The 144,179-nt window shown below is 47.1% G+C and overlaps 3 protein-coding genes across 4 annotated transcripts; 1 reads left to right on the forward strand and 2 right to left on the reverse strand.

Moving 5' to 3' along the window:
- Window positions 1-47,891: 47,891 nt before the first annotated feature.
- C7H19orf47 (chromosome 7 C19orf47 homolog) lies at window positions 47,892-66,385 on the reverse strand. The gene is given in 10 exon segments (XM_075606991.1): window positions 47,892-49,170; window positions 49,173-49,638; window positions 50,331-50,401; window positions 54,043-54,189; window positions 54,789-54,926; window positions 57,052-57,133; window positions 60,995-61,109; window positions 61,491-61,578; window positions 65,065-65,125; window positions 66,156-66,385. Coding segments are annotated over 9 exon segments (1,185 nt in total). The 5' UTR covers window positions 65,084-65,125; window positions 66,156-66,385; the 3' UTR covers window positions 47,892-49,111.
- Window positions 66,386-69,700: 3,315 nt separating this feature from the next.
- PLD3 (phospholipase D family member 3) lies at window positions 69,701-93,023 on the forward strand. Of its 2 annotated transcripts, none has more exons than XM_075606990.1 (12): window positions 69,701-69,722; window positions 74,153-74,216; window positions 74,725-74,793; window positions 75,478-75,632; window positions 82,308-82,491; window positions 86,307-86,427; window positions 87,738-87,865; window positions 88,256-88,456; window positions 88,556-88,695; window positions 89,308-89,473; window positions 89,886-89,985; window positions 91,368-93,023. In XM_075606990.1, the coding sequence occupies exons 2-12, from the start codon at window positions 74,190-74,192 to the stop codon at window positions 91,562-91,564; spliced, it is 1,488 nt and encodes a 495-aa protein (XP_075463105.1). In that variant the 5' UTR covers window positions 69,701-69,722; window positions 74,153-74,189; the 3' UTR covers window positions 91,565-93,023. The 2 variants fall into 2 exon arrangements, with proteins under 2 accessions (XP_075463105.1, XP_075463104.1); XM_075606989.1 differs by lacking the exon at window positions 69,701-69,722 and adding an exon at window positions 70,740-70,887.
- Window positions 93,024-93,143: 120 nt separating this feature from the next.
- On the reverse strand, window positions 93,144-97,769 carry HIPK4 (homeodomain interacting protein kinase 4). The gene is made up of 2 exons (XM_075606988.1): window positions 95,854-97,769; window positions 93,144-93,680 (listed from the first exon to the last, which is right to left on the reverse strand). The coding sequence occupies exons 1-2, from the start codon at window positions 97,513-97,515 to the stop codon at window positions 93,507-93,509; spliced, it is 1,836 nt and encodes a 611-aa protein (XP_075463103.1). The 5' UTR covers window positions 97,516-97,769; the 3' UTR covers window positions 93,144-93,506.
- Window positions 97,770-144,179: the final 46,410 nt, after the last annotated feature.

Raw genomic sequence — 144,179 nt, forward strand, 5'->3', positions numbered from 1 at the left:
AGTTATAGGGAGCAGTTATATGGAGCGATAGGGGGAGTTATAGGGAGCGGTTATATGGAGCAATAAGAGGAGTTATAGGGAGCAGTTATATGGAGCGATAGGAGGAGTTATAGGGAGCGGTTATATGGAGCAATAGGAGGAGTTATAGGGAGAGGTTATATGGAGAGATAGGAGGAGTTATAGGGAGCGGTTATATGGAGCAATAGGAGGAGTTATAGGGAGTGGTTATATGGGGCAATAGGAGGAGTTATAGGGAGGGGTTATATGGGGCAATAGGGGGAGTTATAGGGAGAGGTTATATGGAGCAATAGGAGGAGTTATAGGGAGCGGTTATATGGGGTAATAGGAGGAGTTATAGAGAGCAGTTATATGGAGTAATAGGAGGAGTTATATGGAGAGGTTATATGGAGCAATAGGAGGAGTTATAGGGAGCGGTGATATGGAGCAATAGGAGGAGTTATAGTATATATATTTCACATGAGTTCTTTCATTTTCAAACAGTTTTTATAAAACACTTTAACCCTTTTCTGGCAGAGGGGGGCTTGTAATCCGTAATACATTGCAAAGCTCATATAGATAGATACAATTTAGGAATGAAGTGGGCACTTCGCCTAGATAAACAGTACACAAAGAATAGGTGTGCACGTACTGTATCATATAAACATGAACATGCTATATACATCACCCAACAAGAACACACACACACACACACACACACACACACACACACACACACACACACACACACACACACACACACACACACACACACACACACACACACTAGTTAATGTAAAAGTTGCTTGTTACAATATGTAGGTAGGTGGGTTCTGTATTGCACTTTGCCTCCACTTTCCCCACATTCCTTTGGGGTATTTGCTGCTTGTTTAATATACAATTAGAATAGACACACATGGAGGAGAGGGGGGGCGGGCAGCGCTTCCCCTGGGGGGGTGTCGCTGCTTTAGGATGTGCAGGGCTGCGGTGCCAGTCAAACCTCTCACACACTAATGAATATTGACTGTTTTCTTCTGCCTGATGGATTCCTGTTCTCGTCCCAGGGCGAGAGGGGAGGAGGGGAGCCCACAAGAGGCGATTAGCGCCGGCAGCCATTGGAGAAGCTACTGGAAACTTAGCGCGGCCTCCCGTCAATACTTCAATTAGAGCATGCTGGCCGCAGTTGATTTGCAATGCGTTGCAGGGCGCCTCTGGCAGCCGAAGGGTTACATTTGCAAAGCTATTAATTGCATCTTCACTTGCGGACGCCCCGTTCGGAAGGATAGAGGGGTTGTCACATAGCTGAGTGCTTTCGCTTTGTCAGAGAGATGTCAACCGCTAAGACCATAAACCAGTGAGGTGTGGTGGTCGAGAATCACAAAATGGCATTTTAAAAGCGGCAAACCAAGTGGTTATTTTTTATTTTTAACATAGGTTTGAAGCAGGGGGGTCTCCGGAGCTGAACCCCGTAAATTTTAGCTCCGGGGACCCCCTGCTTCCGGAGATACTTACCTCTGTAGGAGGTGCCGGTAGCCACTCTGTGCGGCTAGCAGGGATCACGCAATGGCCGCTTTTCAAAGCGCCTGCGCCCTGCGAGCCAATAGGAAGCTGTGACGTCATCCGGTGCGGCTTCCCATTGGCCCATGTGACGCGGGAGCTTTAAATAGCAGAGAGATACCGGCACCGCCTTCGGAGGTAAGTGTCTCGGGAAGCAGGGGGTCTCCAGAGTTGAAACTAATGGGGTTCAGCTTCAGAGACCCCCTGCTTCATGCCCCCCGGGATGGCTGCTGGAGAAGTTTCAGTTCTTCCCACAGGGACTCCACTGAAGTCAATGGGCGTTCTGCACTAAACTGTGATCGTGCAGATCCCAGCACTGAACATGGGAACTGCCATTCAAGTCAATAGTAGTTTCCTTGCTGTAGGGTTTCGGTCGCGCGCTACCGTAGTTTAAACTGTTGGGTGTCCCTACACCATCAGGACTGGCGCTTTGGAGGCCCCGTGACGTAGTGACTATATCATGCCCAGACGCAAGGAGTCGCTGCTCCGTGTACACTCTGAGAACAGTTTACAATCTTACTTGTGGTCAGGGAGGTACATTGACCTGCCCAAGGTCACAGAAGGCTCGGGACGGGAGCCGACCCCCGGGATCTGAACCCCGACCCCCGGGATCTGAACCCCGACCCCCGGGATCTGAACCCCGACCCCCGGGATCTGAACCCCGACCCCCGGGATCTGAACCCCGACCCCCGGGATCTGAACCAGGAGCTAAAGCAATGTTTCCCCCCCTAAGCTACTTGTAGGGGTTTCACTTTTTTTTATGTCATTTCTTTTTTATTACAGAATGGAAGCGGGGAGATTCCGGCACCGAAATGTGTTCCTTTCAGCTCTGGGGACCCGCTGCTTCCAGAGATACTGACCTCCGTAGTGGGTGCCCGCTGCTTCCAGAGATACTGACCTCCGTAGTGGGGACCCGCTGCTTCCAGAGATACTGACCTCCGTAGTGGGTGCGAGTATCTCTCTTCTGTTTAAATGTCCCGGTCACGCTGGGCAATAGGAAGCTGCACCGGATGACGTCACCGCTCCCTATTGGCCCCCGCGTGACGCACGACCTTTAAATGCCGCCATTATGTTAGGCAAACAGTTTCTCCGACTGCAGGAGATACCAGCACCCCCTACGGCGGTAAGTATCTTTAGAAGCAGGGGGTCCCCAAAGGTGAAATTAATGGGGTTCAGCTCCAAATGCCCCCTGCGTCAACCCTGTAATAAAAAATACAAGTGAAACCCGTATTGCTGCTATAAGCCCTATAGCAAAGGACATATGTAAAGTGCTATGGCAAGCTGTACGTGCCTCTAACCATTATACATCCACAAGGAACATATCTAATACAGGGTGAAGGGGCCACAGGTACAAAACCCAGAGGGCCCGCACGTATCTAATGCTAAAACCGTAACAGTGAGAAGGTGGGGGGGGGGGGGGGGGAGGGTAGAGAGGTGCAAATAAACTGACGAGCAGAAGAGAGATTGCTCTGACAGTGATGGCTGCCGTGGGTACACTGTCCCAAAACACACGTTTCAATTAACGATCAATTAGACTGGTAGCCAAGGGGTTAACTGCGGCTGGAGAGAAGCAGAGAGGTGTCACCGGCTGCGTTTCCCTCTCACTGACCACACTGAGTCTTCACACAGGGATCAATGGGACTGGTCAATATATTCTAAGCCTCTGCTCACCCACATTATGCAGAGAAAGGGAAATACAGGAGCTCATGGGGCGAGAGAAAGGGAAATACAGGAGCTCATGGGGCGAGAGAAAGGGAAATACAGGAGCTCATGGGGCGAGAGGGAAATACAGGAGCTCATGGGGCGAGAGAAAGGGAAATACAGGAGCTCATGGGGCGAGAGAAAGGGAAATACAGGAGCTCATGGGGCGAGAGAAAAGGAAATACAGGAGCTCATGGGGCGAGAGAAAGGGAAATACAGGAGCTCATGGGGCGAGAGAAAAGGAAATACAGGAGCTCATGGGGCGAGAGAAGGGGGAATACAGGAGCTCATGGGGCGAGAGAAAGCGAAATACAGGAGCTCATGGGGCGAGAGAATGGGAAATACAGGAGCTCATGGGGCGAGAGAAAGGGAAATACAGGAGCTCATGGGGCGAGAGAAAGGAAATACAGGGGCTCATGGGGCGAGAGAAAAGGAAATACAGGAGCTCATGGGGTGAGAGAAAGGGAAATACAGGAGCTCATGGGGCGAGAGAAAAGGAAATACAGGAGCTAATGGGGCGAGAGAAAGGGAAATACAGGAGCTCATGGGGCGAGAGAAAAGGAAATACAGGAGCTCATGGGGCGAGAGAAGGGGGAATACAGGAGCTCATGGGGCGAGAGAAAGCGAAATACAGGAGCTCATGGGGCGAGAGAATGGGAAATACAGGAGCTCATGGGGCGAGAGAAAGGGAAATACAGGAGCTCATGGGGCGAGAGAAAGGAAATACAGGGGCTCATGGGGCGAGAGAAAAGGAAATACAGGAGCTCATGGGGTGAGAGAAAGGGAAATACAGGAGCTCATGGGGCGAGAGAAAAGGAAATACAGGAGCTCATGGGGCGAGAGAAAGGGAAATACAGGAGCTCATGGGGCGAGAGAAAGGGAAATACAGGAGCTCATGGGGCGAGAGGAAGGGAAATACAGGAGCTCATGGGGCGAGAGACAAGGAAATACAGGAGCTCATGGGGCGAGAGAAGGGGGAATACAGGAGCTCATGGGGCGAGAGAAAGCGAAATACAGGAGCTCATGGGGCGAGAGAATGGGAAATACAGGAGCTCATGGGGCGAGAGAAAGGGAAATACAGGAGCTCATGGGGCGAGAGAAAAGGAAATACAGGAGCTAATGGGGCGAGAGAAAGGGAAATACAGGAGCTCATGGGGCGAGAGAAAAGGAAATACAGGAGCTCATGGGGCGAGAGAAGGGGGAATACAGGAGCTCATGGGGCGAGAGAAAGCGAAATACAGGAGCTCATGGGGCGAGAGAATGGGAAATACAGGAGCTCATGGGGCGAGAGAAAGGGAAATACAGGAGCTCATGGGGCGAGAGAAAGGAAATACAGGGGCTCATGGGGCGAGAGAAAAGGAAATACAGGAGCTCATGGGGTGAGAGAAAGGGAAATACAGGAGCTCATGGGGCGAGAGAAAAGGAAATACAGGAGCTCATGGGGCGAGAGAAAGGGAAATACAGGAGCTCATGGGGCGAGAGAAAGGGAAATACAGGAGCTCATGGGGCGAGAGGAAGGGAAATACAGGAGCTCATGGGGCGAGAGAAAAGGAAATACAGGAGCTCATGGGGCGAGAGAAAAGGAAATACAGGAGCTCATGGGGCGAGAGAAAGGGAAATACAGGAGCTCATGGGGCGAGAGAAAGGGAAATACAGGAGCTCATGGGGCGAGAGAAAAGGAAATACAGGAGCTCATGGGGCGAGAGGGAAATACATGAGCTCATGGGGCGAGAGAAAGGGAAATACATGAGCTCATGGGGCGAGAGAAAGGGAAATACATGAGCTCATGGGGCGAGAGAAAGGGAAATACAGGGGCTCATGGGGCGAGAGAAAGGGAAATACAGGAGCTCATGGGGCGAGAGAAAAGGAAATACAGGAGCTCATGGGGCGAGAGAAAAGGAAATACAGGAGCTCATGGGGCGAGAGAAAGGGAAATACAGGAGCTCATGGGGCGAGAGAAAGGGAAATACAGGAGCTCATGGGGCGAGAGAAAAGGAAATACAGGAGCTCATGGGGCGAGAGAAAAGGAAATACAGGAGCTCATGGGGCGAGAGAAAGGGAAATACAGGAGCTCATGGGGCGAGAGAAAGGGAAATACAGGAGCTCATGGGGCGAGAGAAAAGGAAATACAGGAGCTCATGGGGCGAGAGAAAGGGAAATACAGGAGCTCATGGGGCGAGAGAAAGGGAAATACAGGAGCTCATGGGGCGAGAGAAGGGGAAAAACAGGAGCTCATGGGGCGAGAGAAAGGGAAATACAGGGGCTCATGGGGCGAGAGAAAGGGAAATACAGGAGCTCATGGGGCGAGAGAAAGGGAAATACAGGAGCTGATGGGGCGAGAGAAAGGGAAATACAGGAGCTCATGGGGCGAGAGAAAAGGAAATACAGGAGCTCATGGGGCGAGAGAAAGGGAAATACAGGGGCTCATGGGGCGAGAGAAAGGGAAATACAGGAACTCATGGGGCGAGAGAAAAGGAAATACAGGAGCTCATGGGGCGAGAGAAAGGGAAATACAGGAGCTCATGGGGCGAGAGAAAGGGAAATACAGGAGCTCATGGGGCGAGAGAAAAGGAAATACAGGAGCTCATGGGGCGAGAGAAAGGGAAATACAGGAGCTCATGGGGCGAGAGAAAGGGAAATACAGGAGCTCATGGGGCGAGAGAAGGGGAAAAACAGGAGCTCATGGGGCGAGAGAAAAGGAAATACAGGAGCTCATGGGGCGAGAGAAAGGGAAATACAGGAGCTCATGGGGCGAGAGAAAGGGAAATACAGGAGCTCATGGGGCGAGAGAAGGGGAAAAACAGGAGCTCATGGGGCGAGAGAAAGGGAAATACAGGGGCTCATGGGGCGAGAGAAAGGGAAATACAGGAGCTCATGGGGCGAGAGAAAAGGAAATACAGGAGCTCATGGGGCGAGAGAAAAGGAAATACAGGAGCTCATGGGGCGAGAGAAAGGGAAATACAGGAGCTCATGGGGCGAGAGAAAGGGAAATACAGGAGCTCATGGGGCGAGAGAAAAGGAAATACAGGAGCTCATGGGGCGAGAGGGAAATACATGAGCTCATGGGGCGAGAGAAAGGGAAATACATGAGCTCATGGGGCGAGAGAAAGGGAAATACATGAGCTCATGGGGCGAGAGAAAGGGAAATACAGGGGCTCATGGGGCGAGAGAAAGGGAAATACAGGAGCTCATGGGGCGAGAGAAAAGGAAATACAGGAGCTCATGGGGCGAGAGAAAAGGAAATACAGGAGCTCATGGGGCGAGAGAAAGGGAAATACAGGAGCTCATGGGGCGAGAGAAAGGGAAATACAGGAGCTCATGGGGCGAGAGAAAAGGAAATACAGGAGCTCATGGGGCGAGAGAAAAGGAAATACAGGAGCTCATGGGGCGAGAGAAAGGGAAATACAGGAGCTCATGGGGCGAGAGAAAGGGAAATACAGGAGCTCATGGGGCGAGAGAAAGGGAAATACAGGAGCTCATGGGGCGAGAGAAAGGGAAATACAGGAGCTCATGGGGCGAGAGAAAGGGAAATACAGGAGCTCATGGGGCGAGAGAAGGGGAAAAACAGGAGCTCATGGGGCGAGAGAAAGGGAAATACAGGGGCTCATGGGGCGAGAGAAAGGGAAATACAGGAGCTCATGGGGCGAGAGAAAGGGAAATACAGGAGCTGATGGGGCGAGAGAAAGGGAAATACAGGAGCTCATGGGGCGAGAGAAAAGGAAACACAGGAGCTCATGGGGCGAGAGAAAGGGAAATACAGGGGATCATGGGGCGAGAGAAAAGGAAATACAGGGGCTCATGGGGCGAGAGAAAAGGAAATACAGGAGCTCATGGGGCGAGAGACAAGGAAATACAGGAGCTCATGGGGCGAGAGAAAGGGAAATACAGGAGATCATGGGGCGAGAGGCAGAATGCGTGGTAAATTACACAGTTTACAGAGGTTTTGTTAGACAGTGAGGATGCCCCCCTCACACCTCTCACCTCCCCCCTCACTGTGAGGATGCCCCCCTCATACCTCTCACCTCCCCCTCACTGTGAGGATACCTCATTCCTCTCACCTCCCCCTCACTGTGAGGATACCCCCCTCACACCTCTCACCTCCCCCCTCACTGTGAGGATGCCCCCTCAAACCTCTCACCTCCCCCTCACTGTGAGGATACCTCAGTCCTCTCACCTCCCCCTTACTGTGAGGATACCTCATTCCTCTCACCTCCCCCTCACTGTGAGGGATCTCCTCATACCTCTCACCTCCCCCCTCACTGTGAGGATGCCCCCCCCTCAGATCTCTCACCTCCCCCTCACTGTGAGGATGCCCCCCTCATACCTCTCACCTCCCCCTCACTGTGATGATTCCCCCCTCATACCTCTCACTCCCCCCCCCCCCCCCACTGTGAGGATACCTCATTCCTCTCACCTCCCCCTCACTGTGAGGATGCCCCCCTCATACCTCTCACCCCCCCCCCTCACTGTGAGGGATCTCCTCATACCTCTCATCTCCCCCTCACTGTGAGGATGCCCCCCTCATACCTCTCACCTCCCCTCACTGTGAGGTTGCCCCCTCACACCTCTCACCTCCCCCCTCACTGTGAGGATGCCCCCCCTCAGATCTCTCACCTCCCCCTCACTGTGAGGATGCCCCCTCATACCTCTCACCTCCCCCCTCACTGTGAGGGATCTCCTCATACCTCTCACCTCCCCCTCACTGTGAGGTTGCCCCCTCACACCTCTCACCTCCACCTCACTGTGAGGATGCCCCCCTCTCACCTCCCCCTCACTGTGAGGGATCTCCTCATACCTCTCACCTCCCCCTCACTGTGAGGATGCCCCCCCTCACACCTCTCACCTCCCCCTCACTGTGAGGATGCCCCCTCACACCTCTCACCTCCCCCTCACTGTGAGGATGCCCCCTCATTCCTCTCACCTCCCCCCTCACTGTGAGGATGCCCCCCTCACAGCTCTCACCTCCCCCTCACTGTGAGGATGCCCCCCTCACACCTCTCCCCTCACTGTGAGGATGCCCCCCTCATACCTCTCACCTCCCCCTCACTGTGAGGGATCTCCTCATACCTCTCACCTCCCCCTCACTGTGAGGATGCCCCCCTCAGACCTCTCACCTCCCCCTCACTGTGAGGATGCCCCCCTCAGACCTCTCACCTCCCCCTCACTGTGAGGATGCCCCCATCAGACCTCTCACCTCCCCCTCACTGTGAGGATGCCCCCCTCAGACCTCTCACCTCCCCCTCACTGTGAGGATGCCCCCCTCAGACCTCTCACCTCCCCCCTCACTGTGAGGATGCCCCCCTCAGACCTCTCACCTCCCCCTCACTGTGAGGATGCCCCCTCATACCTCTCACCTCCCCCTCACTGTGAGGATGCCCCCCTCATACCTCTCACCTCCCCCCTCACTGTGAGGATGCCCCCTCATACCTCTCACCTCCCCCCTCACTGTGAGGATGCCCCCTCAGACCTCTCACCTCCCCCTCACTGTGAGGATGCCCCCTCATACCTCTCACCCCCCTCACTGTGAGGATGCCCCCCTCATTCCTCTCACCTCCCCCTCAAGTGAGGATGTCCCCCTCACACCTCTCACCTCCCCCTCACTGTGAGGATGCCCCCCTCACACCTCTCACCTCCCCCCTCACTGTGAGGATGCCCCCCTCAGACCTCTCATCTCCCCCCTCACTGTGAGGATGCCCCCCTCAGACCTCTCACCTCCCCCTCACTGTGAGGATGCCCCCCTCATACCTCTCACCTCCCCCTCACTGTGAGGATGCCCCCTCATACCTCTCACCTCCCCCTCACTGTGAGGATGCCCCCCTCATACCTCTCACCTCCCCCCTCACTGTGAGGATGCCCCCTCATACCTCTCACCTCCCCCTCACTGTGAGGATGCCCCCCTCAGACCTCTCACCTCCCCCTCACTGTGAGGATGCCCCCCTCACACCTCTCACCTCCCCCTCACTGTGAGGATGCCCCCCTCACACCTCTCACCTCCCCCTCACTGTGAGGATGCCCCCCTCACACCTCTCACCTCCCCCCTCACTGTGAGGATGCCCCCCTCACACCTCTCACCTCCCCCTCACTGTGAGGATGCCCCCCTCAGACCTCTCACCTCCCCCCTCACTGTGAGGATGCCCCCCCCTCAGACCTCTCACCTCCCCCCTCACTGTGAGGATGCCCCCCTCAGACCTCTCACCTCCCCCCTCACTGTGAGGATGCCCCCTCACATCTCTCACCTCCCCCCTCACTGTGAGGATACCTCATTCCTCTCACCTCCCCCCTCACTGTGAGGATGCCCCCCTCACACCTCTCACCTCCCCCCTCACTGTGAGGATGCCCCCCTCAGACCTCTCACCTCCCCCCTCACTGTGAGGATGCCCCCCTCACACCTCTCACCTCCCCCCTCACTGTGAGGATGCCCCCCTCAGACCTCTCACCTCCCCCCTCACTGTGAGGGATCTCCTCATACCTCTCACCTCCCCCTCACCGTGAGGGATCTCCTCATAGCCCTCACCTCCCTGTGATGATACGTCTCCCCCCCCCCCCCTGTAGTCAGTATTTAAATGTTTCCACCAATACCTAGCACTGGAAGGGTTAACTCTTGCTGAGACTACTTAGCATGGCGTTAGACGTGGGACTGCTTGGCGTGGCGATAAACGTGGGACTCCTGTGCAGATAGTTAGTTATGAAGATTAATCAATAAAGATTTAATTATGTTGTTATAACCTCTGGCCTCCTTCATCACAGAGCTGTCACACGCTATTGTGTCCGTGTGGCTGGCAGGGGTCGCGGGGAGGGACAGGCTGGCACTGGATTCAGTCAAGACGTATATATATGGACAAGTTGCCATGTTGCTCAATAACCTATCAATATTCATATGTACTACATATTCAATTCCCACACACTCATCTCCAAGGGGGAAGGACCACAGTGTACTAATGTCAGTGACACGTATAAGGGGTCAGTCTCTCCGAGGACCACAGTGTACTAATGTCAGTGACACGTATAAGGGGTCAGTCTATCCGAGGACCACAGTGTACTAATGTCAGTGACACGTATAAGGGGTCAGTCTCTCCGAGGACCACAGTGTACTAATGTCAGTGACACGTATAAGGGGTCAGTCTCTCCGAGGACCACAGTGTACTAATGTCAGTGACACGTATAAGGGGTCAGTCTCTCCGAGGACCACAGTGTACTAATGTCAGTGACACGTATAAGGGGTCAGTCTCTCCGAGGACCACAGTGTACTAATGTCAGTGACACGTATAAGGGGTCAGTCTCTCCGAGGACCACAGTGTACTAATGTCAGTGACACGTATAAGGGGTCAGTCTCTCCGAGGACCACAGTGTACTAATGTCAGTGACACGTTTAAGGGGTCAGTCTCTCCGAGGACCACAGTGTACTAATGGCAGTGACACGTATAAGGGGTCAGTCTCTCCGAGGACCACAGTGTACTAATGGCAGTGACACGTTTAAGGGGTCAGTCTCTCCGAGGACCACAGTGTACTAATGGCAGTGACACGTATAAGGGGTCAGTCTCTCCGAGGACCACAGTGTACTAATGGCAGTGACACGTATAAGGGGTCAGTCTCTCCGAGGACCACAGTGTACTAATGTCAGTGACACGTATAAGGGGTCAGTCTCTCCGAGGACCACAGTGTACTAATGTCAGTGACACGTATAAGGGGTCAGTCTCTCCGAGGACCACAGTGTACTAATGGCAGTGACACGTTTAAGGGGTCAGTCTCTCCGAGGACCACAGTGTACTAATGGCAGTGACACGTATAAGGGGTCAGTCTCTCCGAGGACCACAGTGTACTAATGGCAGTGACACGTATAAGGGGTCAGTCTCTCCGAGGACCACAGTGTACTAATGTCAGTGACACGTATAAGGGGTCAGTCTCTCCGAGGACCACAGTGTACTAATGTCAGTGACACGTATAAGGGGTCAGTCTCTCCGAGGACCACAGTGTACTAATGTCAGTGACACGTATAAGGGGTCAGTCTCTCCGAGGACCACAGTGTACTAATGTCAGTGACACGTATAAGGGGTCAGTCTCTCCGAGGACCACAGTGTACTAATGTCAGTGACACGTATAAGGGGTCAGTCTCTCCGAGGACCACAGTGTACTAATGTCAGTGACACGTATAAGGGGTCAGTCTCTCCGAGGACCACAGTGTACTAATGTCAGTGACACGTATAAGGGGTCAGTCTCTCCGAGGACCACAGTGTACTAATGTCAGTGACACGTTTAAGGGGTCAGTCTCTCCGAGGACCACAGTGTACTAATGTCAGTGACACGTATAAGGGGTCAGTCTCTCCGAGGACCACAGTGTACTAATGTCAGTGACACGTATAAGGGGTCAGTCTCTCCGAGGACCACAGTGTACTAATGGCAGTGACACGTATAAGGGGTCAGTCTCTCCGACGACCACAGTGTACTAATGTCAGTGACACGTATAAGGGGTCAGTCTCTCCGAGGACCACAGTGTACTAATGTCAGTGACACGTTTAAGGGGTCAGTCTCTCCGAGGACCACAGTGTACTAATGTCAGTGACACGTATAAGGGGTCAGTCTCTCCGAGGACCACAGTGTACTAATGGCAGTGACACGTATAAGGGGTCAGTCTCTCCGAGGACCACAGTGTACTAATGGCAGTGACACGTATAAGGGGTCAGTCTCTCAGAGGACCACAGTGTACTTATGTCAGTGACACGTATAAGGGGTCAGTCTCTCCGAGGACCACAGTGTACTAATGGCAGTGACACGTATAAGGGGTCAGTCTCTCCGAGGACCACAGTGTACTAATGTCAGTGACACGTATAAGGGGTCAGTCTCTCCGAGGACCACAGTGTACTAATGTCAGTGACACGTATAAGGGGTCAGTCTCTCCGAGGACCACAGTGTACTAATGGCAGTGACACGTATAAGGGGTCAGTCTCTCTACGAGGACCACAGTGTACTAATGTCAGTGACACGTATAAGGGGTCAGTCTCTCCGAGGACCACAGTGTACTAATGTCAGTGACACGTATAAGGGGTCAGTCTCTCCGAGGACCACAGTGTACTAATGTCAGTGACACGTATAAGGGGTCAGTCTCTCCGAGGACCACAGTGTACTAATGTCAGTGACACGTATAAGGGGTCAGTCTCTCCGAGGACCACAGTGTACTAATGTCAGTGACACGTATAAGGGGTCAGTCTCTCCGAGGACCACAGTGTACTAATGTCAGTGACACGTATAAGGGGTCAGTCTCTCCGAGGACCACAGTGTACTAATGTCAGTGACACGTATAAGGGGTCAGTCTCTCCGAGGACCACAGTGTACTAATGGCAGTGACACGTATAAGGGGTCAGTCTCTCCGACGACCACAGTGTACTAATGTCAGTGACACGTATAAGGGGTCAGTCTCTCCGAGGACCACAGTGTACTAATGTCAGTGACACGTTTAAGGGGTCAGTCTCTCCGAGGACCACAGTGTACTAATGTCAGTGACACGTATAAGGGGTCAGTCTCTCCGAGGACCACAGTGTACTAATGTCAGTGACACGTTTAAGGGGTCAGTCTCTCCGAGGACCACAGTGTACTAATGTCAGTGACACGTATAAGGGGTCAGTCTCTCCGAGGACCACAGTGTACTAATGGCAGTGACACGTATAAGGGGTCAGTCTCTCCGAGGACCACAGTGTACTAATGGCAGTGACACGTATAAGGGGTCAGTCTCTCAGAGGACCACAGTGTACTAATGTCAGTGACACGTATAAGGGGTCAGTCTCTCCGAGGACCACAGTGTACTAATGTCAGTGACACGTTTAAGGGGTCAGTCTCTCCGAGGACCACAGTGTACTAATGTCAGTGACACGTTTAAGGGGTCAGTCTCTCCGAGGACCACAGTGTACTGTCAGTGACACGTATAAGGGGTCAGTCTCTCCGAGGACCACAGTGTACTAATGGCAGTGACACGTATAAGGGGTCAGTCTCTCCGAGGACCACAGTGTACTAATGGCAGTGACACGTTTAAGGGGTCAGTCTCTCCGAGGACCACAGTGTACTAATGTCAGTGACACGTATAAGGGGTCAGTCTCTCCGAGGTCCACAGTGTACTAATGGCAGTGACACGTATAAGGGGTCAGTCTCTCCGAGGACCACAGTGTACTAATGGCAGTGACACGTATAAGGGGTCAGTCTATCCGAGGACCACAGTGTACTAATGTCAGTGACACGTTTAAGGGGTCAGTCTCTCCGAGGACCACAGTGTACTAATGTCAGTGACACGTTTAAGGGTTCAGTCTCTCCGAGGACCACAGTGTACTAATGGCAGTGACACGTTTAAGGGGTCAGTCTCTCCGAGGACCACAGTGTACTAATGGCAGTGACACGTATAAGGGGTCAGTCTCTCCGAGGTCCACAGTGTACTAATGTCAGTGACACGTATAAGGGGTCAGTCTCTCCGAGGACCACAGTGTACTAATAGCAGTGACACGTATAAGGGGTCAGTCTCTCCGAGGACCACAGTGTACTAATGGCAGTGACACGTATAAGGGGTCAATCTCTCCGAGGACCACAGTGTACTAATGTCAGTGACATGTATAAGGGGTCAGTCTCTCCGAGGACCACAGTGTACTAATGGCAGTGACACGTATAAGGGGTCAGTCTCTCCGAGGACCACAGTGTACTAATGTCAGTGACACGTATAAGGGGTCAGTCTCTCCGAGGACCACAGTGTACTAATGGCAGTGACACGTTTAAGGGGTCAGTCTCTCCGAGGACCACAGTGTACTAATGGCAGTGACACGTTTAAGGGGTCAGTCTCTCCGAGGACCACAGTGTACTAATGGCAGTGACATGTTTAAGGGGTCAGTCTCTCCTAGAACCAAAGTGTACTAATGGCAGTGACATGTTTAAGGGGTCAGTCTCTCCGAGGACCACAGTGTACTAATGGCAGTGACACGTTTAAGGGGTCAGTCTCTCCTAGAACCAAAGTGTACTAATGTCAGTGACGGTTTAAAAAAAAAAAAAGTCTCAACGCAACATCTTATATTCTATTTTTTTCCATCTAGACAACATATGTCTAAGATACTCTAATAAAAGTGTTAATGTATGTAATCTTGTCTGTAGTCCATTGAATAAGGATTTGTGGACGGTCAAACGTTATTGTTGATCCAGGCTGTCAAGGTGATAGATGGCGCAGTGTGCCAGGTCAATCCAGGTAAGAATCAGATTATTATTTTTTTCCAGCAGTGCCATGTTTAAGGGGTCAATATTTTCTAGGACCAAAGTGCACTAATGTATGGGAAATGTTTGAGGGGTCAGTCCCTCCTAGGACCACGTTATACTAATGTCTGGGACATGTTTGAGGGGTCAGTCCCTCCTAGGACCACATTATACTAATGTCTGGGACATGTTTGAGGGGTCAGTCCCTCCTAGGACCACAATATACTAATGTCAGGGACATGTTTGAGGGGTCAGTCCCTCCTAGGACCACATTATACTAATGTCTGGGACATGTTTGAGGGGTCAGTCCCTCCTAGGACCACAATATACTAATGTCAGGGACATGTTTGAGGGGCCAGTCCCTCCTAGGACCACATTATACTAATGTCAGGGACATGTTTGAGGGGTCAGTCCCTCCTAGGACCACAATATACTAATGTCAGGGACATGTTTGAGGGGTCAGTCCCTCCTAGGACCACAATATACTAATGTCAGGGACATGTTTGAGGGGTCAGTCCCTCCTAGGACCACATTATACTAATGTCTGGGACATGTTTGAGGGGTCAGTCCCTCCTAGGACACATTATACTAATGTCTGGGACATGTTTGAGGGGTCAGTCCCTCCTAGGACCACATTATACTAATGTCAGGGACATGTTTGAGGGGTCAGTCCCTCCTAGGACCACATTATACTAATGTCTGGGACGTGTTTGAGGGGTCAGTCCCTCCTAGGACCACATTATACTAATGTCAGGGACATGTTTGAGGGGTCAGTCCCTCCTAGGACCACATTATACTAATGTCAGGGACATGTTTTAGGGGTCAGTCCCTCCTAGGACCACATTATACTAATGTCAGGGACATGTTTGAGGGGTCAGTCCCTCCTAGGACCACATTATACTAATGTCTGGGACATGTTTGAGGGGTCAGTCCCTCCTAGGACCACATTATACTAATGTCTGGGACATGTTTGAGGGGTCAGTCCCTCCTAGGACCACATTATACTAATGTCAGGGACATGTTTGAGGGGTCAGTCCCTCCTAGGACCACATTATACTAATGTCAGGGACATGTTTGAGGGGTCAGTCCCTCCTAGGACCACATTATACTAATGTCAGGGACATGTTTGAGGGGTCAGTCCCTCCTAGGACCACATTATACTAATGTCTGGGACATGTTTGAGGGGTCAGTCCCTCCTAGGACCACATTATACTAATGTCTGGGACATGTTTGAGGGGTCAGTCCCTCCTAGGACCACATTATACTAATGTCAGGGACATGTTTGAGGGGTCAGTCCCTCCTAGGACCACATTATACTAATGTCTGGGACATGTTTGATGGCGCACACCTGGGTGATTGATGCCTTTTAAACCAAAATCTGACAGCTACAAATATTTTTAAATAATAGTTTAAAGTTAGTTTGTAAACACGGTGCCCTGAGATGTGGGAGGGGTTAGATTTCCTCAGGCTGCTCACTCTTGTCTGATATCCCTACGCGTTCAACAAGAATTTGCACAGGCAAAGCCCCACTTTTCCCCTCTCCTATCTTTTTTAGCTTTCTGATAAGGGCGGGGTGAGATAAGGGTAAAGAAAACACTTCATTGACAAACACTCCCACATTCAGAGGCCCCCGGAGAAATTAAATTCATTTCCAGAGGAAAATAAGCCAACTATTGGCTTTCAGCTTGGATAGACTACTCTAAGGCCTTGGATATAGTGGGAGCGCACGGCGTCACGCGCGCCTATCGGCTGAGCGATATGTGGCCTGAGATCCGCAGAGACGGGGAGGCGTGGCTGTGACATCACGTGAGCGGTTCGTCCTCATTGGCTGAACCGCTTCCGTGACCCGGCCATTGTGCGACAAGATCAAAAAAACGTTGTCGGTTGAAAACGCGGTCGCGCTTCATCGCACGCTCTATGGCATGCCTCGGTGAGGTGCGCCCTTTTGTCGCGCGCAGTATGGCCGAGGCCTAAGGAAGCCAACGAGATTGCTAAATTATGTACAAAAGGTTATTTTTCGCCCAGCTGCATGGGATTGTAGATTTAAGTTACCAATTTCTTGTGTGAAAACAAATATGTTTGCAATTTGTTCCCAAAGCATGTTATTTTTATCTTATCTGGTAATTCTTGTTCTTTCACTTTGACCTTAAGGGGGATAACTAAACTAGTTTATCCAAAACTGCATAGGGAAAAACTGTGTACTTATAATTCAGCTACATATACCCGTGACGGAGATCTCCCCTACAAACCACGTGTAAATACCATAACGTCACAAGTGCCCCCTGGCGTGCCAGCCCATGTGACGTTCTCGGATAAGCATAATGGCGCTGTTATGACAAAGGGCTCCGCAGTTCATCAAATGTTGAGAACCACCGCGATAAAACATCCTTGCAGGAATCCGTGCCCGGAATGTAATCTGACAGAAGCAATCCAAGCCGTTTTCTTTTCATTTTTTAAAATATGTGATTGAAGCAGGGGGTCTCCAGAGCTGAACCTCGTTAATTTCAGCCCTGGGGACCCCCTGATGCCTGAGAGACTTGCCTCTGTTGTGGGTGCCGGTAGCCACTCTGGCTCACATCCAGGGTTCATATTATGGCCGCTGTTCAAAGCTAACGGGCTCTGCGGGCCAATAGGAAGCTGTGACATCATCAGGTGCGGCTTCCCATTGGCCCACGCGACCGGGGTCTTTAAACTGCAGAGAGCTACCGGCACCCGCTTGGGAGGTAAGTGTCTCTGGAAGCAGGGGGTCCCCGAAGCTGAAATGAATGAGGTTCAGCTCTGGAGACCCCCTGCTTCAATCCTATATTTAAAACACAAAAAAGCGAGCTTGGATTGCTCCTTTAAAAGAAGAAGATGATGATGATGATGACGACGTCTGGTCCCACCCTTACCTTGTATGGTGCGTTTGAAGAAGGCTTTGCAGGCCTCGCACGATGCCACCCCATAGTGATATCCAGACGCGGTGTCCCCGCACACAAGGCAGAGCCGCTTGGGCACAGACCTCAGGACGCACTGCATGGCAGGGTCCTCGCCCAGAGACGGGGGGCTATCGGCAAACAGCTTCTCTCCAGAGTCGGAGAAGCCCAGCAGAGCCACGGGAGAATCGAGGCCCTGAGACTGACCTCCAACAGAGAGGCCGTAGCTGCTGCTGGTGTCGGACATCCCTCCGGGGCTGAAATAGCCCCCCGTGTCCATCTGTAAGGTGGGGCTGGTGGGCTCGGCTTTGACCTGCAGACTCATGCTGTGGCTTTCAACTGCTACCCCGCACAGGAACCTGAAGGAGATCATACAGGAGCGTTATAGGGTCAGTCACATGTGGCAGGACAAACAAAAATATAACATCAACGTATCAGTGTAAGCGGCTCCTTAGAAAGATGCAAGCCCCCTAAAGCAAGGGCGGCCAACTCCAGTCCTCACCAACAGGTCAGGTTTTCTGGATATCCCTGCTTCAGCACAGGTGGCTCAATCAGTCTGACTGGGCCACAGGGATATCCTGAAAACCCGACCTGTTGGTGTCCCTTGAGGACTAGAGTTGGCCTGCCCCTGCCCTAAAGTAACATTTTACAAGTGTGTATACTGTGAAAAATGAGATTATTCTCTCTTTTCTCCAGCAATACTGGACTGAAGCCTATCAGCTACATGTGTATCTGTTTAGCTAATGCCAGCTTCATAATTACAACGAGAGAGCAAAAAGAAAAGGACAAACAGCAACAAAACCTCCAAAAGTGGAAACAGTCATGGTGTTCTGAATAGTGGTGCCGAGTATATCTGCAAACACCCTCTAGAGGCCTTTATTCAATTAATTGGAGCCCTGAGCCTCCCTGAGAAGCCACTTCAAGGCATATTCAAGAGGGTTCATGGTGGTACGAATGGTTGGCTCTTGTTTCTCCTGCTGCTGTTATCACTAGCTAGTGAGTAACTTCTGACCGAGTGACCCTTTTCTACTCATCCCATCCTCTGCACATCTCCAGTGCAGGGGTCCCTGTCATTAGAAAGACATGCTGCTTCCAAATGTGGCACCGTCCCCAACCAGCTTGGGGTAGGGTTGCCAGGTGTCCCGTATTGAACCAGAATTTGGACACACTGTCCAGTAAAACAAATCGAGGTTATACTGGACATGTATGTGATAGTGACCTGACCGGCTGGGGGCGGCGGCAGGATGTCCCTGAGCAGGGAGAGAGCAGGGCGGTTGCAAGGGGGTTGGACAGCTTCCTCCATCCTGATTGGCTGCTGCTGGGTAATGCGCCCAATCAGGAGGAGGTGTCAGGAGCCTGGGGCCAAGGAGAGGAGGAAACAGCATGGAGCAGAGAGAGGTGAGAGTGTGTGTGGGTGTCTCGAGCGCGTCACACCTTTCACCATTGTGTCCAGTATTTCTGGAGAAGCCACCTGGCAACCCTAGCTTGGGGTCATGATAAACTGGGCACAGTTGGCCACCCGAGAGTGTCCATGTTGGAAATATATATGAGAGGGAGTAAGAGAGATGGAGCAAGAGATTGGGGGGGTGGGGGGGGGGGGGGGAGAGAGATGGCCAGGAACTATTATATATCTTGACATGAAAGCAGAGGGACAAGCAGCGCCTGTCTTGCTTCTCCCTTCAGTGAAGTCCTGATCAATACAGCTCAATGCCCTTTGAAAGAGATGCTTAACTTAGATTCTGTCCATTTGGATCCTCTCCCTGGAGAATTTGGGAGGAAGGAGTCTTTTCAGTCCCCTCGCCCTCATTCCGCGCTATAAATGCAGGACGGAATTAATGCACACGCAGAAGAGACCCGTTTCCAGAGCGTGCGCAGCGGCCGCATGGTACCATTGCACGTTGGACTTGTGAATTCAGTACTTCGTGTACTTGTGAACCAAGGAGGAATAGATGAAGTTACATGTGCAACCTCTGATACCCTGTGGCCCTTATTCAATAAGCCGTGAAGGGGTCTCTCTTGCTGGAGAAGGGTGTAGCCCCCTTCATTTCAATGGAGCTGATCTCTTTCCCAGTACTGGGAAGTCGTTTCACTGCATGATGGAAAACACATTTCCCCCTAAATGTTACCTTCCCATACTGTATCTTGTGACTTCAGCCTCTTGTTTCATGATATGTTACTCAGGATATATTTATTGTATATGCCTGTTGTTTTTTTTTCTGGGCATAGCACATACAGTTTCCCTGTAAGAAATGATGCTTTTAATTCAATGTATTCTGTATGAAAACTAAGTCAGGAAAGGGGTGCTGAACATTGTTATTGGTGATTTGCTTTCTTCTGCCTTTCTGAAAAACTTACTTGGAAGTAATGCTGGCATTAAATAGTCTGTTCTTGCACTAGGTGAGAACGTACGCTGGGTGTACCCTATAACTGATTTCATTAGAAGAGGCTCTTCTAGGGTTTGGATCATCTGAGATCTGACTCCAAAAGACTGTTCATGGTCCCAAGGCTCAACAAAGTATCCGGCCGCTCCTCCTTCTCTTACCGTGCACCCCAAAACTGGAACAACCTACCGGAGACTCTCACATCCACCACCAGTTTAAGTTATTTCAAAACAAAGCTGTCTCACATTTTAATCTGGTCTGTAACTGTTTCATACGCCCATAATATATATTATCTCTAACTGTGCATGCAATATCTTGTATATAATGTATACCCTGCTCACTTATGTAACTGTATTTGTAACCATGTATTATTTGTCATCTTAACTCTGTGCCCAGGACATACGTGAAAACGAGAGGTAACTTTCAATGTATTACTTCCTGGTAACACATTTTATAAATAAATAAAGTGGTTAAATTCATGCAGAGATATCAACCACGAATTACCCAAATTAGCAATGCTTGGGAATTCTGAACCAAAAATGTATTTTTTTGTTGTTGAAAAAGTGCTGATTTGCATCCTCGAGACTCTATCGCAATCTAGGATTTAAACGTCAGGGAGGCTGACGCCAATCAGTGAGACTCGTAAGCAATTAGCGAGATCTAAAAAAGTTATGGTGAAGTGCGGTTTTATAATATATCTCTGCACTGATGATATATGCAGCACTGCGCATAGAATTCCACACGCAGAAGGAATCCCCTGCAGAGCTTACAATCAAATACTGTTTCTCAACCCTGATTCCATGTCATGTAAGGATGCCACAGACTGAGCTGAAGGATCCCTAACTGGAAAACGAATTACTGTGTCATTGTATCGCATTGTTGATCACACATTGCGCGTCACATTTAAAAATAACAAAAATAAGACGCTGGCATTGGAAGGGCACAATGCAGTCATTATTAGGTGTCTCATTTCAGTTTCTACACAATTTCGTAGGGGTGCGTTGTGAATGGTAAACTAACTGGATCACATAAGCAGGGGGCTGCTTGAGGCACAGGGAGAAAATGATCATATTTTTTCTCATATAGAACCTACAGTCTACACAGCGCTGTACATAGAATTTTGCAGGAAATACAAACAGCCGGTGCCTGAAATGAATAAAATAAAATACTGCAGTGAATAAGCTCTGACCAAATACAGAGTCCAATCACGGTGCTCAAACAGCTGTTTGGTCAGAGCTTATTCACTGGGGTATTTTATTTTATTCATTTCAGGCGTCGGCTGTTTGTATTTTGTCTTTGGCTTGTTTGATCTGCACTGGCCATTTGTGCCTAGGCAGCCTGACTTGTATGTGAAAGTATAGTAATCACTGTACTATTATAACATATTATATCTATTCACTTTTTAGCACTAGCGCTGTAAACACACATCTTTTTGCTATCGCATGGAATTTGGCAGACACATCGGGGCACGCGCGCCAAGTGCCGGTATGTTTTATTGCGCCTGTCCCGGCATTAACTCCTATTGACATGACTGGGAGTTAATGCCGGAACGAGTGCGATAACCCGTACCGGCACATGAGGGGTGCGCCCAATGGGACCATGCCCTTAGAGCATGGGTAGCCAACTGCAGTCTTCAAGAGCTACCAACAGGTCAGGTTTTCAGGATATCCCTGCTTCAGCACAGGTGGCTCAGTCGAAGACTGAGCCACTGATTGAGCCCCCCGTGCTGAAGCAGGGATAGCCTGAGAACATGACCTGTTGGTAGCTCTTGAGAACTGGAGTTGGCTGCCCCTGCCAAAGGGCTTACAATCTAATTAGTGGGGCCCGGTGCACAGGGAGATAAAGGGATCTGCGAAAGGTCACGAGGAGCTTGACACCGGGATCTGGAACGGAGGTCCACCCACTTCAAAGGCAGTGACATTATCTGACGGTGCAGCTCAGAGGCCAAGTGACTTTCCCCAAGGTCACCAAGAGCCGGCACAGGTTTGGACCAGGCTCTCCACCCTCCTTTTCCCAGTTGCGAAGCTACGTGGATCGGAACCATATAACCCCTTCGCTACCTCGCAGGGCTGCAACGCACCGGCCCCTCGGGCAGGGAAGGGGTTAATTTCCCGTGGCTGAGCCTGTGCATTCTCTTCATCTCCGTGAATTATATGCGAAAGGGGGTTCCAGTTCAGCGGGTCCATATTCTGAGATACAGCCCAGAAAGACACTTTGTGTGGCAGAAACAGCAGCATTTTAATGGGAAAGTAAAGGTTCGTATCAGTGAGGCTCTGTGGAAGATTTAGGCACCGATGCTACAAGTCAGTGAGACGGAGAGAGAATCGGGAGAGCTGACAGCTCTGATCGCTACTGTAAGAGCATCGCATAGAGGTTAAACTGCGAGCCGCAGGTTCGATTCCCGTCTCAACCTTCCACACTTTGTGATCTTGGCTAAATTATTGTATCTCTCTCGCCATTCACTACCAAATGTATGCAAAAAGCTATATCCAACCCAGATCTGCACATTCTTATTTCCTCATTCATCTTGTTGTTTGAAGAGAACAAGTTTGGGTAAATAATAATAATAATAATAATAATGGCCACTAGTGATTGGAATGAAGGAATGAAATGCTTGTTAGTGGGTTCAATTCCACCCAACCCCACTTATTGTGCATGAACACAGGGAAGTCACGTTATTTCTCTGTGCCTCGTAATAACAATATATATTTTTTCCTATATAGTGTTGACAATGTACACAGCGCTGTACACAGAACTTTGCAGGCACCATTAATCCCTGCCCCAAAGAGTTTATAATCTAATATTGATGCCTGTGTTACAGGGTGATTGAGTGAGTGCCCACGGACACGGATTTAAACGAGGGATCACCCACTTCAAAGGCAAAGACATTACCACTGAGCTACTCCTTCAACCCGTAATTACTCACCTGTAACTGGGTAATACTAATATAATTGTTCCACCATCCTCTTTGGGGGCATCCCCTCCCACCCCCCACCCCCCAAAGTTGGCTGCATTATTACCTCTTCCCGAATAACTATAAAGTGGTTTCACGGAGACTATATACATATTAAATATTATTATTATTACTTACGGGACTGTCTGCCGCTTATCTTGATGGGACGGTGGTATTTCCAACCAGGACAATTCTAAGTAATCCATAGTGATGTCGAACCAACGTAATCCTATCTAAGAAGACTCCAAGAAAGTAAGCCTTGCACCCATCCAAGATCCAGCACACTGAGCGATGAGGACTGACCCACTCTCTCCCTCCCTCTTATATTTGCATAGGGCGGTGCTAGGGGCAGAGATCTGGAGATGGTAGAGCAAGAGGCAGCGTCCACCAGCCATTGCAGAACTGGCAGAATTCTGCAGGCACACGCTGGTCTTTAGGGAACTCTGATACGTGATGCTTAACCCAGGGATGTTATCCTCCAAGGACCAAAAACAGGGACATTTGGGGGATTTGTGGACCAAACAAAAATACAATTTTGATGTCAAAGTGCGATTTTTTTATTCGTGAGATTCCATTAAGGTCTATCATTTATTTATTTATAACATGTGTTACCAGGAAGTAATACAGTGAGAGTTACCTCTCGTTTCCACGTGTGTCCTGGGCACAGAGTTAAGATGACAAATACATGGTTACAAATACATAGTTAAATTAAGTGAGCCAGGTATACATTATACACAAGACATTGCATGCACAGTTAAAGGTAACATATATTATAGGCGTATGTAAGTTACCTATAACTATAAGATGATGATGTTAAAAATACAAGCGAGTCCAAATAAGTGAGACTCACCCTCCAAAAAAACCCCAGTGAGAGCTGACATGTCTGTTTATCCCTTTGTAATTCTTGCAGTTATGAAACTAATGTGCTTTTTCATTGCTTCTTCTTGACACTGCTGAGGATTGTGGCTTTCAATCATGAAGTTTCCTTTTCTGTAACCCGAAAAGCCGTCTTCGCTTCGTTTGAGTAGAGTTGACACCTTCTCCAGCGCAGGGTTGCGGCCTCGCCGCACAGAGGGTAATAGTCGGAGGGCTGTGTCTGAAAGTCTTCCCGCTGCACAACTGACCAGGTTGATCATAAAAAACAACATCTGCTGCTCGTCTCTTTCCCCAACTAGTACCAGCTTCACTGTGCATAGCCAACAACCAGCCTCGCACTGATGAGACTCAAAAAGGTCGGAAAAGCTGTCTGTGAGTAGGGTTACTGGCTCTGCACTTCTTTAGCCCAGGCTGTGCTGGAAAGCTATGTAACACCGCAGGCATGGGCTTATAGGGGTCCATGTGAGAATGTACGAGAAGTAAAGAGTGTCACACTGTGCTCATTTGCATGTCATTACCCAGAATCCCTGGCTGCAATGGAAGCACTATTTGCTTAGTGGTATTTTTATATATGGCAATCTTGAATGAAATTGCTGCACTGCTTTTGCTTCGATGCTGGGTGCGTAGGAGGACCACAGGTTTAAAGCATTACACACGGAGCCGAAACAAGGGCACGGTGAGCAAGGCAGCCTGGTAGGGGGCGCAGAATAGGCACAGAGGTCCAGCTATGGGAGACCGGTCCGCCAACAAGGGGGGAGAGCGGGGACACCCGTCCCGAACACGGGGGCAACTTCTGTATTGGTTGCTTGGTTGTGCCCACCTCCACTGCCACGTTGCTCCCCCGCCCGCTCCACAGGTAGGGCCTCGGGGGTAAGCAAGAGAGATAAAGGGGGGTGTATGAGAGGGGAGAGTGAGAAAGAGGAGGGGAGGGGGAGAAATGAGGGGGGGAAGAGAGAAGGTGGGTGTAGAGGGAGAGGGGGTTTGGCCCGGTATTAAAGGGGTTGCACCCCATATGGCCACCCCCTGACCTCACCAGGGAGGCAAGGGGTTAACTGGACTGCGGTCCAGGAATGTGGCTTACACCTTGTCAGGCCAGGAAAATGTATGTTCCCCTGTTCCCATGTTTCATTATAATCCTGTATTTTCATGTTTTAAAGTGCATTTCTGTATCTCCAGTTCTGGAGGTCGCAGAGAGTTGATATTTGGCCAATATGTGGAGTCACTGTAGGCATTAAAAACTGGCAAATTTTGACCCACTGAGCCCACTAGAATGGAACTTATTAATATGTGTAGATATTAAAGTGTATATGTATGGTATTTTGGATCTGTTCTCAAAATGCAGACTTCATCTGCTATGCTAATAGGTCATGAAAGGCAGCCGGCTGATTGAGCCTAAGCACTGTGATCAAAAGTTAACTGCCTGATTGTTTACACTAAGTACTAATCAACAGACCAAGTACTAATCAACAGACTGCCACTCTAATTGTTACCTGAGGGTGGAGAATCATCAAACTGGAGTGGTTTGTAAGTGTTATGTCTACACCTACAAACAATGCAGATACTTCATTTGGTAGACTGGTCGTTGCCCCTGATTTAATTATGGGGCTACGCATAGAGTCCCAGTACACATGGGCTAACTAGCTGGGGGGCATGGTTTAAGCTGTGTCTCCCCGTTAGGGATTGGATACAGATAATTGTTCACCAATAGTCTGTATTCAATGTTAAGAATAGGGTTACACAGGTATATAAACTGTGCCAACCCTACAGTTTTGAGTTGTGCTTCTGATTCCACCTGGAATGTCACCGGATTGCTGGAGAATTGCTAGCTGATGCTTCTCCATCCCCCAACCCTAAGTAAGTGTTACCTTCTTGTCTGTTAATTGTACTATATTGCTGTGTTCACCTTTTTAAGGAATAAATTATATTTTATTATATCTAAGCCTCGTTCAGTTCAGCCCAGATATTTGGTGTTCATTATATCTTGTCATAAGCTACCGTGACAGTGGGGCCTCTAAAAATGTTGGTGGGAAGCGCCGTCGATGTAACGTGCCCAGGTGCGAAAATCCCCCGTTATGCCTCTGATTACAAGTCTCGGGGCTGCAGAGGAGGAACACCTGCTAGATTTACCACAGAAATCTTTGCTAATTGTTTTTTTTGCCGTTGGATTTGGAATGAAATATAATTTCTAATACTCCTCTATCAGCCCTGTCTGCCCGAGAAGCCTGAAATACATTGCGAAGGCTAATGGTGCATGGACAAAAGTTGTCCCATCTAAAATTTGAAGGCAATCCAGCATACAGCCGCTCTCTTCCTAGCGTACAGCTGTTCTCTCCTGCCAGCGTACAACAGCTCTCTGCCGCCAGCGTACAACCGCTCTCTTCCCCGCGCTCAACCGCTCTTTTCCAAGCGCACAATCGTTTTCTTCCCAGCGTACAACCGCTCTCTTCCGCCAGCTTACAACCGCTCTCTTCCGCCAGCGTACAACCGCTCTCTTCCCACCGTACAACCGCTCTCTTCCGCCAGCGCACAACCGCTTTCTCCCACCAGCGTACAACCGCTCTCTTCCACTAGCGTACAACCGCTCTCTTCCACTAGCGTACAACCGCTCTCTTCCCACCGTACAACCGCTCTCTTCCGCCAGCGTACAACCGCTCTCTTCCCACCGTACAACCGCTCTCTTCCGCTAGCGTACAACCGCTCTCTTCCGCCAGCGTACAACCGCTCTCTTCCCACCGTACAACCGCTCTCTTCCGCCAGCGCACAACCGCTCTCTCCCACCAGCATACAACCGCTCTCTTCCACTAGCGTACAACCGCTCTCTTCCCACCGTACAACCGCTCTCTTCCGCCAGCGTACAACCGCTCTCTTCCCACCGTACAACCGCTCTCTTCCGCTAGCGTACAACCGCTCTCTTCCACCAGCGTACAACCGCTCTCTTCCCACCGTACAACCGCTCTCTTCCACCAGCGTACAACCGCTCTCTTCCACCAGCGTACAACCGCTCTCTTCCGCCAGCGTACAACCGCTCTCTTCCGCCAGCGTACAACCGCTCTCTTCCACCAGCGTACAACCGCTCTCTTCCGCCAGCGTACAACCGCTCTCTTCCGCCAGCGTACAACCGCTCTCTTCCGCCAGCGTACAACCGCTCTCTTCCGCTAGCATACAACCGCTCTCTTCCCACCGTACAACCGCTCTCTTCCGCTAGCATACAACCGCTCTCTTCCCACCGTACAACCGCTCTCTTCCGCCAGCGTACAACCGCTCTCTTCCGCCAGCGTACAACCGCTCTCTTCCGCCAGCGTACAACCGCTCTCTTCCGCCAGCGTACAACCGCTCTCTTCCCACCGTACAACCGCTCTCTTCCGCCAGCGTACAACCGCTCTCTTCCCACCGTACAACCGCTCTCTTCCGCCAGCGTACAACCGCTCTCTTCCCACCGTACAACCGCTTTCTTCCGCTAGCATACAACCGCTCTCTTCCACCAGCGTACAACCGCTCTCTTCCACCAGCGTACAACCGCTCTCTTCCCACCGTACAACCGCTCTCTTCCCACCGTACAACCGCTCTCTTCCGCTAGCATACAACCGCTCTCTTCCGCTAGCGTACAACCGCTCTCTTCCGCTAGCATACAACCGCTCTCTTCCACCAGCGTACAACCGCACTCTTCCACCAGTGTACAACCGCTCTCTTCCGCCAGCGTACAACCGCTCTCTTCCGCCAGCGTACAACCGCTCTCTTCCGCTAGCGTACAACCGCTCTCTTCCCACCGTACAACCGCTCTCTTCCGCCAGCGTACAACCGCTCTCTTCCCAGCGTACAACCGCTCTCTTCCCACCGTACAACCGCTCTCTTCCCACCGTACAACCGCTCTCTTCCGCCAGCGTACAACCGCTCTCTTCCCACCGTACAACCGCTCTCTTCCCACCGTACAACCGCTCTCTTCCACCAGCGTACAACCGCTCTCTTCCACCAGCGTACAACCGCTCTCTTCCCACCGTACAACCGCTCTCTTCCGCTAGCATACAACCGCTCTCTTCCGCTAGCATACAACCGCTCTCTTCCGCTAGCGTACAACCGCTCTCTTCCGCTAGCATACAACCGCTCTCTTCCACTAGCGTACAACCGCTCTCTTCCACCAGCGTACAACCGCTCTCTTCCCACCGTACAACCGCTCTCTTCCGCCAGCGTACAACCGCTCTCTTCCGCCAGCGTACAACCGCTCTCTTCCGCCAGCGTACAACCGCTCTCTTCCGCCAGCGTACAACCGCTCTCTTCCGCCAGCATACAACCGCTCTCTTCCGCCAGCGTACAACCGCTCTCTTCCGCTAGCATACAACCGCTCTCTTCCCACCGTACAACCGCTCTCTTCCGCCAGCGTACAACCGCTCTCTTCCGCCAGCGTACAACCGCTCTCTTCCGCCAGCGTACAACCGCTCTCTTCCGCCAGCGTACAACCGCTCTCTTCCCACCGTACAACCGCTCTCTTCCGCCAGCGTACAACCGCTCTCTTCCCACCGTACAACCGCTCTCTTCCGCCAGCGTACAACCGCTCTCTTCCGCCAGCGTACAACCACTCTCTTCCCACCGTACAACCGCTCTCTTCCCACCGTACAACCGCTCTCTTCCGCCAGCGTACAACCGCTCTCTTCCCACCGTACAACCGCTCTCTTCCGCTAGCATACAACCGCTCTCTTCCACCAGCGTACAACCGCTCTCTTCCACCAGCGTACAACCGCTCTCTTCCCACCGTACAACCGCTCTCTTCCCACCGTACAACTGCTCTCTTCCGCTAGCATACAACCGCTCTCTTCCGCTAGTGTACAACCGCTCTCTTCCGCTAGCATACAACCGCTCTCTTCCACCAGCGTACAACCGCTCTCTTCCACCAGTGTACAACCGCTCTCTTCCGCCAGCGTACAACCGCTCTCTTCCGCCAGCGTACAACCGCTCTCTTCCGCTAGCGTACAACCGCTCTCTTCCCACCATACAACCGCTCTCTTCCGCCAGCGTACAACCGCTCTCTTCCCAGCGTACAACCGCTCTCTTCCCACCGTACAACCGCTCTCTTCCCACCGTACAACCGCTCTCTTCCGCCAGCGTACAACCGCTCTCTTCCCACCGTACAACCGCTCTCTTCCCACCGTACAACCGCTCTCTTCCACCAGCGTACAACCGCTCTCTTCCACCAGCGTACAACCGCTCTCTTCCCACCGTACAACCGCTCTCTTCCGCTAGCATACAACCGCTCTCTTCCGCTAGCATACAACCGCTCTCTTCCGCTAGCGTACAACCGCTCTCTTCCGCTAGCATACAACCGCTCTCTTCCACCAGCGTACAACCGCTCTCTTCCACCAGCGTACAACCGCTCTCTTCCACCAGCGTACAACCGCTCTCTTCCCACCGTACAACCGCTCTCTTCCGCTAGCATACAACCGCTCTCTTCCGCTAGCATACAACCGCTCTCTTCCGCTAGCGTACAACCGCTCTCTTCCGCTAGCATACAACCGCTCTCTTCCACCAGCGTACAACCGCTCTCTTACGTCAGCGTACAACCGCTCTCTTACGTCAGCGTACAACTGTTGTCTTCCGCCAGCGTACAACCGCTCTTTTCCAAGCGTACACCCGCTCTCTTCCGCCAGCATACAACCACGTTCTTCCACCAGCGTACACCCGCTCTCTTCCGCCAACGTACAACCGCTCTCTTCCCACCGTACAACCGCTCTCTTCCGCTAGCATACAACCGCTCTCTTCCGCTAGCATACAACCGCTCTCTTCTGCTAGCGTACAACCGCTCTCTTCCGCTAGCATACAACCGCTCTCTTCCACCAGCGTACAACCGCTCTCTTACGTCAGCGTACAACTGTTGTCATCCGCCAGCGTACAACCGCTCTCTTCCGCCAGCGTACAACCGCTCTCTTCCAAGCGTACACCCGCTCTCTTCCGCCAGCATACAACCACGTTCTTCCACCAGCGTACACCCGCTCTCTTCCGCCAGCGTACACCCGCTCTCTTACGCCAGCGTACAACCGCTCTCTTCCACCAGCGTACACCCGCTCTCTTACGCCAGCGTACAACCGCTCTCTTCCGCCAGCGTACACCCGCTCTCTTACGCCAGCGTACAACCGCTCCCTTCCGCCAGCGTACACCCGCTCTCTTCCGCCAGCGTACAACCGCTCTCTTCCGCCAGCGTACACCCGCTCTCTTCCGCCAGCATACAACCGCTCTCTTCCGCCAGCGTACAACCGCTCTCTTCCTAGCATACAACCGCTCTCTTCCCAGCGTACAACCGCTCTCTTCCCAGTGTACACCCGCTCTCTTCCCAGCGTACAACCGCTCTCTTCCGCCAGCGTACACCCGCTCTCTTCCGCCAGCGTACAACCGCTCTCTTCCGCCAGCGTACAACCGCTCTCTTCCGCCAGCGTACAACCGCTCTCTTCCGCCAGCGTACACCCGCTCTCTTCCACCAGCCTAAACCAGTGGTTTTTATCTTCTAATCTCTGCAGAACGTGTATAAGATGGGCTTCCGACCCAGTGAAGCCCAGACTAGGTCTCCTGCAGGGAGTTTATAAACAGAGAGGGATATTATATTAACCCCTATTAAGGTCACAAGGAGCTGACACTGGGATTGCGAATAGATTCCCCCCGCCCCCCCGCCCCCACTTCAAAGGCAATGCATTACCACATGAGCTACTCCTTACCATAAAGTGACTCGCTCAAGGTCACCAAGAGCTGGCACTGGAATCTCCACCCCCGTTGTGAAGCTACGTGGACCTGAACAATATAACCCCATCATTGCAGGCCCATCTGGCAGTGAAGGGGTCAAACAATAACAGATGTGCAATAGATCCTGATCGCCGGGGACAGGCTCATCCAGCCCTGGCAGAAAATGGCAATGTGGGTGGAACGAGAACCAGGACGGGCGGAACCTGCACCTAGAACATGTTTGTCACCCCAGGACACTCTCAGGATGAGCGACTCCATAGATCAGGGCTCTTTAACTGGCAGCCCAAACCTGCAGAAGGCCTTGAAGTGGCCGATGGACTGTAAGGTCCTCTTCATTTCATTGTACTTACCCAGCCAGCTCAGTGCCATTTGTCCTATTAAAATGAACGCTAAGGTAATATAAATATATATTTATACAGATGTTATAAGGTAATATAAATATATATTTATACAGATGTTATAAGGTAATATAAATATACTGTATAGAGATGTTATAAATGCATGCACATTTTTGAAGTATAATCATTTTCAAGTCTTTACATGTATATACATGTATAAAATGACATCATCATACTCTTGTGGACCTTCTACTTCTTATTTGTTGGCCACTGTTGGGAAACTAGTTTAAGAGCCCTCGCCATAGCTAGAAGGGTTTAATCCAGGTACCAGAGAGCCTGTGCCAAGTAAGGACAAGCAGGCAAGTTGCCCATCTAACCTGAGCCTGACCCCGATCGTGGGGAATTAAGTTGATGTTGGCCTTATTCCCACAGATCAGGGTCAATCGCGGCTCGGCTTTCCTTGCCAAACGCTGGCCCAGCAAGTACAGTATCATCCCCTCCACACCCAAATGAAATTCCACTTTGGGCCTGGAAACTAGTGGTGGCCACTCTTCCAAACCTGGTTCTCAGCTGTCTGGGAGGGTAGGGTGCAGGGGGCATGGACTGGAATGGTAATCCTACCCATCAGAGGACCCTCTCACTCTGATTGACTGAGGGCTAAATCAAGGGTTTTCAGTCTTTAAGAACCGCAGACCTCCTTCAACATTTGTGACACCTATCCTATGTACATAAAAGTACAACTGCTGGGTAGGGGGTACATTTCTCGAATAAAGTATCAGCTTCCTATATTATGTATAGTCTATAACAGGAGTGGCCAACTCCAGTCCTCAAGGGCCATCAACAGGTCAGGTTTCAGGATATCCTTGCTTCAGCACAGGTGGCTCAATTCTCCACTCACCTCCCCCCCCCTCCCCGATGCTCCACTCACCTCCGCCCCCCCCATCCCCGATGCTCCACTCACCTCCCCCCCTCCCTCCCCGATGCTCCACTCACCCCCCCCCTCCCCCATGCTCCACTCACCTCCACCCCATGCTCCACACACCTCCCCCCCCTCCCCGATGCTCCACTCACCCCCCCCTCCCCGATGCTCCACTCACCTCCCTCCCCCCTCCCCGATGCTCCACTCACATCCGCCCCCCATCCCCGATGCTCCACTCACCTCCCCCCCTCCCTCCCCGATGCTCCACTCACCCCCCCCTCCCCGATGCTCCACTCACCTCCCCCCCATGCTCCACTCACCTCCCCCCCGATGCTCCACTCACCTCCCCCCTCCCTCCCCGATGCTCCACTCACCTTCCCCCCCTCCCTCTTCGATGCTCCACTCACCTTCCCCCCCCCTCTCCCCGATGCTCCACTCACCTCCCCCTCCTCCCCGATGCTCCACTCACCTCCCCCCTCCCCGATGCTCCACTCACACCCCCATGCTCCACTCACCTCCCCCCCGATGCTCCACTCATCTCCCCTCCCTCCCCGATGCTCCACTCACTTCCCCCTCCCCCCTCCCTCCCCGATGCTCCACGTCTCCTTCCCCCCCTCTCTCCCCGATGCTCCACTCACCTTCCCCCCCTCTCTTCCCGATGCTCCACTCACCTTCCCCCCCCTCCCTCCCCGATGCTCCACTCACCTTCCCCCCCTCCCTCCCCGATGCTCCACTCACCTTCCCCCCTCCCTCCCCGATGCTCCACTCACTTCCCCCCCCGATGCTCCACTCACCTCCCCCCCCGATGCTCCACTCACCTCCCCCCCCGATGCTCCACTCACCTCCCCCCCCGATGCTCCACTCACCTCCCCCCCCGATGCTCCACTCACCTCCCCCCCGATGCTCCACTCACCTCCCCCCCGATGCTCCACTCACCTCCCCCCCCTGATGCTCCACTCATCTCCCCCCCCGATGCTCCACTCACCTCCCCCCCCCTCCTCCCCGGCGGGGGGACAGGCAGCCTGCAGCTGACACGTGGCACCTAAGATGGCAGCAGCCGGAAGGACCCCCTTCCTCCCTCGCGGAGTAACTAAGATGGCGGCGGCCGGAACGAGAGGTGACGTGTGTGTGTGTGACAGTGTGTGTGTGTGTGACACTGTGTGTGTGTGACACTGTGTGGGACACTGTGTGTGTGGGACACTGTGTGTGTGTGTGTGTGTGTGTGTGTGTGTGTGTGTGTGTGTGTGTGTGTGTGTGTGTGTGTGTGTGTGTGTGTGTGTGTGTGACACTGTGTGGGACACTGTGTGTGTGTGTGTGTGGGACACTGTGTGTGTGTGTGTCACTGTGTGTGTGTCAGACACTGTAGGGTGGGGACCGGAGCTACGGGGGGGGGGGAGGTCAGGAGCATAGAGAGAGGGGGGAGCGGAGAAACATACAGGGGGAGTGGAGAGGAGGGACCCGGAAATTTTAAGCAACCCACCCCTCCTCCTGTCCACTGTCCCCCCCCTCCTGTCCACTGTCCCCCCTTCCTGTCCACTGCCCCCCCCTCCTGTCCACTGTCCCCCCCCTCCTGTCCACTGCCCCCCCTCCTGTCCACTGCCCCCCCCTCCTGTCCACTGTCCTCTCCCCTCCTGTCCACTTTCACCCCCCCTCCTGTCCACTGTCCCCCCCCTCCTGTCCACTGTCCCCTCCCCCTCCTGTCCACTGTCCCCCCCCTCCTGTCCACTTTCACCTCCCCTCCTGTCCACTGTCCCCTCCCTCCTGTCCACTGTCCCCTCCCTCCTGTCCACTGTCCCCCCCTCCTGTCCACTGTCACCTACCCTCCTGTCCACTGTCACCCCCCCTCCTGTCCACTGTCACCCCCCCTCCTGTCCACTGTCACCACCCCCTCCTGTCCACTGTCCCGTCCCCTCCTGTCCACTGTCCCGTCCCCCTCCTGTCCACTGTCCCGTCCCCCTCCTGTCCACTGTCCCGTCCCCCTCCTGTCCACTGTCCCGTCCCCCTCCTGTCCACTGTCCCGTCCCCCTCCTGTCCACTGTCCCGTCCCCCTTCTGTCCACTGTCGTCCCATCCCCCTCCTGTCCACTGTCGTCCCGTCCCCTCCTGTCCACTGTCCCCGTCCCCTCCTGTCCACTGTCCCCGTCCCCTCCTGTCCACTGCCCCCCTTCCTGTCCACTGCCCCCCTCCTGTCCCCTGTCCCCCCTCCTGTCCACTGTCCCCTGTCCCCCCCCTCCTGTCCACTGTCCCGTCCCCCTCCTGTCCACTGTCCCGTCCCCCTCCTGTCCACTGTCCCGTCCCCCTCCTGTCCACTGTCCCGTCCCCCTCCTGTCCACTGTCCCATCCCCCTCCTGTCCACTGTCCCGTCCCCATCCTGTCCACTGTCCCATCCCCCTCCTGTCCACTGTCCCGTCCCCCTCCTGTCCACTGTCGTCCCATCCCCCTCCTGTTCACTGTCGTCCCGTCCCCTCCTGTCCACTGTCCCCGTCCCCTCCTGTCCACTGCCCCCCTTCCTGTCCACTGCCCCCCTCCTGTCCCCTGTCCCCCCTCCTGTCCACTGTCCCCTGCCCCCCCACTCCTGTCCACTGTCCCGTCCCCTCCTGTCCACTGTCCCCCTCCTGTCCACTGTCTCGTCCCCCTCCTGTCCACTGTCCCGTCCCCCTCCTGTCCACTGTCCCGTCCCCCTCCTGTCCACTGTCCCGTCCCCTCCTGTCCACTGTCCCGTCCCCTCCTGTCCACTGTCCCGTCCCCTCCTGTCCACTGTCCCCGTCCCCTCCTGTCCACTGCCCCCGTCCCCTCCTGTCCACTGCCCCCCTTCCTGTCCACTGCCCCCCTTCCTGTCCACTGCCCCCCCTCCTGTCCACTGTCCCCTGTCCCCCCCTCCTGTCCACTGTCCCGTCCCCCTCCTGTCCACTGTCCCGTCCCCCTCCTGTCCACTGTCCCGTCCCCCTCCTGTCCACTGTCCCGTCCCCCTCCTGTCCACTGTCCCGTCCCCATCCTGTCCACTGTCCCATCCCCCTCCTGTCCACTGTCCCGTCCCCCTCCTGTCCACTGTCATCCCATCCCCCTCCTGTCCTCTGTCGTCCCGTCCCCTCCTGTCCACTGTCCCCGTCCCCTCCTGTCCACTGTCCCCGTCCCTTCCTGTCCACTGCCCCCCTCCTGTCCCCTGTCCCCCCTCCTGTCCACTGTCCCCTGCCCCCCCCCTCCTGTCCACTGTCCCGTCCCCCTCCTGTCCACTGTCCCATCCCCCTCCTGTCCACTGTCCCGTCCCCCTCCTGTCCACTGTACCGTCCCCCTCCTGTCCACTGTCCCGTCCCCCTCCTGTCCACTGTCCCGTCCCCCTCCTGTCCACTGTCCCGTCCCCTCCTCTCCACTGTCCCGTCCCCTCCTGTCCACTGTCCCGTCCCCTCCTGTCCACTGTCCCGTCCCCTCCTGTCCACTATCCCGTCCCCTCCTGTCCACTGTCCCCGTCCCCTCCTGTCCACTGTCCCCTCCTGTCCACTGTCCCCGTCCCCTCCTGTCCACTGTCCCCATCCCCTTCTGTCCACTGTCCCGTCCCATCCTGTCCACTGTCTCGTCCCTCCTGTCCACTGTCCCCCTCCTGTCCACCGTCTCCCCCCCTCCTGTCCACCGTCTCCCCCCTCCTGTCCACCGTCTCCCCCCCCCCTCCTGTCCACTGTCTCCCCCCCCCTCCTGTCCACTGTCTCCCGCCTCTCCTGTCCACTGTCTCCCCCCCCTCCTGTCCACTGTCTCCCCCCCCTCCTGTCCACTGCCCCCCCCACTCTCCTGTCCACTGTCCCCCCCCCTCCACTGTCTCCCGCCCCTCCTGTCCACTGTCTCCCGCCCCTCCTGTCCACTGTCTCCCCCCCCCTCCTGTCCACTGCCCCCCCCTCCTGTCCACTGTTCCCCCCCCTCCCTTCCTCCTGTCCACTGCCCCCCCCCCCCTTTCCCCCCTTCCCCTCCCCTTTTCCCCCCCTCTCCCCCCCCCCCCCTTTCCTAGCGGGAAATTTAACTCACGGGCAACGCCGGGTCTCTCAGCTAGTATAAAATATAAGTATTACCAATGTTTTCCTGAGGTGCCCCTAGCTACCTCATGGAAATCCAGGGTTCCACAGCCCACAGCATGAAACCGTTGCGCTAAAGAAAAGAGTTTATTGACCAAGTGCTGACTGTTCACGGTCCCAATGTTCAGCATTGAATCCGACCGCTCCTCCTTCTCTTACCGTGCACCTCACAGCTGGAACAGTGTACCGGAGACTCTCACAGCCACCGCCTCCAGTATAAGTCATTTCAAGACTTCAGCTGTCTCACATTGTAACCTTGTTGGAACTGTAACATGTGCCCACAATCATATGTGATCTCCAACTGTCCTGAAATATCTGTAAATTGAATAAAAACAAGGGATGTTCCCAGCACTCAGCACTTTGTAAGTGCTGGTAAAATCCCTTGTTTTTGGTCTTTCAATTAAGGGAAATAGGGTTCCCTTTATAGCTCCCGTTGCACCACCCTTTATGTAACCTCTGGTTATTTACTGTAACCATGTATTGTCACCATACCTCTGTACCCAGGACATTCTTGAAAACCAGAGGTAACGAGAGGTTCCTAGGAAAACATTGTATAACTAAATAAATAAAAATAACGAAAACTTCATTAGCCAACGTTGTGGACATCAATTAGCGTCGGCATTAGGGTTATAAACCTCAGACTGTACTCGGCATGATGGACTTTCAAAGCGAGACAACGTTATGATTTGTAGCCTTCATGTTAGCTCCAGCTGGTGTCCAAAATGTTGGTTCATACAATGTACAATCCTTGGAGTAGTCACTTTATCTCTCTGGGCCACCCAAGCATTAGACGGTAAGTTTTACAGAGCAGAGACCAGCATCTGAAAAGTCTACTTATGTACAGCTCAGTTATAACCTTTGTCCATCGCCTATAACAGCACCCAAACACCTACTGGGAACCCTACAAAGGAGAACAACTCTGCAATGGGGGCAGGTTGCAGAATTCAAGTGGTACAATTGTCCTCAGCTATAGGGGTTACTCTGTTGCTGTTTGGAGCTGCTGGGACCCGCTCGGGTTCAGAAGTTGGTATTAATATGAGGTTTCAAGAGCTTTACAAGTTGTAGATTGTACATCTGTTGGTGCATTGAGCCGCCTACATCTTCTATCAGTATCTCGCCCCCTCATTGTACTCCGCTGTGGAATATGTGGGCATCTTAACAATAATCATAAGTGTGCAGCTATACTTCAGAACTGTTAACCTCCATGGACTGAAATGTAAGATTTGGGATGCTGCAGGATAAAAACGGTCATTTTAATGGAAACGTAAAGACTTTTTTTGTGTCAGTGACTCTTCATTGAAGTGTATGAGATGTGGGTGCTGGAAACCAGTGACACTGAGTCCACTTCAGTCTTGATAGCCAGTATTTCTCATTCTTTAAAGCACAGTTCCAAAGTGCAGGGAAACAGCCTCAGGCGAGGAGAATTTGGCCTGAGCAGCCAACACAACACAGCCAAACAGATTCTTCGAAGTGCGGGTCTCCTCTAAGACAGACGTACAAAGTAGAGCTCGACTCACAAGTTCATAATGAAGTTCTCCATTTAATGTGACAGCCAAGAGCAGTGGAAAGACCACGTTTCAGGTCCCATATGGACCTTTCCCCTGAAAGGTCCACATAGGACCTGAAACATCTTCAAATTCAGTTTATTAAACAGCGAGTCAGTGGTAGGACTGTATTTTCAAAAACTTAAAACAATGTTAATGGTATAAAACCAGAAAGTGGTGAGTCTCTCTAAAATAAATCTGTTTCTTTAAAGTGAGTTGGAACTGTTAGTGTGTATACCGGTGGTTTCAATCTTTTTTTGGTTAAGGAATGCTATAATTATGTTGTGAAATTCTGCAGAACCCGAACCCCAACCCTCTCTGATAGCGCGGCCGAGATCAGATACATTGTAAGGAACCCCAACCCTCTCTAATAGCGCGTCTGAGATCAGATGCATTGTAAGAACCCCAACCCTCTCTAATAGCGCGTCTGAGATCAGATGCATTGTAAGGAACCCCAACCCTCTCTAATAGCGCGTCTGAGATCAGATGCATTGTAAGGAACCCCAACCCTCTCTAATAGCGCGTCTGAGATCAGATGCATTGTAAAGGACCTCACCTCTCTGTAATAGTGTGTCTGAGATCAGATGCATTGTAAGGAACCCCAACCCTCTCTAATAGTGTGTCTGAGATCAGATGCATTGTAAGGAACCCCAACCCTCTCTAATAGTGCGTCTGAGATCAGATGCATTGTAAGGAACCCCAACCCTCTCTAATAGCGCGTCTGAGATCAGATGCATTGTAAGGAACCCCAACCCTCTCTAATAGCGCGTCTGAGATCAGATGCATTGTAAGGAACCACAACCCTCTCTAATAGCGCGTCTGAGATCAGATGCATTATAAGGAACCCCAACCCTCTCTAATAGCGCGTCTGAGATCAGATACATTATAAGGAGCCCCAACCCTCTCTAATAGGCACATGTCTGAGATCAGATGCATTGTAAATCCTTCTGTATTTGGTACAATTTTCAAATGACCTGAACATTGCAGGGAACCGTTTAGGGGATGCCCGGGGAACACAAGAGCTCCTAGGAACCCCTGTTGAAAAACACTTGTGTACACAAAAAGCAGTTGTACACTGGCATTGTGTAAAAATAATTTAAAAAAATCCCCACAAGTAGCTGTACCCTGTACCCCAAGGTGCAAATGTGCCTTAACCCCAGAGCAATGCGTTGCTGGCCTCTCTGGCAGCAAAGGGGTTAATCACAACTGTAGGTGCACGATCTTCCATCCTTTCTACATGGAACACACTTTGCCCTCTTCTGGCCAACACTGAGAACTGCATCGAATTCTGATTACAAACCTACCACATGGGGAGATACACCGAGTGCCAATGTTGGGTATCATCCCCCCCCAATCCAATCCAATGTCACGTACCAAGTTGCCATTCAAGTCAATAACAATGAATTCCGGATTAGGGAGTGATTCCCTGCATCTGTGCTTGGTGAACCCTGGCCCATGATACCTCAACAGGAGACCGCATTATGGACGCCCCAGAATATATTTTTAGAAGAGCTAGTGTACACTCTTTCCGAGGTCCATGTGAAAAAGAGGGTACGTGCTCAAATAATATATAATATTTATAATATAAACTTGCCTCTAATATATTATTAGTCCAAATACAATAAGAGAGAAGGAGCGGCTCAGTGAGTAACGACACTGACTGGCACTGAGAGTTTGAAGCAGGGGAGCCTGGTTCAATTCCCAGTATCAGTTCCTTGTGACCTTGGGCAAGTCACTTTACCTCCCTGTGCCTCAGGCACCAAACACATAGATTGTAAGCTCCCCGGGGCAGGGACCTGTGCCTGCAAAATGTCTCTGTAAAGCGCTGCGTAAAACTAGCAGCACTATACAAGAACATGATATTATTCTTATTATAAGCATCCCCTACCATGCACGGAATATATTCCATTCATGTATCACTAAATATGCATGCGGTGTTTTATAGACATTACATAGAGGTCACCATACAAGGAAATATAACCAGAAATGGTGCTAAGCGCATCAAATCAAAGTCATTGCTCCGAAGAGCTTACATTCTATTTCTAGTACTTACTATTGCACTGGATTGACATTGCTACAGCTTGCTGAGGTGATGGGCTGTCAGCATGGGGTTTACCACGCTCCCATAAGGAGTATTCATTTGAATAGCTGTTAAACGGGATTGGGCTCTGATGCACTTTATTGGCGCTTAGTCCAAAGTGTCTTTGCAAAGTAACGTGTGTATATACATACGTGTAGCGTCTCGCGCTAAAGAACGCAGATACACCCATTTGCAGTGCGTCTTTTGCTTAGACTAAGCTCTCTGAGACATGGATTCATTACATTAATGCATGCATCGCCTATCCCTTAAAGCATTGCCCCCTTATTACTGCTTGTATACCAATCCACGGTCTCACCACCCTTTCACCCCACCTTTAAGGCAAACCTTAAAAGTCACCTCTTAAATGAGGCGCTCCAATAGCCTGGACTCATGGCTGCTGTCCCACACCCACAGTCGCTCCTACCAACCATTGTGGCCAAGCACTGGCATCTACTGCACTTATTCCCTCGCCTGCTGCCTCTGTAACTCTCCCAACATGCCACTTAGATTGTAAGCTCTCCGGGGCAGGGATGTATTTTTCTATTGTCTAATCGTATTTCTTGCACTTACTGTACATTAATTCCCTGTACCGTATTGTCTCTCTTGTAAAGCGCTAAGTACAGCTGTGGCGCTATATAAATAAAGATATACACACATACATTATTACTATTATAAAACAAATCTGTAAATATATATTTTTTAAATAGAACTGTTGGACAGAGATAATATCTTGTTTGACAACGTGATCTAAAAAAGGATTAGTGCTTAAATCCACTATTCTTTCTCACTTTAAAAGTGTTAACTGTTCAAAGAGGTTTATAGAGTAATTATTTATGTCATCGTACTGTGTTTCCTCCTTAGAAAATGAGATGCACATCTCAATGTACCTTATTTAAAATATTGAAATAATTTCAACCCCTTGGTTGTCAAATAAATACTTATATTTAAACCTGGAAAGGTAAAGCTAACCACAATTCCCCTTCCCTTGCAGACTTGTCGTTTTAATTTATTTACATTTTGTTTAATCCCTTCTGCCTTGTTTGTAAAAATGCCTTTCTTCATCAGTAAAGAATAGTATACAACATGTAAAATAAAGTCACAGTCGGACGGGCTGTGCTATGGCAGAGCATGCTCAGGATTGCACCTGTCATTCCACTTACATTGTACAAGTCCCCTGTCCCACGCCTGCCTGCGGACAGAGATGCTCGCTCGTCCTTATACAAGGTAACGGTATCCGCAGCCTCACCTTAGCAGAGTGACCGCACGGACTGTGGAGAAGAGGTCAGCGACAGATAATCCACAGGATGGAAAACACCAGGGCGTGACCAACGGGAGCAGCCAATTAGGACCCTAGCCCTACTTAGATGCAAAAATAATGATGGTCTGTGGTATACTCTGTAGAGAGAGAGAGAGATGGACGAAGGGAGAGAGAGCAGTCACATTTACTAGAGCTCCTATTAACTTACATACAGTACCTTCCAAAACACTCATCTATACAACATATGGGCAGATACCTGGAACACACCTGAGATAAATTTATTCACATATTTAAATCAGCGGATTTCTCAGGTTTCGTAAGCTCTGTGTTTCGCAGATTTCTTAGATTGTAAGCTCCTCGGGGCAGGGACTTCCTTTTCCTATTGTTACGTTCATGCCTGAAGCGCTTATTCCCACTGTTATAATATGATATCACGTGTATTACTGCTGTGAAGCGCTATGTGCCTGGATAGAGCTATATAAACACACACACACACACACACACACACACACACACACACACACACACACACACACACACACACACACACACACACACACACACACGCTATCCTCAGTTTGGTGTGAGATACAAACCAGTTTATCAACAACAGGAACATTACTTGTGCATTCCTTTCAGGTTTTATAAGCGTCCAATGACTTATCGGACCGACGCTCTCATCTCAAGGGGACCCCCTGCTTGGTCCTGTAAGTTAGGGGGGCTCAACTCCAGTCCTCCAGCCCCCCCCAACAGGTCAGGTTTTCAGGATATCCCAGCTTCAGCACAGGTGGCTCAATAAGATTGAGACACCTGTGCTGAAGCAGGAACTGATTGAGCTACAGTACCTGTGCTGAAGCTGGGATATCCACACATCTATTTATCTATACACACACACACACACACACACACACACACACACACACACACACACACACACACACACACACACACACACACACACACACACACACACACACACACACACACACACACACACACACACACACACACACACACACACACACACACACACACACACACACCTCTATCTATCTATCTGTGTATGTTGCAAGTTCATTCTCTTATATAATACTGTGTATATATACACATTTGCCTTGGCTTCCCCTGTCCTCACATGCAACGCGTCACACGATACACTGCCCCCTTTCTGCGTCTGATCTCATGGGTGGTGCGGGGCTAATGAGCGTGGAAGTGAAAGTTTTGCCCCGGCCCCAGAAGAAGAGTCCGGTAATCCTGGCGCAGGCAGGAAATTCAGCAGCAGGTCAGCGGAGTGAGGCTTTAACACGAGAGCGGATTACCCTGAGGATTAGAGATGCCCCGGGGAGTGAAGCCCCGGCGCGTTCTGCTGAGCTAGCCGATCGCTCTCCCTCACCCCTGGGCAGGAGGGGCCAGCCTGCCAGCGTGCCTCCGGGACTTCTATATGCCCTGTAATAACACGGTTAACCCTCTCTTGTCTGCAACTCTCAAAGTACAGGGGCGAAGCATATTTCATAGAAAGAGCAGTGCTGGTCCTGCCCTGATGCTGGAGCGTGGGAGGCTCAGGGGAACCAGGAAGCCTCTTTACTGAAAGAGTGGTGGATGCATGGAACATTCTCCCAGCAGGGATGGTAGAGGCTAATACAGCAAATGGATTGGGATGCACCCCAGGGGATCTTACACATACATAAAAAAACAAAGGCTCTAACAGGGTCTGAGTTTTCACAGGAGATATAATAGGCAAACAAGGGGGGGCAAAGAGATCTTACCTAACGTCCATTTCTGTGCTCCTATTTGGACTCACTCTCATTGCTTTTCAGCATCAGCGTCTCTTAGACATCAATGAAGTCGCCCTAACAGAAATCAGCACTTTTCTGCTTAAAAGCCTTTTTCTTTGGCCACGGATTTAGATCCTTGATGGCTGACTGTCTGCAAAGATCACTCGTCAATGCGTGCAGGCCCTTTACCATGGGAATAGCCTGGGAAATGTACCTACAAAACAGTTCTTCCCGCGTCAGACATTCCTGTAAAAGCCCCTATAAATATTGCTCAGTCAGACCCTGCGGGCTGCTCTGGGGGTTACAGGGGTGACAGGTAGGAAACACCGCAGTCCCCGTAGCTATGGCAGGAGCTCAACAGATTAATATCGCGTTTGCTAAACGGCATATGGTATTTTTGAATCCCCTCAATCTCTTTGAAGGGTGGCACCAGGGTAATTCCCATGGCCGAGTTTGCACACCACACGGGGGGGGGGGGGGGGGGGTCACAGGGATGGCCTAGTGACCTATTTTTAAAGTTCAGTTTATAGAGGGAACATAAGACAACCCATGAGTGCATCAGCATGTTATCCACAGATCTCCAAACCGGCTTCATTTCCCTCATTGTCCTGTCATACAGTGGTCAAGCTGCAGACAAGGATTCTGGGTAATTACATGCAAATGCACAGTAATGCATAGACTGTCAGCAGTATGCAGTATATGCGTAGGTGTGTGTGTATTTTACACCATATAGGAGTCTCTTTAACTGTGCATTACATCAGTATCTCTATGTATTTGAGGATGTACTTTAGGGTCTGTGTGTTACTTCATTACTGCAGCGGCATCAGCCTAAAACCCCCACTGACTTGAATGGAGATCTGCGATTGGCCGCTGCAGATTTTGCTGAATTACCCCCCTTATTCGTATTAAAGGGATTCTGACCTTGAGACTTGGTTAAAGTTATTTATAAAATGTTTTACCAGGAAGTAATACATTGAGAGTTACCGCTCGCTTTAACCTCTGGTTAAGGTTCAAATAGGATTAAACGTGGCATTTCCATCTCAGAGGATACATATTTCCTTTCCCAAATTGCTGTCCTGGATCCATGTATTACTATCCATTATTTCCAAAATGGTGCATTGGTTTGGGGTCCCGAGCTTGATGTATGGGAACCCCCTGCTAATCGGACCTGCTTCCTTATATAGCTGAGCCCGTCAGAAGCAATCAGAAGATGCAGGGCACAGAGAGAAGGCCGAGGAGAGATCAGTGCAGATTAGTGAAGGGATCTGGTTAACAGGATACCAGGGATTAAAAGTGGTTTAAATCAGGTAAGCAGAATACAACTGGGTGTCCCCCTCACATTGTGTGACTGTGGGAGGCTTTGCCCTTATAATTAACCCCTTCTTTGGAAGAGCTAAAAAAAATAACCTCCCGCTGTCATTTTAAGCACTTCCTCCCTGTTATTTATATCTTATTATTTATATGATTGTCACTATTACTGCTGGGAAGCGCTATGTACATTAATGGCGCTATACAAATGAAGACATACATACATACAAGTACCAATCATTCATCTATCTGCGCTAAACGCAAAGATTTGGAGGCTTTTGCTTCTCTGGAAAATTAACTGTAAATTGTATTTCTTCGGGACCTCGGAATGGGGTGCATTTGTCAATCACGGGTGGTCTTGGCCCATAGCCCACCCTGTGCTGATTAGGGAGCCAATAAGGAGAGGGGGGATTTGCCTGTGCAAACTCTTGTGAACACAGTGGTATCAGGCTAAGGCAGCGGTGCGCAAACTGTGGGGCGCGACCCCCAGGGGGGGCGCGAGACTGTTGACGGGGGGGCGCGGGGTTTACAGAAGGCACTTAAATTAAGTGCCGGGGGAGCTGCAGGGCCTCTGTAAACCTAACTTACCGTGGCTCCGGCGGCTTCCTCCCTGCGTCGCCATGGCAACGCGGCGTCAAAATGACGCTGTGAGGTCATGTGACGTCACGTTGCTATGGCAACGTGACGTCACTACGCCGGAGCGCGGGTAAGTTGGGGTTGGGGGGGGGGGGGGGGCGCGGAAGTGAGGGGACAGCCGGCAGGGGGGCGCAGGGAAAAAAGTTTGCGCCCCCCTGGGCTAAGGGAACAGCTAGAGGAAATTAAAATGCCTCCCAAGTCTCAGCTCCTCGTGTTTACAAAGTAACGAACAGATTTGGCTAAAAAGGGGCTTCACCCAGATGTGACCTACTGTATTAAACATGTCACTGCGATTAGTAAGGTTTGTCCTAGGGGGAACTGCTTTAACTACTTCACTGCCAGGCAGGGCATCAATGTGTAACCCTCCCTGCCTGGCTACCTAGGGAGGTTACATGGAGGTAGTTGTGTGTTTCAAATCAACGCATTACCTTGTCTCAGGGTGGTGTGTGTGTGTAGTCGGCTGGGCGATGGTAAAGATGGGCGTGAGGAGTTTTTATAGTACAACTTCAGTCTTTATTCATGTTCCGAGGCTTGGGAACACTGCTGTCACAGGTACATTGCCCTGGTTGTACTTTATTTCCTCCATACTGCTATCATTCTTGACACATTTCTTCCCAAAGTGCCCACTCTTAACACTCATGGGAGGTGTATTCACCTGTTACTGTTCCGACTTCATCTTGTGAATCAGGTCTCCCTTTTTAATAACATCCAGGAGGTCCCTTTGACTGCGGGCCCCTGCCGAGAGCCTGTCCTGTGGCACCTTACGGTTACTTTCCAGCCCCCTTTCTGGAACTGCCACTTCCTCAGGTTTTATTAAATACAGTAGATGGAGAGCAGCTGATAGGGCTGAGCTCAACATCCATGGGGCTTCTCTACTTTGCCCAGTGAGGCATGTCTGCATACCCGTTACTGGGACATGCTTTTCTCATGTGGCCATACTATTGGATCCTAACTGATGGGGCACTGTCCCTAACTACAGCACAATAAAAGGGGGCCTGATCTATACTTTGGGGAACTTATCCCCTACATCTACTCCCCAAGGCTCCTCTCTTTCTGCCATGCTGGAACCTCATTCCCAGAACCCTCAGCTTCCTCTTTTATACCTCCACAAGGTGGAGCATAGCATCGAATGCTCACCATTAACCCCTTGTAGTACACTAGTAACCACACACACGGGGGGGAGGGGGGGTGTTACAAAAGCATTGTTGCTCCAATAAGACAGGGGTAATCAATCATCCCCAGTCCTCAAATCCCCCCCCCCCCCCAGGTTCTCAGGATACCCCAGCTTTAGCACAGGTGGCTCAATCTCAGGGGGAAAGGAGAAACATTTATTTTTAACTAAAAATCCTGAGTCGCAGCCAGTGGCAGTGTGTATAGCAGAGCAGGTGTGTGCAAAGTCTCCCAAAATACAGCCACACCAGCTTTTCATAATTGGATCGTTTCACCGAACCTCAAAGGGCCAACATTAGCAAAACGAATCTTCAATTGCGCACGTTTCTTGTCGACTCGCCTGCGAGCCGATCATTTCGCCTGGTCTGTGACCTTGGAAACACGTTTTTGCACGGCTCTAGCAAACAGCAAGACCAGAAGTGTAGGACTGCTTGGGCAGCCCCAGTGTAAAAGATCTGCTTTCACTTAACAGAGGGTGTTTATCTATTTCTGGCTGAGAATAGAAAGTGATTAAGGTTTGAGCACTGCCAGAAGATTGGCTTGGAAGCGGGTACAATGTCATTGTTTATTTAATAGGCATAAAGCCAAACCACTGACATTCAGGCAAGTCCTCCGACGCGCTTCCTGCCGCAACGGCATGTTATCTTTTTGAAATATATATATATCTCACATCACCTTGAGAAAGGTCCCGCACGTAGGACCGAAACGTTGGTTATGATGTCTTGATAATACAAAGTTTTTTGACCTTTTGGAGTGCTGCCTCTTGATATTCGTCTCAAACACGGTATCGTATTGCCTATTTATTATTTACAGGATTTGCACCCATCATCTTGATTTTCCCGACGGAGTGCCTATTGTTCTTGCTTATTCGCTATATATATATAGATATATATATATATATATATATATAGATATATATATATATATATATAGATATATATATATATAGATATATATATATATATATATATAGATATATATATATATATAGATATAAAAGTACACATTACCGCATAGCAGCAAAAAGGAGACAGCACTCAGGTGAATGAAAATAAATGTATTAAATACAGAACATAACTCCAACGTTTCGATCCCACAGGGGGGTCTTCCTCAGGGTGGTGCCCCTGTGGGATCGAAACGTTGGAGCTATGTGCTGTATTTAATACATTCATTTTCATTCACCTGAGTGCTGTCTCCTTTTTGCTGCTATGCGGTAATGTGTACTTTTATTATTTATATGGGACATGCACCTATTCATTATTGAATTTCTATTGGAGTGCCAGTGATTTTTTATCATATATCTATCTATATATACAGTGTTCGACAAATAATTATAACCACACGCCCGTGGCGAGTGGATTTAGGCCGCTGGCAAGCCGTGCTGCGGCTCTATGAATTCCCCTGCTCGCGCCAATTTTTAAAAATAAATAAATAAATCCCCCTCCCTGATTGGGTTAACGCGGGGAAGAGGGCCGGTAGGCAGCTCTGGTTTAGCCCCTTCCCCTGATCTCTCCCCCCCCCTGCCCCCGATCCCTACTTGCTGCCCGGGGGTGTCCGCCTCTGAAGGGGGTCTGCTTTGGGGGGGGGGGGGGGGGGAGAGGGGGGAGCGTGCTGCGGCGTTGGCCGCTTCGGGGGGAGGGCCCCTTGCAGAGACCGTCCTGCCGTGCGGAGGGCCCTGCTGCCATGTGCGACCCCTCCTGCCGTGTGGAGGGCCCATGTGCGACCCCCTACCTTGCGGGTGTGTGTGACAGACTCAGTGACTGTGTGTGACTGTGTGTGTCTGTCTGTGAGTGTGTGTGTGTGTGTGTGTGAGCGAGTGTGTCTGTGAATGAGTGTTTGTGTCAGCCTCTCTCCCTCTCCGTCACCCTCTCCGTGTCTCCCTATGTCACCCTCTCCCTCTCCGTGTCACCCTTTCCCTGTTGCCCTCTCCCTCTCTCTGTCGCTCTCTCTTTGTCTCTCATTCTCTCTGTGTGTTCTCTCTCTCATTCTCTGCGTCTCTTTCTGTGTGTCTCTGTGTGTGTGTCTCTCTCTCTGTGTCTCTCTCACCCACACTCTCTCTCTCACACACACACTCTGGATCTCTTATTTACCCTATATATCTTAACTGCCCTATACCTACACCGAAATAACCTATACTGCTTTCTTCCAGATCTAACGCTTGAGCTTCACATGGAAGACATCGGAACCCCCCCTAACACAGAAGACAGGTAGGGAACACCTCCCCTCCAATGTATAACATTGCGGGAATGGGGGTACCTGGACATTGAGGGACTGTGGATCAGGTAAGATCCCAGGCGGGATTGCTGCTTTAGATATTGTGAAGCGGGGACGTCCAGACACTGGTTAAAGGGTGCAGGAAACTAGTCCTTCACACCTGGCTTTTTTTTCTTCTAAATCCGACATTTACACACACACACAAGTAACAAGAACTAATCGTAATATAATGTAATATTATAAAAAAAAACTAATGTCAAAAACAAATGTTGTTCTTACTAGGAATTTATTCATTTTTTTTAAAGGGGCAGGGCTAGGTGGCGACTAGATTTTTGGGTGATTTGTCGGTGTGTGTGTGTGTATATCCATAACCCCGGTCTTCTGGGTCATGTGATCACTACACTACCGCGATATGGCTCAATGTCAAGAACAGGAGGTCCCCATCGCCCCTAGTAACCAGCAAGACATGGGGCACGCAAAGGGTTATCACCCACATCCTGTAGTAGTGAACTGCAAATGAGAAAGGACACTGCACATCAGGGATCTGTCGCTCCTAGGAACCGATCTGCTTTCTGATTAATTTCCAGCAGCCAAACTACAGATAGATGAACTGCAACCTCACACCCGACTTCATTTTTAAATTCCATTCTAATAATTTTTTCCCGGGACAAACATAATGGCCGCTAGAATCAGCCACACAGAGCGGCAACATCCCGGTGAGAGGGCCCTGCAGCTTCCGATTGGCTGACCATGCAGCCGCCTTTCTCTGCAGTACTGCGCAAAGTGACGAATCTCTGCAAATCGACAGATCCAACTCGCTTTTGAGTGCCAGGGATCAGAGCCAAAAAGGAGCCCTGTTTCCTATGTAAAAGAATTAAATCCTGGATTTGGGCAGCGGCTGCTGGTTTAATAATGCTCATACAGGAAGAACCAATACTTCATATGCCTCTTCTTTGTAGACACGGACCTGCTATATTGTTCCATTAATCCCGATACAGCCGGAAGGAGCAGCACTGCACCGATTTGCACTAAAGAAAGTGCACTCTTCCGATAGACCTAAGCGGAGTGCACCGTGCATGGGATATGTACTATGCTACGTTTGTATAGAATACACATTGTATTTCCTCCTCCTCCTCGCCAGCAAATACATTTACTTTTTTTTTTTTCTTCCTTACATCAAGAAATTCACTTTTACTTAAAACATTTTCAACAAAGAGTGTGGGAGCGGGAGAAATAAAAGGTCAGTCTGCAACTTGTTTTATTTTAAAAATCAGATCTTAACTCTTTCGCTGCCAGAGGGGCCTGGAAACGCCTCGAACAACCAGCCCCTCTGGCATTGAAAGGGTTAAAGAACGGGACCCTTGCTGTTATTGGGAACAAACCTCTGCGTACCAAGCCCTGGATCCAGACCGGTGTCTGGGACCGAATTGAGCACGTGTTTGGAAGAGGCAACACCTATAAAAAGCACTAAATTACCCTCTCCTGTGTTTCACACGCTTTTCCTCCCCAGCCGCTTAAAAACGCTGACGGTGCCCGTGTTATGCTGTGACCTTCGCTGCTGCTGCTCACTTTGGTGCTCCCCAAAGTCCTCTTGATGGTGACTCTGAACCCCGCGGCAGCCGCTTTGCTCTTTGTGCTGGTGACCTTGCTGTCCTGGGCCACGGCCTGCTTCCCCAACCGCTGCGCCAGGGCGGGCGACGGCACTTTTCTCGCCCCGTCCAGGTTGGGCTGCGGGATCTTGCCCAGTCTCTGTGCAATGCCGATTTTGGGAGCGGAGAGTTTGGCGGGGGCGCTGGCAGGCGGCTTTGTTGCCAGTCGTCGGAGGGTGATGGAGGGTTTAGGTTCAGAGCTGGTGGCTTTGGCTTTAATGGTGACACCAGGCACTGGCCTCTCTTTTGCGGCGGGAGTTGTTTTCTTGAGGACGCCAGCATACTGCAGGACCGAGCTGTCATCGTCACTTCCCGTCGACTTGTCATCCTCACGAGTGTCTCCGAGGCGACTGAAAACTCCAGTGGGCTGGGAAGGTAAAATATATATAAATAAACACAAGATGGCGGTACAGTAGGCAATTAAAAGTAATAAATTGCGCTGAAATATGGAACAATCCTCCTGTAGCCCTTCTCCCTATGTCCACGGTCTTCCACTTGCAGACTCAGAGGTGAAGCCAGTTCAGAAACAGTCAGCCCTCTACGCAGTAGCAAATATAACTGAAACTCCCTCTAAAAGAAGTACGAGCCCGAGCACGATTTATACTTGGAGTATGTTCTGATGTGGTGTCTATGATTTGAAATGTAACTGTATAATGTGTTACAATGGCACCCCCACCCCTCCCCATATTTTATTTCTGTTCTCCCTCCCCATCTAATGTGTAAATAAAATTACACTAATACAATTTCAAGTTGGGGGGAAAAAACCCCTCAAAAGTATGGCAATTTTTAAGTCATACAAGTGACTAAGACTAATTAAAGTTTATTACTACTAATCACTTTTTTTTCTTTTCTTGAGGGATAATATGTCAGAAAAAAACCCTCTCTCTACTTGAGGGATAATACCCTTTAGAATCACTTTATTTTAGGCATGAAAAATGGTTGTTTGCAGCTAAAATCTCTGAGTATGCAGAAGACAAGTCGTCTCTCTATCATACATTTTATTTAGTTAGCCAATCGTTTCTATAAAGCAGAAGGGTGTGTGTGGGAGGAGATACTCACCCTGTTTGCGGTAGTCGTGTCTGCTTTACTCTCTGCTCCCAGTCTATCAAAGACAGATGTCCGCGGTGGATCTGTAATGTTAAAAGAACAAGAGGAGGGGGAAAAAAAAGCCTGTTTACTTGTCGGACTTTAAATCATTGTTCAAACTGCATTTTGAATCAATTTACAGACACCTATGGATGTTTCGGGATGGATTTACATTATAAAACATAGACCGCAAAGAGGAAAACCCAAAAGTATTAGGCTTCGAGAAGATAGGAAAATAGGCAGACTGGGTGGGCCAGCTCACCATGTTGGCAAAGTTTATTAAAACATACTTATAGGTGTCAGATTTGTGTATCAAAAAAACAAACCCTTGGATTACAAAGGAAATCAATGCATTGCTTCAGTTGGTTTGTGTAATGGAAAGGTCAAGTGTGCCTAACTGGGAGTACTGTGCATTATATCAAAGACTCCATAGAAATTTTGACACTTAAAAATGGACAGCTGAAGAAAGATGTCCATTTCAAACGGGTACCAGATTATTCGTGCATAGACCAGCGAGTTACTGGTTTAACTTTGGAAAAGGGAGCATCTGTCTGGAGACTTGTAACTAAGGGGGCATGTGATTTATAAAGTACACTACAAAACGTCCATGTACGCGGGACTGCACCTTTAATCAGTGCTTTCTTGAAAAAAAAATGAAATAACTCTTAAAGTAACTAATTTTTGTCACGTTAGAAACAAGTTAATGTTTTGTTTTTTTATACTACCAGGAAAACTGAAATTGTAGGTTTATCTGTGAATAATAACAGCTCCATACTTAAAGCGCAAATAAAGCATACAAAAAAGAAGCTGTGTGTGCTGAGCACGCGCATAGTAAGTGAAACTTCTTTGACTTTTTTCACAGAAATTGTATTTGTATTGGTGATGTTTTAATTAAAAATCAAAATACAATTTCAGTGACAAAACGCAAATAAATTTGACTTATAATGCGCGTGCTCGGCACACATCCCTGTATTAGCTATTTGCACTAAGTGTGAATTCCTTGTGTATGTGTGTCAGTCAGTGTGTGTGTGTGTCAGTCAGTGTGTGTGGTGTGTCAGTCAGTGTGTGTGTGTGTCAGTCAGTGTGTGTGTGTGTCAGTCAGTGTGTGTTGTGTGTGTCAGTCAGTGTGTGTGTGTGTGTCAGTCAGTGTGTGTGTGTGTCAGTCAGTGTGTGTGTGTGTCAGTCAGTGTGTGTGTGTGTGTGTCAGTCAGTGTGGTGTGTGTGTCAGTCAGTGTGTGGTGTGTCAGTCAGTGTGTGTGTGTGTCAGTCAGTGTGTGTGTGTGTGTGTCAGTCAGTGTGTGTGTGTGTGTGTCAGTCAGTGCGTGTGTGTGGTGTGTGTCAGTCAGTGCGTGTGTGTGTCAGTCAGTGCGGTGTGTGTGTCAGTCAGTGCGTGTGGTGTGTCAGTCAGTGCGTGTGTGTGTCAGTCAGTGCGTGTGTGTGTCAGTCAGTGCGTGTGTGTGTCAGTCAGTGCGTGTGTGTGTCAGTCAGTGCGTGTGTGTGTCAGTCAGTGCGTGTGTGTGTCAGTCAGTGCGTGTGTGTGTCAGTCAGTGCGTGTGTGTGTCAGTCAGTGCGTGTGTGTGTCAGTCAGTGCGTGTGTGTGTCAGTCAGTGCGTGTGTGTGTCAGTCAGTGCGTGTGTGTGTCAGTCAGTGCGTGTGTGTGTCAGTCAGTGCGTGTGTGCGTGTGCCAGTCAGTGCGTGTGTGTGTGTGTGTCAGTCAGGGTGGGTCAGTGTGTGTGTGGGGGGGGGGGGGGGGGTGTGTGTGTGGGGGTGTGTGTGTGGGGGGGGGGGGTGTGTGGGTGTGTGTGTGTGCGGGGGGTGGGTGGGTCGGTCAGTGTGCGGGGGGTGGGTGGGTCAGTCAGTGTGCGGGGGTGGGTGGGTCAGTCAGTGTGCGGGGGGTGGGTGGGTCAGTCAGTGTGCGGGGGGTGGGTGGGTCAGTCAGTGTGTGGGGGGTGGGTGGGTCAGTCAGTCAGTGTGCGGGGGGTGGGTGGGTGGGTCAGTCAGTGTGCGGGGGGTGGGTCAGTCAGTGTGCGGGGGTGGGTGGGTCAGTCAATGTGCGGGGGGTGGGTCAGTCAGTGTGCGGGGGGTGGGGGGGTGGGTCAGTCAGTGTGTGGGTTCAGTCAGTGTGTGGGGGGGGGTGTGGGTGGGTCAGTCAGTGTGTGGCGGGGGGTGTGGGGGGGTTAGTCAGTGTGTGGGGGGGGTGTGGGTGGGTCAGTCAGTGTGTGGGGGGGTGTGGGTGGGTCAGTCAGTGTGTGGGGGGGTGTGGGTGAGTCAGTGTGTGGGGGGGGGTGTGGGTGGGTCAGTCAGTGTGTGGGGGGGTGTGGGTGGGTCAGTCAGTGTGTGGGGGGGGGGGGGTGGGTGGGTCAGTCAGTGTGTGGGGGGGTGTGGGTGGGTCAGTCAGTGTGTGGGGGTGTGTGGGTGGGTCAGTCAGTGTGTGGGGGTGTGTGGGTGGGTCAGTCAGTGTGTGGGGGGGTGTGGGTGGGTCAGTCAGTGTGTGGGGGGGGGTGTGGGTGGGTCAGTCAGTGTGTGTGGGGGGGGTGTGGGTGGGTCAGTCAGTGTGTGGGGGGGGGTGGGTGGGTCAGTCAGTGTGTGGGGGGTGGGGGGGTGGGTCAGTCAGTGTGTGGGTGGGTCAGTCAGTGTGTGTGGGGGGGGTGTGGGTGGGTCAGTCAGTGTGTGGGGGGGTGTGGGTGGGTCAGTCAGTGTGTGGGGGGGGGTGTGGGTGGGTCAGTCAGTGTGTGGGGGGGTGTGGGTGGGTCAGTCAGTGTGTGGGGGTGTGTGGGTGGGTCAGTCAGTGTGTGGGGGGGTGTGGGTGGGTCAGTCAGTGTGTGGGGGTGTGTGGGTGGGTCAGTCAGTGTGTGGGGGGGTCAGTCAGTGTGTATGTGTCCAGCTGCAGCCAGGGGCGGGGTGTAACATTGCGCACCACCTCTCTCCCCCCCCCTTATGCAAATTCTGAGCGTGCACACACAGACACACAGACACACAGACACACAGACACACAGACACACAGACACCCCGCACGCAATCTGCGCGCACACACCTCCCGCGGGGTACATGCACCCGGCATGAGTGACCGAGGCCCTGTGCCGCGCGGGTTGCGCCCGGGTTTGTGCCGTGTGCCACCGCTTCCTGCGGGCGCAAGGCGCCCGCGAACGCCCGCGGCAGTGGAAGGCTGAATGGTGCCGCTGCCAATGGGCGTGAGGAGCGTGTGGGTGGGACGACAACGCTGCCAGCCGCTTCTGCGCATGTGTGGCGTCCGTCAGCGGCGCCATCACAACTGCGCATGAGCGGCATGGCAGCGGTCGTGGAACAGTTGGGCCGTTAGGAGCGGCGGCGCGCCGCATATGTCAGCAGCCGGGTGTGTGTGTGGGGGGTGGGGGGTGTGTGTGTGTGTGTGGGGGGTGTGGGGGGGTCCTAATCGCCGCTGCCGGCGGTGACAGGGGACGTGTGAGCGGAGCGGCGTCCATTAGGTGACGTCACTTCCGTTTCACATTTCGCCCCCCATCTATCCAGTTTTGCTCTATCAGGACTAGGTGCCACGAAAGAAGTTTTCACTTCAAAAAGCCAATCACCCATACTGTATGCGACCCCTTAAAACAAGTCACTGCCATTAGTACAGGTTTCTCCTAGGAGGGACTACACTTTGGTCTGCATTGTTTGAGATTGTTTTCTTACAGATGAGCAAACGGACCTTTTGTTGCCTGTTCCTCCAGGATTTTTTTGGTCCTGGCGGTGGTGCCTTTGGGCATGTTGATAATGTATTTCCCTTCCATCTCAGCCGTCACTCTGCGACGTTTTACCGGCACGTCGGGGTCGTCGGCATCTGGAGACGTCAACGCTTTCAGAGAGAGAAGCACCAAGTTAGCACCAAAGAAGCAGCGACACCCACGGCAGCTTAACACGGTGTAGTGTAAAAATAGGCCGAGCTGCCTTACTTAAATAGGCCGAGCTGCCCAAGAGTGCAGACTGTTTACACTCTCCCCTCCCCCCCCCCCCCCCGCCGCTCTCATTAAAATGCATTGAAATAACTTGGAAATATTGGATCACTTTTCTACTTGCATTTCTATAATGAACCCTTTTGCAACATGCTGCAGGACCCTGTGGCAGCAAAAAAGTGTTACAAGGCAACATTGACTTTGCCACCCCTTTACTGCAGGCAATCCAAACCCGACCCTCTTACGGACTCAGGCCGGTCTACTTATATCAGAGCACAAACAGCGTATGAGAAGTACGCAGGACAGCAGCATGAATGTAAACATGTAGCCAGGGACACCGTCTCCAGCACGGACGCTGTTGCTTTAACGCTGCGTGCGGGTCTGATATGGAAGCATGGACCCATTGCAGCGCGACGTGGCAGACAGTGTCTCTGGTGCCACGGACATTTGCTTTTTTTGACCGGGGACATGGAGTCTTGCTACATCTGTTTGTGTACAATACCTGCTGCTTTTGCATTCTTCAAGGCCACTTTGTTGGACACGGTGACAGAAATTTTGGACGTGCTGGTGTCTGGCCGGCGGCCAGGAGTGGAAGGGGGAGAGTCCCGACTCAGGCTGTTTGCAATCATCCTTGCAGCGGCTGAGGGTGGAAACAGAGGGGGTTAAACATGGCATGGGAAAGTGGTCCTTTTCGGCAGTCAACTATGCCCCTCCCCCCTAAATTCTATATGCTGCAAATCTGCTGGAGAAGAGATCAGCTCCGTTTACATAAATGGGACTACAATCTACTCTAGCCCTGGGAATACTTTCCCATAAATGGGACTACAATCTACTCTAGCCCTGGGAATACTTTCCCATAAGAAAATATTACGTTATGCCCAATACACAGTAGGGAAAGATTACTTTCACTGTCTGTTTGTGCAGCTTGAGTTTCAAACCTGCATTCCTTTGTACAATGGTGTTAAAAGCCCCAAAACACCTTCCTGACCTAAATCTGTATACTTCATACTAACCCCTTTTCAGTTCCAAGTCCTAGTAGCGGTGTTGACCTTTGCCCAGACGTAGATTAGGTGTATGTATGTATGTATGTATGTATATCTTTATTTATATAGCGCCATTCAGGTACATAGCACGTCACAGCAGTAATACACGTGGCATAACTTAACACATCGTGGGAATAACTCCTTCAGACAAAAGTAACAAATAGGAAAAGGCGTCCCTGCTCCGAAGAGCTTACAATCGAAGATTAGTTGCGAGAGATCTTCATAGATGAAATCAGAGTATAGAGCTTTGCAAACCTCATAGAAGAAACCTGCGAGGTTTGCAAAGATTTGTAATTACAATTTCACCTACAGTACAAATATCGCTCCCATCAGCTTTCGTACGAAGGAAGAAACCAGTATTCTGCCCGTGTTTGAACATATCACCCACAATCCATGCTTTCTGCCAAGCTCATCCAACACTAATGCCTTTAAACTTTGCGTACTGCAATATTGACAGAAGCTTTGCAGAGCGGTCATTTCACATACAGAGGCAGCAATACAAATCCACTCTCAAAGCGGTGTGCCGGGTACTTAACCTTTTCTTAAATGTTATTAATATAGTCGTTCAACGAAGTTAACTTGTGCTTTTTAATGTAATCTTTTACTTTTGGGATGATGCAATCTGGGATGACGCTCAAGTGATAGAAATGCTAAAATGAGCATTTAACGACTTAAAAATGTACTGCATCCTGTTTCTTTTCAGAGTACATTAATGTTACGTGCTTTATTTTCTCTTACCTGCTACGTGGGACTGCAACTTTAAAGATCACCTTTTTTTTTAATCCTCCTCCCCCTTTTTGTGTGTACAATGACGGGAAGCAGGGGTTCCCGTGAAATGATTGCGGTTCTGCTTTGTTCTGGGGTTCCCGAGATACTTACAGGGGAAGTGCTGGTGGCAGTAAATAGCAGTTTCAATCTCCTGCGTTACACAGGCCAATAGGAAACCGCAACATCATCTGTGACACAGGGATTTAAATACCAGGACGTAACCGGTGGCACCTTTCCCCAATACGTATCTGAACTGAACAGTTTGGCTCTGGGTCCATAAGCGAGCAAGGCCTGTATTGCTCCTTTCAGACCTGACACTTACAAACACGTTCTTTTTTGCATCACAAGAGAGGTTTAAGCCTAGTATATGCTGACTCGGTATTATATCTTTCTATCTTTAGCATAAATGAGCGGAATGCATTACTACCAGCCACAAGTGAATGCTCGTTTAAAGCAGAAATCCCCCCTCATTTCGCATATTGATTTGTTTAATAGCATTTGCACTTGGGGGTCTTGCGGAGAAAAACAGCACTATTTTAACCTCTGGGATCCCCTGGTTGCCGAGATTCTTACTATTTTTGTTGCCATTATCCTGGATTTTCAAAAAGGTGCCCGCAGTCATTCAACAGGAAGCAACAATAGTCTCCTCCCTCCCCCCGAATATCATTAAGGCTTCCTATTGGCCTGCGGGATCAGAGCTGATTTGGCTGCCATTTTGGTTTCCTGAATTGGAGATGAAACACCGGCAACTAAAACAGTAGGTTTCTAGCCAGCCGAGGGGTCCCTGGAGCTTACAATAGCTCGGGGGGACCACTCACTTTGAATAATAAAATACAAACTAGTTAAGGGGATTGCTAATGAGACCTGCTTTTCATTGTTTTTACTGCGTAAAATGCATCTCAAACAAGCTTAGCACCGTGGCTATGAGGGAGGACACACATACTTGCTACTTACGGCTATTGGCGTTTTTGCGAAGCTCCGTCTGCATACTGGTTTGGCCTGTAGCCGGGAGCTCAGTCAGCGCTTTACAAATGTCCTAAAGAAGACAGTTAACATTACAGGAAGCACTTACAGATCCCCCACCTTTCCACGTGAACCCGTTTGTAACTCTATGCTCGGTAAGGCTGAGATTATAGTGCTCGTGCATGGCGAGAACAACAGACCTCTTCCCTATGAGGCCGCCCATAGGGAGCGCCACCGTGCTAGCGATGCAGAGTGACCGTGTCACGTGAGCGGTTCAGCCAATGAGGGCGAATCAGCCTGGTGAAGCGTCTGGCACGCCTCCCCAATCATTGGAAGCTCAGTTCACCCATCGCTAGGGCGAGAGGAACGCCAGGCACTCCATCGCGCGCCCACTATAATCTCAGTTTAAAACAATGCGGTCAAGTTTAACTTTATAATGCAATGTTGTGGTTGCAGTTATTTGATGATTGTTCAATACATTCTGATCTCGGCCAAATCACTTGCCCGGTGTATTAACATCCATCTGTAACACAGCACTTCTAACTGTACGACGCTTTGCAAAGTTGTTTAGGTGTATATAATATATATATATATATATATATATATATATATATATATAAAAAAAAACAGTATATGCACTATATAATTTATGTGTGTGCTGCATATATTACTGTCTGTGTAAAATATTTTATGTATTTTAGCGTTATAAATGCCTTCAGGAATGGAACCTTTCATTTAAACAGTGTTCCTATGGGAAAACGTGTTTCACTTTACAACGTTTCGCTATCCAACACCATTTTGAGTATCGCATTGTGTCGGATAACAGAGGACCGCCTGTACCACAGTAACCTCTGATTATGCCGCCATGGTGTAATCAACAATGTACAAAAGAGATGGCTGCACAGTTGTCTTTGCAGTGAATAGGCAAAGGGCTTTATCAGTGACTAGAATTAGCACCAATGTGAATATTTTAAAATCAGCAGTGAAACAATAACATAAGCTAGTTGCATTTTAGTGATTCAAAAAGAATGACATAGGTTTGGATGTATAAATCAGATTGATCTAAATGTAGAACCGGTCTGAAACATTAACAAATCAGACTTGCTGCATAACATGCGTGTGTGCAAGCCTGTGAGTGCGAGATATAGGAGATATAAATACACACACACAGCTCATTTACATGTCATTACCCAAAATCCCTGGCTGCAATAGAAGCACTGTATGCCAAGAGATAATAGGGAAGGGCAGGGTTGCAGACCCATGGAAATGTGCTCATAAGTGGTATTTCTGAGATAGATATCTATATAGATATCTATCTCATGGAAGTGTGTATACACCTGGGTTTATAAATACCAGCACCAACCGTAATTTGCACAAGAAAAGAAGTGTTTGATTACATAAAATGTCAGAGATCCGACAGTCGAGTATTCATTGTATAGTATACTATAGCGAGTATTAATGTCGCTCCTTTATTGATGTGGGAGAAGATCTATCTTGGGCACTTTGATATTATTTCGACATACTTTACTTTTATATCTATGCGTGAGTCTGGTATCTACTTTAGTGATGTATAAACAGCTGATATTTAACAGTAGTGTGTATTAGGTAAACTGTGCCCAGTGACACACACAGAATATACAGGAGTTGTGGACTCCGCTTTGTTCGGCATCGGGCACCATTGTTATGCATGGTAGTTATACCAGTATTTTAATGTCCCTTTGCAAGCTTTTTACACGCCCACTCCCCGCCCCCTGGTGTTTCGGTCCCTCCTTGGAACCGGAACATCGGGTCTCTGCTGTTTTATGTAATCAATAAATAAAAACACACAGAGGGGGAGAGGGGGGAAGAGATAAACCAGCGCATTCTGATTTTGGATACTCCAAGGGTATCCTGTTTTTTTTACATGTATTTTGGCTTCCCCCCCCCCTTTTACATTTCATTAAAAGGGGGCCCTTCCGTTCTAAGGGGTACCCAATTCTTATATTCCCTTCTGGAGACATACTGTACGTTTCTGGCTCCCATTTGGCGGTCAAAGGGTTTACAAAAAAAACCTGGAACCAGGTTGATATCCTTTATAGGAACAGCAGAGTACTATAAACAGGACATCCCCACTTCATCACAACACCTACATTCATTTATGTTAAATTCCTAAGCAGTAGGGGAATGGCATGAAGTTGAGACAGCTGCATTCTGGGTGTTAACACCTTCCCTGCTGGAAATCCAGCAGACCAAGAGCAAACATTGCTCTGCAGTGAAGATTTTGCCGTTTCAGCGGCCTGACTTGCAGCTGTAAACTGCTGGATTTAACAAGACGGCACAGGCTTCTCCACCAACCTTATTTTGCTTTAAATCATATAACATACATATTTATGTGTTACTTAAAAATGTAAAGTACGCCCACGAAAGGACGCACCTTATTAAGCAACACTGTAGATTAGATTGAATAAATACATGTCCAATCTTCATTAAAATACAATATTTCTGGTTATACTTATCCACGGGAAGCAAACAAATTACCCTAAATGCAAACAAAAAAAAAATGGGTGTGATAATGTACCACCTGCAAAGTAAATTCAAAAAGATGTCAAGTAAATGAATGCAATGGCGGATGCAAAGTGTATGGGAGAAACGTACGGGGTAACCCTGGAATGGGAATCTTACCCAGCTACACAATAACGCTGAATGGCTTTAGAAAGCCCCCCCCCCCCCAAAAAGAATGAATAATAATAATATTTTTTTTCCCTTCAAACACCCGCAATGTGGTCTTATGACATGAACCAATGAGGAGCTACAGTGAGGAATCAACAAATCGTTATGTAAAGGGTCAGTAAAATACAGTCTGGGTAGATGGCCAAATGACCTATTCAATGCAGAAAAGCGGCAGCCTGTCAAATGAGGATAACCAATCCATAGTATACCGAAACCTCAGAGAAAAATATAGAAAAAATAATATGAAGCCAATCACGTTGGTGAAACGCGTAGGAGGAGCCTACTGAGGGTCACGATCCAATCCACTAAGAGCAAGCACTACCTGTGAGCTTTGCCAGCTCACTGTGGGACAAAATCAGCCTGAATGGGATTGATATCTGCCAGCCTCTGAACATACTCCCCCACACACAGGCGAGCGTCACACCCGGTGACTGACGTCACTTCCGGGTTCACGGAGGAGAGGATTGAGCTCCAGCCGCAGCACTTAGCAAACAAGCGCCAGGACAAAGGGGTCTACTGAGAATACCACCCAGGAGACAACTACCCCGGCCCAGCAGCGAGGTAAAGATCGGCACGCCAGCCCACCCACCAACACCTGACGGAGAAGATATATGGACTCTGTGGGAGAGTACAGGTTTGTTAAACATCTATCATTGGCACATCAGCCGCAGCCACATTTATCAGGCAAAGACTGGGTTTTTATTTTCTTGCACAAATGTTTTTAATGTAATATTGTTTATGCTTTAACATTGCCAATTTCCCTATATAAAAGCACTTTTATTCATTGTCTTTTTGCGCCGCTCTATATTTTTCTCCTTGAAACAAAATACCCCGGCTTTTAAAATTCTTAGGAGCATAAATGTATTGGGGATGGGGTCCCACGTGCTCTAACCCCCTTCCAACTTATTTGAAAGATTGAACTCCTAGATACTAGGCACTGTACCAGTGTCTTTTTAATAGCACTTATACCAACCATGCCACATGAAGGGAACAACAAAGTGGGCAGAAATAGTATTAATATGTATGAAGGGGGGGGGGGAGAAGAGGTATCTTGCTCCATGTATTCTGTTCTGTACCCAGAACCACCCAGTTCTGCGGCTCAGAGGAAGTTTATGGACCATGCAGTCTGCGCTGGTATTGGCAGTTCTTGTTACAAGGTCAGTGTAGGTATCTACAGAGCTCCAAGCTCCCAGGACAATACCAAGAGTAGTGTGGTCCAGCTTACCTGTCTGTGAACTACTTTCGCGTGCTTCAGGATAGCAATGATGTCTCCCACCACAGTTATCCCCAGTTCGTTCATGATCTCCTTGTTCAGATCCATCAGCATGTTCTTCTGGATCCTGCAGAATAGTCACTGATTATTCACAACTCACCTCTCCCTCTGATTAGATCAACACCTATTTTGCCGCCCCCTGGATAGAGCACCAGACCTTATTTTGTAGCTGGGGCGAGTATTGCTCATTTCTGCCTTTTACGGCCAGTCAATACGTGACTATTAATGGTCCTAAAGTGCAGCCTATAAAACTGGTTATGCTCGAAAATCTTCTGGCTAGAACTCCAAGTCTATGTCTTTAAACCTGGCATGGAAAAGATCCCTCTGTGTTTATAGCACTTAATGCACAACTGGGGGAATTATACTCAAACCGGCAGTCTGTGAGAACAGAATCTGCCAGTGATCCCATCACACGGAGCCTCCCTCTCTAGCATCTCCGCAGCCTCACCTGTTATCCACAAACATCACTGCATAGTTGACCGAAGGTCCTGCTGGGATGCCGGCTTCCTTGAAGAAATTGATCCATTCGGATGTGACTGAAAAAACAAGTGTGAAATGGTCTGTTTCATTCAAAAATTCAAAGAAAAAAACATTTATTTTTTTACTGAAACCAACCAGTTATACACAAGGAAGGGGGGATGCAACTATTCAAAAAGGTCTTGTTCTGGTGCTTAAAGGTGCAATCCCGTGTAACCGATCTAAACATGTTTTGCAAGGAATTGAATAAATTATCTTGCCGATTCATCTAAAAGAAAATATTTATCTGCTTTTTTCTTTGGAAAGGACTTACAAAATCTTTTCTTGAGGGGTTTACAATACAGTTAGTGTTTGTCAGTCAAGTGTTTTGGTTATCCTTTAACCACGTGTCCTTATCAGAGAGCCCATAAAGATAAGGGGAAGAGGGGCAATATTTGCCTGTGCAAACTTGTTGAAAGTGCCATCAGACAAAAGGGAGCAGTCAGATTACATAAAAATGCCTCCAAAACCCCAGTTCACTGGGTTTACAAACCAACTTTAAACATTAATTTAATAATACTTATAGGTGTCAGATGTGTAAACACGTATCAATAATAGAGGAAAGTGCATACACACTGCAGTATGGTGCTGGAGGGGGTACTTATCTGCCGGTGCACAGGATCCAGGGAGCTCCAGACATCCCAGAGGAGATCAGCGTAGAGAATGGAAGCAGGCACACGGTCTTATGCAAAGAATATTTAATGTGCCACCAAAGGGTCCAACGTTTCGGCAGGGAACTGCCTTTATCAAGGAGACGGCTACAACATACATCTAAAATCACCACTATATATGGACATGACAGTCATGGAGGGGTGAGTACCCATTAGGTATATGTAGTGGTGATTTTAGATGTATGTTGTAGCCCTCTCCTTGATAAAGGCAGTTCCCTGCCGAAACGCTGGGCCTTTTGGTGGCACATTAAATATTCTTTGCATGAGACCGTGTGCCTGCTTCCATTCTCAACACGTATCAATAACCAAGATGTAACGCCTTAAACATGTCACTGCCATTAAGACACACTGGGCAATCACATTACTGTACTGCGGACCCGCAATGGGACGAATGCCGGCGGATAAGCGAGGACCGTGTGCATGTGCATGTATAATATAATATATATATTATATATGCACATGCGCGCGCGCGCGCGCACACACACACACACACACACACACACACACAGTGTTCGACAAACCTATACATTTGCACGCCCCGGGCGAGTGGATTTAACATCGTGGCGAGCTCCTGTTGGCCCAAGCAGCACACGTGTGGTACAATGTATGTATGTAAGTATGTAAGTATGTATATATGTGTGTGTGTGTGTGTGTGTGTGTGTGTGTGTGTGTGTGTGTGTGTGTGTGTGTGTGTGTGTGTGTGTGTGTGTGTGTGTGTGTGTGTGTGTGTGTGTGTGTGTGTGTGTATATATATATATATATATGATATAATATATACATATATTATATCATATATATATTATATATCTCCTTACCAAACATAACTCAAAAATACAACACACTATACCAGGCCAACTATCCAGACATGATTAAAAATGTAAAAAAAAAGGACTTAGAAACCTGGTCAAAATATTCAATTTTATGGATAGGAAAAACGTACTTAATTAAAATGACACTCCTTCCAAAGATCCTATACCTTTTCAGAGCACTCCCAATTAAAAGGTTAAATGTTAAGATGTAGTGGACCTACAAAAACTAACAAAGACATTTGCAAGAACGAGGAGAGGTGTTCTACTCCAGGGTAAAGCTAGGGAGGGACAGGCTGTGCCCAGCTATTGGGAATACTTTTGTGCGGCAGAAATGGCTCAGATGATGCGCTGGCACACCTTACCCAATATGGTTTGATGGGTGGACATTGAGAATTACTACACCTCATCAACATCACTATGGGATATAAATGTGGATACCCAGAAAGCAGTCAAGGAAGGATACTCCCCACAACACACGTCCCTCTGAATATGGCATACCACAGGGGTAAAGAAAGGGTTAATACAGCCAAATAACACCAGGATTTCGTCGTTTGGTAGCCCCAAGTTTCGTCCGGGGAAAGCAGCGGCAGATTTCCAGATCTGCCGCCCGTGGCATTTACCTGGTGCCGTCTCCTCCATGTTGCCGCCCACCGTCTTCTTCGAAATCGCAGCGTCATACGGTGTCTCATTGCCATGGCAACGAAGCGGAATTTACCGCTGCATTGTCATGGCAATGAGACAATGTGGCGTTGCAGCGTCATTTGATGCTGCAGAAAGGAGGCGGCGGCAGCAGGTAAGGAACTTCCCATCAGGCCCGATAGCCCTGCCTCTGTGTATGGAGACGACAATTTTAGCCTCAATGTTTTGCCGTTTTGAGCCGGGGCCTAATAGGAAATTAGTCACTGGGGACCAGGGAGGGAAAGCTTTAAATGGTGGACAGACTATGGAATCACAAGGACTAGAGATACAATTGGGGAAGGAGTGGTTAATACATTTGAGTACCTAAAAGAGGCACAAAACATATCGAATGCAGAACTTTTCCGTTATATACAAATTAGGCAGCGCACTCAAAGCACGCTCCATAAGGGTATACCAGACACTAGCACATACATAGAAATGGCGTGTACGTGTGATCCACATGCCAGAAGCCTGATATCTAGTATATATCACAAGTTGATACCTGAGGGAAGGGGTCTGAAAGAATCCCATATACGACAATAGGAGGCAGACCTAGGGAAACCCAGAGACTTGGGCGGACTTATGGGAAGCCACAGCTTTGGTTTCCATGAAAACTGCAATTAAGGAAAATAGCTATAAGCTAATGTATAGGTGGTATTTGACCCTGTCCAAATTGAATAATATATATATATATATATATATATATATATATATATAGACGGGTATCTCCCCTACGCTTCAGAGGGTGCAGTCAGGAAGGTACATTTCTGCATACCTGGCGGACTTGTGTACAGGTAAAGAGGCTGTGAACGCAGATATTCCAACTACTGATAGGTTCCTAGGTACACCAGCGACACTGGATCCCTGGGTGGCACTATTGAATAACCCTATTTGGGGTGTACCTAATAGAGAACACAAACTCTCTCTCCATATCCTGTTGCCAGCTTGATACAGCATAACGGCCACATGGAAAAACACAGCCCCAAGCCTACAAGTGGTAATAGGAAGGATATGGTGGACCTTATGCTATGAAAAATTACAGTGATTCTTAATGACTCCTTAGAGCGATTCATGGCAGTCTGGGAACCTTGGTTGTATGCGATAAGAGCAACAGGGATAGATGCGAGACTCTGTACTATATAGTGAATGTGTTTTAAAAAATGTGGTCAACAGCAAAGTTATTGCCATAATGTGTTATGCCATTTGTGATATAAAAGTTAAGCTACTTGGGCATTCCCCTGTCCCTCCCTATTATTTCTGTACCCGTCCAATCCCCCAACCTTCTTATTTTCTGTACCACAAACTGTGAACAAAATAAAAATGAATGTTTAAAATAAATAAACCTTACCTAAAGTTAGAGATGCCATGACAGGAGCTGGAGAAACGCTCACCCAGCGTAACGGATGTTACTGTAAAGAGAACGCATTTTATCGTTATCTGCGCCGTTTGTGAGGACGCGGTGACATTGGTCGTCTTCAGCTGCACAGAGTGCAAGCACAATGTCTAAAGTCAGCAGCTGAGACCCAAAAATAGATCAGGGCCTCACATCCCCCCCAATACAGTATGTGACCGAGGCAAGCTATTTATGGCAAGGGCTGAGATTTGGCATGTCGTCTGCTGAATAGCTCCCCTAACTCCATTAAAAGCTCAAGATTTTTTTTCCATTTCAAAGTGAAAAAGATGCAATAGTGCAGGTGCTCCCAACCCATCTATTCACTGGCAAGATCCTGAAATCTTAATATTCACACAAAAGGGTATTTTGGGGATAACACTGGAATAATTAACAGAGTTTAAGGGTAAAGTAACAACACGCAGAGCAATATGCTAGCGGATAGCCCGTCTGCAAACAGTTGGTGTTAGATTAAGTTATATTACTTTAATGATCACAAGGGGTGTGTGTGTATATATATATATATATATATATATATATATATATATATATATATATATATACATACACACACACACACACACACACATTATAAACACGATAGTATTTAGATATCTAGTTATTTACTATATTTATAGACGAACATTGGTTTTGCTAGCTAGTGATTAAATAGATGTGTGGGTTTTGCTGCCTGATTTCATGCGTTGATATAGATGTGACTGGGTACATTTACAGAATAATGATTGATTTAAAGGCTAGTAATGCAATGTGTATAATACGAGTTATAGTATAAAAAAAGTAGATATTTTAAATTTCTTCCTTGCTCTCTTAAAGTTTTCTGGTGAATTGACCTGTAAACGTGTAAGTGCCAGGCGGGCCCTGAGCGTGTGTGAATACAGGCAGCACACAATAATACTGCTATATACCTGCTATATAACCGCAGGCTCCTCCAGCACTGCCAGCGTTACCCTATGAGCCCTCCCGCCCTTTACATCAGGCCCACACATGTATGTCCCCCCGGTTTGGCTGCTCCCGGATGACTCACTCACCGCCCGGTTCCGCTCCGCTCCTCTCCTCTCCCCCAGCATCCGCCTTGTCTCCCCCGCCACGGACCCTCCTGTCTGGATGAACACCCGGAAATCCGCTCTCTGGTCAGTCCCTTCTCACCCTCGCCTCATCGTCGTTGTCTTCGTCTGCTTCCAACACACTGGTTGGCTGCTCGCTGGCACGTGGCCGCAGAGCGCGCTGGGAGTTGTAGTTCAGTTTAACGTCTTCGCTCATTAATTATTCGCGTGTATATGTTGACGTTCGCTAGTGCAAGCGCGCGCTTTGTCTTGCGCCCTATCATGTGCCACGTGCTTTGTGGCCGCGCGCTCTGTCACGCGCTCACCTGTTATAACAAAGGCCCTTTGTCTCGCGCCCTCCAGCTGCTTCTCCGCGCTCTGACAAACCGGTCGGTGGAGGTGTATTGTACAGAGCGCCCGACCGTGTACAGGGCTATTTGCGTGAGGGAGGGCCATGGATTCGTACACACGCACTTTCCCAGAATCCCTTGCTGCAGTGGAAGCACAGTATGCTGGGTGAAAAGCAGGGTTGCAGACCTGTCTAGGGCAGGGATTATTGTCCCTGTGCCGCTGTGCACACTCCTGCAGCCCAAGCGATTTCTGAACTTGGCTGCAGGAGATCGTACAGGCGGGGGCGTCACGAAGCTGGTTCGCCCTCATTGGCTGGACCAGCTCACTAGCGCTGGCGTCACGCGGCAGCCGCCTGAAAATACATTTGTTGTATTTTCAAAACGCGGCTGCGTCAATGTGCTTGTCCGCCTGTAGGCACGCAAGCACTGGGGTAGGTCCCATAAAATAAGCAGAATGCTTGCCGGGTGCACGCACACACCATAATCTGGGCCTAAGGCCTCGGGCATGGTCGGCGCTTATGCGCTGACCCGTGCTGAGGCGCGCTGCTGCTCGGCACTGAGCCCCTGCAGCTGCAATGAGAGCGGCTTTAGCAGGGGCTCGCGCACGCTTGGGGAAGCGTGTGTCTGACGGAGGTTTGAAATTTGGCGCTCGCCGGAGCGCAGGGCCGGTCACGTGAGCGGTTCGCCCAATGAGGGCGAACCAGCTCCGTGACGTCACTGGCCAGCCCCGACCCGCCCACGGACGGCGCGCTGTGTAAGGCCAGGGAAAGCACCGCTTTCCCTGAGCCTCAGCGCGCCTCAGCCCGGATCAAAGCACTATGTCCCAGGCCTAAGACTTGTGAATGTGCTCAGAAGTAATATTTTGTGTGTGTGTTGGGGCCCTTGGGCAATTCACGTTGACTCCCTGTGCCTCGGGTACAACAAACAGATTGTAAGACAGTGCTTTTCAACTGTGGTTCCTAGGAGACTTGGGTTCCCTGGGAATCCCTAAAAGGTTCCCTGTAATTTTCTGGTCATTTGAAAATTGTATCAAATACAGAAGAATTTACAATGTAGCTGACCAGAGTTGCTATTAGAGATGGTTGGGGGTTCCTCAGGATTTCACTTCGGGTTCCTTAACCAAAAAAAGGTTGGAAATCACTGTTGTAAGCTGTGCTGGATGGGGACTTGTGACTGCAAAATTTCTATGTACAGTGCTGCGTACACTGCACTATACAAGAAAAACAACTTATTGTAGGTGGTAAGTTGCATTCACACATGAATCTTTAAAAATGGCACGTCAATAACAGACTATGGAACAGGAGCTCTTGTCTCTAACTGGATTGCAGAGTAGAAATCTCCACTATGCACACCCCTTGTATAAAGAAAATCCAGCAGATCTGCCGTCCTGACTTTTCTTATGGAACTTTCAGCAATATAGATATATATATAGATATATCTATTAATATATCTATATATATATATATATCAAGAACTCCAACGTTGAAATCCAAATAAGCCTGGTGCTTTCATAAATAATGTAAAGCGTACGTAACCATCCAGCAGGGCAGCGGAACAGCAAAGACAGGCAGCACTCAGGTAAGTGTACAAAGATTTGTATTGTAACAGACACAAAAATCCGACGTTTCAATCCCACAACAGAGGGATCTTCCTGGGGTCTGCAGGTTGGACCCCAGGAAGAAGATCCTTCTGTGGAATTGAAACGTCGGATTTTTGTGTCTGTTTACAATACAATTCTTTGTACACTTACCTGAGTGCTGCCTGTCTTTGCTGTTCCGCTGCCCTGCTGGATGGTTACGTAATATATACACGCTTGCATTGATTGCGATTTTAGCTTTACCTTGTTTATATTAAAATAATCTTATTTCCTGCATAGCTTATTTTTTAGGTTCATTGCTGAAAGTTCCAAGAGAGACGTTCGCCCGGACTGCAGATCGACTGCGTTGTCATTATATACCTTCCCTCAAGGGGTGGAGATTTTAACGGCAATCCGGGAAGGGACAGAGCGCCTGATCCACTGTGTGATTGACATACATTTATACAGATGTGCCATTTTTAAACATTCCTGTGCAGGTGCAATACTTACCATCTTGCCCCTTTTTCTTTCTGAATCACCTTATTGTGGGGTTGAAGACCATTGGCAGCAATTAATAGGGAGAGTTGAGAATCGTGATTATTATTAGTAAGATGGTGAAGAAAGGTACAAAGCGCAAAAAACACCAAGTGTTATAAAAAAATACTGATAAAACTTGTAGGATGTCTGCGGCTCTCAGGTTCGTCTCCTCTGTTCACAAGTCTGTTTTCTTTAGAAGTATTGAGGCGCAATTGACTGAGATATACTGTATATGGAAAAAGAAATCCTATAATTGTATAACTGTTGGAAAACACCTGTGTAGTAATATTTGATGTATAAACTCACTAAGGTTGTTTTTGTAAAGGGGTTCAGACCTTCAGATCTTTGAAATGACACTTCAGAGTAGTAAGAAATAATGTTGTAGGATATTCTCACTTGGTGGTAGTTATTTTGCGGTTTTTTATTTTCTGTTTGAGATTGCGGTAAGGCCGCGCTTGTAGTGCTGGTGACGCGACCGATGAAATCACCAGAGTTGCACTTTACTTTTAGGCGACCAGCGATGTCATAAAAGGGGCGGGCAGAGGCACGGAGAAGCTCCCGATTGGCCGCAAGGGGAGACCGTTGCCAAAAAAATCAAATAACAGTGACTACCAAATATTTGGTAGCACTGTGGCTCCGTCGCTTTGTCGCGTGCGCTTCAGCAACAATGCATTTGTTTTGCCGCGACAGCGCCGTCGCTATAAGCGCAGCCTAAGATGGCACTAGTCACACAAAATACATTAGAGTTTGTATGAGCCAAATAACCTCTTCTCGACTCATTTGCTGTTCAGCTATTTTGGGGCAAAATGTCAAAAGCAGTTAGAGCAGCAGTGTGCACCACCAAAAAAAAATAATATATATATATATATTTTTTTTTACTTTCCTTAACCTCTTCAAGAATACCTGTCTGGTGGACACAGAATGGCCACAGGGGCAGGGCTTGTTCCGGCAGCCAACAGAGTGCAGCAATGCCCTCGAGAGGTGATGCAACTTTTTTTCATTGGTGACCCCTACAAACAGACATTTAAAGATCTAAAATATCTGAGGTTGGGGAACCACAGATCAACTCCAGGGGCCCCACTGGGTGAGGTAAGTTAAATCAGATGCTGTTTTGGGGGGGGGGGGGATTGCTGCCATAACTCGCAACTCTGACAAATGGGCCTGAAACCCATTGGTGAATTTATTTATATAGACATAGAGATTTCAAGCACCAGTGCCTGAAATCAGTGAGATGCAGGGTTTCTGGGCCCATCAAATGGTAGAACAATGATCAATGCCGAATTTTATCGATGAGACTCCATTTAAGTATATCAGATGCAGTCAGACAGCCTCAAAATCATGGAAAGTTGACCTTTTATATAATACACATCATATAAATATATATTCAATACTGCTTCTTTACGGTATAGTATTGGCTGAAGAAGTGGTGGTAATTCCTTTGAAGTGGTTGAACCCGTTTTGAATACCAATGTCTGCCCTCAATGGTCAAGTCACCTGATCTACCGGTGTAACGTTGACCACAATCAGTTTGTAAGGTAATAGCCTACGTTCAAAGCGGTTTCCAACCAGGGTTACGTCGTCTATAAGCTGCCATATACTAAAATGAAGGATCCCTAATGGGACATCTAATCGTGATGGGATTTTAGTGCATTTTTGATCAAGGAAACTGACCCCAACTTATTGGCGCCCATTAAATATGCTGTGACACTCCATACGTTTTAAAAAGGGCGGAAAAAATTCCCTGCGTAGAAAACAGCTTTGCAACATAGAATAACAGGGGCCTTGGAGACAAACAATTAAAAAAATAAAACAGAGCAGACATGTAAATACAGTTTTAACAAGGCACTTCCCATGCAAAGGGTCATCATCCCATAGGGTGAGTCAACAACCTAACCCAAACTAGTCCAGCCAGAGCTGCTACCAGCACCCATTTTCGAGGTAAGTATCCTGAGAAGCAGGGAATGCCGGGAGCAGAAAACTGGAGACCCCCTGCTTCAAACCTATAAAAATAAAGCAGTGTCTCCAGGAGTGCTGCCTTATTAAACAAGCCCCTGCTGCAGTCAGTGCCACAGGTTAGGGGAGGCGTGCCAGGAAGCCCCGGGTTACTGTGTAACTATTTGCCTCCTCCCCCTGTGAGACCTTCACTGACGGCTAAATCCCTCCCCTCTTCCTGCTGCTGTATCTATGCAGGGTTTGGGGAGGGTGTTGTTGTTCTCCCGCTGCTCAAAAACAAGTCCTTCTTTCTGCTCACTGGGTATGTACACTTCTCAACCAAAACTATTATCTGTATTAATAATTTGTATTATTTAAAGTTGCTTTCATGGGCTATGTTATCATGATTATAGAGGGGGGGGAGGGGGGGTCTGTGTGCAATTGCTTTATTTAATTCAAATGTCTGTGCTTTGTAGATAATTTAAAACGTAGGCCACATATGTTCCAACAGAGACATCTTCATTACTAAATCGGATGCTATTTTGGCCTTTACAACTTCACACTTGTCCCTTAACGTGTGTGTGTGTTTGTGTGTGTAAAAATATATATAAATATATATATTTCTGTGCTAAACTCTAATATAATATAAGTGAGTAGTAAGTGAGGTGAATATAACTGTGACAAATGAAAAATATAAATGTATATATCAATATTAATCAGTAAAGTCCATACAGTTCCTGTGGAATAGTTTACAAATGAAAATCTGTGGGAAATAAAAACTAATGCGGAGTCTAGGGCAGCTTCTTGGATCATCTACCTGGCCAACGATGCATTTCTACAATAACAAAAAAGAGACGTGCACGCGTACGACAGGTACGATCAAAAGGCGCAGTGGAACCCTCCGTGGAAGAAGTAAAGCCACCTACTATCATTAAGGGTCAGCAATATGCTTTCTGACCGCCCATCTCTTTGCACAGAAAGACCAAAATGTCCTGCCAGCTGATCGCCGCTGTAGATGCCAAGCGTCCTGGTAGCCAAGTCTCTAGTGACACGCAAACCACATGACCCAACGCGTTTTGTTGCGCTAAACCCAACTTCATCAGGGGGACACCTATCCTGGTAAGCCACCTGTGCTGAAGCGGGGATATCCATAATACCTGGCCTGTTGGTGGCCCTTGAGGACTGCAGTTGGCCACTCCTGTCCTGGACTCGTTGAGTACCAGAGCATGCATTTCAATGTGTTGCAGGTTCCTTTGGCACTGAAAGCTTGATACCTGCCATTTAACTCCATATAGGCAAAGTGCTAATTATCCAGTCTTGGTTTTCGATCTGTATAATTAGGGCTTGTCTGTTAGAAACCTGGCTGTATGATAGAGTAGGATCCAAAGTAAGAACGGACGGGATCATTACACTGCGGACCTGAATTCAGTTGGCATGTAATTGGGTCAGTGGCTCTGAAGTGGCAGAACTCTGCATATTGTGCAAAGCTACAAAATCTGAATATTTTCATCACTAATCAAGTCATTGGAGTAATACATTTAAAACAATGCTATAAATCAGCGGTGCGCAAACGGGGTGCGGGAGATTTGTCTGGGGGGGGGGGCGCGGTTCTTCCCCCAAGGCATTTAATGCCGGGGATCGCGTGAGGACCCTGCAACAAGGAAATTTACCTGGAATCAGACGCGTCTCCATGGCAATGTGGCGTCAAATGAACCCGGAGCGTCACTGGAAGGTAGGAGAGGGGGCAGAAGATCGGGTGAGGCCTGGCAGGGGGGCGCAGCTTCAAAAGTTTGCACTCCCCTGATATAAATAGTGCAACTTTTAGATCCACCCAGTGCAAGAATGCATTTCATTTGCAGTCATTATCTACCAGTAATTAAAGCCTAATTTCCATTCTGTAAGGCGGGGAGTTGCAAGTACAAAACTCACCATGTAACTTTGTTTATCATTGTCTATTTAAACAGAAAATGTGTAACAGCTTCACAATGCAAGTTGTTGATGAACACAATGCAGTACTCACTGCTTTCATTACATAGGAGCCAGTTGGGAGCTCATACCTTGCTTGTCGACGCATTGCTTGACCCTCTGGTAGCAAAGGGGTTACTCAGGAAATAATACTGCAGAGCAATTTGCAAAGCGTCCTTAGAAATGTATACCTGTTTTTAAAAAATGTTTAGTATTTATACTTAATGTACAGTTGTGACGCATGGGATGAGAGAGGAAAAGAGATAAATATGCTATTTTTTCCAATTGTGTTGTGATCTGGGTATGGGAAATCCTGATCACTTCTAAAATATTCCGCTCTGTGTTTTATCCCTCTTTTTTACATTTGTTGAGACGTACCAAGCTGCACTGGCAGCAGAACCATCACTTGGGCACGGGGCGACTGCATGTTTCAATTGTTTTAAAGCCAACATATGCATGCAGGGGTAACTGGATAACTATAATATACGAAGGTAACATTTGCAGCTCGAGTCCTCAGGCTTCCGCCCCTCACCAGCTCAGGATTTCAGGATATCCCTGTTTCAGCACAGGTGGCTCGATCAGAGGCTCAGTCAAAGACTTAGGCCCCAGCACCTCCGCTGCACGCACGCGCGCCCGCGAGACTGGCGGCGCTTGCAGCCGATTCCCCGGTCTGCAGTGAGCTACAGGAGTGACGGGGGCGCGGCCATGACGTCACCCGGCAGGTTTGCCCTCATTGGCTGAACCGCCGGGGGCGTGGCTTAGCGCAGGAGCAACTCTCGTCACAGCGCTGCGGCCCCCCCCCTCGAAGCAGGCCCGACGCCATTGAGGGGAGGGCTCTCGTCCCTGCAGCGTCCGCCACAGCGGGCGCTGCAGTAGCCAGCGGGGACCAGGCCTAAGCTGGGGGGGAGTGCAGTCATTTTAATTCTGAACACATTTAACATTTCTAGTGTAAAAACTGATTTACAATAAATTAGTAGAGTCTAACAATATCATCCAGAATATGTGTCATAAGGTTGTAGGGAAGTAGACATGTTACATTCTGCATTACATTACCGTTCTCACTTTCAGCATCCAGGGCATCCTTTTAGTGGGGGGCTTGAGGACGAGTTGCGCACGCACCCTTGTGCTATAGAATAGATGAGGTGTTTTAATGGTCACACCAGTAAAATGTGCATTAATATTCAAGCTAGGGAGTGCTGTCTGCCTGCAGCAGTGTTACTTAACTGGTAACTTTAAAAGTTCACTGTTACCTGCACAAATTATTATTTGACAGTTTGTGTAATACCTACATTGTGTTATTTCTGATTCTATGAGGAACTTAGACTCTCCCCAACCCCCCCGACCCCCCAAGGGTTTATAAGTAAGGTCAAACTCGTGATCAGGAAGTGGAGGGAAGTTAATCAAGTTTGCCAAGTTATTTCCCTTAACATCCTTGAAAGGGCCCAACCAGTGTTTCTGTAATACGGCTAGTAACAGCTGCTGCTGAAATGGGTCACCTGATTATTCGTCATATAGTCATGTGCCCCTGTTCTCACATGCTTCTTTGCAAATAGAGAAATGTGTTTGTGTTTTTTTGTTTTTTCACCCCGTCACCTACAATTCTAGTTTGTTTCATCTTTCAGGATTGCTGATCATTAACACAGCGAATTTTGGGAAGCAATGAAGCCCACCGTTGTATACAAACAGGTATAATTGAAAAAACATACAATTTTCTATGATTTTCTTTCTTTGATCTTTACCTAATCTCTTGCAATCTCATGGAATACACAGAAAAATTGTCCATCCTTGTTTTTTCCTTGGTTTTTTTTTTTAATCTGTAAAATAATTATGTTGACATTGGCGGAATCCCCCCTGCACCCCCTTCTCCCCCAGAAAAGGACTATTGGCGTAAGTATATGGATACGCAAGCATTTGAGGCTCCAGTGAAGAAAAACGTATTTACATTTCATACAAATAAGTGAGATTTAATTTTTACGGGCAATTAGATAGAGTTATACTGCACACTGTTACATTAATGTCCCCCACCCCACTTGCTTTGTGGGGCTATATTTTTACCTTTGCATCACTTCTGTAATCGCTCTATCACCTGAATTCTTTGTCACTAAGAGTGAATGTGACTTGTTTGTTTGTTGTTTTTCCCTGTGGTCTCCTTTGTAGTCAGTTGTCTGTTTCTCTTTCTTTGTGCGCCTTGCAGCTGAAGCCTGCGGAATGGCTGGAAGGCGTCACTGTTGTGCACGGACAGCCGCAAGAGAACGCTCGAAAAGTAGGTCCCCCCCTTTTTTTTTTAACCACTTAGGGTGTTTAAAACCACAATCTCCCACCGTAAAGTATTCTTTGCCCTTTCCTACGAGATATTCCCAATATAGGAGTTATTACAGGGATATTTTACCTGCTTGTTGTGGAGAAAAACATCCTTTCTGACAAGCCCATGCATAAGCCATTATTATTTCTCGCGGATGCTGAAAGGATTGTACAATACCTCCCTGAATTAGAGGTTAGCAGTTGTGGGGGGGGGGGGGGGGGGTTAATTTAATTGAACCACCTGTGCTAAAGCTGTAATATCCTGAAAACCTGACCTGTTTTGGGGGGTTGAGGCCTGGAGTTGAGCTCCCCTGCTCTAACCTGTACCGGCTTTGATGAATCTTTACCTAATGATTTGGATGTCAGAACTTGTCTATTATAAGTGGTGTACTGTTAGTGTAGAGTAGAGCCAAATGTATTTGGAACAAAGTTGGAAAGCTATTTAGACAACATTTTAAAAGAACTATGATTTACTTGGTTATTAGAGCAGAAAGGTGATTTGTAAGTTGTTTCATTTGGGTAACCCAAACAATTTAAAAGTGGTGCTATTCTGTTTTCCCCTTGTACCATCGAGCTTTCACCCCCTGGTTTCAACCTTGGTTTACTAGACCATGAGTCATTTTGTGCTGCTGTTCTTTCTCTGCAGTACTACCACTGTGCCCTTGTGATTGCTGTGCTGATCACCATGCTGTTCTGCATCATGGTGTCTCAGCTGCTCGTATTCCCACTTATCTTCACCACATCTGAAGTGAAGACAGAAACCTTCCTGAGTCAGGACAACAGCTGCGATGACCCATGCAAGTGAGTGCAACTCGTGCCTTACCACAACATGCACACTTCTCTAAAATAAATGGAGTAAATGTTTCCTCAAATATGTGGGTCTCACAGGTTACCAGTCAAAGAAAGTTCAGTCCGCGCTCTTGCTTCCTTGCGTTGCAGAAAATAATTCTTCTCCCTCCTCTTGCTGCTCCTATGGCTTGAAGTGTTTCCCCTCATTCCAAGATACGAACTCCGGTGGAAGACCCCGCCGGCGAACAGAGTGACCAAGAAAAGAAGCACGGGAGCGCACCAAGGTAAGGAAAAACTAAATGTATTAAACAACAAGGCAATAAAATAACTTGCATGTAAGTAAGGATAAGTGCGTGTCCGAGTCTACGAATAGTTCAACAGATCGGCCTCGTCATCAGTCAGACGGGGGCAGTTTCAGTTCCGTTCATGTGGAGAATGTGTGGAAGGAAAGCCCCCTGTAGGCGTCTGTGGATGCCGGTTACGATGGAAAATCGTGACCGGAAGGGTACACAACAGTGTAAACTGGCCCACAAGGATGGGATAGGGAAGCTAGTTGCACAGTTCACTCGCGACGCGTTTCGTATAGTAAATATACATCATCAGGCGTTCATCATCACACATGCGCACTAGCTTTGGATACCACGCCACTACCCGCACACACGGAGGCGATTCCTGCAGCAAGTGCTACAGAGTGAGTCCTAGCGCGCGGGATCTCCACATAAACGGAACTGAAACTGCCCCCCTGTCTGACTGATGACGAGGCCGGTCTGTTGAACTATTCGTAGACTTGGACACGCACTTATCCTTATTACATGCAAGTTATTTTATTGCCTTATTGTTTAATACATTTACAATTTTTCCTTACCTTGGTGCGCTCCCGTGCTTCTTTTCTTGGTTTCCTCAAATGTGTGTGTGTGGTGTGTGCAGAATAAATGAGTTCTTCAGTATTAGGTGAAACCTTTTTTATTGGACTAACTATTTATGTCATAGGAACTTATTCTGCACTATCCCAACTGGACTAACACGGCTATTTCTCTCTCTCTCTCTCTCTCTCTCTCTCTGTCTCTCTGTCTCTCTGTCTCTCTGTCTCTCTGTCTCTCTGTCTCTCTGTCTCTCTGTCTCTCTGTCTCTCTGTCTCTCTGTCTCTCTGTCTCTCTGTCTCTCTGTCTCTCTGTCTCTCTTTTTCTCTTTTTCTCTTTTTCTCTTTTTCTTTCTTTTTTTCCTTACATTTTATTTATTAAAAACATAATTTTACATACATAGAAATACAATTACACTTTACAAGTAAAACACATATTTACAGCAAGAAGACAAAGAAAAGGCTGGGTACACACCGTGGGGGGGGGGGTGGAGGATTTCTTAGTCCTGTGGTGTCCTCTCATTCGATAGCATTTTCACGACTGGGTGTTCATGTGTAGGCTGTGCCAGGGGTGCGCAAACTTTTGCTCCTGCACCCCCCTGCCTCTTGTCCTCCGTTGCTGGCGCCCTCCCCCTTTGCTCAGGGCGTCGTCAAATGACGCGCGGGGTCATGTGACGTCACATGACCCGCAAATGATGCCGCGTTGCTATGGCAACACGTGCGCTCGGCGTCACGCTGCATGACCCCGTGGCCTCACGCGATCCCCCGGCATTTCATTTTAATGCCTTGGGGAAGAGCGCGGGGCCTCTGCAACCACCTGCGCCCCCCCCCCCAGTTTCCAGACGTGACTGAAGAGATTTAAGAAAAATGTAATGGACAACAGTCATGCAACGAGCAGGTGACAAAAATCCTCTGACCCATTTCCTACCGTAAGGTGCTTGTTTCAAAGACTAACTTCACATGATTGTAACAGCCTTTCAGTAGCGGTTCCCAGCAGTCACGTGAACAGGTGCGAGCAAATCAAAAGAGGTCCTTCTCAAACCAGGATACAAAGTATCCATTAGAAAAAATGAGATCTATACTGGGACATTATGTACTTACATAAAGCGCACACAAATAAATGAGATCTATACTGGGACATACAGTACTTACATAAAGCGCACACAAAGTAAATGAGATCTATATTGGGACATGCAGTACTTACATAAAGCGCACACTAAGTAAATGAGATCTATACTGGGACATACAGTACTTACATAAAGCGGACACAAAGTAAATGAGATCTATACTGGGACATACAGTACTTACATAAAGCGCACACAAAGTAAATGAGATCTATACTGGGACATGCAGTACTTACATAAAGCGCACACAAAGTAAATGAGATCTATACTGGGACATGCAGTACTTACATAAAGCACACACAAAGTAAATGAGATCTATACTGGGACATGCAGTACTTACATAAAGCGCACACAAAGTAAATGAGATCTATACTGGGACATACAGTACTTACATAAAGCGCACACAAAGTAAATGAGATCTATATTGGGACATGCAGTGCTTACATAAAGCGCACACAAAGTAAATGAGATCTATACTGGGACATACAGTACTTACATAAAGCGCACACAAAGTAAATGAGATCTATACTGGGACATGCAGTACTTACATAAAGCGCACACAAAGTAAATGAGATCTATACTGGGACATGCAGTACTTACATAAAGCGCACACAAAGTAAATGAGATCTATACTGGGACATGCAGTACTTACATAAAGCGCACACAAAGTAAATGAGATCTATACTGGGACATGCAGTACTTACATAAAGCGCACACAAAGTAAATGAGATCTATACTGGGACATGCAGTACTTACATAAAGCGCACACAAAGTAAATGAGATCTATACTGGGACATACAGTACTTACATAAAGCGCACACAAAGTAAATGAGATCTATATTGGGACATGCAGTGCTTACATAAAGCGCACACAAAGTAAATGAGATCTATACTGGGACATACAGTACTTACATAAAGCGCACACAAATAAATGAGATCTATACTGGGACATGCAGTACTTACATAAAGCGCACACAAATAAATGAGATCTATACTGGGACATGCAGTACTTACATAAAGCGCACACAAAGTAAATGAGATCTATACTGGGACATGCAGTACTTACATAAAGCGCACACAAATAAATGAGATCTATACTGGGACATGCAGTACTTACATAAAGCGCACACAAAGTAAATGAGATCTATACTGGGACATGCAGTACTTACATAAAGCGCACACAAATAAATGAGATCTATACTGGGACATGCAGTACTTACATAAAGCGCACACAAATAAATGAGATCTATACTGGGACATGCAGTACTTACATAAAGCGCACACAAAGTAAATGAGATCTATACTGGGACATGCAGTGCTTACATAAAGCGCACACAAAGTAAATGAGATCTATACTGGGACATGCAGTACTTACATAAAGCGCTCACAAATAAATGAGATCTATATTGGGACATGCAGTACTTACATAAAGCGCACACAAAGTAAATGAGATCTATACTGGGACATACAGTACTGTACTTACATAAAGCGCACACAAAGTAAATGAGATCTATACTGGGACATGCAGTACTTACATAAAGCGCACACAAAGTAAATGAGATCTATACTGGGACATACAGTACTGTACTTACATAAAGCGCACACAAAGTAAATGAGATCTATACTGGGACATGCAGTACTTACATAAAGCGCACACAAATAAATGAGATCTATACTGGGACATGCAGTACTTACATAAAGCGCACACAAAGTAAATGAGATCTATACTGGGACATGCAGTACTTACATAAAGCGCACACAAAGTAAATGAGATCTATACTGGGACATGCAGTACTTACATAAAGCGCACACAAAGTAAATGGGATCTATACTGGGACATACAGTACTGTACTTGCATAAAGCGCACACAAAGTAAATGAGATCTATACTGGGACATACAGTACTGTACTTACATAAAGCGCACACAAAGTAAATGAGATCTATACTGGGACATGCAGTACTTACATAAAGCGCACACAAATAAATGAGATCTATACTGGGACATGCAGTACTTACATAAAGCGCACACAAATAAATGAGATCTATACTGGGACATGCAGTACTTACATAAAGCGCACACAAATAAATGAGATCTATACTGGGACATACAGTACTGTACTTACATAAAGCGCACACAAAGTAAATGAGATCTATACTGGGACATACAGTACTTAAATAAAGCGCACACAAAGTAAATGAGATCTATACTGGGACATACAGTACTTACATAAAGCGCACAAAAAGTAAATGAGATCTATACTGGGACATGCAGTACTTACATAAAGCGCACACAAAGTAAATGACATCTATACTGGGACATGCAGTACTTACATAAAGCGCACACAAAGTAAATGAGATCTATACTGGGACATACAGTACTTACATAAAGCACACACAAAGTACGACCGGAAGTCCCACACGGGTGAAGTGCTGCACTGCTCAATGAGGATGGAGGCTGGATTGCGTGAAAAAAATCAATTTATTCTAACCTGGCAGCATAAAAATCAGGGAACAGAGGACACTCTCGTGCATTTTGTGCTGTTCAGCTCTTTAACATTGATATTTCAAACTACCCAGGTCTGTTCCTACTCCAGGAGTTACATACCCCCATCCATATAGGGATCTGCCCCTGCCTCATGGCCGTGAGTCTATGGATAGTCCCCCCGGGAAACATACTGTACTATGGGACTTGTTATCTTCCCACAATAGGAGTTATTTGTTATATACATACTGAACATTTTCTAACACAGTGTCCGGGTTTTCCTCAATTTGTATTACATTTATTGCAATCATATCTGCATTGGTCACGTGTGTAGATTATATATAACAACAAGAAACAAACAGAAGCCCAAAGAAAGCCCTCTAGTATATCCAAAAAATACAAAATGTATTCAAGCCGTATAAAGAAAATACACCACACACACTTAAAATACCTGAGGTGAAAACCCCCAAATACCTGCACTGACTGCCAACTATTGGTGGTATGTTAGTATGCAAATTCTACTGTGTCATAAGATGTGATAAATGCACACTACACATGAATAGAAGACCATTCTTAAACCTAATCAAAAGTCATTTTCACCTTAAAGCTGCAGTTCAGTCTTTTTTTTTTTTTAAATGTATTTTTTTACTTCAATAGTTTTATGTGTGCAATCTCTAATTACCTAAAGAACTGTATAGCTGCCGGTCAATTCGTTCTCCATGTATTGATAGGTCAAAATTTGGTGACATAATTAGTGAAGGGATCTGTTTATATTCTGCTTCAGTCCGTCAGTGGAAGCTCATGAATATTCATGAGCACTCCTGCACTGACATGTGCTAGAGGGAGGGGAGGGCTGACAAAGGGGTGTGCCAGGGCTTGTGACAGGACATAAAGGGGCAGTGCCTTAGCAAATGGTTGTTAAAATAGAATACAAGAAATTGGTCTTTCAAAGTTGTTGTTTTTAAAAACAGAAAATGCTAAAAGTATTTTTTCTTACTACAGAACTGATTTATTAAAAAAAACACACATGCAGGATATTGACTGAACTGCAGCTTTAACCCCCACTTCCGGGATTATTTTGCAGATTTCACATTTGGCTAATAACTGTATTTGCTAATTCCGATAATATCACTATCAGTAAAATATTATGTACTATCATATTTCCCAATATATACCAAGCCTGGTTTGATGTGCATCTAATCAAGTTGGCTGGCTAATTGACATTTGGTGCGCTGGTTGTATTATATATATTAAACCAATGTACAGTACAAGTATGGTGTCAGTATTTTGTTACATTCAACCTTCGTTGTCTCCGCTTGTGTATTTTCGTCTCGAATAAGTGTTGATACTTCTCATATTTGTGCTCCTTCTCTCTTCTCTCTTCTCTTCTCTACATCTTTAATGTCTGTCTCTTCTCCTTACTCGTTTTGTTCTTTTAACTTCATTCTTGTTTTTTGTTTTTGTTTTTTTACTTTCTCTCGCTTCTGCGGCGTTGACTGACTCTTGTGGCCCTGGCTGACCCTGGTTCTTGTGGCCCTTGCTGGGGGCCCTGACTGGCTGTTCTCTCTTGAGGCCTTGGCTGGCCCCTCTTGAGGCCCTGGCTGTTCTCTTGTTGGCCGCCCTGGCTGGCTCTTTTCTTGGGGCCCTGGCTGGCTCTTCTCTCTTGTGGCTCTTTCTGGTGGACCTGGCTGGCTCTTCTCTCTTGTGGCTCTTTCTGGTGGACCTGGCTGGCTCTTCTCTCTTGTGGCCCTGGATAGCGGCCTTGGTTGGATCTTCTTTCTTGTGGCCCTGGAGGATGGCTTTGGCTGACTCTTCTCTTGTTGCTGTTGCTTGCGGCCCTGGCTGGCTCTTCTCACTTGTGTCCCTGTCTGGCATCTCTGGCTGGATCTTCTCTTGTGGCCCTTGCTGACGTGGTCTCTCTGGCGCTGCTGCCGTTGGAAGGGGGCTCCCTGTTGCTAGGCAACATTCTCCTTATGGTAACAAGCACCAAGAAGGTAGGTGCTTACATACAGATGCTGCCGTCCTAAGTGTTTCCCTTTTTGGGGTATTCCTGGGCACACTTCTGTATTCTGCATCGTTACCATTGCATCTTATGGGATCTCTGTGCTATTTGAGGCATGCCTGGGTATGTTGCGGTATCTATGGGAACCATGAGGTGTAATACATCTGTATCTTTATAATTCCCACTAAACTCTTCCCCCCCCTCCTCCCCACACCTGCAGGTTTGTGTTGGTGGAGAGTATCCCTGAGGGACTGGTGTACGGTGACAACGCCACAATCAACCCCTCAATCTTCCTGACCTGGCTGAACCTGCTCCGGGAAGCAAAGAGCAGCGTAGACATAGCGTCTTTCTACTGGACGATGACCAATAATGACACTAGAACCCAGGACCCCTCCGCCAATCAGGTAAAGGGGGGTGGGAGGGAGAGGGCAGCTCCTTTCCAAGGCAAAGAACTGTGGGGCATTTTGTACTTGTACTAACTGTCAATAATCTTGGCTGCAGGTACAATTTGCATTTGATTTGCCTAATTTTAAAGGCTAGCAACCTTGATTAACTAATTGCAGTGATTGATGAAATGTTGGTGGTAGATTTTTTTCCCCTGATACATTTAAAAAGTATTTGGTTAATTTGCAGAATTGAATGCAGGTGTGTGTGTGTGTGTATGCAGGTGTGTGTGTGTGTATGTATGTATGTATGTGTATATGCAGGTGCGTGTATGTGTATGTATGTGTGTATGCAGGTGTGTGTGTGTGTATGCAGGTGCGTGTATGTGTGTATGTGTGTGTATGCAGGTATGTGTGTGTGTATGCAGGTATGTGTGTGTGTATGCAGGTATGTGTGTGTGTGTATGCAGGTGCGTGTGTGTGTGTATGCGTGTGTATGCAGGTGCGTGTGTGTGTATGCAGGTGCGTGTGTATGTATGTGTGTGTGTATGTATGCAGGTGTATGTGTGTATGCAGGTGCGTGTATGTGTGTATGCAGGTGTATGTGTGTATGCAGGTGCGTGTATGTGTGTATGCAGGTGCGTGTATATGCAGGTAGGTGTATGTGTGTATGCAGGTGTATGTGTGGATGCAGGTGTGTGTATGTGTGTATGCAGGATGCGTGTATGTGTGTTTATGCAGGTAGGTGTATGTGCGTATGCAGGTGTATGTGTGTATGCACGTGCGTGTATGTGTATGCAGGTGCGTGTATATGTGTGTATGCAGGTGCGTGTATATGTGTGTATGCAGGTGCGTGTGTATGTGTGTATGCAGGTGCGTGTGTATGCAGGTGCGTGTATGTGTATGCAGATGCGTGTATGTGTATGCAGGTGCGTGTATGCAGGTGCGTGTATGTGTATGCAGGTGTGTGTGTATGCATGTGCGTGTGTATGTGTATGCAGGTGCGTGTGTATGTGTATGCAGGTGCGTGTGTATGTGGATGCAGGTGCATGTGTATGCAGGTGGGTGTGTATGTGTATGCGTATGCAGGTGCGTGTGTATGCGTATGCAGGTGCGTGTATGTGTATGCAGGTGCGTGTGTATGTGTATGCAGGTATGTGTGTATGCAGGTGCGTGTGTATGTGTATGCAGGTGCGTGTGTATGTGTATGTGTATGCAGGTGTGTGTGTATGTGTATGCAGGTGCGTGTATGTGTATGCAGGTGCGTGTATGTGTATGCAGGTGCGTGTATGTGTATGTGTATGCAGGTGCGCGTGTATGTGTATGCAGGTGCGTGTGTATGTGTATGCAGGTGCGTGTGTATGTGTATGCTGGTGCGTGTGTATATGTGTGTATGCAGGTGCGTGTATGTGTATGCAGGTGCGTGTGTATATGTGTGTATGCAGGTGCGTGTATGTGTATGCAGGTGCGTGTGTATATGTGTGTATGCAGGTGCATGTGTATGTGTATGCAGGTGCGTGTGTATATGTGTGTATGCAGGTATGTTTGTATGCAGGTGCGTGTGTATATGTGTGTATGCAGGTGCGTGTGTATATGTGTGTATGCAGGTGCGTGTGTATGCAGGTGCGTGTGTATGTGTATGCAGGTGCGTGTATGTGTATGCAGGTGCGTGTGTATATGTGTGTATGCAGGTGCGTGTATGTGTATACAGGTGCGTGTGTATATGTGTGTATGCAGGTGCGTGTGTATGTGTATGCAGGTGCGTGTGTATGTAGGTACGTGTGTATATGTGTGTATGCAGGTGCGTGTGTATGTGTGTGTATGCAGGTGCGTGTGTATGCAGGTGCGTGTGTATATGTGTTTATGCAGGTGCGTGTGTGTATGCAGGTGCGTATGTGTATGCGTGTGTATGTGTATGCAGGTGCGTGTGTGTGTGTGTGTATGTGTATGCGTGTGTATGTGTATGCAGGTGTATGTGTGTATGTATGCAGGTGTATGTGTGTATGTGTGTATGTATGCAGGTGTATGTGTGTATGTATGCAGGTGTATGTGTATGTGTGTGTATATGTATGCGTGTGTATGTGTATGCGTGTGTATATGTGTGTATGCAGGTGTATGTGTGTATGTATGCAGGTGTATGTGTGTATGTATGCAGGTGTATGTGTGTATGTATGCAGGTGTATGTATGCAGGTGTATGTGTGTATTTATGCAGGTGTATGTATGTATGTGTATGTGTGTATGTATGCAGGTGTATGTGTGTATGTATGCAGGTGTATGTGTTGTATGTATGCAGGTGCGTGTGTATGTGTATGCAGGTGTATGTGTGTATGTATGCAGGTGTATGTGTGTATGTATGCAGGTGCGTGTGTATGTGTGTGTATTTGTATGCAGGTGTATGTGTGTATGTATGCAGGTGTATGTGTGTATGTATGCAGGTGTATGTGTGTATGTATGCAGGTGTATGTGTATGTGTGTGTATATGTATGCGTGTGTATGTGTATGCGTGTGTATATGTGTGTATGCAGGTGTATGTGTGTATGTATGCAGGTGTATGTGTGTATGTATGCAGGTGTATGTGTGTATGTATGCAGGTGTATGTATGCAGGTGTATGTGTGTATTTATGCAGGTGTATGTGTATGTGTGTATGTATGCAGGTGTATGTGTGTATGTATGCAGGTGTATGTGTTGTATGTATGCAGGTGCGTGTGTATGTGTATGCAGGTGTATGTGTGTATGTATGCAGGTGTATGTGTGTATGTATGCAGGTGCGTGTGTATGCGTGTGTATTTGTATGCAGGTCTATGTGTGTATGTATGCAGGTGTATGTGTGTATGTATGCAGGTGTATGTGTGTATGTATGCAGGTGCGTGTGTATGTGTATGTGTGTATATATGTATGCAGGTGTATGTGTATGTGTATGTATGCAGGTGTATGTATGCAGGTGTATGTGTGTATGTATGCAGGTGTATGTGTGTATGTATGCAGGTGTATGCGTGTGTATGTGTATGCGTGTGTATATGTGTGTATGCGTATGCGTGTGTATATGTGTGTATGCAGGTGTATGCGTGTATGTATGCAGGTGTATGTGTGTATGTATGCAGGTGCGTGTGTATGTGTATGTGTGTGTATATGTATGCAGGTGTATGTGTGTATGTGTGTATGTATGCAGGTGTATGTGTGTATGTATGCAGGTGTATGTGTGTATGTATGCAGGTGTATGTGTGTATGTATGCAGGTGTATGTGTGTATGTATGCAGGTGTATGTGTGTATGTATGCAGATGTATGCAGGTGTGTGTGTGTGTGTGTGTGTGTGTGTGTGTGTATGTATGCAGGTGTATTTACTAACGTTCCCCTGTTATTAAATCATTTTGGTGCTAGGTGGGCCTGACCCTTTACAGCACGAGCGGCCAACTCCAGTCCTCCAGGGCCACCAACAGTTCAGGTTTCCACAGATATCCCTGCTTCAGCACAGGTGGCTCAATCATTGACTGAAGCAGGGATATCCTTAAAACCTGACCTGTTGGTGGCCTTTGAGCAGTGGAGTTGCCGCCACTCCTGCTGTTAAGCCGTTACCGTGTTGCTGCCGCTCATATTTCCGGCACTCAGAGCACTCCGGCTTCCCCGCTGTCACAGCATTGTCCCCCATCACTTACCCTTTCTCCTCTTGCGGTAACGCTTTCACTGCTGAATATTTTGCGCTCTCTTTGCTGTCTGTTGCTGTCTGTTGCTGTTCCCTCTCACTCTGGGAGGGATTTTGAATATGCTAATATGTTCCTCAGTAAAATAAGGTTGGTAGCGGCTGTGATAGCTGTTTTTCCACTTTCGTCAATTAGGGGGAAGACATCCTACAAGAGCTGCTGGCATTAAAGCAGAGAGGTATTGTACTCAGGGTTGCCGTCAACCCATCCGGCTCACCCAAGAAGGATAGCGACACTAATGCCCTGAAGAACAGCGGTAATATAGCAGTGAAATGCTTTTGTGGGAGCCTCAGGGGTGTGGGTGAATGTATCTGCTTTAGCAGCAGTAGTACATGTGAGAGTATGTGGGAGTATGTGGAAGTATGTGGAAGTATGTGGAAGTATGTGGAAGTATGTGGAAGTATGTGGGAGTGTGTGGGAGTGTGGGAGTGTGGAAGTATGTGGGAGTATGTGGGAGTATGTGTTTATAACTTCAAATGTATTGTTGCTTTTAAAATAGCACATTAGCAAAAAACATTGGATATAGAACATAGGCTGTGGGGTGACACATTAGACAAGCTGTGCCCCCCTCTTGTCTGTGGGGTGACACATTAGACAAGCTGTGCCCCCCTCTTGTCTGTGGGGTGACACATTAGACAAGCTTTGCCCCCCTCTTGTCTGTGGGGTGACACATTAGACAAGCTGTGCCCCCCTCTTGTCTGTGGGGTGACACATTAGACAAGCTGTGCCCCCCTCTTGTCTGTGGGGTGACACATTAGACAAGCTGTGCCCCCCTCTTGTCTGTGGGGTGACACATTAGACAAGCTGTGCCCCCTCTTTGTCTGTGGGGTGGGAGTACACAAGATGGGCAATGCATCCATTCTGTCTGTTCATTTATGTCTCCTTGTCATTGCCGTTACGGACCGAATGATCCATAGATAACTTGTGTTGATTTGGTTACTGTCATCCTGCAGCAGGAGGTAGTTTTGATGAGGCATTCAATGTCCATTCTGTCCCTTTATTAGCATCCCCCAGCAAGTTGGCCGTTATGGCCTTTAAAGCCTTGCAAGGCCGAAGGCCGGCCTATCTGCAGTCTCGTTTGGTGCCTCGGAGGGAAACTGGCTGCGATCTCAGGTTCTCATGGGGAGGGGGGGGGGCGCCTCTCTGTTCCAAGGGTACTGCACCCTACACTGGGTGGGGGGCCTTCTCGTGTGCAGCTTCAGAGCTCTTGAACTCGCTACCACCAGAGTTCACGTGTATAGCGACTTTACCACTGTTTGGGGCTTGGTGTAAAACTTATTTGACTTTTCTTGTCTGACAAAATAAATGTACATAACTTTTAGTTTGTTCTTAAACTGATGGTAAAGTATTGGGGTGGCCCCTTAAGTGGTGGCCCCTTAAGTGGTGGACGTGGTGGCCCCTTACGTGGTGGCCCCTTACATGGTGGCGTGCATTTACTTACACAATAAATCATGATGATGATTAGGTAGAAGGGACCTAATGACAAATACATTCTTCCCCTCTGAGTTGCCGTTCCTCCATGATCTGTTTAGCCCCCCCCACCTCCCTTTCTCCCCTCCATCTCAGGGGCTGAGGTGCGTGTGGTGGACATGCCAAAGCTGACAGGTGGCGTGTTGCACACAAAATTCTGGGTTGTGGACAAGAAACACATGTACATCGGTAGCGCTAACATGGATTGGAGATCCTTAACACAGGTACTATTACTATGGAAGGGGAGAAGGGAAAGGGTGGGCTTTGGTGTGAGACACTTTAAGGGCAGAAGTTGGCACTGGTAGAATGCGCGGGGAGGGGGGATAGTTATATAGTTATAAAGGATATATGGTGTGGGGAATGAAAAGGTTATGGGTAAAGTTGGGGTGTCTTTTTATTGTCTAGTAGTATATGTTCTGGCTGACTAGCAGAATGTCACTGGGGTTTCCCAGCCCCGCTGGTGGGGGTTAATGGAATATCTGACGCAATTGGGAATTGGCAGAAGATGCATCTATGAAACAAATTTTAGACTCTTAAGGACAAGGGCGTCGTGATTATTTGGCCCAGTGCTGCATATACTAGAAGTGCAACGTAACTATAAATGTTGATGCTAGGTGAAGGAGCTTGGTGCCGCCGTGTATAACTGCAGTTGCCTGGCCCAAGATTTGGATAAAGTCTTTGAAGCTTATTGGTCACTTGGCCTGCCCGATGCTGCCGTCCCCTCCCCGTGGCCAGACAATTATTCAACAACGTACAATAAGGACACCCCCCTGGAAGTGACCCTGAACAGCACGGCTTCCCACGTCTATCTCTCGGTGAGCAACCTTCCATAGTGTTGATGCGATGGAGAATGTGTCACCTCCCAGACAGGCGAAGCTGTAACTATTTGTTCCTTCCTGCTTCATTCCCTCCAGAGCTCGCCACCCCCTCTCTCTGCGAAGGGAAGGACAGGCGACATCCAATCCATCCTCAGCATCATAGATGATGCCAAGAAGTTTGTGTACATTTCTGTCATGGACTACACACCCACTGAGGAGTTCTCTCACCCAAAGAGGTAACATAGTCTTCCATTAGACAAGGGCTGTAGTAGCCATAATGCTTAAGGAGAGTTTTGAAGCCTTTTCGAGACTCTAGATGTCTCCAGCAAAGAAGAGGCTACAGTTGCATGTCAACAGATCGTGCGTGTCATAAAAACAAATGTTGAAGTAAAGGGGTCCCTGCCCTAAAGAGCTTCAAACCTATTTGGTGTATTGGGAGACTTGTAGAGGTAGGAGTGGAAGTTCAAATGTTATAGTGCAGGGTTAAGCTGTACAGGTGACTATTCATGTAGGTCTTTAATAGAGGGGCAGAGAGTGCCAGAGGTAGGGGGCAAAAAAAAAGTGATGTTACAAAAGTGCAACCCATTGTCAGCAGCAAGTAATTGTGCCCTGACCAGAGCAAATATCTCAGGATTTCAGCATATAACATACGTCAGTGTTAAAATAATTTCTTAGATCCATGTGTGTCTCGCTAAGAAGCGACCACGTGTTAAACATTGGCTGACGTGGCAGTATGTCCTAATGTATGACATTCCTACCCAGTATGTTCATACTGTAATAAAACATATGCTGCAAGACACTGCTTTCACCTTTTCCAAAACCTGATTTCTGATTGACATTTCTCCAAGGTTTTGGCCTGAAATTGACAATCGCCTGCGGAAAGCTGTGTACGAGAAGCAGATACACGTTCGCCTGTTAATTAGCTGCTGGGGTAACTCCAACCCTTCCATGTTCCCATTCCTGAAATCCCTGGCCGCTCTGAACAACAGCAAGAGCCATTACAGCATTGAAGTGGTAAGATGGTGCATCTGATGCAGTGGTTGGACGCACTCTCCTGGGGAACCCCTGGCCACACAGAGTGTAGGGGTAACGAGCACACCTGCTGCACACAGGTGGCTGTGTCTCCTATCCATATGAATGGAATATTAGGTCGTTGTCTGGGTTCCCGAGGAGAGAATTGGGAACCACTTATTTAGTTTGTATTTGTTCTTATTGTATGCTAAAGCCGATCCCAATTATCAGACAAAATCTATATTTTAGTAAACCACTTGCCAAGATGTATTCACACTCGAAGTTAAAATTGCAACTATCTGCATGCCAAGGAGCCTGTTATTTTTATTTATTTTTACCTGGCTGCTTTTTATTTTTTAATCTTTAACCCACTACTATGTTTTTAATTAAAAAAAAAAATTCTCTCTTTCCAAAGAAACTCTTTGTGGTTCCAGCAACTACTGAGCAAAAAAAGATCCCTTATGCCAGAGTGAACCACAATAAATATATGGTGACAGACAGGGTCGCTTATATAGGTAAGTGAAACAGGAACATTATATGGTACGAGTGCTCACACACAGGTGCCATTAAGTCATTATTATGGGGAGGGGTAATGGTAACCCAAAAGGTGTATGTATGTTCCCGTTGGCTCTCTTGGCTACATTTGGGGGGTGGGGAGCTTTATAGTATATGTTTCCAATATCGTTGAAGTAGAAATCTGTCTGCCTTGATTTGTGGCTACATGGGACAATGTAAAGCACTTTCCTTACTGCTGCGTTCTACTACTTTCCCACAAATATATATATATATAATATATATATATATGTCACTTTGGTAGCAATGGGTTGTCCCATAAATGGATACAATACCATTGATGAAATCGGCAATGAGGAGACGGCACTCAAGATGATGACAAAATGTATATTGTTATGAGACACAATCCGACGTTTCGATCCACACAGGGGGATCTTCCTCCGGGATTCAACCCCTGAAGAAGATCCCCCCCTGTGTGGATCTAAACGGCGGATTGTGTGTCATTACAATATACTGTTTGTCATCATCTTGAGTGCTGTCTCCTCATTGCCGCTTTCATCAATGGTATTGTATCTTTTATATATATTTATTTCTTATTATTATTTTTCTGAAAGCCCTGCAATTCAGGAAAAACTCGGCAGTGAATTCCCGGCACTTCCAGGAATTGGGAGAGGCTGGCAGTGAATGATGACTTTGTACGTGTTTATTGGCACGTCGTTAATGACATAAGAGCTGAATCTCTGAACCAGGTTAATCTTGGGTAAAACAGAGGCCGCCCTTCTTCACAGAGCACATCAGTCCATGTATATCGGAAAAAATGTATCAGAAATGACAGATTACTACTTTAAAACAGCAGCATCAGTACTCTTCTTGAGGGGATGCACCAGTAGTGTGGTTAGGTATCTGTTAACGCAGGGGTTTAAGACCCCCCCCCCAACAGGTCAGGTTTTAAGGAGATCCCTGCTTCAGTACAGGTGGCTCAACAAGTCTCTGCTTCAGCACAGGTGGCTCAAGCAGAGGCTCAGTCTTTGACCTAGCCACTGATTGAGCCACCTGTGCTGAAGCTGGGATATCCTGAAAACCTGACCTGTTGGTGGCCCTTGAGGACTGGAGCCATCCGTGTCCTCCTTGTGTTTGTGTGGGAGACTGGTACCCATGAATACAAGCTACCTATACAAGGCAATGGAGGGTTACCGCTACAGCTCTGCCAACAAAATCTCCATCTTGCTTTTAGTTGAGTACTAACGGCCAAATAGTTACTGAGCTGTGCTAAGGCACCTTACATATGAGACCATATGGCCCCTTATGGCCTAGCATCTCTTAATAAATATGGCCCGACACGTGAGTGTGGCATCACAGCTATTTGCTATCATCCCTCTTTTAGGTACATCCAACTGGGCTGGAGACTATTTCATCCGAACAGCGGGGTCCGCCCTAGTTGTAAATCAGACAAGCTCGGACAACAGCTCAACCTCTGTGCAAGAGCAGCTGCAAGCCCTGTTCGAGAGAGACTGGAGTTCAAACTACAGCCGGACGATCAACACTCTCAGTTCATGGAAGCAAAAGTGTGACATTCTTTAGGCAGCTCGTTAACAATAGCCAGTAAGCACTGGGACTAAAGTACCATGTAATAGTGTGGTATTTGCTGCCTGAGGGGTCTGAAACTGATTGATTGCAGCGCAATGTTTGGCAGACCTTTCCAGCTAAGCGATTATGGAGGGGGAGATTCACTAAACTCTGGTAAAGGTTCTCGGAACTTGATCCATCGTTAACTGGCATTTGCTGGAACAAGCGCCCGTATTCCTGGTTGGAGCTTAGTGAACTCCCGGCATAGTTGTATTTAGTTAATCTTCCGTTAAAGGTATGGCTGTATTTGAATCTTAATATCTCTTCAAATTCAGTCATGCTACAAAGCACTTTCAATGGGTTTTTTTTTGTTTGTTTTTTAACCACTTCAACGACTAGACTTTATAATATTTTGTGTGTTTATAACATGTTGGCCCCAAAATCGTACATGGAGGCCTCTCTCTGGCTACCTCATGAGGCCCTGACCTCAACCTCTATTCCACTCTCCCTTTTGCTTTGCAAAACACACAGCAGAATACAGACACACGTGAGCAGAGATGCCAACTTCCAAGGACCAAAAATCAGGGACTTTTGGAGGTTTGGGATCAGAAAATAGCAGTTTAATGAAAGTGTAGATTTTTTTATCAGTGAGCGTTTCATAATCACATCACTATACAGAGTTTATTTTTTGTTGATCCCTAAAAAAAAAATGTGCCAAAGCTCTTATCCTGCGTGCTTCCCCACGCAATAGTGCGAGTGTGTCTAAGAGAGGCTGCAGTACATTGGGATTCCTTTCCAAGTTCTGATGGCTTTGTCCTTGTTCCCTTTGCTTCCTTATCTCAAAGGAAGAGGACACCATTGTGCTGTTGTAAGAAAGCAGAATTGAGGGGGATCTGTGGTTGAAGTCTCAATACGCTGCAGCCTCCCTTGATCCTTCGTGTTAAGGACCTCTCTAGTCAATGGTGGCATTCAGATGACTTCAGTCTGATTATTTTTATATTTAGTGTTGTACACCTCTTTAGGTGAATACATACCTCGCTGACACCTTTAGGGATGCAATTTTAACCCTTTCAGAGCGATGGATTGCAAAACAATGCGTTGTAGGCCCCTCTGGGCCTGAAGGGGGTTAAAAGGGATAGTGACTACTTTTTGATTATAACCGCAACCTGCCTTGTGTAAATATATATTAGTGTACCGTGTGAAACTGAACGGGCGGGACTGAGGGACAAGGCGGTATCATTATAAGGACTTGGGGACAATAGAATCTTTCAGGAGATTGCTCTGTAAGGTGATCTACCTTGTGACTATGAACTTGCTGCTCAGGTTTTCAGGGGCTTATTTGGTTTTGGACGCTGAAATGCACTTTTCCTGTTCGTCTTAGAGCTGGACTCGGTTGTGCATCTCTAGCTCTGCTTACTGGTTTTCATGCCACTTATATGAATAAAATGTAATGACTATTAAATAATGATCAACACGCTCTGTGGACAATATACTCTGGTACATCCCATTATAATGTGTGTGTGTGTTCAACTACCATAACTTCTCCTATTGGCAGTCCCCAAATCACAAGCTTACACACTGCAGGACCCCCAAAAGGCTAGAACCACTACTAGCTAAAAGATGGCTTACGGATTGCTACTATCATGTACTAGGCATGAGTCGTATATTAAAAGCTTTATTGCAATGTGCTACAGATTGGTTCCATATATACACACATACGTTGGCTTAGGCCAAGATTGTTGTTAACATCCCATTTCTCAGAGCCTTTGCTGTGTGTATTGCTTCTCAGGTTGTACGACTTGGGTTTGCTTGGGGATTCAACCCTCTTCTTCACTAAACTAACAACACTGACATAAGGAGGTTCGAGCAAAAGTTTCCTAGCGGCATTTAATCAGTCTAGCCGGTTGTGGAAGTCTGGGGAGCTTATGTATTAAGGGAACGGGTGGGATGACAAGTTTTAGTGGTGGCTGATGATTTGCCGGTAATGATGGTGGTGCCCATGCGGCTTGTGGCGGGTGCTTGCTTTGGTCTGGTGACCTTCTCTGGCTTGCTCATCTTTCCGACAGTCATCTTTGCTGGGCCACTCTGAGGCCACCGGTGACTCCAAACCATAAACTTCTGTCTGCGCTCTCTACGGACGGAGAATAGATGGATGAACATACGCAAATATAAAGCATGCTACTTATTGTATGCTCTAAAATAGTACTTCTCAACCAGGGTACTTTGTCACCCAAAGGTGCCTCATACTCGAGGCGTTCCATGCAGGAAAACCATTTATCGGCTGTTTTATAGGGCGACGCTGAGATTATTATTTACATCCTACTTACAATAAAAGAAACCATCGGGTTGAAAATGACATTTACGAACATGGTGGTATGTTAACATGCAAAACAGTCATACGTGCTTTTGTTTGTAATCTGTTTCATAGGACCCGACTATTTCTAAACCAGTAGAGGTGCCTTTATAACGGGGTCACATAAAATGGGGTTCCTCGTGAGACAACACTGCGCTATAGGTTTTCCTGTGTAGAGAGAACTGAAATTCTCAGATACTCGCTTATATTAATTAGTTAATATATTTGACCATGAAAGCTAAATTGAGTATGTAGGCCCCTCTCAGTCCTCCTGTATTACCTGCTAAACACCAATGAAGGTAACACTGCTGTGAGGTTACAGGGGTGTTACTGTACAGCAGTAGTGGTGTGCAGCGCAAAACGATGGTGAGTCTGCACAGGGTACTGGGAGGTTAAGATTCTAATTAGGAGGTTTCTGAAGCAGCAAATGTGTAGTGCTATTTTATTTATTTATTTATAAAATGTTTTGCCAGGAAGTAATACATTGAGAGTTACCTCTTGTTTTCAAGTATGTCCTGGGCATGGAGTTGAAACAAATAATACATGGTTACAAATACAGTTACATAAATGAACAGGGTATACATTATATACAAGACATTGCATGCACAGTTAAAGAAAATATATATTATAGACGTATGTAACAGTTACAGACCAGATTAAAATGTGAGACAGCCTTAGATTTGAAAGAACTTGGACTGGTGGTGGCTGTGAGAGTCTCTGGTAGGGTGTTCCAGTTTTGGGGTGCACGGTAGGAGAAGGAGGAACGGCCGGATACTTTGTTGAGCCTTGGGACCATGAACAGTCTTTCTGAGTCAGATCTCAGGTGATAAGTGCTGCATGTGGTAGGGGTGAGGAGCTTGTTCAGGTACATGGTATCACATTCATTTTCAAAGCCAGCTCTGGCCACAAAATTATCTTTGACTGTTTTTTTAATTGGAATATTATGCAGCTTTTAGTTATATAATTAGGCTAAAAATGTTTGCATGTTGCTTTGTGTCAGAAGTTCCCTTTCTGACTCATTTTGATACTAAAGGCTGCATAGAATTTTTGGATTGTAAAACTTCCCCAATGCATCTTTTAAGTTGAACTTTTAATTCAAAATACACAGACCTACATCCAGTAACCAAACTTTAATAGTACAGAATGCACTTGTATTAAAAAAAAAAAGAAATAAGACTTACTTTAAAAAAGGCCTTCACTTTCTGCTTTTTAAAAGGATTCAGCTCCAGTATTCAAGTGCAATAGAACTGTTATTGTCTATTGCATTTTAACCCCTGCCTCTAGCTAACTTCTGCGTTGAATTTTGCTTTTTATCATGGGTGGAATAAGAATGCAAGTGTTATATTACTAGATATAGATATATAAGCTCTATAAGTCATTTAGACCAGGGGTGCTCAACTCCAGTCCTCAATCCCAACCCCCTTCCTTTGATTGAGCCACCTGAAAACATAACCTGTTGGGGTGGGGGGGGGGGGGAGTGCACCCCGGTGCACCCCTCAATTAGTGTGCACTGTACTGGAATACCCCTTTATTTAATCAGAACAAATGCCTCTTGCACATCTCTAATATTAAAATGGTGATTAGCAGTTGGTATGGAAATGCATACGTACATTCACTGTTTATGGGGGAGTGCAGTCATTTTGATTCTGAACACATTTAACATTTGTAGTGTAAAAACTTATTTACAATAAGCTAGTAGAGCCTAACAATATCATCTAGAATCAGTCAGAAAGTTCTAGGGAAGTAGAAATGTTCATTTCTGCATTACCGTTCTCACTTTCAGCATCGTGCATAAAGGAAGGTAGCATTGTCCCTATTAACTTATTTACCCTTTTACTATCCATGTATAGCACCATGTACCAGTCTGCAAAGCTTATTTGTAAGTGAATGCAGATTGGTTTACTCCAGGAAGACAGCCTGGAATAAGGATAGTCACTTAAATAACCCTTACCTCTACTGTAGGCGAAGAATATGGCTTCTTGTATATGATATGATCTTCTCCCGCACTGGACTCTTGTGCAATGGAAGGGAAAGAGTTGAGACTGCCCCTATCCTCCTCTTCCCAGCTTATGGTGTCCTCAGGGGAGTGCTTGCCCAGCAAGATCAAATTTGCAAAAGTAACATCCGAGTTAGAATGGCGAGGGACTTTGGAGTGCTTTGAAGTACGGTGGCTCCCATAATAAGCCATCACAGGCTCCCGTCTCTGTTCATGGCGAGGGCGGTTAGCCTGGTAGGCAGGGAGGTGTAGACAAGCGTGGTCTTGATGTGTAGCGGCGCCTTCCAGCAATGTTTCGGGCTGGTAACTACTGATCTCGGCTCCTTCCCCCCACAGGTTAACTTTCATCTCTTTCCGCGGCTCTTCAATGCTCAGGTCATCCATCTGGTCAATGGTCCTTTGGACAGTAGTCAGGTTGGTCATATGCTGCACATTCTCACCCTGGTAATATTCGGGCACTTCTTGGCCATAGTACTGGCCTGCCAGCACGCTGTGATACGGACTATCCTCTTTCTTTATGGAGTTATGGAGGCACTGTAGCGACAGCTGGTAATACTTGGTGGGCTCATAATTCATCAACTGCTGGAGGGAAATGAATGGATGCTTCATGGCTGCATTGGGATTTATCCGCTCATGGGAGTCCCAGGTCAGCATCCTTTTGACTAGCTCCACCATGTCTTTCAAGTCGTAATATTCCGCCAGAATCTCAACATCTGGATAAACAGGCTTGTGGACATTCACCGTTTCTATCTGGTCCAAAGAATTTAGGATGTACTTTCTTCTCTCCAGTGGTTTCACTTTTGTTTCCGTCTGGTACTCTTTTGCAGACTTGAGGGCCCACTGGGTCCCCACCTGTGAATTGTTCCTTTTAAAAAAGTTGAATGTCTTACTGGCCGCGTTCAGCAAGTGACCCTTGGGTATTCCTTGGGTCTCACAGATGTAACGTATTTGGTCATATTCGTTGTTCCCAGGGTAAAGCGGCCAGCCAAGCTGGAGCTCTGCCATAATGCACCCAAGAGACCACATGTCCACCTTCTCGCAGAAGGGCAAACCTAGAAGGATCTCGGGGGATCTGTAGAAACGGGATTGGATATAGGGCTCCTTCACGTACCGAACCTCGCTAAAAATACTAGCAGAGCCGAAATCAATCACTTTGACCCTGAAAGGGTACTTTGCTTGGTCAACCAACATAATGTTTTCAGGCTTCAAGTCTGCATGGATAATGGAAAGATCTTTCAACTTAGAAAGGGCTTTCAAGACCTGAGTGGTGATTGTCCTCACGTGTCTGATTGGCAGCGGGGCAAACTCATTCTCCTTCTGGTATTCAAATAGGTTTTGTTCCAGGAGCTCAAAAACCAAGTAGAACTTGGTGTCATCATTAAAATACTCATAGAAGTGTATGATGTGAGATTCCTCCGGATCCACCTCCCTCATGGCTTTTAACAGCTTAATCTCGTTCTTAATTATACAGCTCCTGAAGACATCATTCTTGAGTATCTTTATGGCCACCAACTGACCAGTGCTTCTCTTCCAACTTTTTGCCACCTCCCCGAAGGTCCCTTTCCCCAAAACCTCGATCATATCATAATAGTCAGTTTCTGATTGCAGAAGCGCCATTCTAGGCCCCACTTGATAATATCAAACAAAACACACAACAAGAAACTACAACTATTGCCTAGAAGCAACTGAAACCGCTTTTTCTGATGGGAAGCCATCTGTGCATCTTTAGAATATCATTCTATGACTAGCTGAGTTCCGCTGTTACCAAGCAGGCAGGATTCTGTTGTAGCAATAAGGGAAAGAACAGCCCCATGATAAATAAGGCCTATAGCTTTAGACAGTTAGAGGATGTCCCAATTAGATCTGATCATTTCTTGATGGTATGAAGATTAAACACTACAGTGACATGACTTCACAATACATGGTCATCTTTCTTTGATGCTTACAGCTATCATGTGTGAAACATACTGGACACCTAACAAGCTCCTATTGAACCCCCAAAATGACCACAACATATATATAAGCATATGAGTGTCACAGAGTAGTGCTACTGAGCATGGCAATATATATATTTAAAACCAGAGACAGCACATAAAACACAGACAAAGCTCAGTTTTAGCACATCCAGTGAAAATCATACACGGTACAGTGCCTAAATATATATGTATAAATATCTATTAAGTAAAATGGTCTTTTAGTTTGACACTTTTGGCCAAAATTGTTGTAAGCCCCTGAACCAACGTCACGGCAGACCACATATAAGGGGTCCCTAACGCTAATATAAATTCTTAATAACCTTTGTAATAACAGGAAGAATGATTTTTAGTAAATCTGTCAATATTAGTTGCAAAGTTCTAAGTCTGATTGAAGCTTTTATTAACCTGTACATTACCAGGAAAAGCACTCTGTATTAGAGTTGTCACAACCATCCAGCAAGCAAGCAGGTTCCCCTGAGTGGAAGATGCTATGGAGTGAGCCCATAACCATTTAAATGTGGGAGGGGGTGAGCTTAAATTAAGTAGGAGGTTGCCACCCTCCAATCAGCCATGACTAGCTGGACAAGAATTGTAAAACATACTGGACACCTAACAAGCTCCTATTGAATCCCCAAAATGACCACAACATATATATAAGCATATGAGTGTCACAGAGGAGTGCTACTGAGCATGGCAATATATATTTAAAACCAGAGACAGCACATAAAACACAGACAAAGCTCAGTTTTAGCACATCCAGTGAGACTCATACACGGTACAGTGCCTAAATATATATGTATAAATATCTATTAAGTAAAATAGTCTTTTAGTTTGACACTTTTGGCCAAAATTGTTGTAAGCCCCTGAACCAACGTCACGGCAGACCACATATAATGGGTCCCTAACGCTAATATAAATTCTTAATTATCTTTGTAATAACAGGAAGAATGATTTTTAGTAAATCTGTCAATATTAGTTGCAAAGTTCTAAGTCTGATTGAAGCTTTTATTAACCTGTACATTACCAGGAAAAGCACTCTGTATTAGAGTTGTCCCAACCATCCAGCAAGCAAGCAGGTTCCCCTGAGTGGAAGATGCTATGGAGTGAGCCCATAACCATTTAAATGTGGGAGGGGGTGAGCTTAAATTAAGTAGGAGGTTGCCACCCTCCAATCAGCCATGACTAGCTGGACAAGAATTGTAAAACATACTGGACACCTAACAAGCTCCTATTGAACCCCCAAAATGACCACAACATATATATAAGCATATGAGTGTCACAGAGGAGTGCTACTGAGCATGGCAATATATATTTAAAACCAGAGACAGCACATAAAACACAGACAAAGCTCCGTTTTAGCACATCCAGTGAGACTCATACACGGTACAGTGCCTAAATATATATGTATAAATATCTAATAAGTAAAATGGTCTTTTAGTTTGACATTTTTGGCCAAAATTGTTGTAAGCCCCTGAGCCAACGTCACGGCAGACCACATATCTGGGGTCCCTAACGCTAATATACTTAATAGATATTTATACATATATATTTAGGCACTGTACCGTGTATGAGTCTCACTGGATGTGCTAAATCTGAGCTTTGTCTGTGTTTTATGTTCTGTCTCTGGTTTTAAGCTATCATGTGTGGTCATTTTAAATATAACCGGGTTTTTATTTTTCTTGTTTGTCACTTTTTTAGTTTCTAAATACTTTAAGAGAAAGGACTGTGGTCCAAAGTTACTAAACAGTGCTAAGTCTTTGTAGATTTTGGGTCCATGCAACTGAACGGAAAGATGCGGTAGGGTTAGCATAATTTAGTAAGGTTCAGCCCATGTGTGAAGTACCAAAATGTTTAACACAATGTAGCTTGATTTATTATCCACCATACCCCACCCCCCATTCTGTGTATCCATGCTGTTAAACCAGCAATTCTACATTCTCCCCTTTTTTCTTATTTGTATATGCAAGAGATGTGACGAAACAACTTTCTACATTCTTACCTAAGCTGACAATCGTTTGGTGCTTCTGTTATAAATTTGTAAAAATTCTGATTGTGTGCCTAACTAAATGGCCGCCTTTCAGTTCCAATCAATCCTTCAGTCAATGTAACACAGCGCTATTGTTGCTAAAGTAACTGACTATTGCCGTTTAAAACTCAAACTGCTGGGAATATTGGCAACAAATGATCACAAACAGGAAAGTGTTGCAAATATCTCAAACTGCTGGGGAGGTGTGATAAAGCCTGCTATAGAAATCACAGGCTGTACAGTATGTTACAACCCATTAAAAATGACATTAAAGCAGCAAAACACGTGAAATCTTAATGGTTTAACAAAAAAATCAGTTCTGTAGTATTGGCAATAGTGCCCAAAGTCATGCAGTAGCTGCAAAGGCAAACAAGATCTTATCTTGCATCAAACGGGCAATGGATGGAAGGGAAGTAAACATAATTATGCCCCTTTACAAAGCATTAGTAAGACCACACCTTGAATATGGAGTACAATTTTGGGCACCAATCCTAAGAAAAGACATTATGGAACTAGAGAGAGTGCAGAGAAGAGCCAAAAATTAATAAAGGGGATGTACAATCTAACTTATGAGGAGAGACTAGCTAAATTAGATTTATTTACATTAGAAAAGAGGCGTCTAAGAGGGGATATGATAACTATATACAAATATATTCGGGGACAATACAAGGAGCTTTCAAAAGAACTATTCATCCCACGGGCAGTACTAAGGACTGAGGGCCATCCCTTAAGGTTGGAGGAAAGGAAATTTCACCAGCAACAAAGGAAAGGGGTCTTTACAGTAAGGGCAGTTACAGTGTGGCATTCATTACCCATGGAGACTGTGATGGCAGATACAATAGATTTGTTCAAAAAAAGGTTGGACATCTTTTTAGATAGGAAAGGTATACAGGGATATACCAAATAAGTAAACATGGGAAGGACGCTGATCCAGGGAGTAATCCGATTGCCAATTCTTGGAGTCAGGAAGGAATTTATTTTCCCGTTATGAGATATGATTGGATGACGTGACTCTGGGGTTTTCTTTGCCTTCCTCTGGATCACTAAGTATAGATATAGGATAAAATATCTGTTGTCTAAAGTTAGCATAGGTTGAACTTGATGGACGGAAGTCTTTTTTCAACCTCATCTACTATGTAACTATGTAATGACTTTTTAAATTCAAGTCTGTCATTTTTAATGAGTTTTAAAGCATCTTTTCATTTCTATAGTAGGTTTTAACCCACCTCCCCAGCAAGTGCAAGATCTTTGCAACACTTTCCTGGTTGTGATCATGTGTTGCCAATGTTCCCCGCAGTTTGAGCTGTAAACTGTACCAATAGATAATGTTACCTTAGTATAGTTTTTTTTTCTCCAACCAGGGTTCCTAGGAAAGCTTGGGTTCCCCGTGCATCGCTATAGGGGTCCCTGCAATTTTCAGGTCATTTGAAAATTGTACCAAATACAGAAGAATTTACAATGCATCTGATCTCAGACATGTATACAAAAAATGCAATGACCTCTCAATGGAGAGGGAGGAGCTAGAACTGACACGGTCTTCAGAAGCAGGAGCATAGAGATCAGGAGAGACGCCAGAGTGTGACATCACGAGGCTTAGCGCGGGCTGACGGCAGTTACCCAGAGAGGTGAGCAGAGCACATTCTGCAGTGCTGGCCACCTCAAGCTGAGATAGAGGAAGCTATAGCAAATAGAGGGGGCGAATCGTGCAGAGTAACTACTGAGAGTTAGACGCCACTTCAGGGTTTGCAAACAACAATAGCGCCATCCTCCTAGAAGCCTGCCTACCTGATTGTATCAAGCTGCGGACGGCACGTTGTCAGCTGTTTTTATACAGCCTGGTTTATGTGAGTAAGCCCTTGGCTGTTTTTTATTTTTATTGTAATAAATTTTTATCAATCTGCACCATCATCTTTCATGTTATTTCCTTTCTGGGAACACATGGGAACTATGACCAAGTGGTAATGCTGTGAACAGACAGAAAACCTGGAGGATAGACATACAACACGTGGGATTCGTGATATCTGGAAGAGAAGAGGTTAAAAGCACAGATTGTCTCAAAGGAACAACAACACAGCAAGTCTGTAAGTTCATAACTTTAATCTGTTGTGGAGTTATTTGTGGATTCTTGTGGCTGCGCAATGGTCTTTTCCTTTTTGTCCATTACATACTAGGAGGAGTTCGGAACCAGCAGCCAGCAATTGGATCACCATCGCTCCATCAGCTGGAATATTGAAAAGAACTTTCCATATCTATATGGACTAATCATTGGACTGGGGTATTGTTGTAGCCTGAAGCGCCGGGTCATTGCATTTTTTGTATAATTGTCTGTAATGAGTTTGTGAGGAATTTGTTTGGCAGAGACCCCGTGGCAGCTTTCACTTAGCAATAAGCTTATTATTCACATATTGTATTTACACTTTATATATTTTTTTTTTTTTTGCGCTGAGTTATAGGGTATATCTTTTTCTAGTTTATCATGATCTCAGACATGTGCCTATTAGAGAGGGTCTGAGTTCCTTACAATGCATCTGATCTCAGCCATGTGCCTATTAGAGAGGGTTGGGGTTCCTTACAATGCATCTGATCTCAGACGCGCTATTAGAGAGGGTTGGGGTTCCTTACAATGCATCTGATCTCAGACATGTGCCTATTAGAGAGGGTCTGGGTTCCTTACAATGAATCTAATCTCAGACATGTGCCTATTAGAGAGGGTCTGAGTTCCTTACAATGCATCTGATCTCAGCCGTGTGCCTATTAGAGAGGGTTGGGGCTCCTTACAATGCATCTGATCTCAGACGCGCTATTAGAGAGGGTCTGAGTTCCTTACAATGCATCTGATCTCAGCCATGTGCCTATTAGAGAGGGTTGGGGTTCCTTACAATGCATCTGATCTCAGACATGTGCCTATTAGAGAGGGTCTGGGTTCCTTACAATGCATCTAATCTCAGACGCGCTATTAGAGAGGGTTGGGGTTCCTTACAATGCATCTGATCTCAGACATGTGCCTATTAGAGAGGGTCTGAGTTCCTTACAATGCATCTGATCTCAGCCATGTGCCTATTAGAGAGGGTTGGGGTTCCTTACAATGCATCTGATCTCAGACGCGCTATTAGAGAGGGTCTGAGTTCCTTACAATGCATCTGATCTCAGCCATGTGCCTATTAGAGAGGGTTGGGGTTCCTTACAATGCATCTGATCTCAGACATGTGCCTATTAGAGAGGGTCTGGGTTCCTTACAATGCATCTAATCTCAGACGCGCTATTAGAGAGGGTTGGGGTTCCTTACAATGCATCTGATCTCAGACATGTGCCTATTAGAGAGGGTCTGAGTTCCTTACAATGCATCTGATCTCAGCCATGTGCCTATTAGAGAGGGTTGGGGTTCCTTACAATGCATCTGATCTCAGACGCGCTATTAGAGAGGGTTGGGGTTCCTTACAATGCATCTGATCTCAGACATGTGCCTATTAGAGAGGGTCTGGGTTCCTTACAATGCATCTGATCTCAGACATGTGCCTATTAGAGAGGGTCTGGGTTCCTTACAATGAATCTAATCTCAGACATGTGCCTATTAGAGAGGGTCTGAGTTCCTTACAATGCATCTGATCTCAGCCGTGTGCCTATTAGAGAGGGTTGGGGCTCCTTACAATGCATCTGATCTCAGACGCGCTATTAGAGAGGGTCTGAGTTCCTTACAATGCATCTGATCTCAGCCATGTGCCTATTAGAGAGGGTTGGGGTTCCTTACAATGCATCTGATCTCAGACATGTGCCTATTAGAGAGGGTCTGGGTTCCTTACAATGCATCTAATCTCAGACGCGCTATTAGAGAGGGTTGGGGTTCCTTACAATGCATCTGATCTCAGACATGTGCCTATTAGAGAGGGTTGGGGTTCCTTACTATGCATCTGATCTCAGACGCACTATTAGAGAGGGTTGGGGTTCCTTACAATGCATCTGATCTCAGACGCGCTATTAGAGAGGGTTGGGGTTCCTTACAATGCATCTAATCTCAGACGCGCTATTAGAGAGGGTTGGGGTTCCTTACAATGCATCTAATCTCAGACGCGCTATTAGAGAGGGTTGGGGTTCCTTACAATGCATCTGATCTCAGACATGTGCCTATTAGAGAGGGTTGGGGTTCCTTACAATGCATCTGATCTCAGACATGTGCCTATTAGAGAGAGAGTTGGGGTTCCTTACAATGCATCTGATCTCAGATATGTGCCTATTAGAGAGGGTCGGGGTTCCTTACAATGCATCTGATCTCAGACATGTGCCTATTAGAGAGGGTCGGGGTTCCTTACAATGCATCTGATCTCAGACATGTGCCTATTAGAGAGGGTCTGAGTTCCTTACAATGCATCTGATCTCAGCCATGTGCCTATTAGAGAGGGTTGGGGTTCCTTACAATGCATCTGATCTCAGACATGTGCCTATTAGAGAGGGTCTGAGTTCCTTACAATGCATCTGATCTCAGCCATGTGCCTATTAGAGAGGGTTGGGGTTCCTTACAATGCATCTGATCTCAGACGCGCTATTAGAGAGGGTTGGGGTTCCTTACAATGCATCTGATCTCAGACATGTGCCTATTAGAGAGGGTCTGGGTTCCTTACAATGCATCTGATCTCAGACATGTGCCTATTAGAGAGGGTCTGGGTTCCTTACAATGAATCTAATCTCAGACATGTGCCTATTAGAGAGGGTCTGAGTTCCTTACAATGCATCTGATCTCAGCCGTGTGCCTATTAGAGAGGGTTGGGGCTCCTTACAATGCATCTGATCTCAGACGCGCTATTAGAGAGGGTCTGAGTTCCTTACAATGCATCTGATCTCAGCCATGTGCCTATTAGAGAGGGTTGGGGTTCCTTACAATGCATCTGATCTCAGACATGTGCCTATTAGAGAGGGTCTGGGTTCCTTACAATGCATCTAATCTCAGACGCGCTATTAGAGAGGGTTGGGGTTCCTTACAATGCATCTGATCTCAGACATGTGCCTATTAGAGAGGGTTGGGGTTCCTTACTATGCATCTGATCTCAGACGCACTATTAGAGAGGGTTGGGGTTCCTTACAATGCATCTGATCTCAGACGCGCTATTAGAGAGGGTTGGGGTTCCTTACAATGCATCTAATCTCAGACGCGCTATTAGAGAGGGTTGGGGTTCCTTACAATGCATCTAATCTCAGACGCGCTATTAGAGAGGGTTGGGGTTCCTTACAATGCATCTGATCTCAGACATGTGCCTATTAGAGAGGGTTGGGGTTCCTTACAATGCATCTGATCTCAGACATGTGCCTATTAGAGAGAGAGTTGGGGTTCCTTACAATGCATCTGATCTCAGATATGTGCCTATTAGAGAGGGTCGGGGTTCCTTACAATGCATCTGATCTCAGACATGTGCCTATTAGAGAGGGTCGGGGTTCCTTACAATGCATCTGATCTCAGACATGTGCCTATTAGAGAGGGTCTGAGTTCCTTACAATGCATCTGATCTCAGCCATGTGCCTATTAGAGAGGGTTGGGGTTCCTTACAATGCATCTGATCTCAGACATGTGCCTATTAGAGAGGGTCTGGGTTCCTTACAATGCATCTAATCTCAGACGCGCTATTAGAGAGGGTTGGGGTTCCTTACAATGCATCTGATCTCAGACATGTGCCTATTAGAGAGGGTTGGGGTTCCTTACAATGCATCTGATCTCAGACATGTGCCTATTAGAGAAGGTTGGAGTTCCTTACAATGCATCTGATCTCAGACATGTGCCTATTAGAGAGGGTTGGGGTTCCTTACAATGCATCTGATCTCAGATATGTGCCTATTAGAGAGGGTCGGGGTTCCTTACAATGCATCTGATCTCAGACATGTGCCTATTAGAGAGGGTCGGGGTTCCTTACAATGCATCTGATCTCAGACATGTGCCTATTAGAGAGGGTCGGGGTTCCTTACAATGCATCTGATCTCAGACATGTGCCTATTAGAGAGGGTCGGGGTTCCTTACAATGCATCTGATCTCAGACATGTGCCTATTAGAGAGGGTCGGGGTTCCTTACAATGCATCTGATCTCAGACATGTGCCTATTAGAGAGGGTCGGGGTTCCTTACAATGCATCTGATCTCAGACATGTGCCTATTAGAGAGGGTTGGGGTTCCTTACAATGCATCTGATCTCAGACGCGCTATTAGAGAGGGTTGGGGTTCCTTACAATGCATCTGATCTCAGACATGTGCCTATTAGAGAGGGTCTGGGTTCCTTACAATGCATCTGATCTCAGACATGTGCCTATTAGAGAGGGTTGGGGTTCCTTACAATGCATCTGATCTCAGACATGTGCCTATTAGAGAGGGTTGGGGTTCCTTACAATGCATCTGATCTCAGACATGTGCCTATTAGAGAGGGTTGGGGTTCCTTACAATGCATCTGATCTCAGACATGTGCCTATTAGAGAGAGTTGGGGTTCCTTACAATGCATCTGATCTCAGATATGTGCCTATTAGAGAGGGTCGGGGTTCCTTACAATGCATCTGATCTCAGACATGTGCCTATTAGAGAGGGTCGGGGTTCCTTACAATGCATCTGATCTCAGACATGTGCCTATTAGAGAGGGTCGGGGTTCCTTACAATGCATCTGATCTCAGACATGTGCCTATTAGAGAGGGTCGGGGTTCCTTACAATGCATCTGATCTCAGACATGTGCCTATTAGAGAGGGTCGGGGTTCCTTACAATGCATCTGATCTCAGACATGTGCCTATTAGAGAGGGTCGGGGTTCCTTACAATGCATCTGATCTCAGACATGTGCCTATTAGAGAGGGTCGGGGTTCCTTACAATGCATCTGATCTCAGACATGTGCCTATTAGAGAGGGTTGGGGTTCCTTACAATGCATCTGATCTCAGACGCGCTATTAGAGAGGGTTGGGGTTCCTTACAATGCATCTGATCTCAGACATGTGCCTATTAGAGAGGGTCTGGGTTCCTTACAATGCATCTGATCTCAGACATGTGCCTATTAGAGAGGGTTGGGGTTCCTTACAATGCATCTGATCTCAGACATGTGCCTATTAGAGAGGGTTGGGGTTCCTTACAATGCATCTGATCTCAGACATGTGCCTATTAGAGAGGGTCGGGGTTCCTTACAATGCATCTGATCTCAGACATGTGCCTATTAGAGAGGGTTGGGGTTCCTTACAATGCATCTGATCTCAGACATGTGCCTATTAGAGAGGGTTGGGGTTCCTTACAATGCATCTGATCTCAGACGCGCTATTAGAGAGGGTTGGGGTTCCTTACAATGCATCTGATCTCAGACATGTGCCTATTAGAGAGGGTCTGGGTTCCTTACAATGAATCTGATCTCAGACATGTGCCTATTAGAGAGGGTTGGGGTTCCTTACAATGCATCTGATCTCAGACATGTGCCTATTAGAGAGGGTTGGGGTTCCTTACAATGCATCTGATCTCAGACATATGCCTATTAGAGAGGGTTGGGGTTCCTTACAATGCATCTGATCTCAGATATGTGCCTATTAGAGAGGGTCGGGGTTCCTTACAATGCATCTGATCTCAGACATGTGCCTATTAGAGAGGGTCGGGGTTCCTTACAATGCATCTGATCTCAGACATGTGCCTATTAGAGAGGGTCGGGGTTCCTTACAATGCATCTGATCTCAGACATGTGCCTATTAGAGAGGGTCGGGGTTCCTTACAATGCATCTGATCTCAGACATGTGCCTATTAGAGAGGGTCGGGGTTCCTTACAATGCATCTGATCTCAGACATGTGCCTATTAGAGAGGGTCGGGGTTCCTTACAATGCATCTGATCTCAGACATGTGCCTATTAGAGAGGGTCGGGGTTCCTTACAATGCATCTGATCTCAGACATGTGCGTATTAGAGAGGGTCGGGGTTCCTTACAATGCATCTGATCTCAGACATGTGCCTATTAGAGAGGGTCTGGGTTCCTTACAATGCATCTGATCTCAGACATGTGCCTATTAGAGAGGGTTGGGGTTCCTTACAATGCATCTGATCTCAGACATGTGCCTATTAGAGAGGGTTGGGGTTCCTTACAATGCATCTGATCTCAGACATGTGCCTATTAGAGAGGGTCGGGGTTCCTTACAATGCATCTGATCTCAGACATGTGCCTATTAGAGAGGGTTGGGGTTCCTTACAATGCATCTGATCTCAGACATGTGCCTATTAGAGAGGGTTGGGGTTCCTTACAATGCATCTGATCTCAGACGCGCTATTAGAGAGGGTTGGGGTTCCTTACAATGCATCTGATCTCAGACATGTGCCTATTAGAGAGGGTCTGGGTTCCTTACAATGAATCTGATCTCAGACATGTGCCTATTAGAGAGGGTTGGGGTTCCTTACAATGCATCTGATCTCAGACATGTGCCTATTAGAGAGGGTTGGGGTTCCTTACAATGCATCTGATCTCAGACATATGCCTATTAGAGAGGGTTGGGGTTCCTTACAATGCATCTGATCTCAGATATGTGCCTATTAGAGAGGGTCGGGGTTCCTTACAATGCATCTGATCTCAGACATGTGCCTATTAGAGAGGGTCGGGGTTCCTTACAATGCATCTGATCTCAGACATGTGCCTATTAGAGAGGGTCGGGGTTCCTTACAATGCATCTGATCTCAGACATGTGCCTATTAGAGAGGGTCGGGGTTCCTTACAATGCATCTGATCTCAGACATGTGCCTATTAGAGAGGGTCGGGGTTCCTTACAATGCATCTGATCTCAGACATGTGCCTATTAGAGAGGGTCGGGGTTCCTTACAATGCATCTGATCTCAGACATGTGCCTATTAGAGAGGGTCGGGGTTCCTTACAATGCATCTGATCTCAGACATGTGCGTATTAGAGAGGGTCGGGGTTCCTTACAATGCATCTGATCTCAGACATGTGCCTATTAGAGAGGGTCTGGGTTCCTTACAATGCATCTGATCTCAGACATGTGCCTATTAGAGAGGGTTGGGGTTCCTTACAATGCATCTGATCTCAGACATGTGCCTATTAGAGAGGGTTGGGGTTCCTTACAATGCTTCTGATCTCAGACATGTGCCTATTAGAGAGGGTCGGGGTTCCTTACAATGCATCTGATCTCAGACGCGCTATTAGAGAGGGTTGGGGTTCCTTACAATGCATCTGATCTCAGACGCGCTATTAGAGAGGGTCTGGGTTCCTTACAATGCATCTGATCTCAGACATGTGCCTATTAGAGAGGGTCGGGGTTCCTTACAATGCATCTGATCTCAGACGCGCTATTAGAGAGGGTCGGGGTTCCTTACAATGCATCTGATCTCAGACATGTGCCTATTAGAGAGGGTTGGGGGACCTTACAATGCATCTGATCTCAGACATGTGCCTATTAGAGAGGGTCGGGGTTCCTTACAATGCATCTGATCTCAGACATGTGCCTATTAGAGAGGGTTTGGGATCCTTACAATGCATCTGATCTCAGACGCGCTATTAGAGAGGGTTGAGGTTCCTTACAATGCATCTGATCTCAGACGCGCTATTAGAGAGGGTTGGGGTTCCTTACAATGCATCTGATCTCAGACATGTGCCTATTAGAGAGGGTAGGGGTTCCTTACAATGCATCTGATCTGAGACGCGCTATTAGAGAGGGTTGAGGTTCCTTACAATGCATCTGATCTCAGACATGTGCCTATTAGAGAGGGTCAGGGTTCCTTACAGTGCATCTGATCTCAGACATGTGCCTATTAGAGAGGGTTGGGGTTCCTTACAATGCATCTGATCTCAGACATGTGCCTATTAGAGAGGGTTGGGGCTCCTTACAATGCATCTGATCTCAGACATGTGCCTATTAGAGAGGGTCGGGGTTCCTTACAATGCATCTGATCTCAGACATGTGCCTATTAGAGAGGGTTGGGGTTCCTTACAATGCATCTGATCTCAGACATGTGCCTATTAGAGAGGGTCTGGGTTCCTTACAATGCATCTGATCTCAGACATGTGCCTATTAGAGAGGGTCGGGGTTCCTTACAATGCATCTGATCTCAGACATGTGCCTATTAGAGAGGGTCTGGGTTCCTTACAATGCATCTGATCTCAGACGTGCCTATTAGAGAGGGTTGGGGTTCCTTACAATGCATCTGATCTCAGACGCGCTATTAGAGAGGGTTGGGGCTCCTTACAATGCATCTGATCTCAGACGCGCTATTAGAGAGGGTTGGGGCTCCTTACAATGCATCTGATCTCAGACATGCTATTAGAGAGGGTCGGGGTTCCTTACAATGCATCTGATCTCAGACATGTGCCTATTAGAGAGGGTCGGGGTTCCTTACAATGCATCTGATCTCAGACGCGCTATTAGAGAGGGTTGGGGCTCCTTACAATGCATCTGATCTCAGCCATGTGCCTATTAGAGAGGGTTGGGGTTCCTTACAATGCATCTGATCTCAGACATGTGCCTATTAGAGAGGGTCTGGGTTCCTTACAATGCATCTAATCTCAGACGCGCTATTAGAGAGGGTTGGGGTTCCTTACAATGCAACTGATCTCAGACATGTGCCTATTAGAGAGGGTTGGGGTTCCTTACAATGCATCTGATCTCAGACATGTGCCTATTAGAGAGGGTTGGGGTTCCTTACAATGCATCTGATCTCAGACGTGCCTATTAGAGAGGGTTGGGGTTCCTTACAATGCATCTGATCTCAGACATGTGCCTATTAGAGAGAGTTGGGGTTCCTTACAATGCATCTGATCTCAGATATGTGCCTATTAGAGAGGGTCGGGGTTCGTTACAATGCATCTGATCTCAGACATGTGCCTATTAGAGAGGGTCGGGGTTCCTTACAATGCATCTGATCTCAGACATGTGCCTATTAGAGAGGGTCGGGGTTCCTTACAATGCATCTGATCTCAGACATGTGCCTATTAGAGAGGGTCGGGGTTCCTTACAATGCATCTGATCTCAGACATGTGCCTATTAGAGAGGGTCGGGGTTCCTTACAATGCATCTGATCTCAGACATGTGCCTATTAGAGAGGGTCGGGGTTCCTTACAATGCATCTGATCTCAGACATGTGCCTATTAGAGAGGGTTGGGGTTTCTTACAATGCATCTGATCTCAGACGCGCTATTAGAGAGGGTTGGGGTTCCTTACAATGCATCTGATCTCAGACATGTGCCTATTAGAGAGGGTCTGGGTTCCTTACAATGCATCTGATCTCAGACATGTGCCTATTAGAGAGGGTCGGGGTTCCTTACAATGCATCTGATCTCAGACATGTGCCTATTAGAGAGGGTTGGGGTTCCTTACAATGCATCTGATCTCAGACATGTGCCTATTAGAGAGAGTTGGGGTTCCTTACAATGCATCTGATCTCAGATATGTGCCTATTAGAGAGGGTCGGGGTTCCTTACAATGCATCTGATCTCAGACATGTGCCTATTAGAGAGGGTCGGGGTTCCTTACAATGCATCTGATCTCAGACATGTGCCTATTAGAGAGGGTCGGGGCTCCTTACAATGCATCTGATCTCAGACATGTGCCTATTAGAGAGGGTCGGGGTTCCTTACAATGCATCTGATCTCAGACATGTGCCTATTAGAGAGGGTCGGGGTTCCTTACAATGCATCTGATCTCAGACATGTGCCTATTAGAGAGGGTCGGGGTTCCTTACAATGCATCTGATCTCAGACATGTGCCTATTAGAGAGGGTTGGGGTTCCTTACAATGCATCTGATCTCAGACATGTGCCTATTAGAGAGGGTTGGGTTTCCTTACAATGCATCTGATCTCAGACGCGCTATTAGAGAGGGTTGGGGTTCCTTACAATGCATCTGATCTCAGACATGTGCCTATTAGAGAGGGTCGGGGTTCCTTACAATGCATCTGATCTCAGACATGTGCCTATTAGAGAGGGTCGGGGTTCCTTACAATGCATCTGATCTCAGACATGTGCGTATTAGAGAGGGTCGGGGTTCCTTACAATGCATCTGATCTCAGACATGTGCCTATTAGAGAGGGTCTGGGTTCCTTACAATGCATCTGATCTCAGACATGTGCCTATTAGAGAGGGTTGGGGTTCCTTACAATGCATCTGATCTCAGACATGTGCCTATTAGAGAGGGTTGGGGTTCCTTACAATGCTTCTGATCTCAGACATGTGCCTATTAGAGAGGGTCGGGGTTCCTTACAATGCATCTGATCTCAGACGCGCTATTAGAGAGGGTTGGGGTTCCTTACAATGCATCTGATCTCAGACGCGCTATTAGAGAGAGTCTGGGTTCCTTACAATGCATCTGATCTCAGACATGTGCCTATTAGAGAGGGTCGGGGTTCCTTACAATGCATCTGATCTCAGACGCGCTATTAGAGAGGGTCGGGGTTCCTTACAATGCATCTGATCTCAGACATGTGCCTATTAGAGAGGGTTGGGGGACCTTACAATGCATCTGATCTCAGACATGTGCCTATTAGAGAGGGTCGGGGTTCCTTACAATGCATCTGATCTCAGACATGTGCCTATTAGAGAGGGTTTGGGATCCTTACAATGCATCTGATCTCAGACATGTGCCTATTAGAGAGGGTCGGGGTTCCTTACAATGCATCTAATCTCAGACGCGCTATTAGAGAGGGTTGAGGTTCCTTACAATGCATCTGATCTCAGACGCGCTATTAGAGAGGGTTGGGGTTCCTTACAATGCATCTGATCTCAGACATGTGCCTATTAGAGAGGGTAGGGGTTCCTTACAATGCATCTGATCTGAGACGCGCTATTAGAGAGGGTTGGGGCTCCTTACAATGCATCTGATCTCAGACATGTGCCTATTAGAGAGGGTCGGGGTTCCTTACAATGCATCTGATCTCAGACATGTGCCTATTAGAGAGGGTCGGGGATCCTTACAATGCATCTGATCTCAGACACGCTATTAGAGAGGGTTGGGGTTCCTTACAATGCATCTGATCTCAGACATGTGCCTATTAGAGAGGGTAGGGGTTCCTTACAATGCATCTGATCTGAGACGCGCTATTAGAGAGGGTTGAGGTTCCTTACAATGCATCTGATCTCAGACATGTGCCTATTAGAGAGGGTTGGGGCTCCTTACAATGCATCTGATCTCAGACATGTGCCTATTAGAGAGGGTTGGGGTTCCTTACAATGCATCTGATCTCAGACGCGCTATTAGAGAGGGTTGGGGCTCCTTACAATGCATCTGATCTCAGACGCGCTATTAGAGAGGGTTGGGGCTTCTTACAATGCATCTGATCTCAGACATGCTATTAGAGAGGGTCGGGGTTCCTTACAATGCATCTGATCTCAGACATGTGCCTATTAGAGAGGGTCAGGGTTCCTTACAATGCATCTGATCTCAGACGCGCTATTAGAGAGGGTTGGGGCTCCTTACAATGCATCTGATCTCAGACGCGCTATTAGAGAGGGTTGGGGCTCCTTACAATGCATCTGATCTCAGACATGCTATTAGAGAGGGTCGGGGTTCCTTACAATGCATCTGATCTCAGACATGTGCCTATTAGAGAGGGTCTGTGTTCCTTACAATGCATCTGATCTCAGACGTGCCTATTAGAGAGGGTCGGGGTTCCTTACAATGCATCTGATCTCAGACGCGCTATTAGAGAGGGTCGGGGTTCCTTACAATGCATCTGATCTCAGACATGTGCCTATTAGAGAGGGTCTGGGTTCCTTACAATGCATCTGATCTCAGACGTGTCTATTAGAGAGGGTTGGGGTTCCTTACAATGCATCTGATCTCAGACGTGCCTATTAGAGAGGGTTGGGGTTCCTTACAATGCATCTGATCTCAGACGCGCTATTAGAGAGGGTTGGGGTTCCTTACAATGCATCTGATCTCAGACATGCTATTAGAGAGGGTCGGGGTTCCTTACAATGCATCTGATCTCAGACGCGCTATTAGAGAGGGTTGGGGGATCCTTACAATGCATCTGATCTCAGACATGTGCCTATTAGAGAGGGTAGGGGTTCCTTACAATGCATCTGATCTCAGACGCGCTATTAGAGAGGGTTGGGGCTCCTTATAATGCATCTGATCTCAGACGCGCTATTAGAGAGGGTTGGGGTTCCTTACAATGCATCTGATCTCAGATATGTGCCTATTAGAGAGGGTCGGGGTTCCTTACTATGCATCTGATCTCAGACATGTGCCTATTAGAGAGGGTCGGGGTTCCTTACAATGCATCTGATCTCAGACATGTGCCTATTAGAGAGGGTCGGGGTTCCTTACAATGCATCTGATCTCAGACATGTGCCTATTAGAGAGGGTCGGGGTTCCTTACAATGCATCTGATCTCAGACATGTGCCTATTAGAGAGGGTCGGGGTTCCTTACAATGCATCTGATCTCAGACATGTGCCTATTAGAGAGGGTCGGGGTTCCTTACAATGCATCTGATCTCAGACATGTGCGTATTAGAGAGGGTTGGGGTTCCTTACAATGCATCTGATCTCAGACATGTGCCTATTAGAGAGGGTCGGGGTTCCTTACAATGCATCTGATCTCAGACATGTGCCTATTAGAGAGGGTCGGGGTTCCTTACAATGCATCTGATCTCAGACGCGCTATTAGAGAGGGTTGGGGTTCCTTACAATGCATCTGATCTCAGACGCGCTATTAGAGAGAGTCTGGGTTCCTTACAATGCATCTGATCTCAGACATGTGCCTATTAGAGAGGGTCGGGGTTCCTTACAATGCATCTGATCTCAGACGCGCTATTAGAGAGGGTCGGGGTTCCTTACAATGCATCTGATCTCAGACATGTGCCTATTAGAGAGGGTTGGGGGACCTTACAATGCATCTGATCTCAGACATGTGCCTATTAGAGAGGGTCGGGGTTCCTTACAATGCATCTGATCTCAGACATGTGCCTATTAGAGAGGGTTTGGGATCCTTACAATGCATCTGATCTCAGACATGTGCCTATTAGAGAGGGTCGGGGTTCCTTACAATGCATCTGATCTCAGACGCGCTATTAGAGAGGGTTGAGGTTCCTTACAATGCATCTGATCTCAGACGCGCTATTAGAGAGGGTTGGGGTTCCTTACAATGCATCTGATCTCAGACATGTGCCTATTAGAGAGGGTAGGGGTTCCTTACAATGCATCTGATCTGAGACGCGCTATTAGAGAGGGTTGGGGCTCCTTACAATGCATCTGATCTCAGACATGTGCCTATTAGAGAGGGTCGGGGTTCCTTACAATGCATCTGATCTCAGACATGTGCCTATTAGAGAGGGTCGGGGATCCTTACAATGCATCTGATCTCAGACACGCTATTAGAGAGGGTTGGGGTTCCTTACAATGCATCTGATCTCAGACATGTGCCTATTAGAGAGGGTAGGGGTTCCTTACAATGCATCTGATCTGAGACGCGCTATTAGAGAGGGTTGAGGTTCCTTACAATGCATCTGATCTCAGACATGTGCCTATTAGAGAGGGTTGGGGCTCCTTACAATGCATCTGATCTCAGACATGTGCCTATTAGAGAGGGTTGGGGTTCCTTACAATGCATCTGATCTCAGACGCGCTATTAGAGAGGGTTGGGGCTCCTTACAATGCATCTGATCTCAGACGCGCTATTAGAGAGGGTTGGGGCTTCTTACAATGCATCTGATCTCAGACATGCTATTAGAGAGGGTCGGGGTTCCTTACAATGCATCTGATCTCAGACATGTGCCTATTAGAGAGGGTCAGGGTTCCTTACAATGCATCTGATCTCAGACGCGCTATTAGAGAGGGTTGGGGCTCCTTACAATGCATCTGATCTCAGACGCGCTATTAGAGAGGGTTGGGGCTCCTTACAATGCATCTGATCTCAGACATGCTATTAGAGAGGGTCGGGGTTCCTTACAATGCATCTGATCTCAGACATGTGCCTATTAGAGAGGGTCTGTGTTCCTTACAATGCATCTGATCTCAGACGTGCCTATTAGAGAGGGTCGGGGTTCCTTACAATGCATCTGATCTCAGACGCGCTATTAGAGAGGGTCGGGGTTCCTTACAATGCATCTGATCTCAGACATGTGCCTATTAGAGAGGGTCTGGGTTCCTTACAATGCATCTGATCTCAGACGTGTCTATTAGAGAGGGTTGGGGTTCCTTACAATGCATCTGATCTCAGACGTGCCTATTAGAGAGGGTTGGGGTTCCTTACAATGCATCTGATCTCAGACGCGCTATTAGAGAGGGTTGGGGTTCCTTACAATGCATCTGATCTCAGACATGCTATTAGAGAGGGTCGGGGTTCCTTACAATGCATCTGATCTCAGACGCGCTATTAGAGAGGGTTGGGGGATCCTTACAATGCATCTGATCTCAGACATGTGCCTATTAGAGAGGGTAGGGGTTCCTTACAATGCATCTGATCTCAGACGCGCTATTAGAGAGGGTTGGGGCTCCTTATAATGCATCTGATCTCAGACGCGCTATTAGAGAGGGTTGGGGTTCCTTACAATGCATCTGATCTCAGATATGTGCCTATTAGAGAGGGTCGGGGTTCCTTACTATGCATCTGATCTCAGACATGTGCCTATTAGAGAGGGTCGGGGTTCCTTACAATGCATCTGATCTCAGACATGTGCCTATTAGAGAGGGTCGGGGTTCCTTACAATGCATCTGATCTCAGACATGTGCCTATTAGAGAGGGTCGGGGTTCCTTACAATGCATCTGATCTCAGACATGTGCCTATTAGAGAGGGTCGGGGTTCCTTACAATGCATCTGATCTCAGACATGTGCCTATTAGAGAGGGTCGGGGTTCCTTACAATGCATCTGATCTCAGACATGTGCCTATTAGAGAGGGTCGGGGTTCCTTACAATGCATCTGATCTCAGACATGTGCGTATTAGAGAGGGTCGGGGTTCCTTACAATGCATCTGATCTCAGACATGTGCCTATTAGAGAGGGTCTGGGTTCCTTACAATGCATCTGATCTCAGACATGTGCCTATTAGAGAGGGTTGGGGTTCCTTACAATGCATCTGATCTCAGACATGTGCCTATTAGAGAGGGTTGGGGTTCCTTACAATGCTTCTGATCTCAGACATGTGCCTATTAGAGAGGGTCGGGGTTCCTTACAATGCATCTGATCTCAGACGCGCTATTAGAGAGGGTTGGGGTTCCTTACAATGCATCTGATCTCAGACGCGCTATTAGAGAGAGTCTGGGTTCCTTACACTGCATCTGATCTCAGACATGTGCCTATTAGAGAGGGTTGGGGGACCTTACAATGCATCTGATCTCAGACATGTGCCTATTAGAGAGGGTCGGGGTTCCTTACAATGCATCTGATCTCAGACATGTGCCTATTAGAGAGGGTTTGGCATCCTTACAATGCATCTGATCTCAGACATGTGCCTATTAGAGAGGGTTGGGGCTCCTTACAATGCATCTGATCTCAGACATGTGCCTATTAGAGAGGGTCGGGGTTCCTTACAATGCATCTGATCTCAGACGCGCTATTAGAGAGGGTTGAGGTTCCTTACAATGCATCTTATCTCAGACGCGCTATTAGAGAGGGTTGGGGTTCCTTACAATGCATCTGATCTCAGACATGTGCCTATTAGAGAGGGTAGGGGTTCCTTACAATGCATCTGATCTGAGACGCGCTATTAGAGAGGGTTGAGGTTCCTTACAATGCATCTGATCTCAGACATGTGCCTATTAGAGAGGGTCGGGGTTCCTTACAATGCATCTGATCTCAGACATGTGCCTATTAGAGAGGGTTGGGGTTCCTTACAATGCATCTGATCTCAGACATGTGCCTATTAGAGAGTGTTGGGGCTCCTTACAATGCATCTGATCTCAGACATGTGCCTATTAGAGAGGGTCGGGGTTCCTTACAATGCATCTGATCTCAGACATGTGCCTATTAGAGAGGGTCGGGGTTCCTTACAATGCATCTGATCTCAGACATGTGCCTATTAGAGAGGGTCGGGGTTCCTTACAATGCATCTGATCTCAGACATGTGCCTATTAGAGAGGGTCGGGGTTCCTTACAATGCATCTGATCTCAGACATGTGCCTATTAGAGAGGGTCGGGGTTCCTTACAATGCATCTGATCTCAGACGCGCTATTAGAGAGGGTCGGGGTTCCTTACAATGCATCTGATCTCAGACATGTGCCTATTAGAGAGGGTTGGGGGACCTTACAATGCATCTGATCTCAGACATGTGCCTATTAGAGAGGGTCGGGGTTCCTTACAATGCATCTGATCTCAGACATGTGCCTATTAGAGAGGGTTTGGCATCCTTACAATGCATCTGATCTTAGACATGTGCCTATTAGAGAGGGTTGGGGCTCCTTACAATGCATCTGATCTCAGACATGTGCCTATTAGAGAGGGTCGGGGTTCCTTACAATGCATCTGATCTCAGACGCGCTATTAGAGAGGGTTGAGGTTCCTTACAATGCATCTTATCTCAGACGCGCTATTAGAGAGGGTTGGGGTTCCTTACAATGCATCTGATCTCAGACATGTGCCTATTAGAGAGGGTAGGGGTTCCTTACAATGCATCTGATCTGAGACGCGCTATTAGAGAGGGTTGAGGTTCCTTACAATGCATCTGATCTCAGACATGTGCCTATTAGAGAGGGTCGGGGTTCCTTACAATGCATCTGATCTCAGACATGTGCCTATTAGAGAGGGTTGGGGTTCCTTACAATGCATCTGATCTCAGACATGTGCCTATTAGAGAGTGTTGGGGCTCCTTACAATGCATCTGATCTCAGACATGTGCCTATTAGAGAGGGTCGGGGTTCCTTACAATGCATCTGATCTCAGACATGTGCCTATTAGAGAGGGTCGGGGTTCCTTACAATGCATCTGATCTCAGACATGTGCCTATTAGAGAGGGTCGGGGTTCCTTACAATGCATCTGATCTCAGACATGTGCCTATTAGAGAGGGTCTGGGTTCCTTACAATGCATCTGATCTCAGACATGTGCCTATTAGAGAGGGTCGGGGTTCCTTACAATGCATCTGATCTCAGACATGTGCCTATTAGAGAGGGTCTGGGTTCCTTACAATGCATCTGATCTCAGACGTGCCTATTAGAGAGGGTTGGGGTTCCTTACAATGCATCTGATCTCAGACGCGCTATTAGAGAGGGTTGGGGCTCCTTACAATGCATCTGATCTCAGACGCGCTATTAGAGAGGGTTGGGGCTCCTTACAATGCATCTGATCTCAGACATGCTATTAGAGAGGGTCGGGGTTCCTTACAATGCATCTGATCTCAGACATGTGCCTATTAGAGAGGGTCGGGGTTCCTTACAATGCATCTGATCTCAGACGCGCTATTAGAGAGGGTTGGGGCTCCTTACAATGCATCTGATCTCAGACGCGCTATTAGAGAGGGTTGGGGCTCCTTACAATGCATCTGATCTCAGACATGCTATTAGAGAGGGTCGGGGTTCCTTACAATGCATCTGATCTCAGACATGTGCCTATTAGAGAGGGTCGGGGTTCCTTACAATGCATCTGATCTCAGACATGTGCCTATTAGAGAGGGTCGGGCTTCCTTACAATGCATCTGATCTCAGACATGTGCCTATTAGAGAGGGTTGGGGTTCCTTACAATGCATCTGATCTCAGACGCGCTATTAGAGAGGGTTGGGGCTCCTTACAATGCATCTGATCTCAGACGCGCTATTAGAGAGGGTTGGGGCTCCTTACAATGCATCTGATCTCAGACATGCTATTAGAGAGGGTCGGGGTTCCTTACAATGCATCTGATCTCAGACATGTGCCTATTAGAGAGGGTCGGGGTTCCTTACAATGCATCTGATCTCAGACATGTGCCTATTAGAGAGGGTCTGGGTTCCTTACAATGCATCTGATCTCAGACGTGCCTATTAGAGAGGGTTGGGGTTCCTTACAATGCATCTGATCTCAGACGCGCTATTAGAGAGGGTCGGGGTTCCTTACAATGCATCTGATCTCAGACATGTGCCTATTAGAGAGGGTCTGGGTTCCTTACAATGCATCTGATCTCAGACGTGTCTATTAGAGAGGGTTGGGGTTCCTTACAATGCATCTGATCTCAGACGCGCTATTAGAGAGGGTTGGGGCTCCTTACAATGCATCTGATCTCAGACGCGCTATTAGAGAGGGTTGGGGTTCCTTACAATGCATCTGATCTCAGACGCGCTATTAGAGAGGGTTGGGGGATCCTTACAATGCATCTGATCTCAGACATGTGCCTATTAGAGAGGGTAGGGGTTCCTTACAATGCATCTGATCTCAGACGCGCTATTAGAGAGGGTTGGGGCTCCTTACAATGCATCTGATCTCAGACGCGCTATTAGAGAGGGTTGGGGCTCCTTACAATGCATCTGATCTCAGACATGCTATTAGAGAGGGTCGGGGTTCCTTACAATGCATCTGATCTCAGACATGTGCCTATTAGAGAGGGTCGGGGTTCCTTACAATGCATCTGATCTCAGACATGTGCCTATTAGAGAGGGTCGGGGTTCCTTACAATGCATCTGATCTCAGACGCGCTATTAGAGAGGGTCGGGGTTCCTTACAATGCATCTGATCTCAGACATGTGCCTATTAGAGAGGGTCTGGGTTCCTTACAATGCATCTGATCTCAGACGTGCCTATTAGAGAGGGTTGGGGTTCCTTACAATGCATCTGATCTCAGACGCGCTATTAGATAGGGTTGGGGCTCCTTACAATGCATCTGATCTCAGACGCGCTATTAGAGAGGGTTGGGGTTCCTTACAATGCATCTGATCTCAGACATGCTATTAGAGAGGGTCGGGGTTCCTTACAATGCATCTGATCTCAGACATGTGCCTATTAGAGAGGGTCGGGGTTCCTTACAATGCATCTGATCTCAGACGCGCTATTAGAGAGGGTTGGGGCTCCTTACAATGCATCTGATCTCAGACGCGCTATTAGAGAGGGTTGGGGCTCCTTACAATGCATCTGATCTCAGACGCGCTATTAGAGAGGGTCGGGGTTCCTTACAATGCATCTGATCTCAGACATGTGCCTATTAGAGAGGGTCGGGGTTCCTTACAATGCATCTGATCTCAGACGCGCTATTAGAGAGGGTTGGGGCTCCTTACAATGCATCTGATCTCAGACATGCTATTAGAGAGGGTCGGGGTTCCTTACAATGCATCTGATCTCAGACATGTGCCTATTAGAGAGGGTCGGGGTTCCTTACAATGCATCTGATCTCAGACATGTGCCTATTAGAGAGGGTCTGGGTTCCTTACAATGCATCTGATCTCAGACATGTGCCTATTAGAGAGGGTCTGGGTTCCTTACAATGCATCTGATCTCAGACATGTGCCTATTAGAGAGGGTCTGGGTTCCTTACAATGCATCTGATCTCAGACATGTGCCTATTAGAGAGGGTTGGGGTTCCTTACAATGCATCTGATCTCAGACATGTGCCTATTAGAGGGCTGGAGTTCCGCAGAATTTCACAATATTATTATAGGGTTCCTTAACCAAAAAAAGGTTGGAAACCACTACCGTAGTAATATAAGGATACATTGTAGCTGCTGAACTACACTGACTGAAGCAGCCATTGTGTTAGGCACACAATCAGGATTTTGACATGTTTATAACAGTAGCACCAAACTATTTCCAACGTAGGTAAGAATATATAATTTTACATTGTCACGTGCTTTACATATACAAATAAGAATGTATTTTTTTGAAAAGTAGTATTGCTTTAAGAGTAGAATAAAAAAAAGTAGACCCTGGATTACTCAAAAGCCTTGCACTATCTACTGAATGTTGGTGGAGAACTCTGAAAACCAGCACACCAATCACTGCTTACTCTAATGGCAAACACCACAAATGTACAACTTGCAAACAGCTACTCAAATTTCTACTCATACAGTTACTCTCTTTAGCAGGTGATATTGAACTTAACCCAGGTTCTCCAGTTTCAACTCTGTCCCATACAGCTGAAAATACCCCCTTCAAATTCCAAAAAGGTCTATCTGTCGCCCATATAACATTTGAGCCTGCTGCCCAAACTGTATGAACTAAGGGCATGGTGCCTTATGCATAAACCCAAAGCCATCGTTCTTATAGAAACATGGCTAACCCCTAAAACTTTAGATGCAAATATCGCATTCAGGGATACTCCATTTCTAGGAAAGAAAGGTCAGAGAGGAGGAGGGGTGTTATTTTATATTGCAGACACCTTACAATTTACATTGTTAAATTGCCCCCCAAGCCAACCTTCTTGAAATCCTAGTTGGCAGAATCTGCCTCCCCTATGCTAAGCCCGTCCTGATTGCTGGCATCTAAAGCCCCTCTACAGTCCTTGACTGATATCACCCAGTTTCTTGGCTCTATTTCCTCTCTGAACGAAAAGAGTGAGCTGCTAGTTCTTTGGTATTTCAACTACAATTGTCTCAACTCTAAAAATAACAAAATCCAGATACAACTCAAGTCACTTTAACCTAACGCAACTCATTTCCCAACCCACACGGACAAACCTGAAATCTCACAACCATTCCTTGCTAGACTGGATTCTCTCCTCTCTTCCCAGCAGAATCCAATCCTCTGGCTTCCTTCCTGACATTTTCAGTGGCCATGCAATAGTGTACTGTGTAAGGAAAATTAAACCGCCCCAATCAAGCGCTAAAGTTCTCACTAGAACATTTAGAAACTTTAACCCACAACAGTTTCTGGCTGCCCTTGTTACAGAATCGACTTAATTCCCGACCCCGATTCTGCGCTCAACCATTTCCAATCCGAGTTCTTAAAACTCTGTGATATCCATGCTCCACTATGCAGAATAAGAGTATGGGGGCCCACCTTCCGTGGGTTACAACTGACCCTATAGCGCTCTACCGTTTCAGGGATGCCTTGTGGAAAAGCTACAAAGTAACTGGCACTACCAAGGATCTCAATCACTACAGATTCCAGCGGAACATGTGCACAAGGCAAACAAGGCACGCAAAAGCACAATATTGCTCTGACGATCTTCGCCAGAATACATCAAACCCAGCTAACTTCTGGAAGGTTATCAACAATATATTCCAAAACAAAAATAGAATGATCAGAAGATCAGCCGCCCCTGATAGAAACTGAACTCACCAGCAAAAAAGCGATAAAAAAACTTTTATTAAACTACATAAAACGGATACTGATCCACAGACAAAAAAAGAGACCTCCCACGCGTTTCAAGCAACGCGTTTCTCATGGAGAAAAAAGCAGTTGTTGCTTGAAACGCGTGGGACGAGGTCTCTTTTTTGTCTCTAGATCAGTATCCGTTTTATGTAGTTTAATAAAAGTTGTTTTTTTTATCGCTTTTTTGCTGGTGAGTTCAGTTTCTATCGGGCGGCTGGTCTTCTGACCATTCTATTTTTGTTACGTTTTGCTGATCGGAGAGACGCCATGGAGGGAAGCTGAACACCTATTTCCGGTGCACCGCAGCGCCAGGAGGCAAGGGGAATGGTAATCGTGAGTATATGGTATACTTCATCCCGGACATTTTGTGGAAACAGGGTGTCCATTGCAGCCGCAGCTGATTCGCCTTCACTGGTTTCACTGTCAGGTAGTGCGGGTCTGCACCCGATTCCACTCCTATATTTACCTCCGTATTAGGCATGTTGAACTCCACTTATGCTCCTTCCATACTCTACATTACAATGGATTAGGTATTTTTTTGCTTCAAGTGTGTCTTTAGAGCTTATAGACAGACTTTCTGTTTCAACAATATATTACAGCCTTCTAGCCATCAACAACCAAGTAATATTAAGGAGGATATTACTCTGACAAACCCCACTGACATTGCAAATACATTCAATTATTACTTTGTGGGGTGTGCCACTAACTTATTAGCGAAACCCAAACCACAAACATGAACCTCATTCTGAGAGTACCCCTATAGCCCCACCCCCTCCCAACACTGCCCACAATTTTCAATTTGTCCCAGTATCTGAAGAGGAGATTACACAAGCGCTCCTCAAATTAAAACTAAGCAGCCAATGCGGACCTGACTTACTGCAATTTAAGTTCCTAAGACTTGGTGCCCCAGCAATTGCCAAACCAATTGCTTCCCTAGTCAACTCTATCCTGTCCGCAGGCCATATTCCTAAGACCTGGAAAACTGCCAGAGTTGTCCCAATCTTCAAAAGTGGGGACAAAAACACTGTCTCAAACTACAGGCCAATTTCTCTTCTCCCAATACTATCCAAAGTCATGGAAAAATGTGTCCACTCCCAATTAAAGCTGCAGTTCAGTCTTTTTTTTTTTTTTTTTAATTAATTTTTTTACTTCAATAGTTTTATGTGGGCAATCTCTAATTACCTAAAGAACTGCATAGCTGCCGGTCAATTCGTTCTCCATGTATTGATAGGCGAAATTTGGTGACATAATTAGAGCTGGCATATGTTTTTATTCTGCTTCAGTCCATCAGTGGAAGCTCATGAATATTCATGAGCACTCCTGCACTGACATGTGCTAGAGGGAGGGCAGGGCTGACAAAGGGGTGTGCCAGGGCTTGTGACAGGACATGAAGGGGCAGTGCCTTAGCAAATGGCTGTTAAAATAGAATACAAGAAAATTGGTCTTTCAAAGTTGTTGTTTTTAAAACAGAAAATGCTAAATGTATTTTTTTCTTACTACAGAACTGATTTATTAAACAAACACACATGCAGGATATTGACTGAACTGCAGCTTTAAGCGATTACTATACCAAGACCAATTTCCCTATCCAATTCCAATCTGGCTTTCGCCCCCCACACTCCACGGTAACTACCCTGCTAAAAGTTTGCAATGAAATCCAGTGTGGAATGGAACGGGGACAACTCACTGGTGGAATATTCCTAGATTTTGCAAAGGCTTTTGATTCTGTTGATCAAGTTATCTTGCTTAACAAACTCCAGTGCTCTGGATTAGGGAAGCATGCTTTAAACTGGTTTCAGTCCTACCTATCAGGTAGATCCCAACATGTGTCTATCTTAGGCTCTAACTCCAACCCCTTGGATATCAACTACGGTGTCCCGCAAGGCTCTGTTCTGGGGCCCCTACTCTTCTCAGTGTCCATCAATGATCTTCCTACAGCTTGTAAGGGAGCTTCAATAGACATGTATGCAGATGACACAATCTTATATGCACACAGCCCTAGCCTCTCCGACCTTGAACACATACTTTAATCTGACTTTTTGAGACTTGAAAATTGGATTTCCCAAAAAAACTGTTTTTAAACACTGACAAGACTGTAACAATGGCATTTGGGACCAAGGCTAAATTTTTAAAGCTTCCAATGACTGAGCTCCAGATCAGAACCCAAACTAATACCATTCTAGCCACTGTTACTAGTTTTAAATACCTGGGCTTATGGTTTGACTCCCATTTAACATTTGAGATGCACATAGATACCCTGACATTCAAAATCTATGCCAAACTAGGTGTACTTTATAGGAACAAATCCTCCCTAAGTCTCCTGGTCAGAAAGCGTATCGCACAGCAGATGCTAATGCCAATTATCAACTAAGGGGAGATAGTATACGGCTCAGCACCCCAAACCCACCTTAGCAAACTTGATACCCTCTACAATTCAATATGCCATTTTGCTCTCTAACACACATCACTGTGAAATGCTCAAAGAACTAGATTGGTCATCACTTGAGTCTAGGCGCAAAGTTCATCTCTCCTGTCTTGCCTTCAAATATGTTCTGGCCAAGCTACCTAGCTACCTGAACAAGCTCCTCACCCCTACCACATGCAGCACTTATCACCTGAGATCTGACTCCAAAAGACTGTTCATGGTCCCAAGGTTCAGCAAAGTATCCGGCCGCTCCTCCTTCTCTTACCGTGCCCCCCAAAACTGGAACAACCTACCGGAGACTCTCACATCCGCCACCAGTCTAAGTTCTTTCAAATCTAAGGCTGTCTCACATTTTAATCTAGTCTGTAACTGTTACATAAGCCTATAATATACATCTTCTCTAACTGTGCATGCAATGTCTTGTATATAATGTATACCCTGTTCACTTATGTAACTATGTATTTGTCATCATAACTCTGTGCCCAGGACATACTGGAAAACGAGAGGTAACTCTCAATGTATTACTTCCTGGTGAAACATTTTCTAAATACATTTTTTTTTTTTTTTTTTTTTACAAAATCCATTGCTACAGAACTGATTTAATAAAAAAACAAAAACAAAAAAAACAAACGGTTTCACATGTTTTGCTGCTTTAAACCATGCAGGGCAATAAAAAGTACTCTGTGAACATGTTATCGTATTTGATGCTGATGTACAAGTCTAGGAAGTTTTAATGCAATAATATTAATTTGTCATATACACTTCTCAAGTAGTGCAGAAGTTAGCTGACTGACGTGCCCAACATGGATGACCTTGTTCCAGGTCATGAGATGGAAATCCAGCACCGAGTTACAAAGTCTCCATGCACAACAATACAGGACTACGTATGTAGGCCCTGAATGCACAGAGTTCAATCCCTTTACTGCCAAACAGTCCAGCAACGCATTGCAAAGTTGGAACTATAAGGACTGGATCAAGATCTTATGTTGATATTGACTCAGGTTGGCGATACTGGTGGATCTTCATCAGAATGACCCTATTACCCTCGCTGAGTGTTTCATAATCTACAGGGTGCAATTTTTTTGTTTAGTTTTAACCGTGGAGACCTTGTATTCTTGACAACACTGTTTATTGTGTGTCTATTGCAGCAGTACGCTGACAGACACGAGGAAGCACACCTATATGATCAGCACAACAGGAATCAAAGGGCCTTATTCATTAAGCTGCGATAGAGGAACTCAGTGGGAATTTCTGTGCGATAGTTCCTCAACCGCCACGATATACGTTTTTAAGGAATAACCCCCCAAATCTCCACTACTTTCCCCTTCATTGCGTATTGCCCGTAAAACAAAGCAAAAAAAAAAGCGTGGTACCAGTTGCTAACCTGTCTTAATGTTTCAGATGCCTTTTGTGCCACTTTTGCAGCCAGAATACTATAGTAAATACCCCCTCATTGTATTTTGTCATGTTGTAAAAAAGATAATTCCAGTGGATGTTTCAGCTTTCAGAATAATGTTTTTCTCCTTTGAAACAATTCTTTACAATAAAATAAAGCAGTAATCTCTTGTGTGACAGGACTGTGCCAGTCACCATTCGCACATACTTGGGGCACCTACATTTGCATCAAAGGAACTCACCACAAACCTACCTACCTGAGAATTAGTGTTTCCTCTTCACATCTATGTTGCATGTCTTCAGTTGGAGCATGAGCATTATAGTTTGAGGTGGACATGTTTCATTAGGTATTATACGGGGCGGTAGCACGATCCGGGTGCGTCATCCTGGCGATGATGTTCCAGGCGGCGCACACGTCGCTCGAAGTATGTTTAAATCTATTGGATTTCTGCATTTTGTTTTTGAGCCGTGCCGGACGATTTGGGTACAATCACGGCCTTATAGATACAGCGGCGCAATGCGTAACATTATTTCTGAGCATATGTACGGTCAACTTGTTGAGGCGTCATTTCTGTTGTTTTAGTTTGTTGCCTTCACACAGCAGCTCTGTGTGTGTTTGCTTTTCCTTGTGGTACCAGTTGTGGGAGCAACAGTTATTAATTGACAATAATAAAGAAATTGTCAATTACTATAACACTCTCTGCAAACTTAAAACATCAAATAAGGGAATACTCTCACTTGAAGTTGAAATCTCTGAATATCTTGACCATTGTAAGCTCCCAACCCTTTGCCCCCAGGATACACGTATGCTAGGTGCACCAATTCCAGAGGAGATCAGTAAAACACTTTGAACGTCAAAGGCTGCAGGCCCAGCCAACTTCTGAAATCTCTACTTTACAAAAGTGCAGTACTATAATGTCTCCATACCTAACCACACTAATTAATAAAATCTTGGAAGCAGCGCAACTGCCCAGCGAAAAGCTCAAGGCCTCCATCAAAGTAATCCAGGCGGAAGAGAAATATCCAACCCAGTGCCCAAGCTGTCGGCCTATTTCTTTAACCAACAGCCATATAAAGGTTTTTACTTAAATCCTTGCATCGCGCGACAATAAATGTCTGGCCCCCTAAGCACACCCAGAGCAAGTCAGTTTTATACCAGAGCGACAAGCATTGGACAACATCATAAGGACTATTCGTATCATTCATAAAGCAACGGAAGAGGCCAAGAGTGATTCTAGGCTGGGACCCCGGAGGAAAAGAGAGAGAAATACATGGGGAGAGGGGGGAAATAGAGGGGGCTCGCAAGGTGTGAAATGGGGGGGCTTGCTGGACCGCCGACACGAGGGGGGGGGGCAGTCGTAACTCTAGTCCTGGGCCCGTGGGGGGATTACTCCCTCTCCCCTGATATAAATTATGTTGCTAAATCGTGCTGTTTCTACCTCTGCAACATTGCACAGATACAGCCCTTCCTCTGTTCCTCGGCCACTAAAACACTAATACATGCACGTCCGTCCATCCGTCCGTCCGTCCATCCGTCCGTCCGTCCTTCTCTCTTGTATTGATGACTGCAGCATCCTTTTATCTTGCTCGGAACCGCTCTGGCTCTTATAGACTCACATCCGCTTTTGCCCTCCCCAAATGTCTCCGCTGATTAATAGCCTCCGTATAACCTCCGATAGTCTCATCTTTTTATTTAAGACGCCGCACTTCTCACACACCGTATCTCAACTCTGATCTCGCGTCACACCCACAGCCGCCTCTTACGCACGACTCAGAGGTGCCTCCTCTCTGCACCTTTTATCGCCACGTAATATTTGGTAACCCCCTACTCTTTCCATATCGTAGCGTCAGCATCTTATTTCCATTATTCCATGCTTTGTGGGTAGGAGATCTCTAAACACAGGATATCTCTGATGAGCTGCTAGGTGCACCTGTCTAACCTGACAGAGCTGCAGGGGGAGCACTCAGCACATTATATATCCATTACCCCCTGCACTGGCACGAGGGGTCAGCAACACATTGCAGAGGGGTTCAGGTGAGTGCCCTTGCTGTTGCTTACTAAGCGAGTCCCGCAGTCCTCGGATCTAGCAGTAAGGGCTGCAGGTTTCAACCTTGTTGCTGACAAGTTTATTGTGCAACCAGCAGAGGGCGCTCCCTTCCTACTGTATAAAAACCAGCATTCACACATCCTACAAATTCCTATATTTCCTTGCTATTGGTAACCTTCTATACATTTAAATGTGTATACTTGTGTGTTTGCTGTTTCAACTTTGACCTGTTCTCCGTCATTTTCTGATGACACAGCGTCGTGACCCCGCGGTGTCATTTGCCATGGCAACGCGTCGGCAGAAGCCGCCGGAGACAAGGAAAGGGACTTGCAGAAGCCTCGCGCGCACTCCCTCGGCATTTCATTTAAATGCTTTCGGGAAGAGCGCAGTGCCTCTGTAATAGCCGCGGCCACCCCAAACGTTTTTGCGCCCCCCCTATTTGAGCACCCCTGGCTCAAGGTATGCAGTGCTGTACATATCATTTTACAGACCCAATCCCAACGAGCTAACATAATTACAACTCGCGCTCGCCAAAACTGCTTCTGTAAAACTGCTGGTTGATACTAATCTCCTAGTGCTGAGGTCCCGTACAGTATAGATTAATACAAATAGTCGCGTGAATCTGCACTAATACTATCACATATAACCTTGAAAAACTCACGTTTGTTGAATCAAGTTGTTGGTTTACTGCAGAATATCTTGCGGTACAGAAAAAAGTAATAAAATAATCACCTACTGCTCAAAAAACAAGTACAGGACACCCCGTCACCTATAGAGAGTACCTCTTTCCCGGGTCTGTGACTCACGCAATATTGTAACAACGCCGATGAGTTTACACTCTGCGCTTGGTACCTGAGACACAGGAAGATAAGGTGACTTATGCAAGGTCACAAGGAGCTGACCTTGGGATCTGAACCAGGCTCGCCTGATCCAGCCCGTGTCCTTGTTTTCAGAATCAGTCTGCCACTCATTGAGCCCGTCAGGGAATTTAGGACAATGATAAAATGATTCCGTTCTCTTTATATATCTCATATATATGCAGTGTGTCAATAGTTACCAAAACAACTGCAGTATTTGTCCGTCTCTTTATGACTTTCAGTGTTGCAGTGTAAAATGAAGGGGGCTGAAAATGAAATTCCGATAGTGCCGAGTGGGGTACTATCGCACAGAAACGCTCATTGAAGTCAATAGTGCCTATGGCATTTCAATGAATAACGCTTTTAGTTTTACAGTGAAGCACTCACAGATCACAAAGCAGAGCACAGCAATGTGCAGTAACAGGGATCATTACCAAAAACAAATTATATTTTTAAACTGGGTATTATGGATTGCATTTTTTTTAAATGCTTTATTTCTCAGTTTACTATATTGAAACTTAGATATGGGGGGAGGGGGAAGAAATAGGAGGTGCTGAGGTGGAAGGGGGGGGCATGAGCAGAACATGGGTAACACCAAATAAAGAATAAAAAGAAAATGAAAGCCTTGATTCACAGAACTTTGTAGTGATATGTATTTGTCGAATCTACATGGTGTCCTCTCCGCGGTGGATGTGAACGCTAGGAGGGAGCAGGGTGTACATACAGTGGGAGGGATAATGGGGGTTGGTGAGAGGATTTTGGTGGGAAGGGAGGGAAATGAGTTACGTCTAGGACTTTGTGTTAGGATAAGAGATCATACTTTATATACAACATAGTCCCCAGTCTGTGGAAATTCAGTAATCCAAGGGTCCCACACATTCTTGAATTTGGATAAGGTGTCTTTCACGTCTCTCACGTATGCTCTGAGTTTTTCCATGGACGTGGATTGTGCTTAATCAAAGTGGAGACTGCCTGGGACTTCCAGTTCCTGGCTGTTGAGCGTTTGCCTGCTACGCACATATGGGCTATCAGTTTGGATTTGATCCTGTGCAATTCAGGGATAGGTTTACCAGCAACAGACACCATTGGTCAGATCATAAACGCTAAAGACTTGAGAGCTCAGACTATCCATCTTTTTCCAGAGGGGGACGACTTTATGGCACCAAGTGTGGAGCATTGTACCTTCTTAGCCTCTCCAGTATTGGTCTGAGCAGCTACGGTACATACAATGTAGCTTCTCAAGGGTCAGGCGCCATCTATATAAAAATATAGGAGTTCTCCTTGACTAGTGTGTTTATGGAAGACTTTTTAGTGGCCTCACAGATATCGGTCCAGTCCTCAAGATCAAGTTCTTTGTTTAGGTATGTTTCCCATAACACCCTATATTTATCTTCTGATTCCTTCGGGGAACGACAGGAGCATTTGGTAGACAATGGACGTAACGCCCTGGGCATGAGAAGGTGAAGAGCAAATACATTCATATGAGGTTCTGGGTCTGAGCAAAAGGTGATATTCCACAACATGTCTAATCTGGCGATAGGGCAGAGGATAGTTGTGCGACAATTTACAGTTATCACAGAAAAACTGGAAGGGTTTCCATTGGTGTAAAAGTTACAGATAGAAGAAACATTGAAGACCTTCCATGTAGAAAGCGCCTCCATGCTCATCCCAGGCAGAACCAAGGAATTGAAAAAAATTTGGTATTGGGGGTCTAGAGGGCCTAGGGAACCATAAGATATATTTAAGCCTGGCAGGTGTGCATATGCTCGCCTCAATGTCAAACCAGGATGTTGGAGTATCTGGTTCTTTATTTGTGGAGGTCTGTGGTTCCAAATAAATTTGTTAAATTCGATTTGTAATTTTAAAAGATCTCTTTTTGGCATGGACCGAAGTTTTAAAGCATAAATATGGGACATAGCTTTTGGAAATCCAATAGAAAGAACTTTTATACCACTTATTTTAACTTTGAAAGTGCTGGGCAACAGTAGTACCACTATTTTGTTATCAGCCCTTTGACCATCAAATAACATAACGGTTTATTATTTAGTAAGCAGTGCTGTACTTCTTAGTAAATATGGCTTTATGCACAGATCCCCATATAAGCTTAGTACAGGGCCCTGTAGCTAAAATTGGGTTTCCCAGAGTATCAGAGGTCCCTGTTCCCTAGCAGAAAGCAGCCTCAGCACACAAACTAGTGCCACGTAAATTGTATTGAGTATCCAGTCCTCCCTTCCACCGTGTGCCCTCTAAACAGGCACAATAGAAAAACCTGAGATGGCTTAAAGCTAATTTGATTGAGGATGGTTGATTTAGAACAGTCACATCTCTTTATTCCGGACTCGGTGTTCTGACTTAATTTGGCAAGGAGAGACAACGAAACCCATAAGCGTGGAGGAGAGATGGAGGTGGGTGACCAAGCCTGAATGTCAGTTGATGTTGCACTTTACTGATTATGCACTGCCTAAGGTGCAAGGCGGTGGTGAAATTTGATGACAGGGCCTTTTAATATGGGCAAATGCTATACACACACACACACACACACACACACACACACACACACACACACACACACACACACACACACACACACACACACACACACACACACACACACACACACACACACACACACACACACACACACTTATTCTTTTCGCTGTCTCCGAGTAATACGCAGCATACATCTCGTCATACTTCTTTGATTTGTCTGAAGCCGCAACTTATCTCCACGTTTAGGGTACGAGCTTCACATCCATACGTTAGCACAGTGGTGCGTAAACTGGGAGGCGCAACCCCCAGGGGGGGGGGAGAATTTCTAGGGGGGCGCGCCCGTTACAGAGGCCCCACGCTCTTCCCCACGGCATTTAATTTAGAGGCGTGAGGCCTCTGTAACTCCCTTACCTGGTGTCGGCCGGGTCTTCAGCAACGCGTCGCCATGTTAACGCGGCATCAAATTATGCCGCGGGGTCATGTGACATCACGTGCCGCCATGGCAATGCGAGTCAAATGACTCAGCGGGGTCATGTGACGTGACATGACCCGCGACGTCATTTGATGCCGAGTCCTTGTAGGGGGGGGGGGGGGGCGCAAACGCTGCGGCTCCCCAGCAGGGGGCGCAGCTCCATAACCCCTGAGTTAGCACATGCAAAATACACTGGTCGAAAACTTTCCTCTTCAGGCACAGTGGAAAGTTCCCTTGAAAGAGTGTCTTGTTTCTTCCAAATGTATGTATGCATATCTTTATTTACTGTATATAGCGCCCACAGCTGTTCTTCGTGCTTTACAAGAGAAACAATTCAGTCCCGGGAATTATAATACAATAAATGCAACAAATAAGATCAAACAATAAGAAAGGAAATCCCTGCCCTGCAGAGCTTACAATCTAAGCGGTAGGATGGGAATCGTACAGAGACTGCAGGCGAGGGAATAAGTGCTGTAGATGGCAGTGCTTGGTAGGAGTGACTGTGGGTGTGGGACAGTAGCCATGCGTCTAGGCTAGTGGGATGAATATCAAGAAGGACAGAAAAAGATACCCTTTTAGCTGTGTGCACACAGGTATTCTATATTTAGACAACATTCAAAATATTTTAATGTAGAGTGCCTCAAATAGAGATAAATTAAATGGAAGTGTAACTTTTAATAAGTAATATCTAAAATACTTACAATTACAGTGGTATACATTGAAAAAGCTCCATTAGGGAGTGAGACATACGTTGGGGCACATGATTTAGTGTGACGTCAGACGTCACAGGTGTTGGAGTTAGCAAACAGGACACCACAGCCTTCCTAGACATTCATACTGTATGTTGAATCTAATGACAGCTTGAACTCTTGAACTAGAGACAGCACATCTCTTAGAATGATCGAAGACACTCCTGAGTACTAGCGAGATTTTATACGCTGCTATAAGAATAAATGAATTAGATACAAATGAGGGAAACTCTAGAGCAATAAACGCCATAATGACTACCTCTTACCTACATGATTTTACATTGAGCTTTGATAAATGTATACCACTGTAATTGTAAATATTTGAGATATTACTTATTAAAAATTACAGGTCACTCGCCTGGAAGAAGGTAGCCCCCCCCCCCCCCCACTAAGGGAATGATAAAAAAAAAAGAATTAACGAGGTGATGCTTATGGAAAAGCTCACAGCCTACCTAAAGCAAAAAACTAATCCATTCTACAATGTTTGGGAACCTTGGTTGACACTATAGGAAAGGACCCCGCCCCCCCCCTCCTATCAAAGTACTGTAGGAACCCTCCCACAGGGGAATAACAGCTCTAACAACTGAGAGGTGGTCCGCCCAGGGGAAAACACATTATACCCCCCCCCAACCCCCTCCCCCCTCTCGTTCTCTGTCATCTTTTCTCTACTTTGGAACTATACTAAGCTTCCCCCTCTCTGGGAAGCCCAACCTTTTGGGCAATTTGCCTTGCCCCTCTTCCACAAAAACTTGAAAATGGTGTAATGTATTGGGATGTAAACAAGGATATTTGTATGACTGTAATTGTGTAATCACCCAATAAAAATATTTGAAAAAAAAATAAATTACAGGTCACTAATTAGGTATAAGCAAGTGCAAGTTAATTTAAAAAGGTACTCACAAACACAGCTATAAATATAGCATTCATAAAATCCTAAACCGGCTTATGCACAGACAGATCCCCTTTGTCCACAGATGGTCTATCTGCAGCCTCCCCCTCTGCTCTTTTGCCGGCGTCTCCTGTCGGTCCAGAGCTCCTGAGGGGCGCAGTGTGGTGATGTTACGGGGACCGTGACAAGAAAGCATCCAGCGGACGGATCGGTGCCACAGCAACCCAACGCATTTTGGAATGTCTTAGTTCTTCGCTTGAGGGATAGCCGGCTGTACAACGCTCTTATATGTAGTCTGACAATGTGTTAACTATTCACATGCTGGGTAAAACATTACATAAGATATAATACAACTATTACTGGCCAATCATGGGCAGCAGTATCTGGTGTGTGTGTGTGTGTGTATGTGTATATGTGTATATTTAAATATATACTGTATATACATATAAAGCCCAAACTGGATGAACTAAGGGCATGGTGCATTATGCATAAACCCAAAGCCATCGTTCTTACAGAAACATGGCTATCCTCTAAAACCCCTGATGCACATATTGCCATTCAAGGATACTCCATTTCTAGGAGAGATAGGTCAAAGAGAGGAGGAGGGGTGTTATTTTATATTGCAGACACCTTACAATTTACACCGTTAAATTGCCCCCCAAGGCCAACCTCTTTTGAAATCCTAGTTGGCAGAATCTGCCTCCCCTTTACTAAGCCCATCTTGCTTGCTGGCATCTACCGCCCCCCTAAAGCCCCTCTACAATCTCTGACTGATATCACCCAGTTTCTTGGCTCCATTTCCTCTCTGAATGAGAAGAGTGAGCTGCTAGTTCTTGGGGATTTCAACTTCAATTGGCTTGACCCTAAAAACCACAAAATCCATATACAAATCAAGTCGCTTAACCTAACGCAACTCATTTCCCAACCCATACGGATAAACCTGAAATCGCATAACCATTCCATTCTTGACTGGATTCTCTCCTCAAACCCCAGCAGAATCCAATCCTCTGGCATCCTTCCTGACATTTTCAGTGACCATGCAATAGTGTACTGTGTAAGGAAAATTAAACCGCCCCAATGAAGCCCTAAAGTACTCCTCACTAGAACATTTAGAAACTTTAACCCACAACAGTTTCTGGATGACCTTACCAACTGCCCATGGCACAGAATCGATTTAATTTCTGACCCTGATTCTGCGCTCGACTATTTCCAATCCGAGTTCTTAAAACTCTGTGATACCCATGCTCCACTATGCAGAATAGGGGTACGGGGGGCCCACCTTCCATGTGTTACACCTGACCTTATAGCACTCTACCAGTTCAGGGATGCCTTGTGGAAAAACCACAAAGTAACTGGCACTACCAAGGATATCAATCACTACAGATGCCTGCGGAACATGTGCACAAGGCAAACAAGGCATGCAAAAGCACAATATTACTCTGACAATCTCCTCCACAACACATCAAACCCAGCAAACTTCTGGAAGGTTATCAACAACATATTCCAGCCTTCTAACCACCAATAGCCAAGTAATATCACTAAGGGGGATATTACTCTGACAAACCCCACCGACATTGCAAATGCATTCAATGATTACTTTGTGGGGTGTGCTACTAACTTATTAGCGAAACGCAACCCAAACCACAAACCTGAATCTCATCCTGGGAGTACCCCTATAGCCCCACCCCCTCCCAACACTGCCCACACTTTTCAATTTGGCCCAGTATCCGAAGAGGAGATTACACAAGCGCTTCTCAAATTAAAACTAAGCAGCCAATGTGGACCTGACTTACTACAATCTAGGTTCCTAAGACTTGGTGCCCCAGCCATTGCCAAACCAATTTCTTCCATAGTCAACTCTATCCTGTCTGCAGGCCATATCCCTAAGACCTGGAAAGCTGCCAGAGTTGTCCCAATCTTCAAAAGTGGGGACAAAAACACTGTCGCAAACTACAGGCCAATCTCCCTTCTCCCAATCCTATCCAAAGTCATGGAAAAATGTGTCCACTCCCAATTAAGCAATTACTATAACAAGACAAATTTCCCTAGCCAATTCCAATCTGGGTTTCGCCCCAAACACTCTACCGTAACTACCCTGCTAAAAGTTTGCAATGAAATCCAGTGTGGAATGGAACGGGGTCAACTCACTGGTGCAGTATTCCTAGATTTTGCAAAGGCTTTTGATACAGTTGATCATGCTATCCTGCTCAACAAGCTCCAGAGCTCTGGAATAGGGAAGCATGCTTTAAACTGGTTTCAGTCTTACCTATCAGGTAGATCCCAAAATGTGTCCATCTCTGGCTCTAACTCTAACCCCCTGGATATCACCTGTGGTGTCCCGCAAGGCTCTGTTCTGGGGCCCCTACTCTTCTCAGTGTTCATCAATGATCTTCCCACAGCTTGTAAGGAAGCCTCAATACACATGGATGCAGATGACACAATCCTATATGCACACAACCATAGCCTCTCTGACCTTCAACACATACTTCAGTCTGACTTTCTCAGACTCGAAAACTGGATTTCTCAAAACAAACTGTTTTTAAACACTGACAAGACTGTAACAATGGTATTTGGGACCAAGACTAAATTTGTAAAGCTTCCAGCGACTGAGCTCCACATTGGAACCAACACTAACACCACCCTAACTCCTGTTACTAGTTTTAAATACCTGGGCATGTGGTTTGACTCCCACTTAACATTCGGGATGCACATTGATACCCTGACAACCAAGACCTATGCCAAACTAGGGGTACTTTACAGGAACAAATCCTCCCTAAGTCTCCTGGTCAGAAAACGTATCGCACAGCAGATGCTAATGCCAATTATTGACTATGGAGACATAGTATATGGCTCAGCACCTCAAACCCACCTTAGCAAACTTGACACCCTCTACAATTCAATTTGTCGTTTTGTTCTCTAATGCAACTATAACACACATCACTGCGAAATGCTCAAAGAACTAGACTGGTCATCACTCGAGTCTAGGCGCAAAGTTCACCTTTCCTGTCTTGCCTTCAAATTCTTTATGGGCAAGCTACCCAGCTACCTGAACAAGCTCCTCACCCCTACCACATGCAGCACCTATCACCTGAGATCAGACTCCAAAAGACTGTTCATGGTCCCAAGGCTCAACAAAGTATCCGGCCGCTCCTCCTTCTCTTACCGTGCACCCCAAAACTGGAACACCCTACCGGAGACTCTCACATCCACCACCAGTTTAAGTTCTTTCAAATCTAAGGCTGTCTCACATTTTAATCTGGTCTGTAACTGTTTCATACGCCCATAATATATATTATCTTTAACCTTGCATGCAATGTCTTGTATATAATATATACCCTGCTCATTTTGTAACTGTATTTGTAACCATGTATTATTTGTTTTACTCTGTGCCCAGGACATACTTGAAAACGAGAGGTAACTCTCAATGTATTACTTCCTGGTAAAACATTTTATAAATACATAAAATAATTAAATAAAATCTAAATGCACATCCAATATGACAAATTATTTCAGTAATTTCTATATGAATAGTTACACAACTATAGCGCCAAAAAAACAAACAGTGTTTGTGAATGTTTATGTTTTCAAAACCTTTCAATTGTCCTGAGTCCTGCAGCCTGGATGACCTTTGGATTATCCATGAATAATGCTTGAAAAAGAGAGATAGTCCTTCTTAGCGCTGGATCTCCAGAATCGTGCACAGATACTTATAGGTAAACATCTGAAAAAACAAATGGTAATCTCAGTGTGTATTTTGTACAAATACAGGTGATGATAATGTGAAACACCATCAGGTGAAATATACGTATAATCAAGTGATATGGTAACCAAATATTATTCCTTAATCCCACACAATGCCGTGGATCTTAAGTGATATACAATATCTTGTGAACTGTGATCTTTGCAAAAATGATTAAACCCAAAAAGATTTTCAATATAACTTGGATTCCTTAATAACACCAATGATCATGCATATACATATACAAACGATACATAACTCTCCATGGTGGAGGGTACAATTGTGAGCAGTTCATGTAAACAGTTCATGTAAAGAAGAGATAAATCACATAGTACAATAACATAATAAAACTTTATAAAACAACATAAAACAGAGACTATTGAAATCTCACGAAGAGTATAATAAAAATGCGCGTTGAGTAAGGTGATGTTTATCAACGAGCCTGGACCCTCCGGTCTTCAGTCTGGGGAACCTCCGATGTTGGGGTGAGTCAGTCCGTGTTATCCAGCCCGGTATCCCAGACTCAGCTGTTCCTCCGGTCCTTGCGCTTGCTCCGCCTCACGTCCCCACGTGGCACCGTGCTCACGCGATCGCAATCCCCCCCCCCCCTTACCTGGATGCACTAAGCTCCGTTAGGCAAGTTAACGTAACGTTAACCTAAATTAACGTTAGGTTAAATCATAACACCTACTGTATCCACTAACGTAATCCCAGAGGTAATCAGAGAGAGTGTAAGGATTCATTTCTACCGACGCTAGTGTCACTTCTGTGCAAATAAAAGGATAATGATCCGTTATCCTAAACATCGCAGCGGCACACACGTCTCAACGTTAGTGCGGGGAAATAACGTTACGCTAAATAAGTCACACCAAAAACTTAGTTATTCCCATCCAAACCCTGATTATCCCAACGTTATTTCATAGAATTGCCTATAAAATAAAATACATGTTTACATTAACCAAAAAAATGGTACCGAAATATATCCTTTTCGTCTGGTACTTGGCCCTGCCCCTTAAAATAGTTGTAAGTATGAGATCAAAAACAGCTGTGTATTTATTACAAATATTCTAACATTACTAAACACAAGAAGACAGGCAGCTGATGGAGTGTAAAATACTGACTGCTGTATACAGAATAGTGTTTTGTAGTGCGGACAGGGAATGCAAGATATGGCTGCCAGAATTGGCATGATAGGTAATATATTTGCACGTAACTACAGTATGTGTGTACAATGCCACGACCAAGCATTCAATTATAATAACCACAAATAATCAGTAACTGGTTTTAATTATGTAATCACTCATACAGTGCAAGCCCCGTGGGAAAAATAACGGAACGTATATAAACATAACATGTCACATGGACAATGGTCTTCTCCTCTTTCTTTGCAGAGGAAAGAGCTGGCTGGGTGGGCTCCCTTTGACGGGGTCCCCCACACCTTACTGAAGGTAGGGCCACTGGCACAGTAGGCGGAGTAGATGGAGGAGGAAGAGTGGGCATTTGAAAGGAAACACCAGGTGTTGGCAATAATTCACTGGTTGCTGCTGGTGTGGACAACATGGACTCTCCTCCCACGCCCTCTGTGTCTTGCGGCACAGCCCAGGTTTGCGCATTTACAGCACCGGGCAGTAGGGCCAGACTGTTGGTAATGCTGGTGTTATTATGCCACATTATTTGACTCTGATGCCTGCTATTCTGATTTATCAGCTGCCTAAAATTGGTATTAAAGGCACGATAGGCAGAATGATGAACTTGCAGCAGCTGTAGCTGATAATTCAGAATAGCCTCATTATGTTGCTCTCGAGAGCGTTTGGCTACACGAGCTGATGGAGGAACAGCTGGAGCAGGAGGTGCTGGTGCAGGAGCTGCATACTCCTCTGGACACACTTCAGTCAGCACTAGGGTCCCTTTGTCCTCCTCTTGCTGCTCATTCTCATAAGAGACATCCATGGAGCTCTTTAATGCAGCAGGTGACTTTCTGTGAAATGGTCCTTTAAAGAGTTAAAACAATATGCTCACACAGGGCCGCAGGGAGCTTTCTCAGGCCCAGGATGAGTTTCCAACGTGTCGGCAGCCTTGCAAGAACCGCACCCCAACCCGTTTCCTCTTACACTCCCCCCTTCTCATACACCTCGCTCTCTCATCCCCATCTCACACTCCCGTTACCCTTTGCTTCCCCACTCTGTCTCTCACTCACCCCCTCCCTCTCTTACACCCCCACCTCTCCCCTCCCTATTACACTCCTATCTCTCTAACGTCCCCCTCTTATCTTGCCCCCTCATCTCACACTCAATAACCGCCTCCCCAATACACACACTAAGCCCCCCTCCCCAAATACACACACACATACAATATGCCCCCCTTCCCAATACACACACACACACACACAATAAGCCCCCCATCCAAATTACACATACACACACACACACACTAGGATCTCATCGCCAAATACACACACACACACACACACACACACACACACACACACACACACAGACACACACACACACACACACACACACACACACACACACACACACACACACACACACACACAAGCCCCCTTCCCAATATACACACACAATAAGCCCACCTCCCCAAATACACACACACACACACACACACACACACACACTAAGCCCCCCTCCCCAAATACACACACACACACACACACACATACACACAATAAGCCCCCCTCCCAGTGGCGTATTTCCCATTAGGGACGTGTAGCCCGGGCCTAGGCCGGTAAAATATGGGGGATGACAAAAATGTCTGCCCCCATATACTTTTGCCACACTCTTGGGCCTATCGGGCCTGATGGGAAGGCCCTTAGCTTTGGCACACACCTTCTTACCTGCTGCCCTCCTCCTCCTTCTGAACCGTACGGGGTTATATGACATCATGTTGTCGCGTTACCATGGCAACGGGACGCCATGCGACGTTGGTGATGTCCGCTGCTTCATTTGATGCTGCGGTTCAGAAGGAGGAGGAGGGCGGCAGGTTAGGAGGCGAGCGCCACAGCTGTGTCTAGGGGCGCCAGATTTTTAAATCCACTGCTGCCCCATTCCCAAATACACACACACACACACAAACACAATAAGCCTGTCGCCCCAAATACACACACACACACCCTTGGGGGGGGTAAGGCGTGGGCCTGGGAAGGTGGTATAAGGGGGGCCTGGGGCATGTGAGCTTATCTGGGCCCCTTGCATGGGCCTGCTAGAGACACATGGCTGGTGCACAGCAGGGCCCGCAGAGGCCTGGGGAAGGGAGGGATAGATGGGCATGCTGAGAGAAGGGGAGGGCCCTTCAGTCCCGCAGGAGAGGTGGGAGGAACATATGGGGGCGGCAACCAGGAAAGGGGAGGGCCCTTCTCTCCCACAGAGAGTAAACTGCAGGGTGGCCAGCAGGGAAACCAGGCCCCTTGACTGTCCTGGCCCGGGACAGCAGTCCCGGCTGTCCCCCCCTGTCGGCGACCCTGTGCTCAAATACAGTAAAACAATGTATTGGAAATAAAACAAAATTGTTATCGGTTGCGTGTGAATAAACTTTTTTTTATTTGTATATTCCTTTAAAAAGAGGATTAATATATGATTTGTATCTTTTATGTCATTATAATGATATAACAGATTATCAATGTTATATGATAGCTACTTGTAACTTAACATTACTATGGGGAGAACATTGACAAATGATTAGTTTATATTGATCTTTACATGTCTAATTTATCAGCCGTGGCCTGTACTATACTTGAAGATTAAGACCTTGAAGTTTAAGCCTCTTACATACTGTATACTTTATTGTGAGAACTGCCCACTGACGTGTAATGAATACTGTAATCATATGTATGTCACACACGCTTGGTAACAATATAACACAGGCCACTTCATCATCTGTATGACTTGGTGTTGGAGCATACACTTGGATTGTTTGACGCCTGTATCTCTTTGTCAACTGAATGACGCTTCTGGCTGCTGTTTCCGATGAGCTTTCATACTCCCCTATGTTGTTTCTCCATCTCTTGGTAACGATGAAGCCTTCTCCACTGATTCTTCCATTTCAGTACCTCTGTAATAGAATAGGAACCTGCTTTTGAGCACAATGATCTTTCTTCTTACTTCACTAAGCCCAACAATATCCCATTTAATTTTTTCACGTATGCCTTCTATTTGTTGCAGTGCTGCTTCCCAGGCGAGAGTCTGCTGTGTTCTGTATATATAGTTAGTCATACCTTCCAGGTGTGCTCCTTTTTGTGCACATGTGTCTTCCACATGTTATTTGAAGGTGGGTTTGAGGGGATATATATACAACTCAACCCCGTTATAGCGCGATCCGCTATAATGCGGATCCGCTTATAACGCGGTTTGAGCGTGGACCCCTCTGGTGGTGCTGGAGATCATGGTGGGGCTGCTGGGGCAACCTGGTGGGGCTGCTGGGGCATCGTGGTGGGGCTGCTGGGGCATCGTGGTGGGGCTGCAGGGGCGTCGTGGTGGGGCTGCTGGGGGATCGTGGTGGGGCTGCTGGGGATCGTGGTGGGGCTGCAGGGGCATCGTGGTGGGGCTGCTGGGGCATCGTGGTGGGGCTGCTGGGGGAAGTGCTGTGGCTGCCGGGGGATCATGTGGGGCTGCCGGGGGATCATGTGGGGCTGCCGGGGGATCGTGTGGGGCTGCCGGGGGATCGTGTGGGGCTGCCGGGGGATTGTGTGGGGCTGCTGGGGGATCGTGTGGGGCTGCCGGGGGATCATGTGGGGCTGCTGGGGGATCCTGTGGGGCTGCTGGGGGATCCTGTGGGGTTGCTGGGGGATCCTGTGGGGTTGCTGGGGGATCCTGTGGGGCTGCTGGGGGATCCTGTGGGGTTGCTGGGGGATCCTGTGGGGTTGCTGGGGGAAGTGCTGTGGGGCTGCAGGGGGATCGTGTGGGGTTGCTGGGGGATCATGTGGGGTTGCTGGGGGATCCTGTGGGGCTGCTGGGGGATCCTGTGGGGTTGCTGGGGGATCCTGTGGGGTTGCTGGGGGATCGTGTGGGGTTGCTGGGGGAAGTGCTGTGGCTGCCGGCGCTTCATTCCTGCCTCCTCCCCATCAGGCGCGTGGCGGCCATTTTTTTAAATTTATAGCGCGGTTGGATTGGGTGGCCCCCGAGGACCACGTTATAACGGGGTTGATATATCTCTCTCGTTATATTTTTGGCTATACCCGAGTGCCCCCTTTGGGATTCTTTCTGTTGCTATTCATATTTCCCATCCCTGGGGCACCGCTGACTTTTTTGAATTTATTTAGAATTACATGTCAGTTTTGGGGTACCATTACATTTTTTGGCATGCATGCAGTAGTCCCTGTGTGTGTGTGTGTGTGTGTGTGTGTGTGTATATATTTTATATCGTTAATATATATATATAGTACTTTTCTCACTCATGATGCAACTAAAATCCTAATCCACTCACTCATCATGTCCCACCTGGATTACTACAACCTTCTCCTAGTTTGCATCCCCTTGTCCACCTCTCTCAACGCCAATCCATCCAAACTGCTGCTGCTAGACTCATCTACTGTACCTCACTCATCTACTGTACCTCACTCATCTACTGTACCTCACTCATCTACTGTACCTCACTCATCTACTGTACCTCACTCATCTACTGTACCTCACTCATCTACTGTACCTCACTCATCTACTGTACCTCACTCATCTACTGTACCTCACTCATCTACTGTACCTCACTCATCTACTGTACCTCACTCATCTACTGTACCTCACTCATCTACTGTACCTCACTCATCTACTGTACCTCACTCATCGCTCCAGTTTCACTGCTCTGCTACGCATATCCCTACACCGGCTTCCCATAGCCTCTAGAATGAAATGTAAAACCTCAGTAATGACCTACAAAGGTCTCAATGACTCCCACCTCCCCTATACATTTCAGCCCTCATCCACATATACATACTTACACGCCCCCTACGTTCTGCCCACGACATCCGCTTTTCCTCCCACCTTATTACCTCCTCTCATACCCGCCTGCAAGTCTTCTCCTGTGCTGCCCCCTGTCTCTGAAAATTCCTACCATGTCCCATCAGACTCTCCC

The sequence above is a fragment of the Ascaphus truei genome, chromosome 7 (genome assembly GCF_040206685.1).
Source record: "Ascaphus truei isolate aAscTru1 chromosome 7, aAscTru1.hap1, whole genome shotgun sequence".
Lineage (NCBI taxonomy): Eukaryota > Metazoa > Chordata > Amphibia > Anura > Ascaphidae > Ascaphus > Ascaphus truei.

Excerpts from the sequence above, each read along its gene's own strand:
- PLD3 (XM_075606990.1), top strand. The coding sequence starts at position 74,190 with ATGAAGCCCACCGTTGTATACAAACAG. Across the intron at positions 74,794-75,477 it reads CGCAAGAGAACGCTCGAAAA|TACTACCACTGTGCCCTTGT; the intron begins GTAGGTCCCCCC and ends CTTTCTCTGCAG. Across the intron at positions 86,428-87,737 it reads TAATGCCCTGAAGAACAGCG|GGGCTGAGGTGCGTGTGGTG; the intron begins GTAATATAGCAG and ends CCTCCATCTCAG.
- HIPK4 (XM_075606988.1), bottom strand. The coding sequence starts at position 97,515 with ATGGCGCTTCTGCAATCAGAAACTGACTATTATGATATGATCGAGGTT. Across the intron at positions 93,681-95,853 it reads ATTCTTCGCCTACAGTAGAG|AGAGCGCAGACAGAAGTTTA; the intron begins GTAAGGGTTATT and ends CTCCGTCCGTAG.